This window comes from Bufo gargarizans, chromosome 5, assembly GCF_014858855.1.
Source record: "Bufo gargarizans isolate SCDJY-AF-19 chromosome 5, ASM1485885v1, whole genome shotgun sequence".
In the NCBI taxonomy this organism is placed as follows: Eukaryota; Metazoa; Chordata; class Amphibia; order Anura; family Bufonidae; genus Bufo; species Bufo gargarizans.
The window spans coordinates 386,718,349-386,862,527 of NC_058084.1; the positions used below are offsets into that span (position 1 = coordinate 386,718,349).

Below are 144,179 nucleotides of genomic sequence, written 5' to 3' on the forward strand. Positions count from 1 at the left end.
ATTATGGGCCAGAAGTTCCATAAAATGCGGAATGCACGCGTTTTTTTGGGTGTTTTATTTTTTTTCGTGTTACATAGTAACATAGTACATAAGGCCGAAAAAAGACATTTGTCCATCCAGTTCGGCCTGTCATCCTGCAAGTTGATCCAGAGGAAGGCAAAAAACCCCTGTGAGGTAGAAGCCAATTTTCCTCACTTTAGGGGAATAAAAATTCCTTCCCGACTCCAATCAGGCAATCAGAATATCAGTGTTGTATGAAGTATCGGAATACTTTTTTATGGTATCGAAAACGAATAAAAATGTTGGTATCGTGACAACCCTACTCTGTACATCACAGCAGAATATGTTGGTGCTATATAAGCAACAGGTTATTAACCCCTTAGGGACCCGCGCCGTACATGTACGGTGCTGGTGGACGTGACTTAAGGACCAGAGCCGTACATGTACAGTGGGCTGATCGGGCGGGTGTAGGAGCTGCGCCTGCCCGATCAGCGGCAGGGATCCGGCAGTCACTGATAGCCGGACCCCTGCATCGGTGAAAATACAGATGCCTGGCGCATTAACCCTCGCACTGCTGCAGTCACTGCTGACCGCGGCATGTGCAGGATCCTGCCGGGTGTGGGGTGGCCATCATGTCCCTGCGCTGCTGTGCAGGGAAGGCAGCCCGATACAGAAGTATTGTAATGCATTGTAAAGGGGATTAGACTCCCAAAAGTCGAAAAAATAAAGTGAAAAAAGAAGTTAAAAAATTTAAAAGTTTTTAAAAAAAAAACAGCGTCATTTTCCCAAAATAAAGTTAATAAAAAATTGTAAAAAAAAGGGAAAAAAGAAAAGTGTAATAGCAAGTGATCAAAAAGTCATATGCACCCCAAAATAGTATCAATAAAATGATCATGTCATCCCACAAAAATAATATCCTACCTAAGACAATCGCCCAAAAATAAAAAAAAACTATGGCTCTCAGACTATGGAGACACTAAAACATATTTTTTTTTTTTCTAAAATGATATTATTGTGTAAAACTTAAATTAAAAACAATACACATATTAGGTATTGTCACGTCCGTAACGACCTGCTTTATAAAATATCACATGACCTAACCCCTCAGGTGAACATCGTAAAAAAAAAAAGGTGTCACCTTACATCACAAAAAGTGTAATAGCAAGCGATCAAAAAGTCATATGCACCCCAAAATAGTGCAAAATAATAATAACTTTTACAAAGACAGGTGAACTCTGTGGTCTTACTAAACCCTCATACTGATGTTAAATTTGAGAGATTAGCCAACATATCCTACTGTGGAGGTCATATCTGAGCCTGAACACCGCGCCAAGGTTTCTCAAGTATCTCGGGACCTAACGCTAAACCTACCAATGCCGTATGGGCAATACCACGAGCCAGTGGGTAAATTACAGGAGCGCAAGTGCAGGATCTGCCCCCCGGTATAGATGCACCACTGCATATGGGGTTGAGCACTTCCTGCTTTTTAATACCACACCAATTTGTAGTTTATATATAGAATTGTTTGGAGGTGTAAAAACTCCTAGTCTGAATGTGCCTTTGTTTCCATCTACAGGCAACATTCTGGTGCACATGTGAGGCCTGGGCTATATCAGCTGTAAAAAAGGCAAATTTTGATCAGCTTACATCACAAAAAGTGTAATACCAAACAATCAAAAAGTCATACGCACCCCAACATCATACCAATCAAACCGTCATCTCATCCCACAAAAAATGAGACCCTACCTAGGACAATCTCCCCCCCAAAAAATGGCTTTCAGAATATGGAGACCCCAATTTTTTTTTTCCAAAAATGCTTTATTATGTAAAACTGGAACAAATTGTTGCGTCCGTAACAACCTGCTCTATAAAAATACCACATGATCTAACCAGTCAGATAAACATTGTAAATAACAAAAAATAAAAACGGTGCCAAAACAGCAATTTTTTGTTACCTTGCCTCAAAAAGTATAATATAGAGCAGCCAAAAATCATATGTACCCTAAAATAGTGCCAACAAAACTGCCACCTTATCCCGTAGTTTCCAAAATGGGGTCTTTTTTTGTTACTACTCTAGGGGTGCATCAGGGGGTCTGAAATGTGCCCTCCAAAAACCATATGGCGTTCCTTTTCTTCTGTGCCCTGCCTTGTGCCCGTACAGCAGTTTACTACCACATATGGGGTGTTTCTCTAAACTACAGAATCAGGACAATAAATTTAGAGTTTTGTTTGGCTGTTAACCCTTGCTTTGTTACTGGATTATATGGAAAATCTGCCCAAAAAGTGAAATTCGGAAATTTTATCTACATTTTCCTTTAATTCTTGTGGAACACCTAAAGGTTTAAAAAAGTTTTTAAAATCAGTTTTGAATACCTTGAGGGGTGTAGTTTCCAAAATGGGGTCACTTTTTGGAGTTTCTACTCTATGGGTGCATCAGGGGGTATTCAAATGTGACATGGCAACTTCAAATTATCCCAGTGAAATCTGCCTTCCAAAAAACATATGGCTGCCAAAAAAATGAAATTCTGAAATATTATCTACATTTGCTTGTAATTCTTGTGGAACTCCTAAAGGATTAAGAGAGTTTGTAATATCCGTTTTGAATACCCTGCAGGGTGTAGTTTCTAAAATGGGGCCATTTATGGGTGGTTTCTATTATGTAAGCCTCACAAAGTGACTTCAGACCTGGACTGGTCCTTAAAAAGTGGGTTTTGGAAATTTTCTGAAAGATTTTAAGATTTGCTTCTAAACTTCTAAGCCTTCTAACGTCCCCAAAAAAAGAAAATGTTATTTACAAAATGATCCAAACATGAAGTAGACATATAGAAAATGTAAAGTAATAACTATTTTAGAAGGTATCACTATCTGTTTTAAAAGCAGAGAAATTGAAAAAAATAAATAAAAAATTATAAATAAAAATGAACTATTTTGACTCAAATTTACCACTGTCATGAAGTACAATATGTGACGAGAAAATAATCTCAGAATGGCTTGGATAAGTAAAAGCGTTTTAAAGTTATCACCACATAAAGTGACACATGTCAGATTTGCAAAAAATGGCCTGGTCCTTAAGGTGAGAAATGACAGGGTCTCTAAAGGGGTTAAAGGGAACCTTTCAGCAGGGCTGGCATTAGGGGGGGTGGGGGACAAACAGGGCATTTGCCCAGGGCCCCCCTTTATGAAAGGGGCCCCCTGCTGTTACGAAAGTTAAATGGGCCAATGGTGGGAGTCTTTTTTTCCTCCACATGCTCCCTGTGACTGGTACTCTAACATGCTGCAGCAGAATGCTGCTGTCCACCCCACACAGTCTCCCCATCTCACTAGACCTCCGTGACTGCACAGCATTAGAATCCCGCTGCCACACACATATGACGTTTTTGTGTGGGCAGAGCTAACATAGCCTCGCCCCAAACAATTGCATGCACTTGCTCCAGGCTGCAAGGCCCAAACATAAGACTGGGATGACTGGGCCTTCTGCTGACTCTGACCTCAGCTGCCTGACTGCAAGATATCCCAGGACCCTGTCCTATGAAAGCACCTGGTAAGTCCATCCAAGCATGCAGCAGTGTCTGTGGAGAGGGTGCAGGGCTGCTGCACTGCCCTCAAGTATTGATGGTCACTGATCTGTAAGTTCCCTTTGTAACATCCTTGTGCCCCCTCTGGGAGAGCCCTGTGCTCCCAGTGGGCGCTCTTTGTGACCTCTGTGTAGACTTCTTGTGTGTGCTCTGTGTGATTCCTCTGCCGATTCGTGTGCCCCCTGTGTGAGCTCTGTGTGCCCCCTGTATGCGCTTCCTGTGCCCCCTGTGCGCGCTTCCTGTGCCCCCTGTGTGCGCTTCCTGTGCCCCTGTGTGCACTTCCTGTGCCCCCTGTGCGCGCTTCCTGTGCCCCCTGTGCGCACTCCCTGTGCCCTCTGTGCTCCCTGTTTGAATTCTGTGTGCTCCCTGTGTCCCCTCTGATCCCGTTTTTTTCCCAGTAATTGAGGGGAGCATTCCATGGCTGCTAATAAAATAATCTGTATAGCTATGTCACACATTATAACAGTGTCATCCATATATCCCCAATAAGTGTCATCCACTGATCCCCCTTTAACAGTGTGTCATCCACAGATCCCCCTTTAACAGTGTGTCATCCACAGATCCCCCATAACAGTGTGTCATCCACAGATCCCCCATAACAGTGTGTCATCCACAGATCCCCCATAACAGTGTGTCATCCACAGATCCCCCATAACAGTGTGTCATCCACAGATCCCCCATAACAGTGTGTCATCCACAGATCCCCATAACAGTGTGTCATCCACAGATCCCCCATAACAGTGTGTCATCCACAGATCCCCCATAACAGTGTGTCATCCACAGATCCCCCATCCGTATGCCATCAGTTTTTTTTTTTTTTCCGGATCCATTGTAACAATGCCTAAAACGGCCAAGAATAGGACATGTTCTATTTTTTTTTTGCGGGGCTACGGAACAGACATACTGATGCGGACAGCACGCGGTGTGCTGTCTGCATTTTTTGCGGACCCATTGAAATGAATGGGTCCGCATCCTATCCACAAAAAAACAGAACGGACACGGAAACAAAAACTGCATCAAAAAGTTGTAAAATCATCAGAAAAAAGCACATCCCAAAAAACTGATGCAGATTCTGCATTAGATTTTTTAAGCACAGAAAATACTCTGTGTGAGCATACCCAAAGAGGCTGCAGGATCAGCAGCTTACAGTGGAAAAGCTAAAGGCCCCTTTCACACGGGCAAGTTTTCCGCGCGGGTGCAATGCGTGACATGAACGCATTGCACCCGCACTGAATCCTGACCCAATCATTTTAATGGGGCTGTGTACATAAGTGATGTTTTTCACGCACTACTTGTGCGTTGCATGAAAATCGCAGCATGTTCTATATTCTGCGTTTTTCATGCAACGAAGGCCCCTTAGAAGTGAATAGGGGTGCATGAAAATCGCATTGCATCTGCAAGCAAGTGCGGATGCAATGCGATTTTCACGGATGGTTGCTAAGGAGATCATAATAAATAGGGATGAGGTCCATTCACTTTATTATTTTTCATTGTAACATGGTTATAATGGAAAATAATAGCATGCTTTAATGCAAAATGCTAAGTAAAATGTCCCTTGAGGGTAAAAAAATAATAAAAAAATTACTCACCTCATCCATTTGATCGCGCAGCCATTATCGTCTTCTTTCTTCTTCTTGCAGGACCTGCAAAAGGACCTGCGCTGACGTCATCGCGCTCACCACGTGGTGGTGAAGATAGAAGATGACGTCAGCGCAGGTCCTTTTGCAGGTCCTGCAGGAAGAAGAAAGAAGACGATACCGGCTGCGCGATCAAGTGGATGAGGTGAGTTAATTTTTTTTAACCCCTTAGTGGACATTTTAGTTGTATTAAGAATGCTATTATTTTCCCTTATAACCATGTTAGAAGGGAAAATAAGAAAATCAACAGGACACCTGACCCAAACCCGAACACCTGGGTACCACATTCAGTTTTTTATCACGCACATGCAAAACGCATTGCACTCGCTTGGAAAAAACTGAACAACGGAACGCAATCGCACACAAAACTGACTGACATTGTGTGCCTACTCATGCGGGTTTGCCGCAATGCACCTGCAACACATCCGGACAAAATCGGTGACGCCCGTGTGCAAGAGGCCAAAGAGAGATAATATGACATTCTACACTCAGCTGCTGTGGTTGCAATCTCTGTCTGTGCCGTCAAAGTGCTGTCAGACTTCTGGTCCAATATTCTAGGATTTAGGGCCCCACTTTCAATTTTGCCACATTTTGTCTAAAACCGTCCCTGCCTGCCTTCTCTTATTCCCTCTCTGATGAGTGCATAGTGTAGTGACAGACAGGCTGATTTCAGCAGTCATGTAATTAAATGTACATGTTACACTCAGCATCATAGCCAGCGCTGCAGAGAGGAATTTGCTAAAATTTGTGAGCTGCAGGCACTCCCACCCTCTCCACGCTGATTGACAGGTTTCTCTGGGAAAATGAATGTTTGTAAGAGGGGTACCCTTACAGGTAAGGTTAAGAGAACCCGAACTTTAGGATTTTTTTACCCCAGACCCAAACATTTCAGTAAAAGTTCGAGTTCGGTGATTTAATGGCGCTTTTCGAAAGGCTGCAGGGAAGCCAATCAACAAGTGTTTAACTTGTGTGCCATTAAAAGCCATCACAGCCATGCCTACTAATGGCATGGTTGTGATTGGCCAGTTGTGATTGGCCATTGCAGCATGTGACCCAGCCCCCCAGCCTATATAAACTGGAGTCACGTAGCGCTGCACGTCACTCTGCTCTTACTAGTGTAGAGATAGGATGCTGCTGCTGTAAGGGAGAGAATAGGAAGGAATCTATCTGATATCAGAATTTGTTGTGCTGTGCGATCTACAGCGTTTTTTTTTTTGGGGGGGGGGGGGGGGTTTGTGGGTGCAATGCAACACTTTTGTACCCTGCCCTGAGGCCAGTGACACAGAAAAAAAAGTTCCTGTTCTTTTAGTTCATTGGGCAACATATACCAATTTTTTAAGTGCACCTGCACTGCATATGTGCCAGGGGAAGGGAAAATAATATAGGGAATCCGTCTGTGAGTTCAGGGACCCAGGGGGTGACATATTCACATTTTTTTCGGTAAAGTACCCCTGTGCTGCATATGTGAGTGTAATCAGTTCAGTAAGTCCATCTGTTAGATTCTGGGGGGGACAAATACATTTTTATTTTGCTAAAAAGTACATTTGGGCCCTGCACTGCATTTGTGATAGTGAAATAAAATCAGTAAATCCATCTGTTTCCCTGTGGGTGAAAAAAAAAAAAATTTTTTCCATAAAGTACCTTTGCGGCCTGCGTTGCATTTCTGACAATCCAGTACAACAGTTACCGTAAATACTGCTGTTATATTTTTGTTTGAAAAAAACACCCTTTTGTGCTAGATACTACATTTGTGGCCTTTGCTGCGTTTCTGACAGTACAACAAAACCATTAAATACTGCTGTTATATTGTGGTTTGAAAAAAACACACATTTTGTGCTAGATACTACATTTGTGGCCTTTGCTGCATTTCTGACTGTCCAATACAGCCGTTAAATACTGCTGTTATATTTTTGTTTGAAAAAAAAAAAAACATTTCGTGCTAGATACTACATTTGCGGCCTTTGCTGTATTTCTTTTTTTTTTATTAAGTAATTTTTTATTAGCATTTTAATAATACAAACATAAGGCCCCAACCCCCACATACCCTCCCCCCACAAACCCTCCCCCCACAAACCATCATTGTGATGCCCTCCATCTTCCATAGCTTCAACATTCAGTTACACCATCACCACCACATAATAATTACACAGGCACAGGCCCCATCCCTACATCAATCCCACAAAATCTTGAAAGAAAAGCTGTGATCTTATAAATGGAATATACATTCGTTATCGGTCATAACTTCCCCACAGTACATTACACAGCGTAGAAACATTCCATTTCTCCTGTAAGAAATCGCCAATCACCGAGCCATATATGTATAATAAGCGATAGTACACTCACACTAATCCCAGACGGTATCTCTGAATTTCCCTGGACGCCAGCCCGGGGGCATCAATCCAAGGAGTCCAGAGCTTTTCAAATTTGGCCATGGCACCCCTCTTCCTATAGACCCCTCGTTCCAGATTAAGTAACCAATTAATCTTGGCTATAAATTCGGTTTTACTAGGACTACCCTCATCCAGCCAATGTTGAGCAATCAGCTAACGAGCCATATACAACATTCTGGCCACTGCTATCTTCCTGGGTTCAGTGATTGGCAAGTCCTCCACATACCCCAATACACAGACAAATGGAGTCACATCCAGCATAACTTCATACAGAGAATTAATGAGATGCAGCACCATGCGCCAAAAACCCTCCAGTGCCGAGCATGACCACAGCATGTGCAACATACCCGCATCTTCCTCCCCACATCGAGGGCATTTGGAATCCAACCGAAGTCCAATATTAAACAGAAACTGAGGAGTTCTATAAACCCTATGTATTAGATACAGGTGCGACAGCCTATGGGCCTCGCTGAGAGAGAGCTGCGGAATCCTCTCCAATATCTCCTGCCACTGAGTTTCCTCTAACGGCCCCATCTCCGCTTCCCATTTTGTCCTACTATTTATTGGGTGGTCTTGCATAAATAGATCCAACAAGGCCTGATAGAGCAAAGAAATAACTCCAGAGGAGGAATCCCTCTTCTCCACAAGCGCAATAATCTTGTTTTGGAGTACAGTGCTTAACATACCGCCGTCATGGTCAGCCCGGAAGGCATGGCGCAGCTGCAAGTACCTATAGAAATCGGAGGACGGCAATCCAGTTTCTGTCTGTAGTTGCTCATAAGATTTGAGACCAGTATTATCAATAAGTTGGTGAATTCTAATAATACCCCTGTTACGCCAACCCCCATTCCCTGCAAAGAACCTAAATAAGGCAACCACGGAGTGTCCCATATAGAAGTATACTGCATTATGCCCTTAATGCCCTGCATGTCCCTCACTTTCCACCACGTTTTATGCAAGAGGCGCAGCGTAGGGAATGCCACACCCGACAGCTTTAGCTTATCTGCCTCTAACGCCTCATAGAGATTTGATACTACCAAAAAGTCTCTCAGTAGCCTATGTTGGGTATCTCCCTCTCCCCTTTCCCAGCCCCTCATATGCTGAAGTTGGGAAGCTAGGAAATACACCCACGGGTTTGGAAGAGCCAAGTTTTGCTGTATTTCTGACAGTCCAATACAATCCAGTCATTGCTGTTTGACAAATTAGCATTTTTTTGTGACCGTGAAGTAATTGTATAAAATTTGCCTGTCACACTGTTGTATGACCTCAAGAAATGTTTCCTCTTTATGACATCGGCACTGCCTTACTGTTAGTGAACTTAATTGTTGACTATTGGCGGTTACATTGTCGCCTGACATAAACCATCTGTTAGTTTAGTGGGTGAACGCAAAGAATGAGGAAAGCTTCAAATAAGGGACGTGGCCCAGGTCGTGGTGCTGCTGGTGTTGGTGGAGCTCCTGTTGCAGGGAGAGGACGTAGTCGATCTGTGCCAGCTACACGCACAAGTGAAACACCTTCCTAAGGTGCGAGTTAGCGTTATTTGGTAGGGCCAAATGCGGCTCTATGAATGGTGAGGCCAGAACAAGTACAGGTGATAATAGATTGGGTGGCTGACAGTGCCTCCAGTTCCTTCACATTGTCTCCCACCCAGTCCCTTGCTGAAAGATCAGAGTTGGTACCTGCACATCCCTTGCCTGGCGCATGTGCTGAATTTGGTGGTGCAGAAATTCCTGAAAAATGACCCCAATATGTCAGAGCTGCTGCAGAAAGTGTGGGCCGTCTGTGCGTGCTTTCGGCGTTCTCACCCTGCTGCTCGCATGTCAGTGCTGCAGCGTAACTTCGGCGTTCCCACAAGGTGGAACTCCACCTTGCACATGCTGGCCAGACTGTGCGAGCAGCAGCAGGCGATAGTGGAGTTTCAGCTGCAGCACGCACAGGTGAGTCGCTCTGCAGAACAGCATCACTTCACCACCAATGAGTGGGCATCCATGCGAGACCTGTGTGCCTTGTTGCGCTGTTTCGAGTACGCCGATGACGTCGTTCTCAGTGTTACTATCCTACTTCTATGCCTCCTTGAAAAAACACTTCGGGCGATGATGGAAGAAGATGTGGCACAGGAGGAGGAGGAAGAGGGATCATTTACAAGGAATTCCAGACAGTTATTCACAAGTGGCTTCGAGGGTGGGTTCCTGCACCAACATACGCCAGGTACACAATTGTCCAGCCAGGGGAAAGTTCTGGAGGATGACGAGGTGGAGGAGGAGGAGATGGAGGAGGAGGAGGAACCATGTTCACAGCAGGGTGGCACCCAAACCAGCTCACGGCCATCACTGGTACACGTGGCTGGGGGGGATACAGAGGATACAGAGGACACAGACGATACACCTCCCACAGAGGACAGCTTGTTGTTGCCTCTGGGCAGCCTGGTACACATGAGCAATTACATGTTGCAGTGTCTCCACAATGACCGCCGAGTTGGCCACATTCTAAATTGTGCTGATTACTAGGTGGCCACACTGCTGGATCCCCATTACAAGGACAATGTACCATCCTTAATTCCGTCACTGGAGCATGATCGTAAGATGCGCGAGCACAAGCGCGCTGGTAGATGCGCTGCTGATGGCATTCCCACCTGACAGCGGGGGCACAGTGGAAGCACAAGGCGAAGGCAGAGGAGGAGGAAGAGGTCTCCAACACAGCTGGGGCACCGCCAGCACCTCAGAAGGCAGGGTTAGCATGGCCGAAATGTGGAAAAGCTTTGTCAGCACGCCACAACAACCAGCACCACCAGCTGATATGGATCATCTTAGCAGGAGGCAGCATTTCACCAACATGGTGGAGCAGTACGGATGTAGCATGGTTAGCACTCCTTTTTTCTGAGATTTCTGAGTTTGGTTATCTAATCTAAGCAAAAGCAAACACCTTCAATTGCTTTTCAATGGCTTTTGTCTCAAGATAATGAAATGAGTTAAGAAATTTGAGTTAACAGTGGGAGTGCTAACCCTGCTACATCTGTATGTGTGCACACGCCTACATGTACTGACTGATGGGTCTGCCCCTTTCAACTTCTGGGTCTCCAAATTGGGCACATGGCCTGAGCTTGCACTTTATGCCTTGGAGGTGCTGGCCTTCCCTGCAGCCAGCGTATTGTCTGAACGTTTGTTTAGCACGGCAGGAGGGGGTTATCACAGACAAGAGCAGCCGCCTGTCCAGAGCCAATGTGGACAAGCTCACGTTCATTAAAATAAACCAGGCAGGGATCCCACAGGACTTCTCTGTACCTTGTGCAGAATAGACATGTATACTGGCCTCACCCAGCTATTGTTGTACTCCAGCGCACATTCTCTTTGTTTTATTTTTTTTATATTTCCCAATGTTTTGGGGTCTACCCGAATTTAAACAAAAAATAAATAATAAAATAAAAAACAAAAAACAGTGTTGGCTACCTCCTCCTTCTCCACCACCGCCACTTCTACCTACCCTGTCACATCCACCACCTCCTCAACCTCCTACTCCATATGGACCTCCTCCTGCTAGATCAACATTATTATTTTTTATTTTTATATATTTTATGTTATTTGAAGTGATTTCCCTATCCACATTTGTTTGCAGAGCACTTGCCATGCTCTTAACCACATTTTGTTACCTTTTGCAGCCCTCTAGCCCTTTCCATGACTTTTTTAGAGCCATTTTAGTGCTCCAAAGTTCGGGTCCCCATTGACTTCAATGGGATTTGGGGTCAAGTTCGGATCCTGAATTCGAACTTTTTTGTGAAGTTCAGCCGAACCCGTCGAACCCGAACATCCAGGTGTCTGCTCAACTCTACTTACAGGGTCTTTTGAATGGCATGAAAATTAAGCCTGGCAGGGGCACATACATATTTTTGCAGCACATAATTAACTCACTTAACTCCACAGGAGGACGTATCACTTGAAACGCTCAGAAGATCACATGCTTGGTTGTTCTCACAGATAGGTACAGTCACTCAAAGGCCCATTCTTTTTAACTGTTAACAGTACTTATATACAGTCCATAAGTACAGATACCCAGCACTAGGCTCCTAGCCTGAGAAGAGGCTAAGTCTTACTGGGAAAGGGTATGGTTTTGTTGCAAAAGGGCACACCCTCATGCACTAATTTGCTCCAAAATTCTGACATAAAATTCTGTCTGAAGCTAAGCCAACCAATAGTTGGTATGAAGCTAGACAAACATGTCTAAGACTGCACTAAATTCATCATCCAGCCTAAGCTACTCTGATTTAGTGCATATCTAAACAGCCTTTCTAAGTTCACACCATCTGTAGGATTATTAAATCTTTATCACAGTTTCTTTTATTGCATCTCGCCAAATCTGCCCAGGAGTACTCATAGTGACAGCAATGAAGATGGCTTTACTGCTTGATATAGGCTACAGCAACCCTCCTCATGGTGCACTTTGGACACTCTTTGTTTCCAAACCATGGCAACTTTCCTCACAGCACAATACTGCACACTCTGAACAAGGGTCTATACAGGTTTCAAGACCTTTCCTTGTGACACCCTCTATACTCACAGTCTGGTTCTCTACACTGTCATTTCTCCGCTTGTGGCTATCTGGCTGGTCTTTTTCTGCTGGTCTGGCTACTCACAGTTTCACTAATGCTTAAGAGTGCTGGGCCTGGGAGTACAAATCAGCTACCCATCTGCTGTATGGGTAAATATTGTCCAACCATCTCTAGGCTTTGAGGTAGTGGGCCAATTTACCAATGACACTCACTTCCACTATTCTGTCTCCACCAATGGCTAGGGCATCTTCCAGCATTCTCTATGCTGCCATATTTTGACCACACTGTCCTCTGAGGCACCTTATGCTGCCCCTGGAACATGCTGCAGTGTGAGGATTCCCTAAGCATGACCCTTGTGCTGACCTTCGACTCGCATTCATGCGTTCATGCATGTGTCAGTCTTTTAACAGTTCAGTATGGGTGGTATTGCCACTGCATCAGAGTCAACAGTAACCCATAGCCATGGAAAAAATCTGCAGAGGACATTTTCTGTAATAAGAAGAGCAGTCATTTTCAACCCTTTTACGAGCAATCGCTGGTTATGGGCTACTTCTTATTTTCTCTGCCATTTTGAATAAAGGCCAGAAGCTCACCAATTTACACAAATACCCAGGTCTTTCACTCATACAGATGCATTCCATAAGCCAGGCCTACCTCACCTACCTACTTATCCAAAGTCAAGCACTCCCTTAGATGCCCAGAGCCCACTCGTTCAGACATCTAGAGGCAGGTGAAAGCCTACTTATCTAGATACTTAGTGGGTAATTTATTAAGACCAGCGTTTTAGACACCAGTCTTAATAACCCCTGTGCTGGTGGTGGATCTGCTGAAGTTATGCTAGAACTTTGGCGAATCCAGTGCTGGTCTAAATGTAAGACAGCTTCCTTGCTGTCTTACATGTAGAACATTTTATAAGTCTAAAAAAGGCGTAGAAAATTATGAATGATACAGGCCTGCCGGCCTGTCTCCTTTTCCGCTGATGCCACATCTAATTTTTTTAGACACGGCGTGAGCAGGGATAACTTACAAAATAAGGCACAAATAACCTGTGTGCTGCAATCTGCACCAGAAATACATCTAATAAATTATTTGAGGGGTGAAATAAAAATAAAACACAATTCCTCCATTGTTTTTTAGGTTTCGTTTTTATGATGTTCACTATGCGGTCAAGATGATTCACACAATGGATTTTACAGTGGAATTTTGCACCAAAATTCTGCCAAAACCCAACCGACGGCCATGTCCTCTCTGTCTCCCATACATTTCAATGGGAGGCAGCGCTGATGATTGCGGACGGAGGCTTATAGCTGCAGCTGCAAAGCTAGCACTGCCTCCCACTGAGAAGTATGGGAGGCAGAAAGGATGCAGCAAACGGCAGGTTTTCAGTGGAATTTTGCCAAAATTCCCCTGTAAAAGCCGTCATGTGAACATCCTCTAAGAAGAAAGCGAAGTGTACATGAGAGTTTCCTAATCTCATACACTTTGCTGGTACCGTATCATGATGCGTTTTTTTCTCGTGAAATCCGCACCGTGTGCAGGTACCCTCATGGAAGTGGTTTTAGACTCTATTGGTTGATGAAACCAATAATTTCCTTATCCTGATGAAGCACACTAAACATTTCTTGTAATTAAGTAACAGGCAGTAGTTGATTAACTCTAATTAGGCCCATGCGACAAGTGTGTGTGCACCGTGCCCGTATTGTAGGTCTGCAGTATACGGGCACTGAGCATGTAAATCCCGTATCATGGATTGAATGAATGGGTCCACGATCCGCCAGATACAGAGTGGACGTTCGGAGTGTAAGCCCATGGAAGCACTACAGAGCGCTTCTGTGGGATTTTGGTCCATGCCGCCAAAAGAGCAAAAAAAATAGAACATGCTCTATTTTTTATGCGGTACAGACTGTATCTTGCGGATCGCGTACCCATTCATATCAGTGGGTCCGCATCTGCATGAAAACGGCCGGTTCCTGTGCATTGCAGACCGCTATTTGCGGTCCGCAGCACAGGGCACACACGCTCGCGTGCATGAGCCTTTATTCTGAAGCACTCTATACACCATGGGTGTGTCTTTATTTTAATGAAAACTACCTCTGATTAGAAAGTTGCCTTTGAAGTTTATTTTTAAAACGAACATCTGTTTAAAGCTATCTATGCCTTGCTAACAGAGCACGAAACTGGCATAGAGCCTAAAGATATAGGTCAAAACCCAGCACAAAATGCTGGTTTACTGTGGAGTAGCAGCTGCTAATTTTAGACACAGAGAATGGGGGTTTAGGAATTTCTGTATATCCTCTCCGTGGTCAGAGAATATCTGTGGCTCCGGCTGATGTGAAATGGACAACTAAGTCATTTGTGACCATTGTGACACTTCTACTGTTATACCATTTCCTTACCTTAGCAATCTCCCTCTTTTTTTTTCTTTATATTTCTGCATATACATTCCTGTCTCAATTGAATATTGATTCTGGTTTGGGGATCCAGTTGCTCTTCACCTTGCAAGAATGATATGTGGGGTTGATATATTTGCTTTAAAAACCCATTCATGCAGCGTTTCCTAGATCAAACTTTTGCTGTGTACCAATCATATAGGGGTTTTCCACAGGATAGGTCATCAGTATCTTATCGGTGGGGGTCTGACAACCGGCAAGGGGGTGACATTAGATGCGAGCGCTTCTTCCTGTTCATCACACTGCACTTGGAAGTGCAGTGTAATGACAAGTACTCGCTCCATTCACTTTGAGTGTAAAGAACAGGGCACACCTCATTAACAGTTCCAGTTCCAAAGCCTATATTGACTCACCACGTAGAAGTAGTTTCTGACAGGCAGATTGCTAACTGGATTACAAAAGGGGTTATATATATCTGCCCTACAGGCTGATAGGAGAGGTGGAATTTTTTATGACTTGATGTCCCTTACAGCAAGACCTACTTGTGTTTTTTCTATGCTATTGGCATAGAATAGGTGGCTAGTAGACTGTGACAGAAATGTTTTAGATAACATGGTGTAAATATAGTAGCCATCCATATTGGTTGCTATAGTAGGCTTACATCTAGATGTTTGTGGTACATATACTATTATAATGATTGTACTTGGTATTAGATCAACAAAGAAATATAAACAATATTACAAAAAACAGTAAAATAACGCAACAGTGCAGGAATGTCCCTCAGAGTTGAGAACGGTAGTAACTACTGTCTAACCATTTGTCCCATCTGTAATGAAATGTGGGGATTTTGTAATGAAATGTGGATAGAAGATGTTTATATACAAATTGTATTACATATGTAAATCCTACTTTTAACATTGAAAATATGTAAGGAATGATTATATACATATTGTATACTTGATACTAAGAAAAATGTTATCCCTTATATTCTCTTCTTCTCTTTCAACATAGAAAAGAATGTTATGTTTTATTTGAAAAATTTAATAAAAAGAATTTTACAAGAAATGTTTTAGATAAGTACCTTGCTGTTTTCATATTCCTGATCTTTAGTTTTCTTTTTATGCTTTTTCCTTTCTAGGTTCTGCCTAGATACAGTGTTTAGGATTTCTTGTGCAATACTCTGCATTGTTTAGTGTCTAGGATCCTCCTCTGCTTCCTGCTCAACCACCAATACCGTATTTCAGGTGTGTGCATTGTGGATGCTGGATATCATGGGTGCCATGTTGGTTTTGGGCATATCTTGTCCAAACTTTGTTTTTCTTACTATTTTATGCAGTATTTTTTCTTCATTGCTGTTTAATGTATTGTGTGTAGACACAGTGCAGGCCACCTTCCTTATTATACTTTTTTAATGTGTTTGGTTATCTAGGGGGTTCTGGGAGAACTCTGGTACTTTTCTACAGAATTTCTAGTCCTCCTTTTCACTCCCTCTTCAGTTGGTTCTGTAGCTCTTGCTGCAATTCTGTACTCCACTTCCATCTGGGTTTCACATTGCAGAACTACAGAGCTTATACACCAGAGCCACCTGGTGTTCCCTTTGTAATACTACAGTGGTTAGTAGGAACTTACAGAATTGTTATATTTTGTTTGCTCCTTTGTTTACTTGTTTTGTAGCCTGAAATTTTATATATTTTTTTCTGATGTCTCACTCAGATTCAGCCCGTAGGAAGCCTTCATCCAAAAGATGTCACTTGGCCTATGATGTCCTGGTGCTGGATGGGTATAATTCATTGTACTGCTGCAATTGTGCAGTTGTTCCCTCTGCTAGCCCATCAAACACCAGGGATTTTGTTTTTGGTCCAAGGACTTTATACGCTCTTCTGTAATTGAGATATGTAAATCTGGCTATGGATTCTCTATCCTGTGTGTTTGTCCCAGGACAAACTTTCCGCTAGAAGTAGGGCCTCTTCTACACCCAGTAGAAGAGCAATCTGGATCAAACCGTGGTAAGCTATTGTCGCCTCTAAGAACAACCTATTCAATCTCAAATATAGAGCCGGAAGGCTATTTGAATAAGAGCTGATGAACTTATGAAGCACGTTTCAGATAAGAAAGAAAACAAGATTTTTGTATAACTTACCAGTAAAATCTCTTTCTCGCTCTTCATTGGGGGACACAGAGACCATTGGTATAGCTATGTCCTCTAGGAGGCGTTGACACTAGATAAAGCTGTTAGCTCCTCCCCCGGCAGCTATACCCCCCCTCCAGCCTGGAGAGAGAGTTTCAGTTTGTGAGAAGCAGTAGGAGAAGCAAGTAAACCAACGAAAAAACGTGGAACAGCCAATGCCGAGAACCAAACTAGGTTCCAACCAGCAACAGCCACAACTGTGGCCAAACAACAATACTGGGGGGGGGGGGGGGGGTGCTGTGTCTCCCAATGAAGAGCGAGAAAGAGATTTTACTGGTAAGTTATACAAAAATCTTGTTTTCTCGCCCATATTCATTGGGGGACACAGAGACCATGAGATGTCCGAGAGCAGTCCACAGGGAGGGAAAACCACAGACACATGGAGCAAGCGCCCCTTCAGGCAACTAAGAACTGCCACCTGCAAGACCATGCGGCCCAAGGCAGCGCCTGCCAATACATAAGTATGCACCTGGAGAATTTTGTGAATGTGCGAAAGGAGGTCAGTAGCCTTCTTGCACAACTGCGCGGCCGAACCTTGAATCCTGACCGTGACACGGAAAGGGCAAGGCATATGGAGAGTCCTGTATCAATACCCCACCTATGTAAGGGGGTAAGACATACAGTAAACACTGAACCAGGGATAATGCCATAGCGCCACCTATGGAAGAGGCTAATGCATACAGTAAGTACTGACCCCAGTGGGAATGCAGTTCTGCCACCTATCAAAAGGGGAACGCTTACTGCCGGCACTGACAGTTCTAGTGCGGTTAGACCCCGATGGAGGGAGGTAATATCCAAAGGAGTACTGTATCCAGTAGTAGTGCAATACTCCGCCCAAGGAAGGGGGTAATGCATACGACAAGTATTGCTGTCTACCTCGGATGCCATCTTGGAAGATCGCACCAGAATCCCAGCAGAGACCGAGCCACTGATCCCCCCCTCCTTCGGACCAAAACTCTCCAGGGAGAGGAGGGTGCGACTGAGTGTGACCCTAGGGAGGAAGGGTGGGGGTGTGGAGGTGACCGAGGAGGAAAATATCCTGCTCTGGCCCATTGTGTGCAGTCTTAACTCTCAGAATCTTGTCCATGGCAGTCGCAGGCTCGACGGTGGAAGCTATGAACTAAACTAACTACCTGGGGGTGAAATTGGAACTTCTAAAGGTACACTCACCGGATTGCGCAGCCCGTGCTTAACCAACCAAACGACCCCGGAGGGAGATTGGGAAGTCCGGAGATCCACCATTGTAGTGCGCAGGCGGAGCTTGCCAACCAAACTACCCGGCAGGGTGATTAGAAAGATCCAGAGGTCCACCATTGGATCATGCAGGTGGAGGATTATCAACCAGACGACCCCGGAGAATGGAATGGGAACTGCCAGAGGGTCTGCGCTGGATGGCACAGGCGGATTTTATCAACCAGACGACCCCGGATGGTGGAATGGGAATATTTAGAGGTTCTGCACCGGATCGCGCTGGTGGCGAATTATCAACCAAACGGCCCCGGAGGATGGATTGGGAATCCAGAGATCCTGTACTGGAGTGCGCTGGACAATAATCAACCAGAGGGCCCCTGGAGGACGGATTGGGAATCCAGAGGTCCTGCACTGGAGTGCGCTGGAGACTATCAACCACACGACCAGAGGGTGGATTGGGAATACTTCAGCTGTCCTCCCTGGATCTGCGCAGGTGGAGGAATATCAACCAACGACCCAGGAGTGGGATTGGGAACTATGAGATGTCCTCCTTTTTCCGCTATAGGACACGGGCCCAGCCTGGTACACACAGACAGGGTGGTCTTGCGATGATGAGACTGAGGGGGGCCCCTATGAATGCGCTTTTTTTTTTTTTTTTTTTTTTATTTAAATAAAACTTGGATGCCCAACATCAAGTGGGCAGAGGGGCAGGAAGGGGTTCATTATATAACATGGAAGCACCTGCACTGAGATAGAATCCTCAGAATAATCTGGTGCTGGCCCTCAGTGGCTGGCCAGAAAGGGTTAAGGTGCCCTGGAGGGGGCGGGGCCCAGCGCTTCTGGGGGGGGGGGGGGCGGGAAGGATTTGCGCCAGAGCGCCAGTGCATGTTCCTGGTCTGCAGCGGGGGAGGTCGGGACTATACATAAGGGATGGCAGAGAGAAGAGGGACCTGAGTCGCATTAACAGGTAACGGACGGGGGTCGCACCCTGTGTGTCCGCCGGTTGGGCCGGGCGGACGCTAGTGCGGGCCGTGCAAAGAATATGGCGGCCGGAGCACCGAACATAGCGTCCGCTCCCGAAGAGGGTGGCAATGAGTTAGGTGCTGCAAGTGGACGGCGCTGGCCCTTATCAATCAGACTCCGGAGGGTGGAGGGTGCTCCGGACTGCGTATTAACCCCCCATGAGCCGATGTCCCTTCTTGACAAGAAGAGTGAAGGGAATGACAAGAGGGGTGCTGGTGGCTTGAGGGGAGCTGGTGATGCCCTCAGACAGACAGGGTGGTCCTGGAAATGATTTCAGGGCATAAGTATGCCCCTGATTGTTGAATATTATCACCACCAAGAGTGAGGGAGGGCCAGAAGGGTTAACCCGGCGTCAGCTCCCGAAGGGTAGATGCCGCCTTGTAGGGGAGTGGGAGCACCGCTCCCTGCATGTTAATCAGAAATATGGCAGGTCCTAATTCGTGCCAGAATGCATACAGCACACCATTAACCCCCTATTGTCCTCCACTCAATCATCAACCAAACGACCTGTGCCGGAGGGGAATACTTCAGGGGTGCTGGAATGGCTGCAGGTGCTGGGCTATGCTGAAGCCCTGTCTGTTCGCAGACTATTGCCACCACGAGGGAGGGGGAGACCAACCCAGAGGGTCAAACATACTCACCTAGTCCCGTGTACACACCTCTCTTCTCTGCTGCCATCTTCACCCCTCCTCTGGTCCAGCAGGGTCACCCCTTCAGCTACTGGCACCATAGTGGCAGGACGCTGGAAAAGGGGGGCTTGGATGGGTGACCCCTTGGTTGGCGGGATTCAGGGGAGCGAGGCTGCCTTGGTCCACCTTGTCTTCTGTGGGGGAGGCAGCAGTGCAGATGACACTGGCAGTGCAGATGACACTGACACTGTGCCATTGGCACTGGCGCAACACAACCCCGGGAGAACAGGGAAGCAAGGCGTCCACTGTTTTCCCATCTGAAAAAGAAGGAAAAAAATAAACTAAAATTAAAAAAAAATCTTCATGAGATCCATGCAGAGCAGGCAGGTCTTGCCTCCTATTGACACTAGAAAAAACTGAAGCTCTCTCTCCAGGCTGGAGGGGGTATAGCTGCCAGGGAAGGAGCTAACAGCTTTATCTAGTGTAAACGCCTCCTGGAGGACATAGCTATACCCATGGTCTCTGTGTCCCCCAATGAATATGGGCGAGAAAACTAACTTCTTGATACTAGGAGTGTACCAGTAGGACACCTGCAATTATTCCCACAGGCTTGGGAAGAAAAGGTCCCAGACTCGTAAACATAATAAAAGTGGTTACAGTATCCAGTTTGTGTGTATTCTTTTAGAACGATACTGGTAACCTAAAAAAAGGTATTATGCTTTGTTGTGGCAACTTTAAAGGAGTCACTATAGTCCACTATCTGGACAATTGGCTTCTTTCAAAGGGAACATAACAGTCTAAACAGTTATCCTCATCTGACCTGAGTGTTCTGAAAAGCCTAGGGTGGCTCATAAATTCATATGATGGCTCTATCCTCTGCCATTTAGTTCTTGGGCTTTATAATAGATTTAGAGGATTCAACTATCTCTCTTCCTCCCTCTCTCTTATGTTCAGAGAATTCAGCGCAGAGTATCCTTTCTTCAGTCCACTAGTGTCCCTGAGATCAAGCTGCATACACTTGGGGATAATGAGTGCTAACAAAGAAGTGATGGAAGTGTTACCCAAAAATAGGTTGTTCTCTCCATTAGAGTGGAGATACATCACCACAGATGCCTCCCAACTAGGTTGGGGAGCACATTGGGATAAAATGTTATTTAATGAAAGGAACCTGGTGCCCTGTAGAGAAAGCTATTTCATCCAAGAAGGCCGTCTACCTCTAGTTCCTTTTCTCCCTCAGATTCAGGAAGATAAAAATGTGGACAGACAACTACAGGGCTGCTTTCTGTATAAACAGACACAGGGCACAAGATCTTCCAGCCTAATACAGGAAGCCAAAGTGATTTTTCAGCTGGCAGAATCCCACCTTAATCATCTATACGCTGTCCATATTCTATGGAGCCTCAACATTCTGTCTGACATGCTAAGTAGAGGCTTAGCAGTGCCCAGAGAATTGTTTCTAAATCCAAAGATTTTTCTACAGATAACTCGAAGAAGGGGAGTACTAGTAATACTGGAAGACATCTGGGTGATCCACAGAAATTCCAAATTTCCATTATTCTGTTGTTCACTAAAAGGAAGACAGTTCGCTGGCAGCAGGTATCATGACAGTCCCATAGAACTTTCCTTTGGCATACATAGTCTGTTCACATAGAAACATAGAATGTGTCAGCAGATAAGAACCATTTGGCCCATCTAGTCTGCCCAATATACTGAATACTATGAATAGCCCCTGGCCCCATCTTATATGAAGGATGGCCTTATGACTAACCCATGCATGCCTAAACTCCTTCACTGTATTTGCAGCTACCACTTCTGCAGGAACAAAACGATAGCTGATCTTAAGGAGATCAGCTAAAGAAAAGAGATTTCTCAAACATAAAATGTTCCATTCGCGAACGCGAATTTCCGCAAATGTTTGTGAACGGGCGAACCGGGCGAACCGCCATAGACTTCAATAGGCAGGCGAATTCTAAAACCCACAGGGACTCTTTCTGGCCACAATAGTGATGGAAAAGTTGTTTCAAGGGGACTAACACCTGGACTGTGGCATGCCAGAGGGGGATCCATGGCAAAACTCCCATGGAAAATTACGTAATTCACTCAGAGTCGGGTTGTAATCCATAGGTCATAAATCACCTAACATTCCTAAATTGTTTGGAATAACATGCTTTAAAACATCAGGTATGATGCTGTATCGATCAGGTAGTGTAAGGATTACGCCGCTTCACAGTGACAGACCAAACTCCCCGTTTAACGCACCGCAAACAGTCCATTTGCACAACCGCAAACTCCCCATTTGCACAAGGTTGGATACCAAGCTAGCCATGTCCCGTTCCTTGTCCTCACTGACGTCATCGAAGGTCTCTTCCTCCACCCAGCCACGTACAACACCAAGGGTCCCCGACAGCTGACAAAAAGCCCCCTGGGATGCCTGCTGTGGTTGGTCTTCCACCTCCTCAAAGCTACCTTCCTCCTCTGACTCCTCTTCTTCAGACTCCTCTCTGTGCGTTGCCGCAGGTCCAGCAATCGACGACGACAAGGCTCCTTCTGGTGGTGATGGTGACCACAACTCTTACTCTTCATGCTCATCTATGGCCTGATCCAGCACTCTTCGCAGGGCACGCTCCAGGAAGAAAACAAATGGGATGATGTCACTGATGGTGCCTTTGGTGCGACTGACTAGGTTTGTCACCTCCTCAAAAGGACGCATGAGCGTCCAGTAACGTGGCAAAAAAATACCCAGCTCTGCAGAGGCTGTCCTAGCACCCCGGTCATACAAATACTCGTTGATGGCTTTTTCTTGTTGGAGCAGGCGGTCGAACATTAGGAGTGTTGAATTCCAACGTGTCGGGTTGATGCAAATCAAGCGCCTCACTGGCATGTTGTTTTGCCGCTGAATTCCTGAAAAGTGCGCCATGGCCGTGTAGGAACGCCTGAAATGGCCACACACCTTCCTGGCCTGCTTGAGGACGTCCTGTAAGCCTGGGTACCTATGCACAAAGCATTGTACGATCAGATTCAACACATGTGCCATGCACGGCACATGTGTCAACTTGCCCAAAATCAATGCAGCCAACAAATTGCTTCCGTTGTCACACACCGCGTTCAGGGCGTACAGGAGTGCTGGTCCGGTGTGACTCTCTGCTTTCATGCAAGTCAACCCCAAGACAGCGTGACACTGTTGGATCCGGGATGTGGAATAGCCCCTGGGGAGCTGGGGGGGGGGGGGGGTGCAGTTGATGTGGAGCAAGACACAGCAGCAGAAGAGAACTCAGCCAAGGAGGTTAGCAAAGAGGATGGAGTAGGAGGAGTAGAGGAGGTGGCAGCAGGCCTGCCTGCAAGTCGTGGCGGTGTCACCAACTCCTCTGCAGAGCCACGCATTCCATGCTTGGCAGCCGTCAGCAGGTTTACCCAATGCGCAGTGTACATGATATACCTGCCCTGACCATGCTTTGCAGACCAGGTATCAGTGGTCAGATGGACCCTTGCCCCAACACTGTGTGCCAGACATGCCATGACTTCCTTTTCCACAATAGAGTACAGGTTGGGGATTGCCTTTTGTGAAAAGAAATTTCGCTGTTATCAGAGGCAGACACAAAAAGAAAAACGCCACACTGCTAAGCTTTGCAATGATGGCACTCTGGTGGTGGCAACAGCATGCGTTGATTGGCGTGCTGTCTGGCTGACCCCGGGTGCCGATACATGCTGTCTAACTGTGCCACTAGCTCCTTGTGACGACCTCCCCCTGCTTCCAACTCGTCTCCTCCTCCTCTCTGTCTCCCCATCTGAACTTTTGCCCTGTTCTTCTTCTCTTTGAGCGGGCACCCACGTGACATAAACGGACACATCGTCATCATCAACCACTTTAATTGTATCTGACAACTCAGCAAAGGAAGCAGCAGCGGGTACAACATCATCATCATCACACCGTACGTCCATGTGTGTAATGCTGCCTGACTGGGACATATCCCTGTAATCTACATCCTCTGGCAATAATAGTTGTGCATCACTCATTTCTTCCAATTGATGTGTAAATAACTCCTCTGACAGATCAAGTGAAGCAGCTGTGGTGCTAGTGTTGGTGGTGGTGGCAGGCGGGCGAGTGGTAACTTGAGAGGTGCCCGAAGCTGAGCTGGAGGAGGTTGGTGCGTCAAGGTTCCGAGCGGAAGCTGTAGAAGATTGGGTGTCCTGTGTTAGCCAGTCAACTATGTCCTCAGAACTTTTCGAGTTCAGGGTACGTGGCCTCTGAACACTGGGCATTATTCTAGGGCCAAAGGAAATCACAGCACCACGATGGCTCCTGCGGGGTGGCCTGCCTCTGCCTGTCACTTTTTTTTCGATTAGTTGTACTATGCGTGCAAGCTACTGTGACACCAGATATGAGTGATGGCACTGGGCACTGGCAGTAGTGGGCACAGTACACGCTGTAGGCCTGACACATACGCTTGCAGGCAACTGCAATTATATTACAGTGAAAATTATATAGATTTTTTTAAAATGTAATCTACTGTGACACCTGATGTGAGCGGTGGAACTGGCAGTAGTGGGCACAGTACACGCTGTAAGCCTGACACACAAGCTTGCAGGCAACTGCAATTATATTACAGTGAAAAGATTGGTTGCTTTTTTTAAATGCAAGCTACTGTGACACCAGATATGAGTGGTGGCACTGGGCACTGGCAGTAGTGGGCACAGTATACGCTGTGGGCCTGACACACACACACTGGCAGGCAACTGCAATTAGATTACAGAGAAACAAAAAATAAAAAAAAGGAGACTGATGTACTAGCCCTAAAAAGGGCTTTTTGGGGTGCTGTCAGGATGCGGTCCTTACAGCAGATCAGATGAGTCTTTGTGGACTGGAGTGGACACTGAATACACTGGCCTAGCTATCGATTTCCCTATTAAATCAGCAGCAGCAGCTGCACTGTCCCTGCTCTCACTAACACTGCAGCTTCCGAATGAATCTAAGATGGATGCTGTCCTTGCTTTTTGCTAGGAGGTGGGAGGGTCTGGGAGAGTATGCTGCTGATTGGCTGGAATGTGTCTGCTGACTGTGAGGTACAGGGTCAAAGTTTGCTCAATGATGACAAATAGGGGGTGGACCGAACATCGCATATGTTCGCCCGCCGCGGTGAACGCAAACAAGCAATGTTCGCCGGCGAATAGTTTGGGACATCTCTACTATAGAAAAGTCTCAACACAGCAGGAAGGCTATTCCATGCATCCACTACTCTCTCAATAAAGTAATACTTCCTGATATTACTTTTAAACCTTTGCCCCTCTAATTTAAAACGATGTCCTCTTGTAGCAGTTTTTCTTCTTTTCAATATTTTCTCCTCTTTTACCTTGTTGATTCCCTTTGTGTATTATAAAGTTTCTATCATATCCCCTCTGTCTCGTCTTTCTTCTGAGCTATACATGTTAAGGTCCTTTAACCTTTCCTGGTAAGTTTTATCCTGCAATCATTGTACTAGTTTAGTAGCTCTTCTCTGAACTCTCTCCAAAGTATCAATATCCTTCTGGAGATATGGTCTCCAGTACTGAGCACAATACTCCAAATGAGGTCTCATTAGTGCTCTGTAGAGCGGCATGAGCACCTCCCTCTTTCTACTGGTAATGCCTCTCCCTATACACCCAAGCATTCTGCTAGCATTTCCTGCTGCTCTCTGACATTGCCTACCTTTATGGCTACTTTCACACTAGCGTTCGGGGCTCCGCTTGTGAGTTCTGTTTGAAGGCTCTCACAAGCGGCCCCAAACGGATCCGTACTGCCCTAATGCATTCTGAGTGGATGCGGATCCGCTCAGAATGCATCAGTCTGGCACCGTTTGTTCTCAGCTCAGCAGGCGGACACCCAAACGCTGCTTGCAGCGTTCGGGTGTCCGCCTGGCCGTGTGGAGGCAAACGGATCTGTCCAGACTTACAATGTAAGTCAATGGGGACGGATCCGTTTGAAGTTGACACAATATGGCTCAATTTTCAAACGGATCTGTCCCCCATTGACTTTCAATGTAAAGTCAAAACAGATCCGTTTGCATTTTTTTTTTGTTCATGGTAATGCAAACGGATCCGTGCTGAACGGATCTAAGCATTTGCATTATAGGTTCGGATCCGTCTGTGCAGATACCAGACGGATCCGCACATAAACGCAGGTGTGAAAGTAGCCTTAGGCTAGGTCTACACGACGACCTTTGTCGCGCGACAAAAAGCCGCGCGACAGATAGGGCGCAACATTTGTCGCACGACATTTTGTTGCACCAATGTCGCGCGTCAATTTTTAGAATGGCAGTCTATGGTGTCGCACTGCAACATGCGACATGCTGCAACTGCGACGCAACAGTCGCAGAAAAATCCATCTCGAATGGCTTTTCTGCGACTGTTGCGTCGCAGTCGCAACATGTTGCATGTTGCAGTGCGACACCATAGACTGCCATTATAAAAATTGTCGCGCGACATTGGTGCATCAAAATGTCGCGTGACAAATGTCATCGTGTAGACCTAGCCTAAGTCTTCTAAAATAATAATGACCCCTAAATCCCTTTCCTCAGATACTGAGGTTAGGACTGTAGCACAGATTTTATATTCTGCTCTTGGGTTTTATCAACATTAAATTTTAGTTGCCAGATTTTTGACCATTCCTCTAGTTTTCCTAAATCCTTTTCCATTTGGTGTATCCCTCCAGGAACATCACCCTGTAACTAAATCCTTTTCCATTTGGTGTATCCCTCCAGGAACATCACCCTGTAACAAACATTTGTGTAATCAGCAGAAAGACACACCTTACCATTGAGGCCTTCTGCAATTTCACTGATAAAGATATTAAACAATATGGGTCCCAGAACAGATCCCTGAGGTACCCCACCATGATCTGAATATACTCCATTGACTACAACCCTCTGTTGCCTGTCCCTCAGCCACTGCCTAATCCATTCAACAATATGGGAGTCCAAGCTCAAAGACTGCAATTTATTGATAAGCCTTCTATGTGGGACAGTATCAAAAGCCTTACTAAAGTCCAGATAAGCGATGTCTACTGCACCTCCGCCATCTATTATTTTAGTCACCCAATCAAAATGATCAATAGGATTAGTTTGACATGATCTCCCTGAAGTTAACCCCTGCTGTTTTTCATCTTTCAATCCATGGGAATTTAGATGTTCCACAATCCTCTCCTTAAGTATGGTTTCCATTAATTTCCCCATCATTGATGTCAAGCTTACTGGCCTGTACCAATGATGCAGAATACTGTCCAAGGCTCAGCAAGGCCAGTCCTCCCTGATTACCATAATACCATACTGGTTCTCCCAACTAATGAGGGTAGGTCAAGCCCAGTTTTTGCTACTCCCACTCATGTACTCGGGACATGCTAATGTGTCACAAGCTTTTATTGAGTAGTGATTTTCATTAACTTTTTGTTCTTCCATTAAAGAACATAGAGTGAAAGAGAAAGACAATGTCTCAGCCCATAAACAAACAGCCTCCCCTCCCAAGTCACCACTTCCCAAATAATGTAAGCATTATGATAACGGTATAGGCCACAAAGAAGCTCTAAAAAGAACAAAAGCATATACTAAAAACAATCATGAACAGAGTTACCAACTGCCACTGATCTGGAACTAACAAAGGTTTGTCATGATAAAAAGAACCGCTTAGTCAGTGTCTCTTTTTTGTAAAGTGGTGTTAAACTAATCCATATAAAAAAAATGGTATTCAGCTCTAGAAACAACTAAAGCTAAATGGACCGGGATAGGGTTAGCCTAATGCTGTGAAATGCTTTTACAGGTCGTAAAGAGGATATTTGTCAGAAACATGTTGTTTGTCACTATTAGAAAGAATAGTGAAGATAGCTGAATTTGGAGTTAAATCAAAAGACAAGTGTTAAGCTTGATGAAGTTTAATGAAGATAATCTTTGATAGAGGACCATAAGAGTTGCACCTGAGAGCAGTCCTAAAAATTATGCAAAATATCGGAATAAATTTTGTGACATATCGCACACAAATAAACTCCAGAATGGGGCACCTCCAAAGGCCTTATTGATACTTTAACCACTTCACATCCGGGCCATTTGCCCCCTTCCTGACCAGGACTAATTATGCAAATCTGAGATTGTTTTCTCATGACACATTGTACTTCATGACAGTCATAAATTTGAGTCAATATATTTTACCTTTATTTATGAAAAAATCCCAAATTTACAAAGATTTTTGAAAAATTCACAATTTTCTAAATTTTTGCGTCACGCTGGACAGGATACAAGATATAACAGAAATACACAAACAAGTGTCTAGGCCAGAAGCTGGGGATAAAGGTCACCTCCTTACAAATCCCTAACAGCTCTCCCTAGACTTCTGTGCCAACGTTCAGACCCTAGAGGTGGGAATAAACGTGCCCCTGTGCCTAAGGCTGAAGATTCCCTAAAATCCCTAAGATGGTGACAGGGGGAAAGGGACAGCTTGCTTCCTCAGACCTGGAGGAGGCAGGCGTCTTTCTAACAGCCTAGACAGAACAGACACAAGAAAACAAAACCAACTTATCTTGTCACAGAGCAGATACAGCAAATCCTTCTTTCCTTCCTTCCACTGAGCAAGATAGAAGCTATAACCCGCACAGGACACTAGGAAGGGGCGTAATTTAAACTCATACAAACGACCCCACCCAGTGCACGTGAAGGGAGGAGGATACAGCTCAACTCCAAAACAAAAACAAAAAAACTACACACGTGCTGCTAACCTGGCAGACCTCCGCACATAACCTGAGCAGGGCATGACATTTTATTTCTCTGCTTTTAAAACAGAAAGTGATACCTCATAAAATATTTATTACTTAACATTCCCCATTGTCTACTTTATGTTGGCATCATTTTGGAAATGTCATTTTAATTTTTTAGGATGTTAGAAGGCTTAGAATTTTAGAAGCAATTCTTAAAATTTTTACGAAAATTGCCAAAACCCACTTTTTAAGGACCAGTTCAGGTCTGAAGTCACTTTGTGGGGCTTACATAATGGATACCCCTATAAATGACCCCACTGTATTAACTACACACCTCAAGTTACTTAAAACTGATTTTACAAACTTTGTTAACCATTTAGGCGTTCCACAAGAATTAAAGGAAATGGAGATCACATTTTTTTATTTCACTTTTTTGGCAGATTTTCCATTTTAATCAATTTTTTTCTTTAACACATTGAGGGTTAACAGCCAAACAAAACTCAAAATTTATTACCCTGATTCTGCGGTTTACAGAAACACCCCACATGTGGTCATAAACTGCTGTATGGGCACATGGCAGGGCGCAGAAGAAAAGGAGCGCCACATGGTTTTTGGAAGGCAGAGTTTGCTGAACTGGTTTTTAGATGCCATGTCCCATTTGAAGCCCCCCTGATGCACCCTTACAGTAGAAACTCCCAAAAAGTGACTCCATTTTGGAAACTAGGGGATAATATGCCAGTTTTATTGGTACTATTTTTGGGTACATATGATTTTTTGATCATTCATTATAACACTTTATGTGGCAAGGTGACCAAAAAATTGGTTGTTTTAGCACAGTTTTTATTTATTTATTTTTACAGCGTTCACCTGAAGGGTTAGGTCATGTGACATTTTGATAGAACAGATCGTTATGTAAGTGGCGATACCTAATATGTATACTTTTTCTTATTTATTTAAGTTTTACACAATAATAGCATTTTCTAAACAAAAAAAATATGTTTAATGTGTCCATGTTCTGAAAGCTATATATATATATTTTTTTTTTTATGATTTTATTATGTAGGGGCTCATTTTTTGCAGGATGAGGTGACGCTTTTACTGGTACCATTTTGTGGGAAATGCGTCTTTTTGATTACTTGGTGTTGCATTTTTTGTGATGTAAGGTGACAAAAATGTTTTTTTTGGACACAGTTTTTTTTTTCTTTTTTTACAGTGTTCATTTGAGGGGTTAGGTCATGTGAAATTTTTGTTGCACTTTTTGTGATTGCTTTTTTTGACACCGTTTGTATTTTTTATGATGTTCACCCGAGGGGTTAGGTCATGTGATATTTTTATAAAGCTGGTTTATAGAGCTGGTTGTTACAAACGCGGTGATACCTAATATGTATACTTCATATTTTTTTTTCAGTTAAACACAATAATAGCATTTTTGAAACAAAAAAATGTTTTAATGTGTCCATGTTCTAAGAGCTATAGTTTTTTTTTTTTTTCTGTAGGGGCTCATTTTTTGCAGAATGAGGTGACTGTTTTATTGGTACCATTTTGTGGGATATACGCCTTTTTGATCACTTGGTGTTGCACTTTTTATGATGTAAGGTGACAAAAATGGCTTTTTTGGACACAGTTTTTTTTACGGTGTTCATCTGAGGGATTAGGTCATGTGATATTTTTATAGAGATGGTTGTTACGGATGCGGCGATACCTAATATGTATACTTTCTTTTTATTTATTTATTTCATTTTAACACAATAATAGCATTTTTGAAACAAAAAAAGTGGGACATACGCCTTTTTGATCACTTGGTGTTGCACTTTTTGTGATGTAAGGTGACAAAAATAGCTTTTTTGACACTTTTTTTATGGTGTTTATCGGACTGGGTGGATCATGTGATATATTTATAGAGCCGACCTTCACGGACGCGACAATACCAAATATGTCTATTTTATTTTTTTTATTAAAAAAATATAATAATTCCTTACTTGGGGATTTTTTTTTTCTTTTTCATGTGAAATCTTTTTTATTTTTTATTTTACACTTTTCGTCCCCCATAAGGTCATACAAGATCTCTGGGGGACATTTAACTTCCCTTTTTTTTTTTTTTTCTTCCACTATTGATTTCTCCTGTAACTGGGGCTGACATAGTAGCCCCAGTTACAGGGGAAATACACCCCCCAGAAAGGCTGTACAGTTGTATACTGCGCTGTACAGCCTCAGTGCAGAGCTGATCAAGGTCTGTGAAAGACCCGACAGCTCCTGCATTCTCCGGCCCCGGCGGCCGGAACAGGAAGCGCATAGTGCACTGTATACACAGCCTCTTCTAAGGCCCGATCTGCAGCTGCACGATTAGCATGCAGCTGCAATCTCTGAATGGACGTTCAGAAACGTGCATTCAGAGATATAGAACCACCTCCCGGACGTTTTTAGTCAACGTGTAGACAGGAGGTGGTTGAGCAAAAAAAGGGGTCTGCCACTAACGGGCTCTACTGTACAATTAGATCAGCCTTTCTCTAGTGATGTACAACCCAGAGTATAGCCACTTCTTCTCCCTCTGCTCTTAATATTCTGGAATTTCTCTAACTGGGGTTTGAAAAGGGTCTTAGCCCTTCTACCCTAACGGCCCAGGTTGCTGCTTTGTCAGTCTCCTTTGGAACCTGTTCTGTCAAGATCACATCTTAAAGGGAACCTGTCACCTCCAAAAACCATCCCAAGCCGCCAGCAGTACCTGAGAGTAACCAGCAGCGTGTTTCCGATCGTTTTCTTCCTGAAGGCAGATGAAGCAAAAGCTCAGAAACGTTATTTTATCCCCTGCCCGCGTGATTTTCTAGTCATGCTTGAAGTCAAGGGGGCAGCGACCTTCTCGCTTTAAGTCAAGGTAACCGCGCCCCCTTCTCCTGTGACTGAAAGCCGGCTGTTCGGCAAAGGCAGCCGAATTCTCGTGCATAAGCGCTGTCAGTCACAGCGAAGGGGCAGGGAAGGGGGCGCGGTTACCTTGACTTGAAGCAAGGAGGCTGCTGCCCCCTTGACTTCAAGCATGACTAGAAAATCACATGGGCAGGAGATAAAATAATGTTTTCTGAGCTTTTGCTTCATCTGCCTTCAGGAAGAAAACGATCGTAGGAAACACGCTGCTGGCTACTCTCAGGTGCTGCTGGCAGCTTTGGATGGTTTTTGGAGATGACAGGTTCCCTTTAAGAAGGTTCTTGAAAGAGGTTTTTCAGAATTAGACCTCATGTCATTTATCCAGCTTCTTTATGGCAACTTCACCTGGTCCTCAAGGGTCTAAATGTACCTCTAATTGAGCCTGTAGACAAATGTTCTCTATCTCATATGTCCTGAAAGGTAATCTTCCTTTTAGCAGTAACTTCTGCAAAGAGATTGATTTCCAGACTTTGAAAATCTTGACTCTTCTGATGCATAAATTACCTTCTTAATCAACAAAGTCCTTCTGAGAGTAATTCCAGTTTTTAGACCTAAGGTTCCCTCAATCTCTAATGTTAATCACGTAAACTATCTTTTATACTCCCTCAAGAAAACTCCTTTTGTTGAGAACCCTTGGACTTGCAGATATACCTTCGTAAGACCAGTCTGTTCAGTAAGGATTAAAGCATGTTTTTGTAATTTTCAGGTCCTTACAAGGGTCGCAAGTCTTTAAAGACCCCTATCACCTACTGTATTGAAGAGACAATTTGCATTGTATACTTGGAAGCTGGTTTGGATCCTCCTCCCTTCCTAAACGTTTCCTGCTTTCGGTAGAGTAGATATGCAGTGCAGGCTAATGTTCTACACTAACCACGTTCATCACTCATTACAGACTCTGGATGTGATTTCTTTTTGAAATTCCTCCCTATGGAATTGTTGTCATATTGTTCTGGAACATAAGGGAAGTTTACGATTTAGTATGTAAATCTGTTTTCCCTTAGTCCCATCAGCATAAGACTCTGTCCCTATCTCCATGAGAGTCTGTTATTAAAATATACACAAAGGGGTGTAGGTATAGGGTTACTTTTATACTATGTCAAGTCATTTAAAACTATCTGTCCTATCAGCACATAGGGATTTCCCCCTATTGTGCTGCTGATGGGACTCAGGAGGGGGGGGGGGTTATTTTTTGCATATTTTTTATAACATTTTTACGTTTTACTTTTTAAATTAGAGGTCACAAAAGACCGACAGTATTATTACTAGTTATACAGTATACTTTTCAGCAGCCGCAAGACCCAGTTATAGGGAAAATCTGCTCAGTGCAAAGTGACAAAACTGTCACTGTTAGGAGTGCGTTGGGTCTAGTTAGACCCAGTAGCAGCCTCTTGGTACCGGAATCTGGGAAATCATGTTATGATGTCCCATAACATGTCACACCTGGACCAATAGAGGTAGCATAAGTAATGCTTTTATGTCCTTGATCCAAAGCCATTTAGCTTGGGCGGTATTTCCCCCTTAAACTGTGCTAGGATTTTCTGTATTCCTGTATTTATGTTTATTTTATCCAACAACAGCAGGTATATTGCTCAGCTGTTTAAATAAGGTACATGGTAGTCTTACAGTTCTGTTTAGTACAGAGCCATCATAAGGCTTTGATGGTGATGCGTGGTCCCTTTACTATACCTTCATAAGCCTTTGATTTCATTATGAGGCATCCTCTCTGATTATGTAGAAATCCAGCACAAACAAATTGTGCCATGGACTCCATATGTATTGAGGTATTATGCCCTACAAGCTATTCATATTTTCCTCAAGAGAAATTTCTCTATACAGAGTCCAACACAGCCTGTAAGGCAATACACAGTTTGCGGAGATCCATACTAAGGAATCATACTGTCCCATTCTCCATCCATGTTATTTTTTATATTACACAATGCATATGTTTACCTTTTAATAGTCTTGGAAATTATTTTATATTACGTTCATGTACATATTTTAACTGTCAGTATTTTAATTTCACCTGTGTCTTGTCACTTATATTCTTGACATTTTAGCTTTTTGTTTCTATTTTTTGTGGTCTGTAAGTCTGGTGAAGGCCCCAGTATGGAGAATGAAATGTGGTGCTCTACAAATAAATATTTCCAACAAACAATGAAACTCTGAAACTTGCTATTCCTTAAACAATAGAGCAACACACTAGTTGGAATGGTGAAAAAGTAGGACTGTCAGGCAAAAACATGAACGATATCATGATCATAAGGTGCCCATTCACCTTCAATAGCTGTCAGCCAAATGTCAGCTCTGCCAACAGCTATCTCTCCTGATTCCCATATATAATCATAGCCTAGCATTTTGAGTTTGACGCAATTTTTTGTTCTCTGCAGCTTTAGTTTTTTTGGTGGCGATTTGCATGAACTCTAGATCAGTGTTTCCCAAACAGTGTGCCTCCAGCTGTTGCAAAACTACAACTCCCAGCATGCCCGCACAGCCAAAGGCTGTCCAGGCATGCTGGGAGTTGTAGTTTTGCAACAGCTGGAGGCACACTGGTTGGGAAACACTGCTCTAGATTGTTATGAAAAGTGATCAGATGAACTGCAATTCATTTTAAAGACATTCCTTGCCATAAGAATCAACTTAATAAAAAAAAAATGTTGTGCATTTCAGCCTTGCCACAAAATGACCTGCTAACATAATGTCACGGTCTCTCCCGTAACAGGGGTCAGAAGATCTAAGAGACTGGCTGCACGTGATGCGATATGACAGCCTCTTTAGTTTCACTTGTTTCTGTGTTGTTACTGGGTATGTTGTAGCTTAAGTGGTCATTCCAACTCCTCTATTTAATCTGGTCTCACCCATTATGCTATGCGGTTGATAGCTTCTTTTTGGTTGTGGAAGTGCTGGTGTTGGTTCTCCTCTGAGTTCCTGCTTGTCCGCATACTTCGGAGTTAAGTGGCTTTTCCTTATTTCTTGTTTGTTGTATTGCCCTATCTTTTGGAAATAGGCCTGAGGGATTCTTCTGTTCCTTCAGCTGGGAAGGAACAGGATTTATTTGTCCTGACACTATTTCCAGGGCTCTTTAGGGTCAGATTGGGCTCTACAACACTTCCAGCAGACATATATATCCACATCAATGTAAATAAGTCTTTAAATATCAAAATAAAGTCCAGCAGAAAAGAAGACCCTTAAAAACCCCAAATATTCCCGATACATAATTATATTAATGGTCAACAAAAAACATAAATATCTATGTCCCAAGATAGTAATCTAGTACATCAATCATAGAGACAATGCACTTTCCCTGTGATATCTACTCAAGGTATGTCGACTAATGTACACACCGGCAGAGGCGTTAGTCTCCATACCTTGAATAGTCCACGTACCTTTGGATCATCATTATCCGGTGAACCCCAAGCAGAGGGGTTGACTCAGGCAGTTTGTCTGTATGAGTACATTACTATCACCTCTCTACACCGCCCCCCTGCTATCGATGGTTGCTGGTGCAGTATACAATTTTGGCACAGCATTTTCACTTATCCATTCAGTGTCTCGTGTGTATTTGTTTATGTGATGTACATATCCCTGTGGGTGGAGTTTTTTGAACCTGACCACCTCACAATATATTGACCCCCTAAGGAACCCAAGGGTGGGAGAAACGCGTTGGAGTACAGGGACCCGTGAGGGCCAACTAGGGTTGTTGATAGTATACAAGGACAGAGAGTCCCCACCTTCAGGGGTTGTCTCTGGACTGCAGTGACACTACAGGGACATCACAAGGAAAGTTTTTTCTTTACTGAATTCTCTCTATGATTGACGTACTAGATTACTATCTTGGGACATAGATATTTATGTTTCTTGTTGACCATTAATATAATTATGTATCAGAAATATTTTGGGTTTATTCTCAATTGGATTAATTAAAGAGTGTTTTTAAGGGTCTTCTTTTCAGATGGGGCTCTAGGTTCCTGCGTATGAACATTTCTACCATCGAAGTCTGTTCATACTCGTAGTAGTCAGGGCTCGGTTTAGGGATTCACTAGGTGTGACCTTTTCCCTTTCCCTAGTTTCCAGGCCTAGTACCTTTTCCCTTCCCTCTTGTGTTCGGTGTGGAGTTCACTATACACACCGCGCCGTGACACATAATTTCAGCGATCTTCTTATTAGCTCAAATTAATGAGGACAAGGCAGCTGATATAACTCATGCTGATTAGAATTATAAGAGGAGAATGGGTTGCTTTAAAAGAGGTGGTGCTTGAAATCATTGTTTTCTTCTGTTAAACATGGTTACCTCTGAGGATATGCATACAGTCGCCATTGCTTTGTATCAAAAAAACCTTCAGAGGCAAGGACATCGCTGCTTGTAAGGTTGTACCTAAGTCAATAATTTATTGGATTAAGAACGTCAAGGACAGAGGTTGAATTGCTGTGAAGAAGGCTTCAGGGCTCCCAATAAAGTCCAACAAGTGCCAAGAACATCTCTTAAAGAGGATTCAGCTACAGGATTGGGTCACCACCATTGCAGAGCTTGCTTAGGAATGGCAGCAGGTAGGAGTGTTTCTGCACGCACAGTGAGGCGAAGGCTTTTGGAGGATGGCATGGTGTGGAGAAGGGCAGCAAAGAGGCCACTTCTCTCCAAGAAAAACATCATGGATAGACTGACATTCTTCTGGAAGTTCTGCAGGAGACTGGACATCAGAGGACTAGGATAAAGTTATTTCCTCTGATGAAGCCCATCTCAGACTGTTTGGGTCAGACTGTTTGAGAAGAAACAGTGGGCGCTACAAAGAGACCTGTGTCATGTCAGAAAGTCCTAAGACCATTTATGTGTGGGGTTGCTTCACATCTAAGGGAATGGGCTTACTGACAATTTTGCCTAATAACACTGTCACAAATAAAGAATGATATCAAAACATCCTCCAAGAGCAACTGCTCCCAGTGATCCAGGATTAATTTGGTGATGAACAATGCTTTTTCCAGCATGATGGAGCATCATGTAACAAGTTAAAAGTGATAACTAAACTAAACATTGGAATTTTCGGCCCATGGCTAGGAATCTCAATGGGACATCAATTCCTTTGAGAACTTCTGGTCAATCCTCTAAAAGCGTGATGAACAAATAAAAACACTGAAATTGTGATAAACTCTAAGAACTGATTTAGGCAAGAATGGGTTGCTATCAGTCAGGATTTGGCCCAGAGGCTGATATCCAGCCTGCCAGAGCAAATTACAGAAGTCTTAAAAAAGAAGGGTCACTGTAATATTGAAAATTTCCATAAACTTGATGTATTTGTCAATAAATATAATTGTACTACAGTATAGAAATGTCAGAAAAATAAAGATCTAAAAAGACAAGCTGCAAACTTTATAAGAAGCAACATTTGTGTTTAGCCTCAAAACTTTTAGTTATGACTACACCTATTGTTCAGTCCAGTGTGTTTTCAAAGAAGAGAAAGGAGAAAGATGCTGTTTGACACCTCTGGTTGCTTATCTCTTTGGAGAACAAAAGGATTGGGCATTGAAATTCACGATTGGGAGAGGGTTGGCAGCTTCCCATGCATTTTATCCTGGGTTCACATGACATCTTTGTCTTACATTCAACGTATACAAAAAAATATGTTAAATGGATGCCATACAGTGGCATTTGTCACCATAGATTACCTTTGTAAAAATGTATGCCACAGAGAACGGCACTGGAGAAATATGGTGAGTATATCATTGTTTTTATTTTAAGCAACTGTGGGGGTTATCCGAAATTTTTAATAAGCTTGGGCAACACTTTTATTTTCATAAATCTCTTTTTATTATTAATTATAACATCAAAATATAGTCAGTAACGACCATGACATAGAAGCCACTCGCAGGTGGCCAATGAGCTGAGTCGACTTTGTAATTATCTAAAACTGCCTCCTTCCCGTCAGTTACAAAGAGTCCTTGGATGTGGTGCCTTGTCCATCTAGCAATTCTGAATAAGGCCTCATGCATACGACCGTTGCTTTGGTCCACATCCGAGCCGCAGTTTCTGCGGCTTGGATTCGGACCCATTAACTTCAATGGGGCCGCAAAAGATGCGGACAGCACTCCGTGTGCTGTCCGTCTCCGTTGCTCCACAAAAAAAATATAACCTGTCCTATTCTTGTCCGTTTTGCAGACAAGAATAGGCAGTTATATCAATGGCTGTCCGTGCCGTTCCGCAAATTGCGAAACGCACACGGACGCCATCCGTGTTTTGCGGATCTGCAATTTGCAGACCGCAAAACACACAACGGTCATGTGCATGAGGCCTAAAGAGGATGATCAGTACTTCCATCAGTTAGTCTGGTAGATACTGGGAATTAAAGGCATTTCAGGACCTCATTGCATCAGTCTGCTCAATTTATTAATGAGCTAAACAATGACAAACTAAAAATAACTTAAAGAACAGTATCGCAGGGAGGACTCCCTGGGAGACGAGGTAAGTAATCAGACACACCCAACAATGAGTCATCATGACGTACATCACTATGTCGATAGCAGAGATCTCAAATAAATGTGTTTGCGTTCAATCCAGGAGGTAAATTCTTCAAGTCTACATATCTGGTCCACTTTATTTAATTAGCTTGTATATTTTAGACATTGCTTTAGGCAAAGGTCGAGCGCAGAACAGTGCTTTCTCAAATTCTGTGGCCTGTCTATGAACCAGACTTAAAGGGGTTCTGCACTTTCAATTAACTGATGATCTATCCTCTGGATAGATCATCAGCTTCTGATCGGCGGGGGTCCGACACCCGGGACCCCCGCCGATCAGCTGTTTGAGAAGGCAGCGGCGCTCCAGCAGCGCCTCTGCCTTCTCACTGTTTACCGCCGGGCCGCCCGCCCACTGACGTCACGACTTGTATCAACTAGTAGTGGGCGCGGCTAAGCTCTGTTCACTTGAATGGAGCTTAGCCGCGCCCACTCTAGTTGATACAAGTCGTGACGTCAGTGGGCAGGCGGCCCGGCGGTAAACAGTGAGAAGGCCGCGGCGCTGCTGGAGCGCCGCTGCCTTGTCAAACAGCTGATCGGCGGGGGTCCCGGGTGTCGGACCCCCGCCGATCAGAAGCTGATGATCTATCCAGAGGATAGATCATCAGTTAATTGAAAGTGCAGAACCCCTTTAAGGCAAGGGATTGTTGGCAAACCTTGCGAAAATGGGCATAATGTAAAAAGTGCAAAGGTGTTCCCATGAGTTTCTGTGAGAGTGTGGTGAACTGTGGGATTTTCCCCTCATGAAGTAAAGCTGAGATTGGACATGAACTTAATTGTTCCCACAGGCCCCTCTCGTATATAGCGGGGGAGGTGAGTCCCCAGACAGGTATGGCAAATAACATGCTGCCGTTTGAGGGGAGGGGAATGGTGCAATGGCTGAATGGTTCTGTACTCCATGCCAGGTTATGAGAAGGACCTTGGTTAAGATATTTTTGATACCCAACAACACGTGTACGTGGCTTGGATCACATTAGAGGCAGCGATGTTTCACACATTGTTGGAGTTGTATAGCTGTGTAGTATATCTCCAAATATGGAAGGCCAATTCCCCCCCCCCTTCCCCCTTCTGCTTCAGGAGACTAAGGAGCCTATAGTTCAATCTAGGATGGGCATTTTTCCAGAGGACTCTAAAGAACATTTTCCTAACTTTCTGGAAAAAGGAGAGTGGTAGAATTATGGGGGCAACCTGCATCAGGTATAGAAATTTGGGGAGTATATAGGTGGTGAGGTAATGTTTCCTCCCTTTCCACAACAAGAATGGAATTCTGTCTCTGGTCAGTTGAGACATTATTTGATTGAGCAAGGGACGGTAGTTTAGATCATAAATCTTGGCAAGATCATCCGGCACCTTTAGGCCTAGATATGTTATGGAAGTCTTTTGCCACACAAAGGGAGTGGTAGCCATCAGTTGTATTGCCTCCTCCTTATTCAAGGAAATGTTAAGGACCTCGGACTTTCCAAGATTTATTTTAAAGTTAGACAGCCGACCAAAGGCCTGAAATAAGGACAATACATGGGGAAAGGCCATAGTGGGATTCGTAATGAATATCAGTAGATCATCTGCATATGCAGCTGCAGTGTGAGTTCCCGATGGGAAATGTAGACCTCTAATGTGGGGATGTTGCCTTATCGCTTGAATCAATGTTTCCATGCATAGGACAAAAAGGCTGGGCAAAAGAGGACACCTATGTCGCGTGCCATTAGCTATCTTAAATGTTGGGGATAATAGATTATTGACTTTGACCCTTGCTGATAGGGACATGTATAGAGCGAAAATGGCCTGAAGAAAAGGAGGGGGAAGGCTGAACCTAAGCAATGTCTCCCTCATAAAGATCCAATCTATTCTATCAAAGGCCTTCTCCGCGTCTGTGCCAAGGAGAACCATAGGTATCTTAGAAGATTTAGCGAAATGAATAGCATTCAACACCCTATTAGCATTGTCTTGTCCCTCTCTAGCCGGAACAAAACCAGTTTGTTCTTTGTGTATCAGAGATGGGAGGAATGCCTGTATACGTCTGGCTAGAATTTTAGCCCATAATTTGACATCACAATTTAGGAGTGAAATAGGGCGGTAACAGCCACATAACTCTAAATCCTTCCCCTCTTTTAGTAGCACTGCAATATGTGCCTCTAGAGCCTGTCTGGGGAGCTCACCACCTTTTATTAGTGCCTGACAAAGGGATAGGAAATGGGGTAGTAAGATGTGCTGAAATGACCTATAGTAAATCATGGGAAGTCCATCAGGACCTGGGCTTTTGCCAACTGGAGTTGAGGACAATGCCTGCTTAATTTCAGTTATAGTAATTGTCTCTAATAACAAGGAGGAATCCTCTGTTGAGATTATAGGAAGACGTAGGGATTCCAGGAATTCTCGGATATCTTTTATTCGTGTGTCTCTATCCCCCTGATGTTCTTCTGTATTCAAGATATATAATTGGCCATAGAAATTAGCAAATTGAGCAGCAATCTGTTCGGTTTGGCGCAACAGTGTATTTGTGGAAGATCTGATAGAGGAGATGTGTGAGCGGGAAAGGGGGCCTTTAAGAAGAGCAGACATTATCTTCCCTCCTCTGTCCCCATAAGCGTATATCCTTTGCTTGGAGTACATCAGCCCTTTTGGAAACCTGGAGCCCAGGAGGTCCTTAAGAACCAGGCCATTTTTTTGCAAATCTGACCAGTGTCACTTTATGTGGTGATAACTATAAGAGGCTTTGACTTCTCCAGGCCATTCTGGGATTGTTTTTTTGTCACATATTGTACTTCATGACACTGGTAAAATGGATTTAAAAAAAATAATCATTTTTATTTATAAAAAAATACAAAATTTACCAAAAGTTGTAAAAAATTGGCAAATTTTTACGTTTTAATTTCTCTACTTCTATAATACATAGTAATACCTCCAAAAATAGTTATTACTTTACATTCCCCATATGTCTACTTCATGTTTGGCTCATTTTGGGAATTATATTTTATTTTTGGGATGTTACAAGGTTTAGAAGTTTAGAAGCAAATCTTAAAATTTTTCAGAAATGTTCAAAAACCCACTTTTTAAGGACCAGTTCAGGTCTGAAGTAACTTTGTGAGGCTTACATAATAGAAACCACCCAAAAATGACCCCATTCTAGAAACTACACCCCTCAAGGTATTCAAAACTGATTTTACAAACGTCGTTAACCCTTTAGGTGTTCCACAATAATTAATGGAAAATTGAGATACAATTTCAAAATTTAACTTTTTGGGCAGATTTTTCATTTTAATATTTTTTTCTCCGTTACAAAGCAAGGGTTAACAGCCAAACAAAACTCAATATTTATGGCCCTGATTATGTAGTTTACAGAAACACCCCATATGTGGTCATAAACTGCTGTATGGGCACACGGCAGGGCGCTAAAAGAAAGGAGTGCCGTACGGTTTTTGAAAGGCAGATTTTGCAGGACATTTTTTTTTTACACCATGTCCCAATAGAAGCCCCCCTGATGCACCCCTAGAGTAGAAACTCCAAAAAGTTACCCCATTTTAGAAACTACACCCCTCAAGGTATTCAAAACTGATTTTACAAGCTTTGTTAACCCTTTAGGTGTTCCACAAGAATTAATGGAAAATAGAGATACAATTTCAAAATTTCACTTTTTGGGCAAATTTTCCATTTTAATATTTTTTTTCCAGTTACAAAGCAAGGGTTAACAGCCAAAAAAAACTCAATATTTATGGCCCTGATTCTGTAGTTTACAGAAACACCCCATATGTGGTCGTAAACTGCTGTACGGGCACACGGCAGGGCGCAGAAGGAAAGGAATGCCATACGGTTTTTGGAAGTCAGATTTTGCTTGACTGATTTTTTTTTTATACCAAGCCCCCTTGATGCACCCCTAGAGTAGAAACTCCAAAAAAGTTACCCCATTTTAGAAACTACTGTATAGGGTGGCAGTATTGTTGGTACTAGTTTAGGGTACATATGATTTTTGGTTGCTCTATATTACACTTTTTGTGAGGCAAGGTAACAAGAAATAGCTGTATTGGCACCGTTTTTATTTTTTGTTATTTACAACATTCATCTGACAGGTTAGATCAGGCGTCTGCAACCTTTGGCACTCCAGCTGTTGTGAAACTACCATTCCCAGCATGCTCCATTCATTTCTAAGAGAGTCTGAGAAGAGCAGAGGAAGTGTGCATGTTGGGAGTTGTAGTTTCACAACATCTGCAGTGCCGGAGGTTGCCTACCCCTGGGTTAGATCATGTGGTATTTTTATATAGCAGGTTGTCACGGACATTCAGTTTGGGGCGATTATCTTGGGTAGGGTATGATTTTTGTGGGATGAGATGACGGTTTAATTGGCACTATTTTGGGGTGCGTATGACTTTTTGATCGCTTGCTATTACACTTTTTGTGATGTAAGGTGACAAAAAATACCTTTTTTAAAAAAAAAAAATTACGCAGTTCTATTTAAAAAAATTTATGTTGTTCACATGAAGGGTTAGGTCATGTGATATTTTTATAGAGCAGGTTATTACGGATGCGGCTATACCTAATATGTATCCTTTTTTAAATTTACTTAAGTTTTACACCATAACAGCTTTTAAAAAATAAATAAAAATGTTTTAGTGTTTCCATATTCGAGCCAGAGTTTTTTATTTTTTGGGCGATTGTCTTAGGTAGGGGCTCATTTTTTGCGGGATGAGGTGACGTTTCGATTTGTACTATTTTGGTGGGCATACGCCTTTTTCGCTTACTGTTGTACTTTTTGTGATGTCAGGTGACAAAAAAATTGTTTATTTAGCACAGTTTTTATTTTATACGGTGTTCATCTGAGGGGTTAGGTCATGTGATATGTTTATAGAGCCGATCGATACGAACGCGGCTATACCTAATATGTCCACCCCCCCCATTTTTTATTTTTTTTTACATTATTTGGGGGAAATTAAGTGTCTGTCACCTGGATTTTGGGTATATAGCTGAGGATATGGGCTGCTAGATCACCGCTAGCACATCTGCAATACCCAGTCCCCATAGCTCTGTGTGCTTTTATTGTGTAAAAAAAAAACGATTTGATACATATGCAATTTAACCTGAGATGAGTCAGAGCTTGAAAATATGACTCTTCTCTGGTCACACAAGTAAGATATGGCTCGTTTATGTTAATTTGCATAAAAGGCGGGAAGTACAAAAATGCATAATACTTATTGAATTTGTCTGCAAATGAAATTAAAAGTGTAATTTATATGTTTAGGGTAACACAATAAACATTTTGAAATGCTCAGTGAGGGTAGCATAGTAGAGGTGATAGGTTTCCTTTAAGTTGGCCCCTCAGAAAAGTTAACTCCGCAAGTTGAGAAATTGCAAGGGAGCGCTTAAGTGTTTTTTCTAATGATGAGATCCAGGATAGCAAAGAGTCGATCTCCTGCGACTCTTCCTCTTCACTGCGGTGCCTAAAGCAATCAATTCTCCCCTGATGAAGGCTTTATGAGCCTCCCACATTTCTGGAGTAGTGTTGGTATTAAAATAAGCAGAGAGTTTCTCACCTAGTGCTGAGATCGTGGAGTCATCCCTCAGGAGGGTCTCATTAAGTCTCCAAGTCCAGGATCTCCGACCTGGAGTTGATGAATGTAAGGTTACATGGATAGGAGCATGGTCTGAGACTGAGATCAACTCAATGCCAGCGGATCCCACCACTGATAGTGATGCCTGTAAAACAAATAGGTAACCAATGCGTTGATATGAATGGTGTACATGTGAGAAAAATGAGAAATCTTTGGCTTCAGGATGGAGTGTTCTCCAGGTGTGTCCACTAGGTGGAGACTTTCTAAGGAGGCCTTCAACTTACTCAGTCTGGCAAGGGAAATAGCAGATCACGCAGTAGATGCATCCAATAAAGGATTGAGAGTGACATTGAAATCTGACTCAAGTACCACCATTCCTTCTGCAAACAACTGCAACTGGCGAATAGTATTAACTAGCCACTTCACCTGGCCCTTGTTAGGGGCATATACATTTGCCAGAGTGATAGGGTTATCGTCTAGTCTACCTTTAAAAAATATAAATCTACCCCTCTGGTCCTCTCTGGATTGAAGGCAAGTGAAAGCCAGACCCTTTTTTAGGGCGATGCTTACCCCCCTTGAGGCCCGAGCCCCATTACAGCTATGAAACCAGTGGTCAAAAGGGAAGTATTGTAATTTAGGGATTTTATGAGCCTTGAAGTGTGTCTCTTGTAAAAAAAAAAGTTTTGAAGGAGAGCTCCTGCGTGTCAAAGCAAAGACCTGGGACCTCTTTTGTGGCACATTGAACACCTTTATATTAAAGGAGTAAATCATATGCTTAGTCATGTCACAAGATAAGAAAAGAGCGTACAGAAGTGGTGTGTCCCCTCGTCTTCCCGGAAAAATCCCCACATACACATAAAATAAAAGTTAAATATACAATAAAGTTGCAATACAAAAGAATAAAAACATGCCAAGACAGCGAGCTCAAGTTGAGCCGACTCCAGGGACTCAACAAGAGGCCCCAGACCAGCTACAAATCTGACTGGATAGAGCTCATCTAGTGCAACATAGCACGCGGGGGAGGGTCGGTGTGTATAATGTACCATTACTTAAAGGATAACTGTCACACTTAGACCCTAATTTCAATTTTCATATATGTAGTTACTAATAACATGATATTCCAGAATCAGTTACTATTAGACTGACTCACCCCATATTTAATAAGATTCAGCCCTTAGCAACCAGTCTGCATAAAACTGCAATTTCACTATTCAGTTAAGATGGCCGCCACTGCCCTCACCCTGAGGCTAATCCCGCCTGCCCTCACTAGCCAGTAACAATAATCCCCCAAAAGTGTCAGTAACCAGAGCCCTCCCCCTAAAGGGTTAATCTCCTGCAGCACAAAGGGCTCCTCTTACCACATATTGCTTTCATTTATACACTGAGCAGATGGCAGATCTCCCTTCCCTGGTCTGCGCTGCTCCAACTCTGCATTGTCCCAGTCTGCTGAGTGAGTGAGCCTCTGCCAAGCGCAGGGACAGGGAGAAGTGCACACAGCCCAGGCACTGTTATCAGCTGCTGGGGAGGACCTGGCTTTAATCATTTAGTTACAGTCCCTGGCTGTCAGTAATCTGACCTTGCACGCAGCGTGCTTCTGCGCCCTCTGTCCTTCAACACATAGATGGACCATGCCTAGCAACCCTATTTGAAGCACAGGTAAAAGTAGGCAGTACAGGGAACACAAATTTGGAATTAAGGGGTAATTGAATACACAGTGAAAAGTTGAAATAGGGCCACCAAGGAGATATTAATCACCACAATCCAATACTCCCAAAAAATATATATACGACATACTTTAAGCCTGCCCCACATAGGCAGCCAGACCTGGCCGGCCCGATAATCACAGGGAGACATTGGTGGAAGGGATAAGAAAATAAATGGAGCAGGGAGAGAAGAAAAGTGTAGTATGGAAACGGGAGATTCGTAAAACCTGTCGCTGGTGAGTCAGGCTATCCAGCTACAGGGAGCCCTTATTTTCCTCAATGTAGGATAGCCCCTGGAAGTGAATAAGGGTACTTTCACACACAGTCACAATCAGGACGCAAACGGATGCATTTCTGAGACGGATCCGGATACGTCTCACAAATGCATTGCAATACCGGATCTGTCTTTCTGGTTGACATCCAGAAAAATGAATCCGGTATCTATTTGTTTCCACATTTTTTAAGGTCTGCCCATGCGCAGACTGCAAAACTGGATCCGTTTTGCTATAATACTTGGGGCCGGATCTGGCATTAATGCACGTCAATGGAAATTAATGCCAGATCTGGCATGTGTTCAGGATTTTTTGCCGGAGAGAAAACTGCAGCATGCTGCGGTATTTTCTCTGGCCAAAAAACGTAAGAGAGACTGAACTGATGCATCCTGAACGGAATGCTCTCCATTCAAAATGCATTAGGATAAAACAGTTTTTTTTCGGTATTGAGCCCCACGGACGGAACTCAATACCGGAAAACTTTAACACAAGTGTGATAGTACCCTAATACATAATGTACATAATACAAGAGTTCCTCATGTTCTGGTAGCAGAGTTCTTTATCATCACCCTCTTCATCTTCTGTAGTGGTTTCCTTTTGCCCAAAGTGGACCAAGGATCTGACAGGGAAGGAAGAGTTGGCAAATCCCTGCCCCTTCGCTGTGACTGACAGCCGGCAGTTCGGCAAAGCCAGCCGAACTGTCATGCATAAGTGTTGTCAATCACAGCGAAGGGGGCGTGGTTACCGTGACTTTAAGCCTGACTAGAGAAGCACGCCGGCAGGGGATCAAAGATAGTTTTTACAGCTTTTGCTTCAACTGCCTGCAGGAAGAAAATGATCGTTACAAACATGCTGCTGGCTACTCTAAGGTACTGCTGCCGGCTTGGGATGTTTGTTGGAGGTGACAGGTTCCCTTAAGGAAAGCACAAGTAATTGGCTCCGAGTCTTTCATACCTCCGGCCAAGCTGTCTGCATCGGAGTCCTCCGCTGCTCCAGAGTCAAGCGCGTCCGATGCCAGCGCCATCTTGGAAGCCATATTGCTTGCAGCGTGGTCTTTTTCAGGTATTGCGTCATCTCCGCTTGCTGTTTCAGAGGTTTCTGAGTTTCAGGCGTCTCCTTGCTTCTGTCCCTACCAATCTTCCCCATTTTTGCTAATATTAGCTAAAGATAGAGCTGTGGGAGAGGAGCTCCGGTCTAAGCTGCCTTCTCCATGTGTGTGCAGGCTCCGCCCCCCCAGGCAACACCTTTAATGAAGAAAGCACAATAAAGGGTATTATGCTTTAGCAAATAAAGGTTATTCATAGCATAATGGAACTTAAGGCCTTCTCAAAACATGAGGTATTAATGTGCTCACTTCTATCACATAGCCACACAAGAACAATGTATTTTCATTATGGAATAATGGATGTAGAAATGCAAACAGATCCTGTCTGTCCCTTGTGGTCAACTGTGCATCCAGATCCACTGGTGTACAGCGGATAACGCTTAACATGTACAGAGCCATTTGTTTCAGCTTCCATACTATTTGGGTTTGTTAGCTTTATAAGAGTAAGATATGGAAACCATGCAGTAGGTAGGTAGGAGAGTCCATCCACTATAACAGAATGAGAATTGTGTTTATTGGGTGGATATGTGGTAAATGTGAGCATGTAAATAAAAGAACGATTAGCCCGGAGCTGCCAAAACTTCAACAGGACCAGTTTCTCCTTGATAGTTGCAGGATCAATTTTCCAATTCCTTGTATCTTGCGGCATAGTCCGAGTTACCAGTGTGTGTATAGTGTATAGCTTCACTCCGCAGGAGTGGTCAACCAGCGAACACCATGTAATAGTCTGCAAGGTCACAAATGAACCCAAGGTAACCTCTAAGCAACTACAGTTTTTTCTTACATTAGCTAATGTTAATGAGTAATTAATCAAGAAAATGTGGGTGATGCGGTGCAACAACAACCCTATGCACACAAGTCGTTCTACCAAATGGTTTAAGAAGAATGCAGTTAAAGTTTTGGAATGGCCAAGTCAAAGTCCTGAACTCAATCCAACAGAAATGTTGTAGAAGGCCCTAATGCTAACAGTTTAGAGCGGAAATCCGCCGACATAACAAAGTTGAAGCTGTTTTTTTTTTTTTTTTTAAGGAGGAATGGGATATAATTCCTCCAAGCCAATGTGGAGGACTAATCAGCAATTATCATAACTTTTTGTTGCACCAGTGTAAGTATCTATAAAGCGCTACAGCACACTGTATTATTTGGAAACAAAGGTAGAATCCCAATCCAAGTGATATCTTTAAAAAAAAACTCTGCACGCCAAAGAGATATTTTCAAACTTTGTTTATTGTACGGCAATGGTATCCTTAACATTTTATTTATAGTTTAACACACTTTTGTGAAATTCCAATTAGTGCTTGGTAAGGCTACTTTCACACTTGCGTTGTTAATTCCAGTATTGAGATTCGGCAGAGGATCTCAATATCGGAATTAAACGGATTTGTTTAGATTTTTGTTGCATCAGGATGCATCCGTTCTGTTAGGGTGCGGTTGTGTGAAATCAAAATGGAAAGAAAACGGATCCGTCACTAGATACATTGAAAGTCAATAGGTAACAGATCTGTTTTTTTTAGGTTTAAAAAAAAAATAAAAAATGGATCCATCACCAATGGCGTCCGTGTGGCATCCTTTTTTTTGCGGATCCATTGTAATAATGCCTATACTTGTCTGCAAACTAGAAAAAAATAGGACATGCACTATTTTTTTGGCGGAGCTACGGAACGGACATACGGATGCGGATAGCACACGGTGTGCTGTCTGCATTTTTTGCGGACCTATTGAAATGAATGGGTCCGCATCCTATCTGAAAAAAAAAAAAAAAAAAAAAAAAAAACAGAACGGACAAGGAAACAAACAACGTTTGTATGCATGTAGCCTTGCTCTCTTTCTAAAAAGCAGCAGCAACTTTGACAAAGGTCTGTTAAACCATGACCGAAATGTCTCAACTACAGCTGTCCTACAACTAATATCAAGTTTGTAACAGGTATAGCTATTTCTTCTAAAAGATTGTAGCAAACATATCCGTTTGTATTAATTAATAAAAGCAAACTTATTACCAAAATTGGAACTTTCCAGAAATATTTTAAAATAATGCACAGTTCCTAATCTTTTTATTTGTCATTGGTGAGCTTACATGAATAAGACAATACGAGTCATCTATGGTTATGCTATGCTTTAACAGTGCAAATAAATACATTCTTTGGGTCACACATTCAAAAACCTTAGCTTAAAACATAACATTTCTGTGTAGCAAAATATAATATACAAGTATAGGTTTGTACAACAGATTCAAAATATTTCTTTTTTTATTACTAAATATTATAATCTAGAACCAACTAATAAAATTCACACACGTAGAAAAACATGTCCTTTCATTTACGAAAAAAAAATATGGCCTACAATTCTTGACAAGTGTGTAACACTTGACATTACAGCAGTAAATCCTCATGTTAACGCTCCAGACATCTATTCCTCGAGCTGGAGGGTGGGGGGCTATAGAGTCTCTCTAAGCTTAGGGCGGCGATTTCTTTCTCATCATCGCTTTCCAGAGGTATTGACACGTTTACTTGTAGTTAGTGGAACCAGATTCCCGGTGGTGCTGTTAGTGCTGTTACTGGATGATCCATTCACTACAATATAGTCAATTTTGTTCTCTAGTTTTCCTAGGCGCAACAGGATGTCGTCTAACAGAACCGCTATCGTCCTCTTCAGATCAGCTGTGGGCATACAGAATAAAAACATCAGTTAAAGAGATCAGACATGCGCACACAGTAGTTTCTACATAGATGAGAAATCTGTAGGTTTCTTTAACAAAATGTGCTGCAGCATGTACTAGTTTTATGACTTAAGCTGTCCATACAAATAAGATTAATATCAGATGAACCCACTGATTTCAGCAAGGCTGGCCAACCATCTACTGAAGGATAAGGATCAGGCAGTTGGATTTCAACATGCCTGATCCTTTTATTCTTGGAAAAATAGGCCACATGCATGATTAGCCAAAGAGGTCACTGGGGGGGGATAAGCTGCTGCTAGACTTCTCTGGTGACCTCCTTGGTTAATCATGCATGTGTACGGAAGGGCTTTGGGAGAGATAGCAATCTTATAAATAAGAGTTTAGCCTAAAATCTAAAATATAAGGTCTGCTTTACTATAAATTTTAACTTTTGAACCTTCCTGCTCCAGCGAATGAACAGAAAACACTAGAAAACACCTGCTAGTGCTCATCTGACCTTTTCTACCTCGGTGTAGGAGATCTTTCCACTTGTGCAAAAGCAAAGGGGACCTAGAGGTGTCACACTCGGAATAGCGTACAATAAGTGTACAGATTTGGAGAGAGGACATGGAGAAGAAGCAGGAGAGCAGAAAGGGAACCGTTACCAGACACATCTAGCACCATTTATCTCTGGGAAGAACAAAATATTGGGAGAGGGTATAAATATCTAACATGGGTAGTACGCTTGACCCAAGAATGGTAGAGCCTGGAGACATCTGCCAATGTCTATACACACTACATTGCTAGAGAACCCAACATAAATGACAGAATCTAAATATGTGTAAGAAAGCTTAAAAAATTATTGACAGCATTAGGCTACATGCACACGAACATTGTTGATAGAATACGGCTGTCATCCTGATGGAATACGGATGTCATCCGTTTTAGTTTTTTTTGCAGGACCGCAAAACACATACGGTCGTGTGCACCGTACGTTCTGCAATGCCGGGTCTGCAGGGTGTAGATCTTAGGGCTGTTTCACACGAGCCATGCGTGACATCTGCTGCGTGAATGACAGCCAAGACCCGATGCGACATCAGAAGCACGGAACAGTAACATGATTGATAATGCTCTGTGCCTCTCTGTGACCTCTTTACTACAAAATCACAGTGAGATAAAGGTGTCACTGTGATTTCCTAGTAAAGAGATCATAGAGAGGCACGGAGCATTATTAATCAGGTTACTGCTCCGTGCTTCTGCTGTCCGCATCGGGTCTTGGCTGTCATTCACGCAGCAGATGTCACTCACGGCATCCGCTCGTGTGAAACAGCCCTTAGACCCAGATGGCTAGTCCATCTCAGAATTGTGGTGGGTCCCTGAGGCAATTAATTCTTTCCGCGTGTAGTAGTTTTTTTACCTTTATAGAACAAACCTCTCCTTCCCCATGGGTCAATGTGCAAAGCGCAAATCGCCCAAAGAGGTGGCGAAGTGCGTTATGCACTTTGTCCCAGGTGAAAGGAGACGTTTGCAGCAGCTGTGAGTGAATGGGCCCTAATAGCCCTGTGTGCCTGTCCTGGTGAGATGTGATCCCAATGCTAGGTGTACCTGTGTGTGGTACTTCCAGAAACACTCTCCAAAGCATAGGGCAGGGTGGTCAGGACAGTCAGGACAGAAATAGCGGGTGTCACGCCTTATTCCACTCCTGCTACAGACACAACATCTTTTTCGGGGTGACGGTTGGGTTGAGGTACCAGGAACGACATTGGGGAAATGTCGCTCGTGTAGACGGCTAACTACACTGGTGGATGGGGCCACGGAACCTCCTGGATACAGGAGGTTCTCGATGATCTCTTCCTGAAATTTGAGGAAGGATCCAGTTCTCCCAGCCTTACTGTAGAGAACAAAACTATTATACAGAGCCAATTGAATTAAATATACAGACACCTTCTTATACCAGCGTCTGGTTCTGCGGGAAACTAAATACGGAGACAACATCTGGTCATTGAAGTCCACCCCTCCCATGTGAAGGTTATAGTCGTGGACTGAGTGGGGCTTTTCAATGACACGGGTTGCTCGCTCAACTTGTATTGTCGTGTCTGCGTGAATGGAGGAGAGCATGTAAACGTCACGCTTGTCTCTCCATTTCACCGCAAGCAGTTCTTCGCTACACAATGTGGCCCCCTGCCCCCTTGCAAGACGGGTGGTAACGAGCCGTTGGGGGAAGCCCGCGCGACTACTTCGCGCGGTGCCACAGGCGCCAATCCGTTCTAAAAACAAATGCCTAAAGAGGGCCAGACTTGTGTAAAAATTGTCCACATAAAGATGGTACCCCTTGCCGAATAAGGGTGACACCAAGTCCCAGACTGTCTTCCCACTGCTCCCCAGGTAGTCAGGGCAACCGACCGGCTCCAGGGTCTGATCTTTTCCCTCATAGATCCGAAATTTGTGGGTATAGCCTGTGGCCCTTTCACAGAGCTTATACAATTTGACCCCATACCGGGCGCGCTTGCTTGGGATGTATTGTTTGAAACCAAGGCGCCCGGTAAAATGTATCAGGGACTCGTCTACGCAGATGTTTTGCTCTGGGGTATACAAATCTGCAAATTTCAGGTTGAAATGGTCTATGAGGGGCCGAATTTTGTGGAGCCGGTCAAAAGCAGGGTGGCCTCTGGGACAGGAGGCGGTGTTGTCGCTAAAGTGCAGGAAACGCAGGATGGCCTCAAAACGTGCCCTGGACATAGCAGCAGAGAACATGGGCATGTGATGAATTGGGTTCGTGGACCAATGTGACCGCAATTCATGCTTTTTAGTTAGACCCACGTTGAGGAGAAGGCCCAGAAAAGTTTTAATTTCGGAAACTTGGACTGGTTTCCACCGGAAAGGCTGGGCATAATAGCTTCCCGGGTTGGCGGTTATAAATTGTGTGGCATACCTGTTTGTTTCGGCCACGACTATTTCTAAGAGCTCCGCAGTCAAGAACAGCTCAAAAAATCCCAGGGCCGAACCGATCTGAGCTGTCTCAACCCGGACTCCAGACTGGGCAGTGAAAGGGGGAACTACAGGTGCGGCTGAAGTTGGGGACTGCCAATCAGGGTTTACCAGCACCTCTGGGATTATAGGGGCTCTACGGGCCCATCTTTGCGGTGGCTGCGACGGGGTCACTACTGCACGTGCCACCGTACCAGCTTCAACTGCCTTTCTGGTGCTCGCCACTTCACCAGGCTGTACGGCAGTGCTGGTACTAGGTCCAGGGAGGGCTGCGCTGCTGGTGTATGCCTCACCATGTAATCCGACAGCGCCAGCCCCACTCTGCTGCTCTTGAAGCGGATCCTGCGCAACCTGTGGTCTAGCGACACGGGGCCGGGTACGCCTGGTGCTATCAGGGACCTCAGCCTCCTCGTCCGAACTTTGGGTCAGAGAGCCACTGCTTTCTACAGGTTTGTATTCTGACCCGCTAGATTCATCAGATGAGGGTTCCCATTCCTCATCCGACTGGGTCAGAAGCCTGTAGGCCTCTTCAGAAGAATACCCCTTTTGACATTTGGGCAACTAAATTTAGGGGTATTCCCTGAGACTACCCAAGAAAAAAAAGCAAGCCTGTCTTACAAAGGGGAGGCTAGCGAAGTACCAGAGGCCGCTGCGGTTGATAAAAAATATCAAAACTGATTTTTTTTATCGCCGCAGCGCGTGTAAAGTGAATGTGCAGTGATAAAAAAAATATATATTTTTTTGTCACTGCGGTGGGGCGGGTGTGGGCGAACGCACGTGTGGGCGACCGATCAGGCCTGATCGGGCAAACACTGCGTTTTGGGTGGAGGGCGAACTAAAGTGACACTAATACTATTATAGATCTGACCGTGATCAGTTTTGATCACTTCCAGATACTATAAAAGTACAAATGCTGATTAGCGATACGCTAATCAGCGAATCAGTGACTGCGGTGCGGTGGGCTGGGCGCTAACCGATCCCTAAACTACCTAACCAAGGGGCCTAAACTATACTAAAACCTAACGGTCAATACCAGTGAAAAAAATAAAGTGACAGTTTGCACTGATCACTTTTTTCCTTTCACTAGTGATTGACAGGGGCGATCAAAGGGGTGATCAAAGGGTTAATTGGGGTGCAGGGGGTGATCTGGGGCTAAGTGTGTAGTGTTGGTGTACTCACTGTGTAGCCTGCTCCTCTGCTGGATCCAACCGACAAAAAGGACCAGCAGAGGAGCAGGGCAGCCATATAACAGATCATATTTACTAATATGATCTGTTATCTGGCTTCTCATTGGATTTTTTAAAAATCATCAGCTTGCCAGCCACGATCATTGGCTGGCAAGCTGATGACGCGGCCCCCCTTGACGAAATGACGCATATATGCGTGACTCTACGCAGCGCTGCCGCCTCCGGACCGCACATCTGCGTTAGGCGGTCCGGAGGCGGTTAAAGTGGTTCTCAACCATTCATAAATGTCCTTCCTCTTTCTCTAAGTTTAGTTGCTTCTCTGGCAGCTTTCAGTCTCAGGAATGCAGGATCCCTGGGCTAGGTCTAGCTCTCAGAAGTTCATATGTAAGCATTCTTCCTCTAGGCCTGCTCAGCAAAGACTCTATAACCTGAGGGCGGAACCAGCCCATCACCCACTAAGTCTGCCAGTTATAACAATTTGCTGCCTATAGACAACAACAATAATTTGGGATTTACAGAGTACAAAAAAACAAAAAAAAACAAAACAACTTCAACCACATTAAGCCCACTAGGGTATTAAACACTTTAGCAGTGATCCACTGGGTCACTGCACTATGAACCCATCTCGATTATGTCTCCTGCAGCAAAGAGACAGCGCACTATGCAAGCAATCAGTAGGAGTCACAGCACTCAAGACATCCACCAATCAAAACCTTTGATATGTCGCTATGACACATAAAACTTTTTCTGGTGTAAAGTGGAACTGGCTTAGTTGCCCATAGCAACCAATCAGATTCCACCTTTCACAGCTCCTTTGGAAAATGAAAGGTTTGATAAATCTCCCCCAGTGACTCTTTAAATAATATATGTGTAACAAAATTGAGCCACGTGCTGAAAAACTGACATTTATTTTTGTCACATGGTTTACTTAACTTAAATTTGGATTTATAAAAGGGGATTTCCATTAATAACATGTATCACCTATCCACATGATAGGTGATAAATGTATGATCCCTGGGGTCCAACCTCAGGGACACTCACGTTTACAAAAACGGAGGTCCTCAAGTACCCTGTGTGAATAGAGTGGAGGAGAGAATGTGTGACCTGTAGTCCATTCACTTCTGTGGGACATGCACACCACCATTCTATTCACACAGGGAAGATGGGAACCCTAAGTCACATGAGTGGTGGGACCCCCAAGTGATCAGACACTATCCTATCCATAAGTGATAAGTTGTCATTCTTGGGCCAACCCTTTAAAACTAAGCCTACCCCAAACTATGATTTAAATTGAACAAATGTCACATTTATTAATATTTCACGATTAAAAATCGAAAAAGCCATAATCTGGCTTAAATGAGGAAATATGTGCGCCAAGAGCTTACATTAACTCATTTACAGTCAGTATTCTACCATTTTTTTTAGAATGACCCCCATTTCTTAGCTCTATTGTTTGCATGTATAATGGTGTGCAGCCATTTAGTTTTTTATAATTATGTTTGCTTCGTGGATATGCACCTGTGATTCTGAAGGTTCTAGTCTAAATTTTCTTGTGGTATATATTGAGGGTAGCGCCTCTTTTAGACTGAACATGCCCATTTACCTGGTACTTCTGAGCAGAGTGCGTATGTATCTGGTCTCTAGACTGCCCTGAATATTGTAGGCTTAAATAAGTCCAAAGTGAGGCAGTATATTTAGAGTTAGGGACCCATCTGCGGAAGCCACCTTGACGCCTGGTAGATGGGCCCGACACATGTTTGAGCAAATATGTGCGCTAAGAGCTTCCATTAACTCATTTACAGTCGGTATTGTACCACTTATTTAGAATGACCCCCATTTCTTAACTCAGTTGTTTGCATGTATAATGGTGTGCAGCCATTTTTTTTTTATTATTATTTTTAAATGAGGAAAAGTAATAATCAAGAGGGTGTGAAAAAGATGCAGCTCCCAAATTACAATTGTCTGTAAAGCACAGAACGTGAAACTTGACCTGAAGCACATCATCCTTAATTCAAATGTAGAAGAATAGTGGTACGCTTTATATCATGCTGGCTGAAAACTGGCTTTGTACAGAGTGATTTCAGGCTTTTGTGCGTCGCTTTGCTATGGTGATCGAATCCAGGAAGCTTCCCACAAATTATTCCTGTGCGAATGATGCTCCAAGAGGCAGCAGTTCCCTAGACTTTCCCACATTACAGACTAGACCAGCTCTAGCAGGCAGACACATGAATATCAGCCCATGACAATACCACGATGAAAGTCACTGCATTTTGAGTGTGTCTCCTCTTACTGCTAATGTTTGTCTATGGAAATTGTACGCTTGAATTCATGCATCTTTCAGTAGCGGGTGTAGCAGTTAGTGATGAACGGACTAATTAGATTGACTGTCCACATATTTTTAGCTATATAGTATATATTACTACCACAAGACTGCAATGATCCAGCAATCATAGGACCGCATAGTGCTCATTTATAACATTCTAACGTAAAAGGCTATGTACACCTTTGGGGGCAATTTTTCTATTATTGCATTGCACTTATTTTGAGCTAAAAATCATGATTTCTATTGGTCTTTATTAAAAATCTGGAATCTCTTTTTGTGTACATAGGTGAGATGCTGTAGTAGCTGCCTCTGGATTATCTTTCTATTCCGTCAGTTGGGGAGCTGTCAGACTCCTTATCTCTGCTCTCTGACCTTATAAACACTCATCATAGCTCAGTTCTTATTTTACTTCATGTGGCTTAAGTAAGTGTTTCATGACCTCCTAGTAGTTTAGAGAGAAGGTTTATTAGATGACTGGCACAAAGTGAAAGTACCAGTCACACAGTTAGGCCGAATGCACTGCGTCATTGGTTGCTATGATGCCGTGCGCTTAATGCCGCCGCTGCTGTACAGTAATACACTCGTATAGATCATACGAGTGTAATACTGTAGTGCAGCGGCGGCATGAGGCGCATGGCGTGATAGCAACCAATGACGCCGTGCGCTCCTGCTCTGAACAGGAATCCAGCCCGGCATACCACGGACCGCTCTCGGCCGCGGAACACGGCAGTGTGCATTCGGCCTTAGAAAATAAGCCCTTTGTGACAGAATTAGCCAAAAATGAGTAAAATGCAATCATAAAACAAAAATTGCCTCCAAAAAGGTGTACATAGCCTTTAAAGAGAACCTGTCAACTATCCAAACATTTATTCTCTATGGGACTGCTGGTGACAGCCCAGTACAGCATTCAACTATTTCTGGCTAAGAATGTAGCGGCAGGGCGCAAGTTCAACCTGCCGCTCCATCAGGATGGGAAAATAGGATCCCTGTGCTCGGAATCAGTGGGGTCCCAGTGGTTGGACCACCACTGGTCAGTTAGTTATCTCCTGTCCTGTGGATAGGCGGATATCCCCTTAGGTCCTAACCAGCAGTACAATAATGGGGTATTTCTGTCCCTGTGTAGGACAGACGGAATTTTTAATGAATCACTATTTAAATAGAGACCCCTTAGCGTATTTAAAGGCCCCTTTACACTACCAATATTCAGGCAGATTATCACGAATGAATATTTGTACAAACACAAAGTGGAGTAGATCACTGCATGTACATGCAGCAGCCACCTCCAAAGACATTTCCTTCCTGACAACAGTATACTCCATCAACCATTGTAAAAGGTCCTTATAGGAAATGTGTTAACAAGAATGATACCTGACAGTTTAAACCAGATGATATCAACACATATCCTTTTTTCTAGTCAACAATATTTTCAATCAGAAAAAAATAACTATTTTATTTCCTGAACATGATTACAGAGGCAGCCATCTTGGCTGAGCTGTTCTTAATAGCATTTAAGAAAGCATTAAGAATATTGCTTTACGACAGCCCATGGTCCATAGACACAGTGGTCAGGAGGGGACCTCAGTGACTTCTATGGGACAGTTTTCTAGGCATGTTCTGTGACCTGTGCAAAGATCACTATACAAGGAAAATACTGGTTTAGTTTACCGGTAAATCCTTTTCCAGGAGTCCGACATGACAGCACCCATGGAGGTTGTCCTATTGGTCTCTGTAGGGACAGGAAGCGAGAGGGATTAAAAGGCCCCCACCCCTCCCACTCTCCAGTGTTTTACCAAATTACTACACCGGATAGGATCCAACACCTTTATTATCACAATGTTATATTCACACTGCTTACAAGGCTGGAACCAGCATAACGGGGAGGGTAGTACAGGGTGCTGTCATGTCGGACTCCTGGAAAAGGATTTACCGGTAAACTAAACCAGTATTTCCAGGACGTCCCTCCATGACAGCACCCATGGAGAACTAACAACTGAATCTCCTAGGGGGGGACTACTGCCTGAAGGACTTTCCGCCCAAAGGCCAAGTCCTGTCCGGCCAAAACGTCTAGCCTGTAATGTTTGGCAAAAGTCAGGAAGCTAGACCAGGTTGCCGCTTTGCAAATCTGGTCAATTGTAGCGTCGGCCCTTTCGGCCCAGGAAGTTGCCATTGCTCTCGTGGAATGTGCCTTCAGATTTAAGGGGCAGGCTATTTCTTGCAGCCTGTATGTTTCTCTGATGGTGTCCTTAATCCACCGAGCCAGCGTCTGTTTTGAGGCCTTCAAGCCTCTATTCTTCCCACCGAACTGGATGAACAGATTACTTGATCTTCTCCAGGAACTGGTTCTGTCCAGATAGGCCAGGATTGCTCTTCTAACGTCCAGCCTCTGGAATCTTTCCTCCTGTATATTTTTGGGGAGGGAACAAAATGAAGGGAGTGTTAGCTCTTGTTCTCTATGGAAAGCAGAGACCACCTTAGGTAGAAAGGCTGGGTCTGGCTTCAAGATTATGCGGTCATCCAAAATCCTTAAGTAAGGTTGTTTAATTGACAAGGCTTGGATTTCCCCTATCCTGCGGGCTGTGGTTATAGCCAGAAGAAACACTGCTTTGAGAGACAGAAATTTTTCGGATATCTGCCCAATCGGCTCAAACGGAGGATCGCATAATCCTTCTAGAACTACGTTCAGACTCCAGGGGGGAACCGACTGTCTTAAAGTGGGCCTCAATCTGGAAGCTGCTTTTAGAAAGCTTCTAATCCACCTATGATCTGCAAGGGGAGTATCGAGACAACAGCTGAGTGCCGAGACCTGTACTTTGAGTGTGCTGGGTTTCAGACCTGCATCAAACCCCTCCTGAAGGAACTCTAAAATACAACCCACCGTGGGGGATCTGGCATCTGCCTGGTTCTGTGACAACCAGGATGAGAACTTTTTCCAAATCTTGTTGTATATTGCTCTTGTAATAGGTTTGCGGCAGCTCTGTAAAGTTGAAATTACCTTGTCCGAGAGTCCCTTGTTCCTTAAGGTTTGCCTCTCAGGATCCACGCTGTAAGGTTCAGTTTGTCCAGGTTGGGGTGAAACAGAGGACCTTGTGATAGTAGGTCTTGTCTTCTTGGAAGGGTTATTGGTTCCCTGATGGACATGGTCTTTAGAACCGAAAACCAGGCTCTCTTGGGCCAAGCTGGAGCTACCAAGATCAGCGTGGATGAGCACCCTCTCAATTTCTTCAGGATTAGCGGTATGAGGAGAAGTGGGGGAAAAGCGTAGGCTAGGCTCATATCCCAAGGTTGGGAAAGAGCATCCACCGCCAGTGGTCCTCCTCTTGGGTCTAGCGAGAAGAAATAGTCCAGCTGAGTATTTCTGCTGGACGCAAATAAATCCACTTGAGGTCTCCCCCACTGTTGGCAAATCATTTGGAATACCTCCTGGTTCAACTTCCATTCCCCTGGCCTGACTAATTGTCGGCTGAGAAAGTCCGCTGTGTAATTGAGAGATCCCTTCAGGTGTGTGGCTGAAATGGACAAGATCTTCTCCTCTGACCAGCTGAAGATGAGATTCGCTAGGTCCTGGAGATGAGGATTCTTCGTCCCTCCTTGTCTTTTTATGTAGCAAACTGTTGTTACGTTGTCCGATAGCACTCGGACATGATGACCTATGAGGAGATGTTCTGCCGCTCTTAGGGACTCCCAGACCGCTTTCAATTCCCTGTAGTTTGAGGATCTTAGGGCGTCTGCGTCGGACCAACTGCCCTGAAAGAACTGGTCCCCTAGGTGGGCTCCCCAACCATGGCTGCTTGCGTCCGTGGTTAATGTTTTGAGCGGTATCGTGTTCCAGGCAACTCCTCGGGACAGGTTTTCTGTTACCAACCACCAGGAGAGGGAGTTTACCGCCCCGTCTGAAAGAGATACCTTGGTGTTTAGTGATCTGTGGTCCTTGTCCCAAGAAGCGAGGACCTCCGCCTGGAGGGTTCTTGTATGGAACTGGGCCCAAGGAACAGTTGTGATGCATGAGGTCATCAGTCCTAGGACCTGCATGGCTTCCCGCAGAGTCCGTTTTTTCTTTAGTTTGAAGGCTCTTATTCTTTCCCTTATGCTGACCTGCTTGTCTTGGGGAAGAAGAGAGTACTGGGTCACGGAATTTAGGAGGGTTCCTAGGAACTTCTTTTGCGTTGCTGGTTGTAGGTCCGATTTCTCCAGGTTTATTTTCCATCCTAGACGAGTGAGTAAAGATAGAGTCCTTCCTTTGTGAAGCTCTAACTCCTCCTCTGAGTCTGCCACAAGCAGAAAGTCGTCTAGGTAGGGGACTATAGTTACCTGTCTCTGTCTTAGATAGGCAACTATCTCCGCCACTACCTTTGTGAAGATGCGTGGGGCTGATGAAATTCCAAACGGGAGACATTGGAACTGGAAATGCATAATCCTTCCGTCCTTCTTGATTGCGAACCTCAAATATTGCTGACAATGAGGGTGAATGGGGACGTGATAATATGCGTCCTTTAGATCCAGGGTGCATAGGAACGCCCCTGGGCTTATCAACGGAATTGCCGATTTTATTGATTCCATCTTGAAATGATGATGTGTTATCCATTTGTTCAGAAATTTCAGATTGATGATGGTTCTCTTGGAGCCATCTGGTTTTGTGATGAGGAAGAGTTTTGAGTAGTGACCTTTGAACTCCTCTGAAGGAGGGACTTGTACAATTGCGCCTAAAGTCAGACGTTTTTGGATGTCCGTCAGGAGCTGGTCCTGCAGAGAGGTCGATTGAAAGACTGTGGTCTGGAATAGATGAGGAGGAGGAAGGCGAAACTCTATCTTGAACCCCGTTCGGATGGATTCCAGGATGTATTGGTTTTTGGTTATCCTGGTCCATTCTTCCCAAAAGAACTGGAGTCTGCCCCCTACTGGCCTGGCGTCATTGTTTCTCAGGCTTGGAATTGGGGTTAAAAAGGAAACCTCGACCTTTTCCCCCTTTGGGGTAGCTCCACCTTCCAGTCTTCCCTTTACCTCTGGGAGTGCCCTGGAAGCTGCTGGTTGTCTTACGAAAGGGCAAAGGTTTCTTTCCTTTTTCCTCCGGAAACCCCTTCTTTCTGTCCGCTGTCTTCTCCAGGATCTCATCCAGTACCGGACCAAAGAGGTGAGAACCTTTAAGGGGTAAGGCGCATAGTTTATTCTTGGAGGCTATATCCCCCGACCAGGGTTTTAGCCACAGGGCTCTCCTTGCCGTATTGGTTAGGGAGTCTGTTTTTGCTGCAAATCTTATGGACTCTGCTGAGGCGTCTGCTACAAAGGATGCAGCCATCTTAAATAGGGGTAATGACGCCAGGATCTCTTCCTTAGGGGTGTCTTGCCTAAGATGTTCTTCCAGCTGGTTCACCCAAAGACACAGAGATCTGGCCACGGACGTAGCAGCAATATTGGTGTTAATGCTATTGGCCGAAACTTCCCATGCTCTTTTGAGCAAACCGTCGATCTTCCGATCCATTGGCTCCTTTAACTGGGCTGAGTCCTCAAAGGGGAGGGTGGTTCTTTTTACCACCTTCGCCACCTGGATATCGACTTTAGGGACTACATCCCACAGTTTTGTGTCCTCCGGGTTGAACAAAAGCCTGTTCTTAAATTCCCGCGGTATATACAATCTCTTATCGGCGTCAGCCCATTCGTCTATGACTAGGTCCTTCAAATTCTCGTTCACCGGGAACAATTTTTTCTTCCTAGCTTTTAAGCCGCCGAACATCTCGTCCTGTATCGAGCGAGTCTGCTCCTCTTCCTCTATATCCATAGTCTGTGTTACAGCCGACAGGAGGGGATCTAGATCTTCTTGTGAGAAGAGATATCTTCTCTGATCGTCGGCCATATGGGAGGAACCCTGATCGTCGTCCCCCTTTAAGGTTTCCCCTTCTGAAAGGTATAAGCCTTCTTCTTCAGAATCCGACTCCCTGAGCACACGGGGTCTTTTGGGGGGAGGGGAGACGGCACAGGGTTTCTGCGCTACACTAGAGCTGGCCGCCTGGATCTCCTCTTTCACAATCACTCTCAGGTCTGCCAGAAGGGAGGATTGTTCGTCTCTGAGGATCTTTGCTAGGCAGTCACTACACAGGGCTTTTATATATGCCTCCCCCAGTCTCTTTGAGCATAGCGCACATCTTCTGGGTTTCTTTTTAGGCTCTCCCAGCGACTTAACCGTGGTGTCTTTCTCCCCCTGGTAGGAAGAGAGAGAGACCATTAGCCCAGCGTAAGGAATAAAGGAGAGGGACCTGGATACATCTCACTTTACTTACATGACTCGGGGTAGGGATGTCTGCGCTAGTGTCCTGCATAGCTGACATCTGGACCTCCATACCACACCTGGACAGCAAACTGACATTCAATTTAAGTCCTACCTGGTCCACCCGTTGCCGCGCGGCTCCGCCTCCTTATTTCCAGGTGGGGGGGGGACTCAATGCCATGCAGAGTCGACCCCCCCTGCGTGCATTCCGCCGGGCTCGGCGTTCCCTGGGCGCCGCCATCTTTCTTTCGCCCATGTGACCCGCACTTCCGGTCACATGGGCTGCACGCCGAACGGGAGGAGCGCCGAGCGCAGGAGCCGCAGCCGATCCCAGAGCTCCCGAACCCGGAAGAAGCGGCCTCGGCTCCCTGATACCGCGGCCACCACACAGCGCTCCCGACCGCTTTCAGCTCCTCGCCGATGCGGCCAGAAAAGAAGGTATCTGGGGAAGCCAGGGGACCTCTACCCAGAGAGGTGCTAGCTTTTAGGGCCCCCGAAGCCTGAAGAGGAGAGGGAGACCCCCCCGACCAGGCTCGGCCCCATATAGATTCCCAGGGCAGGGAAAAGATTCTCTCGGCTCCCATCCCTGTAGGGACAGGAAGAACACTGGAGAGTGGGAGGGGTGGGGGCCTTTTAATCTCTCTCGCTTCCTGTCCCTACAGAGACCAATAGGACAACCTCCATGGGTGCTGTCATGGAGGGACGTCCTGGAAAAATAGATAAGCTCTGACAATTACCTACAAAGAGATTATACCATTACAGGCAGCATAAGAATATTATATTACTGCAGTAAAGTAATCTGTAGAGACCAAGAAGTGGCACTTATTAGACTTGGCCAGTGCAAAAAATGAAGGATGTTATGGGTTTTGTTTAAGTATAGATATTGACATGAAACATTTAAAAATTCTTAAAAAATGTGTTTAAACACATGATGTAAACAATAGGTAATTTAAGGAAACCTAGCTTCCCTGTGTGGACTTCTGGTCTGCTTTGCTTGTAAGGTTCCTGTTTTTTATTCTTTCTGCTGGACTTCTTTGATTGCCCTGTAGTGTATGCATTAACATGTACTAGTGTGTGAACCTTTGAAACTGCAGCTTGCTATGGTGTGTTTAGTTTGTTTGCACTAATGCACTTTCCCTTCCTCCCCTTTAGGCACTCTGACATAGCATCCATAACACATGTTGGACCAGGGGCGCCTTTCTTTTTCAACGTTTTAGAAGGTTCCTTTACACAGGACGACAGAGCAGCAGATCATCTGCTGATCACTGGTGGAGGAGACCATTGCATTTACAGGCAGAGATCTCCTCCAGAGTATGGGGAGGGGCGATCGCTAACACCATCGCTTGTACCCATACTGACTCTTTTGCCGGCAGTAGATCGTGTTTACACAGCACGATCTGGTGCCCGCAAACGGCGATTTTTGTGTACGCACAAATGATTGGATTCATCGGGTAATCAACGGTACGTGTGTAAACCGGCAGAAAATCGCTAACGAGCGTTCCTATGAACACTTATTAGCGACTATCTTTAAGATTTTTGGCCTGTGTAAAGGGCCCTTTAGATAAGTATTTTTCTGAGTAGATCAATATTATCAGAAGAGGGAGTCTATTAAAAAGACACCTTTTAGCCTAAGTTCCTGTGAAGCTTCACACCATTTAAAGGGGTTCTTTGAGAATTATTTAAAATGGCCTCTGGCAACCCGCCCTAAAAAGCGAGCAGCACTGGTTGCCTCCACTCGCTGAGCTGCCTAGGGGGCTGAGGGGGTCAGGGTCTCATTACACAATACGCTTTGGCACTTGCATATACCACATATTGGTGACTTTTCCTGTCAGACAGGTACCATAACATATTCCTGTCAGACAGGTACCATAACATATCACAGGCGGGATCACATCATTACCATCTATTGTAGAGCATTGTAGCGAGGCCATGCCCCTAACCCGCCCCCCTTCCAGCTCTACAAATGGTGGCAACTAGTACTGCTCACATTCTAGGACAGTCATTTTAAATAATTCCCGGAGAACCCCTTTAAACTGGGCATAGTGCTGCACTACTTCCTTGCAAACAGCTTGCACATGGTTGTATGCATTTCCCTTTCTTGGTATAAATTTCTTATTAAATTATTGTCTTTGATTTCTCCAGCAGTTCCTGGAGACAGAGGTTCAGAAGTAAGAAAAAGCAACTTCGAAATTAAAGGATTTTATCTGCAAGGATAAGGATATGTTCTTGGCTGATAGCTATGATTTTCTAAAGTGCCAAAATATCGTCCTCATGACCTTGCTGTGAACCATCTCTAATGCTGACCGATTAGAAAATTCAAGCTGACAGGACGGTGTCTCTCTATAGGAAAACTAAGCATTTTCAGGTACAAAACCCCAGTCTGACAATGGCAGCGCTGACTGGCTAGAGTGAGACTGTGCCGGGACTCCCCCCCCCCCCCCCAAACTCATTACCTCCCCTCTGTACCCTTAGGCCTCTTTCACACGAAAGATACGGATTAGGTCCAGATACGTTCAGGGTGCATTCAGTGAAACTCGCACCATTTTGCAAGCAAGTTCAGTCAGTTTTGTCTGCGATTGTGTTCAGTTTTTTTCCGCGCGGGGGCAATGCGTTTTTCACAGGAGTGATAAAAAAACTGAAGGTTTACAAACAACATCTCTTAGCAACCATCAGTGAAAAACGCATTGCACCCGCACCTGTTTGCGAATGCAATGCGTTTTTCACTGAAGCCCCATTCACAGTCCCAGGGCTGCGTGAAAAAAAGCTGAAAATAGAACATGCTGTTTTTTCACGCAACGCAGAACTGATGCGTGAAAAAAATTGCTCATGTACACAGACCCAGTGAAATGAATGGGTCAGGATTCAGTGCGGGTGCTATGCTTTCACGTTCCGCATTGCATTCGTGCGGGAAAAATCGCTTGTGTGAAAGGGGCCAGACTGCTAGCAATTCAAAACTTCTAGTAGAAATAGCAAAAGAACAGCACAACATAGAGACATAAGAATACATGATCCAGAATTGTTGTTACATGGGGAATGGATGCAGCTATTAAAAGGGGTTGTCTCATCTCAGACAATAGGGGCATATCACTAGTATAAGCCCCCATCGTCTGATAGGTGTGGGTCCCACATCTGAGACCCGCACCTATCTGGTAAACTGAGTCGGCAAAGTGAAGGAGGGCACACCACAGATGCACGGCCACCCTCCATTCATTTCTATGGCGCTGCCAAAAAGAGCCGAGCACTTTGCCGGCTCAGTTTATGAGATAAGTGTGGGTCCCACATCTGGGACCTGCACCTATCAGACAATGGGGACTTATACTAGCAATATGCCCCCATTGTCAGAGATGGGAATTCCCCTTTAAAACAGGCATGTCAGGAGTGGAGAGTGGTCCTCTTGAAAATAAATCTAGCAGAGTAATTGGAAAAATGAATGGGGAAATTGCTGGATCCATGCGAGTTACAGGGCTGCTTCTAGCTTTTTTAGAAAGATTGTCCCCTCTACAAATGCAAAACGCTGTACGTGTCCAGCCACCTACAGTCAGCCTCATTCAAGTGAATTAAAGACTGCAGCTGCCACTGACAGGACGCTGAGAAGAGGAGGCAGTGCTACACCTGCGCCGTGGCCCTTTCATTCATAAGATCAGTGTCCCAGAAGTCATACCCCTAACAATATGCCATCTCTACCACAATAGTAAAAACTGTGTCCCACTCTCCTTTCACTTCAGTGGACACAGCAGTGCTTTCTTTTCTCTCTTCGTCACAGCAAAACAACCCTAAGCCAACACCCCTTTTCCCCTTTGTGGTCACTTCTATGGGGCTTGGGCTGTATCTGACAATTCTAGTGCCCCTGTTAAAGGCGCAATGTATTAGGCTACTTTCACACTAGCGTTCGGCTGTCCGCTTGTGAGCTCCGTTTGAAGGGGCTCACAAGCGGACCCGAACGCTTCCGTCCAGCTCCAATGCATTCTGAGTGGACGCGGATCCGCTCAGAATGCATCAGTCTGGCGGCGTTCAGCCTCCGCTCCGCTCAGCAGGCGGACACCTGAACGCTGCTTGCAGCGTTCGGGTGTCCGCCTGGCCGTGCGGATCAGTCCAGACTTACAATGTAAGTCAATGGGGACGGATCCGTTTGAAGATGACACACTATGGCTCAATCTTCAAACGGATCCATCCCCCATTGACTTTCAATGTAAAAGTCTGGACGGATCCGTTCAGGCTAATTTCACACTTAGACATTTTTTGACAATATAATGCAGACGGATCCGTTCTGAACGGAGCCACCGTCTGCATTAATATGAGCGGATCCGTTCAGAACGGATCCGCTCGAACGCTAGTGTGAAAGTAGCCTAAGGGATACAATATGGAAGAGTTATTATGAGTATGGGGACAAATGCGGCAAATGGCTGGCCAGAGCCCTTCATCCCAGACTACCCCAGACTCAGGTAATGGCGCTGAACACAGAAACTGGAGGTCTGATCCATTCTCTAAAGATATTTTAGAGGAATTCTGACAGTTCTATTTGGGACTTTATTCTATAAATCGTAGACCCAACAGAACATGAGACCCATCCCAAGAAGTTTTTTTTATCAATTATTTAGAGGTTCATGGGCCTAGCACACTCCCAACATCAGTGGGGTTGGGTCAGGATTTTTTTTGCTTCAGAACTAGAGAGGGTCAATAAGGGATTGAAAGCAGGTAAAGTCCAAGTCAAGATGGCTTCACCCCAAGGCTCTATGAATACTTAAAGGGGTTCTGCACTTTGTTTAAACTGATGATCTATCCTCTGGATAGATCAGCATCTGATCGGCGGGGGTCCGACACCCCTGCCGATCAGCTGTTTGAGAAGGCAGCGCCGCAGCCTTCTCACTGTTTAACGCTGGCCCAGTGACGTCACGACTAGTATCACCGGCCTGGGCGGGGCTAAGCTCTGTTCACTAGAATGGAGCTTAGCCCCGCCCAGGCAAGTTGATACTAGTCGCGGGCCTGCGGTAAACAGTGAGAAGGCTGCGGCGCTGCTGGAGCGCCGCTGCCTTCTCAAACAGCTGATCAGCTGGGGTCCCGGGTGTTGGACCCCGCTGATCAGAAGCTGATGATCTATTCAGAGAATAGATCATCAGTTTAAACAAAGTGCAGAACCCCTTTAAATTCTTCCCTTTCCCATCCATGCTAGAGGCCTTTAAAGCCATTTCCAAGGAGTGCCCTTTCCCCACACAGTCTTTAGGAGCTCACAAAACAGTGATACCTAAGCCAGGAAAAGATCCTGCTTATTGTGAGAACTATAGGCCTATTTCCCTATTTAATGTAGATGCTTAGGCTACTTTCACACTCGAGGTTTGGGCGGATCAGTCATTTATCTGAAAAAACTGATGCGTTAAAATAATACAACCGCATTCATCCGTCATGAACGGATCAGTTTGTATTATCTGTAACAGCCAAGACAGATCCGTCATGAACTCCATTGAAAGTCAATGGGAGATGGATCCGTTTTCTATTGTGCCAGAGAAAAAACTGAATCATCCCCATTGACTTACATTGTGTGCCAGGACGGATCCGTTTGGCTCTGCTTCATCAAGCCGACAGCAAAACGCTGCAGGCAGCATTTGGTGTCCGCCTTCAGAGAGCAATGGAGACTGATTGGAGGCAAACTGATGCATTCTGAGAAGATCCTTTTCCATTCAGAATGCATTAGGGCAAAACTGATCTGTTTTGGACCGCTTGTGAGTGCCCTGAACGGATCTCACAAACGAAAAGCCAAAACAAGAGTGTGAAAGAGTGATGGACCATGTGATGAGCGCAGTGACGTCACCAAAGGTCCTTTTCCTCCCAGGTCCTCAAAAGAAGAAGAAAGAAGACAAGCCGGGCTTTGCGAACAAGTGGATGAGGGGAGTTAAATTTTTTTATTTTTTTAACCCCTCCATCCCCAATTTACTTCTGTATTAAGAATGCTATTATTTTCCCTTATAACTATGTTATAAGGGAAAATAATAAAGATCGGGTCCCCATCCCGATCGTCACCTAGAAACCATGCGTGAAAATCTCCCCGCATCCGCACTTGTTTGCGATTTTCATGCAGCCCTATTCACTTCTATGGGGCCTGCGTTGCGTGAAAAACACACAATATAGAGCATGCTGCGATTTTCATGCAACGCACAAGTGATGCGTGAAGATCACCATTCATGTGCACAGCCATGTGCACATTCAGTGCGGGTGCAATGCGTACACCTTACAGGGCCACTATAAGCAAATGCATATTGATATCTTATACCATAAGACTAACAAACTCTAGGTCCAGATGGAACACACCGAGGACACGGTCCAAGCCCAGGCGATCTTTTTGGTGCTGAGGGAGCCTTCTCTGACAAATATCACTTTGTCTACGCTGCTGGAATCACTGTATTCTGCATGGAGGGGTTTTGCCTTGCAATCCAACCTTAGTTCCACTCTAGGCCCTCTCTTGCCTTTAGTGGGTAACCCGCTTTTTACAGCCACCTTGTCGAAGCTCTTATTCAACTGACTCTATAGCTAGATTACAAAAGGTTTTAAAAGGATGGTAGTCTTAGACCTCTACCTGATTTTCTCTCAGGCAAGAATACTACACCAGGCCCCAATTTTTGTATATTCTACACAATAGCCTGATCTGGATCCCCATGAAATACTTTTATAAAATTCAAGGTCTATTTCGGTCATTAATCTGGAACAAAAAATCCCCTAGAATTAGACTGGAAACCTTGCAGAGAATAAGGATAATGAGGATTAGCTGTACCCAATCCCTGGCTCTATTTTTTAGCTTCGCAAGCCCAGCAGTTTCAATCCTGGGAAGTCACTGGTGGTATAAACCCTGCTGGGACCCCGATATCTTTTCTCTTGGGAGGCAAAACACCATCATATATCTTGGAACTCAGCTCGGACACGCGTCCGCCAGATACTATCCCTAGCATTAGACTATTTCGTAAAGTGTGGCAGAAAGTGAAATAAATAACTGGAGCATTAGGGTGTACCACGATTAGCCCTCTGTGGGACCATAGTGACCTACTGGAGGTGCAGAAGTTAACAGGATTTGGAAGTGCAGGGGGATATTTTGGCTGTCCCAACCGTACTCCAATTTTTAAGAGCTATGATCAACTAAAAGTAGAATTTAGCCTAGCTAACTCGAACTTCTATCAATATTTACAACTGCGCCACGCCTTAGTAATGCAAGGAAAAGTGAAAGGATCTTGCTATAAAGGTATCATTGATAGCTGATCACATTAGAAAAAGGCAGAGATACTAGAGGAACGATATCAGTATTTTATAAGATCCTTCTTTAATTTTATCAAGACTTTTTCCCATTGAAGGTACGAGATCAGTGGAGTGCGGATCTGGGACCTTTGTCTGACTCAATGGTCAGAGATGTTGGAGAGAGACCCATCTTTATCTCTATGTGAACCACAGAGATTGTCACAATTGTATTTAGTGCATAGGCTATATCGCACGCCCATGTTCCTTCACAAGCTGGGCCTGCGAGATACATCTCATTGCCCGAAATGTGCTGTTCCAGATGCTCACATTTTTCACATGTTTTGGGAATGCACAGCGCTGGGGCCTTTCTGGAAGGATGTTCTAGATGTTATTTATGCAATATACAAGATTAGGCTTCTAGCTGACCCCATCGTCTGTGTACTGGGTCTCTTGCAGGATGACTGAGGAGGGTACAGCCACAGCTATTCGTAGGTTACTGTATAATGCCAGAAAACTAATAGCCAAGTACTGGATAAGCACTGACGTGCCTTCTAAATGAGAATTTATAGCTTGCATGAATGCAATGATTGAATTAGAAAGAGGGGTATATACCAAAAGGGGTACTGCAAAGAAATTAGCTTCTATATGGGGACCATGGATGCAAACGCCGGGTATACCATCTGGTCACCTTTTATTAACCAATATGGGGAGAAGACTTTTTGGCTAAGACACACAAGGTGTATAATATTCGCTGCTCTGGGCATTCTATCCTGGGTTTAAGCACTGGCTGATGGAGCAGAATGGAAGGGGTGGATCGTAAATGGTCTGGTGTGGTTCGGGCAGGGGGAGGGGAGGGGTATTTTGGTATGTTATATGGACTGTATTTGTGTTCATGTCTTATTTTATGCCTACATTATACTGCACCGGATTACTTCTGACATTCTTGGATGGCTATGTCAATACTGCTGTACTTGCGTTGCACTTAAGTATTATATGCAAAAATTGAATAAAAACGACTTGAAGGAAAAATATTTGCGCCGATAATTTCAGTTAAGGAGCTTGTTAACATCTCTTCCTTCTCGGTCCTTTGCACGGTCCACGCTCACTCTATTTGAAAAGCTGTGCTTTTCGTTAATTGTTCCCACCCAAGGGATCTCACTCATTTATGTTTGTTGAGGGACAATGGTTGAGAACGGGAGTCTAATAAACCAGCTTTTGTGAAATGGGCAGCAGAGCTGCAGATCTCCTTTACAGAGGATCAGTGGAATACGGCCTTTGTTGGAGATATGGTGCAGCGCCGGGTACCATGCTTCATGTGTGGTGGTCATGTATGGTCCTTGCTCCTTCATGGACAGATGTTTCTAATTTATATAACCTTTTGACTGGGGACGCCTTGATTTTGACTCCAAAGCCAGAAGTGGTGAGCATCCGTTCGTTCTTTGCAGGGATGTTCTGGATCACTTTTGCCTCCGTGGCCATCTGCAAAAGGTACTGGGAGATGGTCAAAGCAGTGAGACAAGAATCCCCTTTCAGGCGCTTTGTGGGCATCTGCCCCGTACAGAGGAAAGAAAGGAGAGTGATCGTCTCTATGCGGAATCCACAAATCACAGGCAAGGACATAGTCACCTTACTGAAGCCATTCTGCACCGTGGTGAGGGATCCGACCCACATCTTGGACGGAAACGGCTTCTGGACCGACAAGTGGTCTGTCATCGTCCGCCTCAACAAAGACCCTTCAGACCCGGATGGCGTACAGCACATGCCACAGTCAGTCAGTCAGTCAGTCATTCTCCTTGGGCAACTCTTCGGCCTTCATCTACTACCCAGATATGCCGCAGGTCTGCAGGAAATGCAGCAAGAAGGTCCACCAGATGAAGCACTGCAAGGAGGACACCTGCAGGATTTGTCATGTGGCAGGACACGACTTCAAAGGACTGCACCAAGAAGACGGTATGCAATCTGTGCGGTCTGGCCTCCCACGTCTACAAGGACTGCCCGAGGAGGGAACGCACCTGGACAGTTGTCGCAGCCAGAGCTCCGGCCAGCAGGAACCCCAGCAGTGACCAGGAAGGTAAGCAGACAACCCCCTCCCTGTCACCACCACCACTGAGGCAGTCCAAATCCATCTGCCCATCGTAATCTCAGTGGCACCTCCCCGCGCCCACAGCCCAACCTGCCCCACAGCCACCACTGCAGCAGCACTAACCGCTCCTCCAGCTGCTGCAGTCTCCTACGAGGAGGAATAGCCCGCTCTCTTGTCGCCAGGTGTCCAACCAAGAAAGGGGAAGAGAAAGGAGAGGGACAGCCCCATCACTGACCACTACAAGAAAAAGATGGTTGAGGTGGTGGAATCCCCCCTGCCCAACAAAAAAGAAATGGAGCAGCAGGTGGAGGATTAGGCGGCCGCCGACGAGGCCCCGAGCAGCAAGGGTCCCAGACCACCAAAAAACTCGACGAGACATGGAAGAAATAGTGGCCAACGGGGGAACCGCCGACCCGCAAGCAACCATACAACCAGACAACCATAGCCGAAATTGAAGCCCAGATCCAGCTGCTGCAGAGGCCACTCACAGACAGCGGACAAGAGAAAGAAGCCGCCGGTTGATCAGGGTGGTAACTAAGCTGTATTGTTTCTGCTAACCTATTTATTTTCCTACATGATTGCAAATTTTAAGCTTTTTTCCATTAATGTTAGGAGCATTATGGATGGGTCCAGGTGTCAGACGGTACTAACTTGTTAGTTCCCAGGTTGCCAACATGTACATGTTGCAGGAGTGTGCTTTGCCCCCCTCTATGCCTCACAACCATCTGGCGAGGCGGTGGTCCCATGGCCCGTCCTACTGGTCCGGTGGTGGTGACGGTAAGTCGTCCGGGGTGGCCATGCTCCTCAGGGGAAGCGCTTTTACACTTGACTCCGTCCAGGAGTTCGTCTGCGGCAGGCTACTTGTCGTAGACGGTTCCTGGGCGGGAGAGCCGGTTATCATCAATGTGTATTCTTCCCCTACCAAGGGTGAGCAACTGTAGCTTTTCCAGGCCCTACGACTGCAGCTTGCTACTACTAGGGCGGTAGTGATGGCCGGGGACTTCAACTGGCCGATCGAGGAGGACGGACGCAGCTCCAGCACTTCGAGCAAGTTAGATGTCACTTCCAAACTGCTTATTGAGCAGGACGCTGTGGGGTCAATAGGGAAGGGCTCCAGTAATTATACGTGGAGCCGACCTAATGGCTCACTCCATCTTGGATAGACTTTGTGTTCACCTCTTGGGCAGTCAGGCGGTGTAGGCACTCTATGATCCCTTGCTTCTTCTCCGATCACAGAGCCATTCAGGTCCAGTGCAACCTTGGGAACAGGTTCCCCCCCGATCCTGGAAACTGAACTGCGCTCTGTTGAATCGGAAGGACATGCTTGCGGAGCTTAGAGAGGTCTACATAGCTTATCGGAATGACAAATGTTTGTTTGAACGGACTAGTGACTGGTGGGAATATGTTAAATTCCAGTTTCATTGTTTCTTTCAGGCCAAACAACAGGCGTGTGAGAAGAGGGCATTCAGAGAGCTGCGGTCCCTGCAAGACCCTCACCAGTGTGGCTGGAGCGTTAGAGAGGGGCTGGAGGAGACCAAAAGGAGCCTGAAAAGGCACTTTGAGGAGGAATCCATGCGAATTCTCTTCCGCTCCAAAGTGGAGAACCTGGAGAAGGGTGAGAAGTTTAAGTGGTTCTTTTTCAGGAAACTCCACGCCGGCCACACGCCCCGGAACAAACTTCGAGACAAGGATGGCAACATAAGATCTGGGAAGTAGGAAGTGATGAGACTACTACTGCAACCTCTACTCCCCGAAGAACACAGACCCGAAAACCGCTGATAAATTCCTGTCAGGTATTACTAACCATCTTGACCCTGCAGGTGCGGCGGCAATGGATGACCCTCTGAGGGTGGGGGAGGTGCTCTCTGCCGCTAGATCCTTTAGGTCTGGCAGGACCCCAGGTAGTGACAGTCTGCCAGCGGAGCTCTATGTAGCGCTGGGGGATCTGATCTGCCTGGACCTGCTGGAACTCTATGAGGAGATGGTGGTGGAGGGTAGAATGCCCCCATCATTGAGGGAAGGAATGATCATGATCTTGTATAAGCAGAAGGGGGAGAGATGTGACTTGAAAAACTGGCGTCCCATCTCTCTCCTGAACATGGACTACAAGATCCTCGCCAATGTGCTAGCCAACCGGTTGAAGGTTGCCATCGGCAGAATCGTCCACCCGGATCCGACCTGCGGCATTCCTGGCCGCTGGATCGCAGACAGCCTCGCTCTCATGAGAGACACGGTACAATACAAAGTCCGCCGTGTACACGCGGCCCTGGTCAGCGTTAATCAGGAGAAGGCTTTGACAGAGTGTCTCATGAATTCATGGGCAAGGCTTTGCGCAAGCTGGGTCTAGGCAGGAGGTTCTGTTTGTTTGTTAACCCGATGTACCTTGACATTTGCAGCACGGTGCTGGTGAACAGCTGGAAGACTGCCCCCTTCCCATTTACCATCAAATCAAACTTCATCACTTTTGGGGGGAATAAAATGCGTCTTATGGGGCAAAAGTTCCAAAAGAGCAAAGTGGCCTCCATAAGTCTAGAGCAGTGATGGGCAAACTATGGCCCTCGAGCCGTATACGGCCCAGCGGACCATTTTATCCGGAGGCACATGACGTCATTGCGCCGCCTGAGCCGTACAGAGCGGCACACAGGCCGGAAGAGGCCTGCATCAAATCACTGACAGCAGCATAAGGTAAGTATAGGTGTTTATTACTTATAGTATACTGTGGCAAGAAGGGGGGTGGGGGCCCTATATACTGGCACAATATAGATTGGTACTATGGAGAAGAGGGGAAGCACTATGGGGGCCACTATGGAGAAGAGGGAAAGCACTATGGGGGCCCTATATACTGCCAAAATATGGGGGGGGGGCACTTTGGAAAAGGGGATGCACTATGGGGGCCACACAGGGCCGGCCTTTGGGGTGTGCGAGCTGTGCGGCCGCACAGGGCACCATGGCGACAGGAGCGCCCGGCGGCCGACACAGCTCGCAGTCGGTCTCTTACAGCAGGCTGGCCCGACATTGTGTGAGGGGAGCTTGGCGAGCTGAGCCGCTGCAGCTGCCAGGTCAGGTTTCGGAGCGTTGAGGAGGAACTTAGGGGCGCAGACGCAGCGTCCAAGTGCTGCGCCTTCACAGAGAGACACGGAAGGATCCGCTCAATGTGTGAGGGTGGCGGCCGGTGCTCTGCAGACAGGGAGGGAGCAGAAGACTTCAAATAGTGAGTACCTGTTCTTAATGTTTTTTTTTAATCAAATATCTTTCATTAAATGGGGCAGGGTCTAATTTAGGGGGGAAGGGGACTGGATAAGGGTGACAGACACTGGGTATGATTAAGGGGGCAGGGTACTGGATAAGGGTGACACTGGGTATGATTAAGGGGCAGGGGACTGGCTTTGGTTGACACTGGATATGATTAAGGGGGGCAGCAGGTGACTGGGCAATGGTCTTAATCATACCCAGTGTCACCTTTATCCAGTCCCCTGCCCCCTTAATCATACCCAGTGTCTGTCACCCATAATTTAAAGGGGGGCAGGGTCTAATTGAGGGGGCAGGGGACTGGGCAAAGGTGACAGGGTATGATTAAGAGGGGCAGGAGACTGATAATGGGTGACACTGGGTATGATTGTACTTGTTTGCACTTGCACTTAAATTATCTGTAATAAAAAAAAAAAAAAAAGGTTTGTTACAAAGATTGTTTTCCTCTTTGTGTATGTTTAGGTGAACGGGGGGGGGGGGCGCCACAAGATTAGCTCGCACAGGGCGCCTGAACACCTAAGGCCAGCCCAGGGGCCACATATACTGGCACAATATGGGGGGGCACTATGGAGAAGAGGGGAAGCACTATGGGGGCCCCATTTACTGGCACAATATGGGGGCACTATGGGGGCCCTATATACTGGCACAGTATCTATTCTGCGAATTGCAACAACAAAGCTAACTCCAGACTTTGATGCCTTAGCAAAAAAGTGAGACCAACAACACTGTTCCCACTAAAATTGAAGATGAGTTATACATACTATATTATGAAAGAAATACATTGCATAAAGGTTTTGTACAATAACTTTTTATTAATGCTTTTCTACCTTGAATTAAACTAAACCTTTAATGTTACGAAATTTAAATTTAAATTTATATTAATTCACACAAATCTACTCTTGTTCCAATATATGAACCCATTGTGGCCGACAAGTCAAAAAGTTTGCCCACCTCTGGTCTAGAGCTAGCCTCCCCAGCAAACTCATTAATCGGGGAAGAAGGGCCTTGTTAAGAGAGGTGACCAAGAACCCAACGTCACTCTGACTGAGCTCCAAAGATCCTGTGTGCAGATAGGAGAAACTTACAGAAGATCAATGATCACAGCAGCACTCCACTAATATGGGCTTTATGGCAAACTGTCCAGAAACAAGCCTCCCCTCAGTAATAAAGCACATTAAAGCTCATCTGCAAATAAGCACCTAAAAGACTCTCAAGACTGTGACAAACAAGATTCTCTGGTCTGATAAAACCAAGATTGAAATTTTTCACCTAAATTTTAAGCATTATGTTTGTAAGAAACAAGGTAGTGCCCAATACCATCTCTACAGTGAAGTATGGGTGTGGCAGCATTGTGCTGTGGACAGGAAGACTGGTCATTCTTGAGAGTAAGGCCTCATGCACACGACCGTTGTGTGCACCCGTGGCCGTTGTTCCGTTTTCCGTGATTTTCTGCAGACCCATTGACTTTCAATGGGTCCGTTGAAAACTCGGAAAATGCACCGAAGATCCGTCTGCATAAAAGCTTTTTCAGAGCTGAGTTTTCACTTCGTGAAAACTCAGATCCGACAGTATATTCTAACACAGAGGCGTTTCCATAGTGATGGGGACGCTTCTAGTTAGAATATACTACGAACTGTGTACATGACTGCCCCCTGCTGCCTGGCAGCACCGGATCTCTTACAGGGGGCTGTGATCCGTACAATTAACCCCTCAGGTGCCGCACCTGAAGGGGTTAATTGTGCGTATCATAGCCCCCTGTAAGAGATCCGGGGCTGCCAGACACAAAGGGGCAGACCCCCCTCCCTCCCCAGTTTCAATTTTATTGGTGGCCAGTGTGCGGCCCCCCCTCCCTCCCTCTATTGTAGTTATAACATTGGTGGCCAGTGTGCGCCCTCCCCCCCGGCCCCCCTCTATTGTATTTATAACATTGGTGGCTAGTGTGCGTCCTCCCCCCCGGCCCCCCTCTATTGTATTTATAACATTGGTGGCTAGTGTGCGTCCTCCCCCCCGGCCCCCCTCTATTGTATTTATAACATTGGTGGCTAGTGTGCGTCCTCCCCCCGCCCCCCCCTCCCTCCCTCTATTGTATTTATAACATTGGTGGCACAGTGTGCGGCCTCCCCTCCCTCCCTTTATTGTAGTTCTAACATTGGTGGCCAGTGTGCGCCCTCCCCCCCGGCCCCCCTCTATTGTAATTATAACATTGGTGGCTAGTGTGCGTCCTCCCCCCGGCCCCCCCTCCCTCCCTCTATTGTATTTATAACATTGGTGGCCAGTGTCGCCCTCCCTCCCTCCCTCTATTGTATTTATAACATTGGTGGCCAGTGTGCGGGCTCCCCCCGGCCCCCCCTCCCTCCCTCTATTGTATTTATAACATTGGTGGCACAGTGTGCGGCCTCCCCTCTCTCCTCTCCCCCCCCCCCCCCCCCGATCATTGGTAGCAGCGGAGTTCCGATCGGAGTCCCAGTTTAATCGCTGGGGCTCCGATCGGTAACCATGGCAGCCAGGACGCTACTGCAGTCCTGGTTGCCATGGTTACTTAGAAATATTAGAAGCATCATACTTACCTGCTGGCTGCTGCGCTGTCTGTGACCGTCCAGGAGCTCCTCCTACTGGTAAGTGACAGATCATTAAGCAATGCGCCGCACAGACCTGTCACTTACCAGTAGGAGGAACTCCCGGCCGGTCACAGACAGCGCAGCAGCCAGCAGGTAAATATGATGCTTCTACTATTGCAAAGTAACCATGGCAACCAGGACTGCAGTAGAGTCCTGGTTGCCATGGTTACTGATCGGAGCCCCAGCGATTAAACTGGGACTCCGATTGGAACTCTGCTGCCACCAATGATCGGGGAGGGGGGGGATTAGTGCCGCACACTGTGCCACCAATGTTATAAATACAATAGAGGGGGGGCCGGGGGGAGGCCGCACACTGGCCACCAATGTTATAAATACAATAGAGGGAGGGGGTGCCGCACACTGTGCCACCAATGATATTCAAACTGGGGAGGGAGGGGGGGTCTGCCCCCTGCTGCCTGGCAGCCCCTGATCTCTTACAGGGGGATATGATACGCACAATTAACCCCTTCAGGTGCGGCACCTGAGGGGTTAATTGTGCTGATCACGGCAGCAGGGGGCAGTCATGTACACAGTTTGTAGTATATTCTAACTAGAAGCGTCCCTTTCACCCCTCTGGCCCGCCCTAGGTTCTTCAATATTCGCCGCGCCTGCGCACTTTATTCTCCATTATGGGCAGAGGCAGGGCCGGTGCAAGGATTTTTGCCAACACAAGCGAAGCTACATTTTGGCGCCCCCCCCCCCCCACGCTTCTCCTCTCTGTGGTCCTGGTATCTTCTCTCTGCTTCAGACAATGGCTGGTTTAAAGGACCATATTTTTCGCCCTCTAAGACACACCTAGGTTTTAGAGGAGGATAATAAGAAAAAAATATTTTCCATTACACCTCAGATCAGACCCCCAATGTTAATCAGACCCCCATGTCAGACATCATCCCCCAGCCATCAGCCCCCCATGTCACATTTTTCCGCCCTCCCCCAGGGTGCAGCCGCTTGGTCTGCCTTATGGTAGCACCGGCCCTGGGCAGAGGCACAAGAGCGTTTAAAGCGCATGTGGCGGCCCGTACATCTAGCCGGCCTTGTGCCTCTGCCCATAATTGGCAATGAAGTGTGCAGGCGCAGCAAATCTTGTGAACAGCGCTGGATTCCTTTAGAAACTAGGGCGGGACAGAGGGGTGGAAGGGGAGGGGTTTCATATGAAAAGCGACGAGGGGCCTGGGCACTGGTCGCTAGAACGCCTCCCCTGGACACCTTCAGAACCTAATTAACATATTGAATACAAAAAAATGTATATAGTAAGTAGCATTACAATATGGGGACTATAATGCAGATCATGGTGTTAGTGTTCTTTAATGGTCCGTTTAGGTGAAAGACTCCTTTTAAAAGCATGTACAAAGGTCCCTCTTGTACATGATATGTTGTAATTACCACACGGTAATTATAAGATCTCATCTGGAGGGACCTTTGTACATGCTTTTATGAAATAAATAAATAATTTTTTTATTTTATTCGCTGGATCCTAAGTCTGTTTCTGGAATTACTGCAGGGTGTGAATACCACCCACATCCGGGCTAAATTGGTCAAATGACCTCTCCAGAGCTGGACACTGCTGCTTTCTCTTATTGTACATAGTTCACCATATGCACAATAAGTCTAAAATGAGAATTGTTCTTGCCAAATGAAATTATAGTTCAGGGTAAACAGACTCCAGCACTCCATCCTGATCTGTTAAAACTTCAAGGCTTCGTAAAATCACTTCCACTGAATTCCTCTTATGCACTAGAAGTTCTTAAAGGACATCTGACTTGCTGCATGCGCTCATGGCAGCTGAAGGCATCTGTGTTGATCCCACCTTCACATTTTCCCTCATTGCTGAGATTAAGTTTTAATAAATGAAAATCAGCCCCTAGGTGCAATGTGGGCGTTGCCATTACACCTAGAGGCTCTGCTCTCCCTGCAACTGCCTCAAACTCTTGACAGTGTAAACGTCATTATGCCTGCCTTGCCCTGTCACAGTGCAGAGAGGGTAGCAGTTTCTCAGCCATATGAACATGGCACCAATACAGATGCTTTCAGCTGCCAAGCGCACCTGTAGCAGGTCAGCCAGTTTCATAGGTACAAATCTGCTGACAGATGTCCTATTACATACATATATGATTAATCACCTGTAGTCTGAAATTTGTAACACAAATTTCAGTGGTGATATTTTAACCGGTCATAAAGGAGTGCTAGACTTTCCTCTGTTTGCATTGTACTAGAGCAGACTCATGTTTCCGTGCACCTGCGGAGAAAAATCTGCAAGCTATTTCCATATTTTCAAATTATATACAGTATGTCAATATCTCTGCTTAAATCAAGCTATAGAAAGTATTACCAAATGTAAGCGAATAAGAAACAGGAATGTTTTCATCTTTTGCACAACTTACCATATCCTGCCATGGAGCCTGCGCTCCCTCCATTTACAAGGTCTTTATTTTCTTCAGCCAAGGCTTTCACGTATCTTCTGCTGAGGTCTAAGATCTGTTCTCGGAGCTCAGTGCTGCTCTGGTGTCTGGGATACTGAATGGTGTATCGTAGCAACATGAGTCCCCAAATGAATCCAAAGGCAAGTAGTAAAATACTCAGTTTCTGAGATACTGACTTTCTGGAGAATGTTAAATACATGTTATTTCAACCTCTGTTCAGCTTGCACTAGAAATTTACTTCTTTTCAAGGCGTTACACGCAATAAAGAAAACTGGAGCGGACACAGTCACTTGTACAATTCATTTTAAGGACTTTCTCTTCCTCAAAAATCAAGCCGCATCTGAAAGACAAAAAAAGAACGTAAGAATTTTTTTTGATTTTTTTTTTCCAGAAACAAAGTGGATCACAGGATAACAACCCAGATTGAAAAAATATCATAAAGTTTGTCCCTAAATAATTTATACTTATAGGCGTACTCTAAACACCGCTAGAGTTTTTGATGCATTTTTTTTAGACCAAGTCAATTCAAAAAGAATGGGGAAGATAAAGGAAGGAAGTATAGGTCTCGTTCTTGCTGGTTCCACTTCTGGCTTTCACTTAAAACATTGCATAAAAAACTGCAGTGGAATGCTTCCACAAAACTCTGTATGTGAAACTACCCTAAATGTCTGCTAGATGCAGATCCACATCTCCATAATACAGGTCCCCTAGTCCCCATTCGGCCTGGTGAGGTGGCCTCTGGCCACTATAACCATGTGGAGAAAGTAGCCTCTTGCTCACCAGTTTCTAAAGCTCCCATATAAGTGCTCCTCTGCATCGGAGGCTCTGTTGTAGATTCTGTAAAAAATGTTGTACAAATTAAGCCTTCGTGCAGGACTATTTTGTATGAGAAAACGCTGGACTCACTAGTGGAAACCTGACGGGACCCATTATAGTCGGGGGGGGGGGGGGGGGGGGTCAGTCTGTTAGTTTCCGTTAGCTGCCAGATCCAGCACTGCTGCAGAACAATGAAAACAGAGAACTCCAATGTGAACTCAACCTTAGTAAAGTAACTTCTTGCATATCAATGCTGAAATGCTTTCCTATTGGTATGGTGGATGCCTCCTTGGAGTAGCTGCAGTCTTGGGTAGAACAGACAGAACTCTGTACTGACCTATGAAATATTTTCAGTTACTAGGTCAATTTGGATACGCCATAGGCAATTCAGTCAGATTTGATGAGAGAAATAGTGTTGCATGTAGCAAGGGGAAAAGTAGTATAAAGCACACTCCAGAAATTCAGCAAAAAAGAATGGCTTTATTCACCAATGGTACAGTAGCGACGTTTTAACCCCCACAATGGAGACCTTGGAGTGCATGGGAGGTTTGGCGCTCCGCTGTTTACTGGCCACCTGGTGGTACTTAGTCTCATCTGGCCTTAGTAACGGCAAGTTGCGACAACCCCTTTAATGCGCATGTCAGGTTGTGTTATTCCAACAACTGCATTGGTTCAATGCATTATGTGCCCCAATACTCAAAGCAAGGTAATGTCAAACCTTGTTAATGAAGATCTGCACTAATCTGGTATGACATAATCTGTGAGCGCCACAACAGATGCATACGCACTCACCCAGTGGAAGTTCACTGAACCACACATAGGCGTACCACTCTTGGCACATGCAAGTGCATTTGCTGGTCTAGTGTATACGCTGTCTCTCAATCCAGCCCATGTGCAAGGGAAAATTCACCACACTTGGTTCTTAATCTGTATGTGGTGCTATGTACAACAATGAAATCACAAATAGGCCTAACATTAAGCCACCAAAAAGGTAAGTATCACAAAACTATCCTCATTTTAGTCCCCCTGAGGGTCCAATAACCATATCTGCAGTACTATATGCAAATATGCACAACATCCACCACAAAAGGGGTTATCCAGTAATATATTCTTTAAAGTGCACCTGTCATGTCAGGTGCCATCAGAATAAGTCATCATGTCTGTGTACATGAGCAATAGCACTATTTTGGGCTATTATATGACCTATATTCTGCATTTATCACAAGTCTTAAACTCTGCAGGTTCCATCTCTATCACCCTGAGAGCTCCACTCCATAGAGGTAGAGACTAGCTCCTATGATGCCTCCCATACACAGCACACAGTGAACAGAAGGCCATGTTTTCTTCTCTCTTAGCACACCTTTGAAAGCAGCATCAGCATGAAGGTGTCACGACCATGGTTAAGGCCGTGACTCCTGAACCGGTCTGGGGTTGTTGTCAATCACAGGTGAGGGCTGAAGTATGTTGCCTCACCTGTAGTTGCCGTTGGCAACATTAGGTATGTGGCAGTAGAGCAGCTGGAGCTGGTTGCTAGGCTGCTCGCTGTCATTGCATGCGGTTGCACCTGGCAACCTGTCTATGTAGGTGCGCCTTGTGTTTGTTGTGCACGAGGTTTTTGTATGGGTGCACTTCCCGTTTAAGTGGCTGTCTTCCCTTCCCTGGTGTGGGAAGGGTTAATTCCCTTCCTAGTGTGTGTGTGCACTGGGTGTGTCTGTGTGGGTGTGGCTACATGGGCTATTTAGCCTCAGTTGAGAGCAGAAGTCTGAGGGGTACTTCAGCCTTGGTTAGCTGGAGTCATCCTCCTGGTTTTTAAACAATCTGCCAGTGAGGGCCACCCTTGTGGTCATAAGTTATATTACATGCTGTTATGAAGGGTGTATTTGGTCTCCTTGATTATTGCAGCTTATGGTCCTGAGTTCCTATGTGATGTGTGTTCGTTTGTGTTCTTGTGGACAGCAGCACTTATACATAGGTTCCAGGCTCTATGTCTGTGGCTAGTAGGTGTTGTTCTGTTTCATTTACCTGCCATTGCCATAAGCTGTTTGTGTCCCCCTTTCTTTGTAGCTTGGCCAGTGAGACTCCTGTTCCTCCGTATCTAGGAGGAACAGGTTGCCTTACTCTGCTCCTAGTTGAGGGCCACACTGAGGGCTAGTAGGAATCTTAGGTTCTGGAGTATGAGCCCTCCTACCATCAGGGTCGGCTCATACGGCTAGGAGACAGGGTCAGAATTAGGGATTGATAGGAGGTGACCTGCTCCCTGATTCCTGTCCTGTCCTTGCACCGACCATCATCTTCTGGCATCGCACGGCTGAGGGTTTTTCCCATCCTCAGCCGTGACAGGAGGACATTATACAGCAGAAATGACCAGTGTAGCTGTGAATCCAGCACAGGGGTAAAATGGATTAATAGAGCCAGCGGCAGCTTCTGTGTATCCATGTCTCTGTCTCCTTCCAGCAGTTCACGCCTCTCATCCATCCCCTTCTCACTTTGTAAATTTATATGGGCAGCACATAACCTGAGCCTTCAGTGAGCTGACAGTCTGTCTTGTCTCTCAAGAGAAATGTTTACAGAGAAAGAGAGTGATCATTGCTGGAGGTGTGGGGAGGACAAGGAGAGGCTCATAAACAATTTTTCTTTGATACGATATATTACAAAGTTTCTTATATTCACTTGTACTATTGATTTATTCAAATTTTGTCGAAAATGACAGAGCCTGTTTAAGACTTATTATGCCTGAGAAAACACATTCATAACTATGGTTGACCAAACTTGGTCACTGCAGGGCACATTGAACTGAAAATGGGCATTTTTCTCAATGTGCCATGAGCAGAACTAAAGTGTAATTTGATAAAATAATCTTTATTATGTCACCTACTGTTGTGCTCTCACATTCTGTTCCATTTATGATGACAGCTGGATTTGTGCTGAAAGAAGTAAAGCTTGTTTAATGATTTAACTGCTGAACGGACAACAATAATCTCTGCAATAAAGCCTTTATTTCTATCCACTCGCCTCCGTTAGCGGCCTCAAAGTCATTTTGTCCTTACACATTTCTGTACTTACCTAGAGGGAACGGACTTTCAATATATTACAGCTCTGGGAGGGAGCCAACTAAATGTTTATAAAAGAGTATTAAGAAACGTCCTGCTTCATAAATGAAGAATTTCAGAACAGCTTACTTCTCTTCAAAAAGGCATTTTTGGACAAATTTATACTACAGTTTTACCTATAATGACCAGGTACTCATCCCACTGGGATATCAATTTGCAATGTGCTCATGATTTTTTTTTCTTTCATGTAAAATAGTCAGTCCGCACCACAAAAAAAAAAAAAAAAAAAAATATGACGTCATATTTTTTTGCGGTGCGGAACAACAGAAAGAAACACCACAGAAGCACTCCATAGTGCTTCCGGTGTTCCGTTCCGTAACTCCGTTCCGCATCTCCGGAACTGCGGACCCATTCAAGTGAATGGGTCAGCATCCTTGATGCGGGGTGCACACGGCCAGTGGCCGTGGATTGCCGACCCGCCGTTTGCAGGCCTCACAACAGCTGTGTGTATGAGGCCTGAGTCTAAGGATGGCTGCACATGGTGAAGATTTATGTGCAGAAAATCTACATGAAATCCATACATTTTTTGTGCAGTTTTTGGCGCTGATTTTCCGCAGATCTCCTCTGCCCACCGGAAAAGGGCGAGAGCCACACAATTGACATACTACAGATTTCTAAATCCGCGCAGCAGGTCAATTTCTGCACCTAAGGATAAAAGCAAAGTGTACATGAGATTTGTTTCATCTTATACACTTCGCTAGTACTATACTGCGCAGTGGTTTTTCCGTATGAAAATCCACATGGAAAAAACGCACATAATCTGCATTGTGTGCAAGCACCCTAATGGAGTACAAAACACAGTGAGAAAATGCATTACTGTGACAGGCCTCAATACATAATAGTGAGTTACAATAAAGGGGCTGTCCAGTAGGTTAAATATTTTTGAAAAGGGTCATTACGGGTAAAAAATAAAAAAATAAAGTTAATAGTACGCCGATTCCATCCCACTCGCATTCCGACACTTTCTAGGTCCTCCACTGATATTCTCGACACACTGCCACACAGTGATTGACTGAGTGGTAATTTCCTGTATGTGTCAATAAGGACCAGTAAGTAAGGGACCCAGGATGCACTGGAACAGTAACTAGGGATATCTTATTCCTGTTTAGGGTCATTTTTTCATATTTGTTATAAAACATAACATTTAATACATATTTATTAAAGCTAACATTTATATTACCCAAAATTATTAAGGGTACTTTAACACTTGCGGCAGACGATTCCAGCAGGCAGTTCCGTCACCGGAACCGCCTGCCGGATCCGGCAATCCGGACGCAAACTGATGCATTTGTGATCCGGACGGATCCGGATCTGTCTCACAAATGCATTGCCATCCGGAAAAACGGATCCGGTATTTTTTTTTTTTCCTCATACACAGACCGCAAAACCGCATCCATTTTGCAGGAACACTTGGGGCCGGCGTCAATGCATTTCAATGGAAATTAATGCCGGATCCGACATTCCGGCAAGTGGGCCGGAGATGCAGGATACTGCAGTATTTTCTCCGGCCCAAAAACATAAGAGGGACTGAACTGATGCATCCTGAATGGAATGCTCTCCAATCATCTCCTGTGATGGAACTTAATAGCGGAAAACAAAAACACTAGTGTGAAAGCACCCTAACTATATTAAAAGATGACCATTTAAATATTTTTTTGTTTTGTAGTATTATATCTAATTGCTATAAGAGATCACTAGGGAAACTAGGGAAGAAACAGGTCACCTCCTAACTAACCCTAATCCGGGCCCTAACTACCTATCAATATGAATAGACCCTGAAGGTAGGAATATTAATATGCAGGATACCTAGGCCCTTATTTGCCTATAAGGCTCTGGAAAAAGGTTAGGACCAGAGACAACCCATTCCTCACCATAGGGAAGAATGGAAGTCTGTCTCAGGCCCAGATACAGACGTGGACAAAATTGTTGGTACCCTTTGGTCAATGAAAGAAAAAGTCACAATGGTCACAGAAATAACTTTAATCTGACAAAAGTAATAATAAATTAAAATTCTATAAATGTTAACCAATGAAAGTCAGACATTGTTTTTCAACCATGCTTCAACAGAATTATGTAAAAAAATAAACTCATGAAACAGGCATGGACAAAAATGATGGTACCCCTAACTTAATATTTTGTTGCGCAACCTTTTGAGGCAATCACTGCAATCAAACGCTTCCTGTAACTGTCAATGAGACATCTGCACCTCTCAGCAGGTATTTTGGCCCACTCCTCATGAGCAAACTGCTCCAGTTGTGTCCGGTTTGAAGGGTGCCTTTTCCAGACTGCATGTTTCAGCTCCTTCCAAAGATGCTCAATAGGATTGAGGTCAGGGTTCATAGAAGGCCACTTTAGAATAGTCCAATTTTTTCCTCTTAGCCATTCTTGGGTGTTTTTAGCGGTGTGTTTTGGGTCATTGTCCTGTTGCAAGACCCATGACCTGCGACTGAGACCAAGCTTTCTGACACTGGCTAGTACATTTCTCTCTAGAATTCCTTGATAGTCTTGAGATTTCATTGTACCCTGCACAGATTCAAGACACCCTGTGCCAGACGCAGCAAAGCAGCCCCAGAACATAACAGAGCCTCCTCCATGTTTCACAGTAGGGACAGTGTTCTTTTCTTGATATGCTTCATTTTTTCGTCTGTGAACATACAGCTGATGTGCCTTGGCAAAAACTTCGATTTTTGTCTCATCTGTCCACAGGACATTCTCCCAGAAGCTTTGTGGCTTGTCAACATGTAGTTTGGCATATTCCAGTCTTGCTTTTTTATGATTCGTTTTCAACAATGGTGTCCTCCTTGGTCGTCTCCCATGTAGTCCACTTTGGCTCAAACAACGACGGATGGTGCGATCTGACACTGATGTTCCTTGAGCATGAAGTTCACCTTGAATCTCTTTAGAAGTCTTTCTAGGCTCTTTTGTTACCATTCGGATTATCCGTCTCTTAGATTTGTCATCAATTTTCCTCCTGCGGCCACGTCCAGGGAGGTTGGCTACAGTCCCATGGATCTTAAACTTATGAATAATATGTGCAACTGTACTCACAGGAACATCTAGTTGCTTGGAGATGGTCTTATAGCCTTTACCTTTAACATGCTTGTCTATAATTTTCTTTCTGATCTCTTGAGACAGCTCTTTCCTTTGCTTCCTCTGGTCCATGTCGAGTGTGGTACACACCATATCACCAAACAACACAGTGATTACCTGGAGCCATATATATAGGCCCAATGGCTGATTACAAGGTTGTAGACACCTGTGATGCTAATTAGTGGACACACCTTGAATTAACATGTCCCTTTGGTCACATTATGTTCTGTGTTTTCTAGGGGTACCATCATTTTTGTCCATGCCTGTTTCATGAGTTTATTTTTTTACATAATTCTGTTGAAGCATGGTTGAAAAACAATGTCTGACTTTCATTGGTTAACATTTATAGAATTTTAATTTATTATTACTTTTGTCAGATTAAAGTTATTTCTGTGACCATTGTGACTTTTTCTTTCATTGACCAAAGGGTACCAACAATTTTGTCCACGTCTGTACAAACTACAGGGAATATAATAAACACAAACAAACGCAACACTTAACTTCTGTAGAGGAAAAACGAGCAGGAACACCAAAGACAAACCCAAATGAAGCTATCTATTGTATAGTCAGAAGGGTGGGGTCAGACTATAAAGGGTAGAAGTGATGACCACAGAGCAACAGCTGAGAAAAGGTTAATGGTAATTAACCCTATCAACACTGAATCAAGAGAAATCAAGGCAGCTGTTAGATTCCTCCACGCTCAACCAATCTCCTTGATTTCCTGAAATCAGTGACCTGAGGGACCGTGACATATTGCCTTCATATCCCATTTAGTCACTGTGCTGTGGCATAAATCATAATAAAGGTAGGGTACTTTTACACTCGCGTTTGGTGCGGATCTGTTATGGATCTGCACAGACAGATCCGTTCAGATAATACAACCGTCTGCATCTGTTCAGAACGGATCCATTTGTATTATCTTTAACACAGCCAAGACGGATCCGTCTTGAACACTACTGAAAGTCAATAGAGGACAGATCAGTTTTCTATTGTGCCAGACTGCGTCATAGAAAACAGATCAGTCCCCATTGACTTACATTGTGTGTCAGAACGGATCCCTTTGGATCAGTTTCATCAGACGGACACCAAAACCAGGGCTGTGGAGCGGGTAGATCAATGCTCCGACTCCTCCGTTTTTGGTACTTCCGACTCCCCGACTCCTCTGTATTTAATATGCGAATGTATTTTATACGTTCCTTGAAGGAAAGAAAGGCAACATACATGTCATTACCACAGAACTACTGGCTAGGAAGCCAACAGTCTACTGTATTGAACAGTTTAAGCAAAAGACAAACACAATGGGCCAGATTTATCATGATTGACAGCTCACCCCACTTTAACATATGGCTAAAGTCAGTTTTAGCCAAGTCAGATTTATGATTGGCCCTTTAAGACTGTAATAAATGTGGTTTGACAGTAGCAGTTTATCCGTCAGTAAGCAGCTTTACAAAAGTCGCACATCTTTACGAAAAAGTCACACGTTTTATGAAAAAGTCGCATGTTCTATTAAAAAGTCTCATAAGATAAGAGTATTACATTCACCGGTAATCCGGTTTCCTGGAAGTCTCCATGACACCAAGTCCTGAGATTGACTTCCTTCTGATTGGACAGGAAAAACACAGAGGTTAAAAACCCCACCCCCTCCCTTCATCGCCAGTGTATTATAACGAAAACCCCAGGATGAAAGGATCATAGATATTAGCAGAAAAAAAAAAAGGGTGGGATGTATGTGGTGTCATGGAGACTTCCAGGAAACCGGATTACCGGTGAGTGTAATACTCTTTTCCCCAGTTGTCTCCATGACACCAAGTCCTGAGAAAATATCAAAGATACAATTAAGGGGGGGACGGGGGGGACGACGACTGCAGAAAGGACCTTACTTCCAAATCTTAGGTCATCATTAGCAGCTAAATCTAGTCTGTAGTGTTTAGTAAAAGGTATGAACTCTTTTCCAGGTTGCTGCCCTGCAAATCTGTTGTAAAGAGGCTGAAGCTTTTTCCGCCCAGGAGGCGGCCATGCCTCTCGTAGAATGTGCTTTTAGGGAAGCAGGGACATCTTTTCCCTGAGCTTTATATGCTTCGGAGATGGCTATTTTAATCCATCTGGAGATGGAACTTTTCGCCGCTTTCTTCCCCTTATTAGGACCTGAAAACTGGACAAACAGATTTTTGTCTATTGTCCAATGATTGGTAGCTTCCAGGTACTTAAGACCGCTCTCCGGACATCTAATGTGCGATAGGTGATTTCCTGATCATTTTTCGGATTGTCACAAAACGAAGGAAGAACAATGTCCTGGGACCTATGGAAGGTCAAAACTACCTTGGGGAGGAAAGCCGGATCTAATCTGAAAACTAATTTGTCCTGAAATACTGAAAGGAACGGTTCTTGGATGGACAAGGCCTGTATCTCACAGACCCTTCTGGCAGAGGTTATTGCCACCAAAAAAATAGTCTTAACGGTAAGCCATTTGATGTGGGTAGAGTCCAAAGGTTCAAACGGATCAGAGGTTAGACCCCCTAGTACCGTATTGAGATTCCATGGTGCCATCATGTTTCTAATTGTAGGTCTGATCCTATCTGCTGCCTTAAGGAATCTAAGATATCCAGGGATGTTCTGTTAGCCTGGTATTATAAAGTGCTCCTAGAGCCGATACCTGGACCCTAAGGGTATTGGGGGATAGACCTAAATCTAGCCCTTCCTGAAGAAAATCAAGGATTAGTGGGATATTGGCCCTGAACTGGTTGAAGGAGGTTCCAGACCAATCAGCAAATTTTTCCCATATTTTTAGATACTCGTCGTTGGTACTTTGTTTCCTGCTAAAGAGTAAGGTGTTCACTACTTCTTAGACAAACCTAACTTTAATAAGTTGGATTCTTCAGAATCCAGGCTGTTAATATTAGTATTTTTAGGTCTGGGTGAGTAATGGGTCCCTTCTATGCTGAGGGCTTTTAAGAGAGAAAACCAACTTCTCTTGGGACAGAAGGGGGTTATCAGGATTAGCGTACAATTTTATTTTAAGAACTTCTGTAGCACTCTGGGGATGAGTGGAAACGGAGGAAACGTGTAAACCAAGTTTGTTGTCCAATTCTAGTAGAAGGAGTCTACTGCCCGAGGATGATCCCTGGGGTTGAGGGAGAAGAACTGGTTTAGCTGATGATTTCTCCTGGATGCAAATAGGTCTACCGTCGGCCTGCCCCATTTCTTCGTGATCAGGTGGAAGGTTTCCGGTGCTAACATCCATTCTCCTGGGTCTAGCCTGTGCCGGCTTAGGTAAATCGGCCTGAATGTTCAAAGCTCCCTTCAGATGAACCGCTGATAGAGACTGTACGTTCTCTTCTGCCCAGGAGAAGATTTTGTTTGCCAGGCTCTGTAGTAGGCGATGCCTTGTGCCTCCCTGGTGCTGGATGAAGGCCACAGCTGTAGCGTTGTCAGAGTAGACTAGGACATGACGACCCGCTGACAACTGACTTGTGTGTTTCAGTGCTTCCCACACTGCACTCAGCTCTTTGAAATTTGAGGATTGTTGTTTCACGTAATTCTTCCATGTTCCCTGGTAGGAGTTCCCCTGGACGACCACTCCCCAACCGTGGAGGCTGGCATCTGTTGTAATTACTAGATGGAGATCTTGTGCCCAGAATATCCCATTCTCTAGGTTGGATTTGATGAGCCACCAATTTAGTGATTTTTTCATGTTTGAATCTAAGAATATTTGTCTCTCTAGAGTCAATTGTCTAAAATGAACTTTTGGAGTGGCCTTAGATGGAACTGTGCCCAGGCTACTGCTGGGATGCAAGCTGAAAGACTCCCTAACACCTTCATGGGCTGTCTTATGGAACAGAATTTCTCCTTCTTGAACTTCCTTAAGGTTGTTTGAAGTTTTACTATCTTTTGAGGTGGAAGAAAGGATCTTTGGGAAACTGTGTCTTGAGTTATACCCAAAAATATCTTCTGTTTGGTCGGGATTAAATCTGATTTTTCCCAATTGATGAGCCAACCTAGGTTCTGTAGATGGTCCAGGACTAACCTGAGATGGATTTCCAGGGTCTCTATGTTGTCTGCCACTACCAGTAGGTCGTCTAAATAGGGGATCACACAGATTGCCTTTTCTCTCAAGGTCGTCAAGGCTTCCGCCATTATTTTCGTAAAAACCATTGGGGCCGAAGAGATCCCAAAGGGGAGACACCTGAACTGAAAGTGCTGAATGTTTCCCTCCAACTCTATCGCAAACCTTAGGAATTTCCTTGATGACCTGTAAATTGGGACATGATAATAGGCATCCCTTAAATCTATTGTGGCCATCACTGCATCCTTCTTTAAAAGCTTCACTGCCGACTTCAGAGTTTCCATTTTGAATTTTTGGTATCTCACATATTTGTTTAGGTATTTCAAATTTATTATCATTCTGGATTTCCCGTTTGGTTTCCTTATGATGAAGAGACGGGAATAGAATCCCAGTCCTGTCAGATTTTTTGGGACAGGTTCTATCACGGCCAAGCTTAACAAGTTTTTTAAGTTAGTAACTTAATATGGGGGAAGGGTAGTGATCACATATTTCTGAGGAGGGGGAGAGAGTAGATCTATTAAGTAACCCTCTTCTATAATATTTAAAATCCATGAGCTGTTTGTTACATGCTCCCAAGATCCTAGGAAGGAGCTGAGTCTCCCCCCCCCCTCCCCCCTCCCCCCCCACTGGTATGGCGTCATTGCTTGCTGTTGGATGTGGAGGCTTCAGCACGATTCGGGTTGAAGAGGAAATTTCTCCCCCTGCCTCCCTTCGCATAGCTCCACCTCCCGGTCTTCCCTTTATCTTTTTTATTCTCGGGCTGAAAAAAATAAATAAAAATTATTATATATATATATATATATATATATATATATATATATATATATATATATATCCAGAAAAAGGACGGCACTCCAGTCTTGAAAAGATAAAATGTTCTTTAATCAACCATGCGGTGCAACGTTTCGGCTCCACTGAGCCTTTCTCAAGCAAAGTTACAATTCAAGTGACTCCAATTATATAGATGAATTAATTGAACTACATATCATGTGATCACACCACACCCCTTGGGGCGTGCTCAAAAATGACATTACATAAAATACACAATGTGAGTGCAAAAATAAGGCAAATGACATGTAACTAGTAATAATTGTAATATGAAACAACAATCATATATAAACATCAGACATTTGCATGTTAAAGTGAAAGGAGACGGACTCCGTCTCCTTTCACTTTAACATGCAAATGTCTGATGTTTATATATGATTGTTGTTTCATATTACAATTATTACTAGTTACATGTCATTTGCCTTATTTTTGCACTCACATTGTGTATTTTATGTAATGTCATTTTTGAGCACGCCCCAAGGGGTGTGGTGTGATCACATGATATGTAGTTCAATTAATTCATCTATATAATTGGAGTCACTTGAATTGTAACTTTGCTTGAGAAAGGCTCAGTGGAGCCGAAACGTTGCACCGCATGGTTGATTAAAGAACATTTTATCTTTTCAAGACTGGAGTGCCGTCCTTTTTCTGGATATACTAATTTGGGGTAAGAAGTCTATTCCCTTGGATTGTGCACCCATTTTTCTCCACACAGAGTCAGTGCCGCCATTTTTCGTATTTATATATATATATATATATACACATACACACACACACACACATATATATATGTCATGAAAGGGCTGCCTTTTTTGTTTATATCTCTCCTCTGGGAAACCCCTTTTTTTATTTGTCGCATTTTCTAGGATTTTATCTAAGACATACTGACCGTGGAAGGGGAGTGCAGTTAATTTATTTTTAGACGTGATATCTCCTGACCACGCTTTAAGCCATAGTGCCCGTCTCACTGTATTAGAGAGAACAGCTGTTCGGGCAGACAGTTTGACTGATTCTGCTGCGTCTGCTAGAAAGGAGGTTGCCATCTTTAATAAAGGCAAGCTCTCTAAAATTTGATCACGCGGTGTCTTATTGACTAGATGTATCTTCAGCTGTTCTAGCCATAGGTTTAGTGTTCTGGCTACACACGTAGAGGCAACGCCCGGCTTGAGAAGAGCCGCCATAGTCTCCCAGGTCTTTCTTAAGAGACTCTCCGCTTTCCTGTCTAGAGGATCTTTCAACTGTGCTGAGTCCTCGAAAGGCAGAGCCGTATGTTTCGCCACCTTAGCCACTGGTGCGTCTACTTTCGGTATGGTCTCCCAGTCAGTACAGTCCTCTTGGCTAAACGGGTAGCGCCTCTTAATTCCCCTTGTCCGGTTTCTCCAATTCTGACCGAATTAATTTCTGGACACTGTCTGGTACTGGGAAAACCGCCTTCTTCCTTTCTCCTAGTCCCCCAAAAATTTCTTGTTTGGTAGATTTTGGAGTCTTTGGCATCTCCATCTGAATGGTGGCCCTAATAAGTTCGTCAATGTCTTCTGGATTGAACAGGAAACGCTTGTATTCACCCTCTTCATCTGAAGATGCAGGGTGTTTTTGAACTGACTCAGAGTCTGAGACCGCCAGCCCCTGAGAGTCTGAATCCAGGATAAGTGATTTGTTGCTACGGGAGTCCTGAGGGGGAGTAACTTTTGGGGGAGTAGGTTCCTTGGCGGTTAAGGCCAGCTGAACCTCTTCCTTAACTACTTTCCTAATGTCTTCGATTAGGCTAGAAGATTCGGATTTGACGACACTGGATGTACACTCTTTACACAGGGGCTTAGATCCAGTGTTAGATAATCTTTTGCAGCAGATACCAAATTTTCTAGTGGTAGAAGCCGAATCCTTTTCTCCCTGAAAGGGTAAGGGAGGAAAGGGTGAGCAGACTGAACCATTCATACAGAGCATGTGCCTGAGAGCAGGTTACTCACGGTCCCAGCGTTTGATGCATGCTCGGTTCCAGAGCCCAGCGTGAGGGGGGTGTTCATTCTGACTCCCGACCGCTCCAGAGATGCTCCACCATACACGACAGCCGCGCTATGCAGGGCGCCATTACACAGGTCCTGTGAGGTTTTTTAGTGTCCTCTTAGTCTCCAGGGCCTGTGGCACATGTGGATGACGTCAGTGCGCTTGCTCCGCGTCTGACGTCATCCGCCTGCTGGCCGGAAGGGACACATCACAGCGCCGATCCGCCGCTTTCCTCTTTCCCCCTGCATCAAGCCCTCCGGGGCCGCCGCAGAGGGAATCTTCGCAGGGGGCAAACTGCTTATGCCCCGAGCCCAGGCTTAACTGGACGGAGGAGGGAGAGCTGCGCTGCAGATCCGACCTCGGCCTGAAGATGAATAAATCCAGGTGAGCCCGATCGAGCTCCATGCACCTCTCCTGCTTCCTATCCTGATGGGACAGGAAAAACACTGGACGATGAAGGGAGGGGGTGGGGTTTTTAACCTCTCTGTGTTTTTCCTGTCCAATCAGAAGGAAGTCAATCTCAGGACTTGGTGTCATGGAGACGACTGGGGAAAAGCATGGTCCTCACTGGAGTGAAATTGCGACTTTTTATATAGTCCCAATAGTAAATCTGTCTAGAGATTCATTTACCTAAGAAAACACGCCCACTTTCAGAAAACTGGCGAGCATAGTGCAGAGCAGAAAAAAGTCGCAAATTTGTGTGCAGTTTTAGCGTTTGGGACTTTTTCACTCCATTATTCTGACCTGAGCTAAAGATAAATCTGGCCCAATGTGTTCCACCAAGTTCTTCTAAACTCTTATAGCAGAGAGAGGTAGTTGGGCAGAAGCTGCTGCCTTCTCCTTTGTGTGCTGATCCTGAAGATAGGGCAGTGGGAGGATCCAGGAAGGGGCATTTATTTTAAAACATGATTTCCCTAGTAGAATCCCATAGTCATGTTTACATTTTAAGCTAACAATCTGAGTTTACAAGTTTTTATAGCCTTAGCTGAATGACAACAGTTTTTCAAATGGTTTACAGCTTCAGTCTAGAACCTTGAGCTATTGACTATCCATTCCCTACACTTATACAAGTGTCTCTAGTCCTGCAACAAACATATTTACTTAATCAGTTATCAGTGAGAGGCTAAGTTAGTCATGGGCGTTGCCTTCCCTGTAACAGCAGAACACAACACAATGGAAAGTATAAGTATTGCCGCTCCTTAACTGTGCGTTGTGTGCCATATAGTGAAGCATATGAAAAGCATGCTTCTTCATGGTCACTTAACATGTTCGTTTTGTGGTAACGTGACGCACTGCATGCATTGGCCTTTATTCTTACAGTAGAGAATTAATTAAAACTTTTTGTGATTTGGGACATTTAAAATTGCTATTTTTTTTATCTATTCCAATTTAAATTTAGTAGGAGTCGGTTCATTTTTGCTGACTCCAGGTACCCAGAATTGCCTCCGACTCCTCGACTCCGACCTCCAAGCAGCGTTTTGGTGTCCGCCTCCAAAGTGGAATGGAGACGGAACGGAGGCAAACTGATGCATTCTGAGTGGATCCTTTTCCTTTCAGAACGCATTAAGGGCAAAACTGATCCGTTTTGGACCGCTTGTGAGAGCCCTGAACGGATCTTACAAACTGAAACCAAAACGCCAGTGTGAAAGTAGCCTTAGTTTGTAATAAATCATGCCATAAATGGCTACTAATGTTTCAGCTGAGCTGCCAGTCTTTATTACACTGTTGCTTTCAGCAAGTTACCATTTCTTAACAGATTTTATGATGTGATTCTTAGCTCTGTTCTATCCTGCTGAACCTGATCTTTATAATTGTTATCTGTCCCTCATCGCTGTCTTTTCTTTCTCATTCAGTTACTTCCATAGGTGGCCAGGGTGTCTGCAGTTCACCCCACCGCTCTATTCACTCATTTGGTCACTTCTTCTAAAAAGGACCTATGTTAGCAGCTCCCCCAACATATTTCACCGCTAACAGAGGCATCCTCAGGGGAAATCAAGCTACAGCCAACAAGAGCGCTTTCATCATCGTCTTTTAAAACGAAAGGGTAGGTACATATTTGCCATTAACCAATACGAAAGCGCTCCTGTCAGAACTACATGGGGAAATGACCAATAATATCTTTGCATTCCACTGCGCTTACCTCTTTGCTCACTACTGGTATCTGTCCAGGGCACATAAATTCTGTCTTAGATTTATTGGCATATTTTTTCCTATTTGCGCAGACTCCAGAACTTATACTTTTCCTGCTTCCAATCACTTTACTGCGCATGCGTTTACACTTAGACTTGTTCCACTTTCAATACCTTGGATACAGGTGCGTCACAACTTAGATAAATTCACATTTATCTTTTCTTCTTCAGTATTTGATACTGTTTCTAAAGTTATTTCATTCTTTTCATCCTCATAGCCCTTTTACTATGAACACTATATTGGAACGAATGGTCAAAATCTCAGGACTCGATCATTATTGTTTCTCATTATTACAAGAATACCATCATATAATTATCATGATTTCTCTGTATACCATAGTCACTGTTTTTTACATGATTCTTAGAGTACTAATATGGTTAATTCATAATAATCATGTTTCATTTTTATGCAAATCCACAAATATATTAAGAAAAATACAAATGTAATTAATATACAGTGCCCATAAATTCATAATATCATGCAATAAATCCTTGTGTGAATCAGCTATCCCTCTAAATTGTGATACCACATTATGATTATTGAATATTATCCATAATACTATTTGTATACATTGTAATTAGTGTTGTGATCAAATTTAGAAAATAATTAGTGATAAAGTAATAAAGAAAAGGGTCATTTTGTATGCTAATATGACAGATTTAATGTCCATCTATGGCCAAAATTTCCCCTCTCTATTTTTATTATCATAATAATCATAAGTAATCATATCAGCTTTAGGCTACTTTCACACTAGCGTTCGGGCGGATCCGTTCTGAACGGATCCGCCCATAATAATGCAGACGGAGGCTCCGTTCAGAACGGATCCGTCTGCATTATATTAGCTAAAAAAAGCTAAGTGTGAAAATAGCCTGGGACGGATCCGTCCAGACTTTCAATGTAAAGTCAATGGGGGACGGATCCGCTTGAAGATTGAGCCACATTGTGGCATCTTCAAACGGATCCGTCCCCATTGACTTACATTGTAAGTCTGGACGGATCCGCACGCCTCCGCACGGCCAGGCGGACACCCGAACGCTGCAAGCAGCGTTCAGCTGTCCGCCTGTCCGTGCGGAGGCGAGCGGAGCGGAGGCTGAACGCCGCCAGACTGATGCAGTCTGAGCGGATCCGCCTCCATTCAGACTGCATCAGGGCTGGACGGCTGCGTTCGGGTCCGCTCGTGAGCTCCTTCAAACGGAGCTCACGAACGGAAACCCGAACGCTAGTGTGAAAGCAGCCTTAGTTGTTATCCCATCATTGATTAGGGTTATTGTTCTATTGCTGTAACAACTATTACATTCATTTCCTTTCTATTTTTAATAGAGTCAGATTGCCCAGATACTGATTAAAGACTTATCCCAATCATGCCATCATCATACTTAAATCACATTCCAAAGTTTGACTCTTTGATAAGGTACATTCATATACATCTCCTGTATCAAAAGTTTAAGACAACTTGAAAAATTGCAAAAAATCATATTTCACATTGTTGGATCTTAACAAGGTTCCAAGTAGAGCTTCAACATGCAACAAGAAGAAATGAGAGTGAGAGAAAAAAAGAATCAAACATGGGACATTCAAGGGTGGAAGAAAGTTTTAGTCTCTGATGAATTTTTTTTTAACCTTGATGGTCCTGATGGTTTCCAACATTACTGGCATGACAAGCAGATCCCACGTGAGATGTTTTCTACGCGCCACAGTGGAGGGGGCGCCATAATGGTCTGGGGTGCTTTTTCCTTCAGTGGAACAATGGAGCTTCAGGAAGTGCAGGGGCGTCAAACAGCCGCTGGCTATGTCCAGATTTTGCAGAGAGCATTCCTCATGACTGAGGGCCCTCATCTGTGTGGTAACGACTGGGTTTTTCAACAGGACAACTCTACAGTACACAGTGCCCGCAGGACAAGGGACTTCTTCCAGGAGAATAACATCACTCTTTTGGCCCATCCTGCGTGTTCCCCTGATCTAAATCCAATTGAGAACCTTTGGGGATGGATGGCAAGGGAAGTTTACAAAAATGGACAACAGTTCCAGACAGTAGATGCCCTTCGTGCGGCCGTCTTCACCACTTGGAGAAATGTTCCCACTCACCTCATGGAAACGCTTGCATCAAGCATGCCAAAACAAATTTTTGAAGTGATCAACAATAACGGAGGAGCTACTCATTACTGAGTTCATGTTTGGAAGTTGGATTTCTGTTTTGGGGGGTTTATTTTTATTTTTTGGGGAGGTGTGGTCCTAAACTTTTGATCAGCTGAAAAACAGCCTGTTTCAGTTTATTCGTTGTTTTCATTAAATTGAATGCTCAAAAAATGTTTTGTCTCGCTCCCATTTCTTCTTGTTGCATGATGAAGCTCTACTTGGAACCTTGTTAAGATCCAGCCATGCTAAATATGTTTTTTTTGCCATTTTTCAAGTGGTCTTAAACTTTTGATCAGGACTGTATGTATTTATCATATCGCTATATGCTCAGATAGCACCCATTAGATTATTTGCCTACTATCCCCTATTCCAGGCTTATCGTATCATTATAATTATATCATTATACAGGGAGTGCAGAATTATTAGGCAAATGAGTATTTTGACCACATCATCCTCTTTATGCATGTTGTCTTACTCCAAGCTGTATAGGCTCGAAAGCCTACTACCAATTAAGCATATTAGGTGATGTGCATCTCTGTAATGAGAAGGGGTGTGGTCTAATGACATCAACACCCTATATCAGGTGTGCATAATTATTAGGCAACTTCCTTTCCTTTGGCAAAATGGGTCAAAAGAAGGACTTGACAGACTCAGAAAAGTCAAAAATAGTGAGATATCTTGCAGAGGGATGCAGCACTCTTAAAATTGCAAAGCTTCTGAAGCGTGATCATCGAACAATCAAGCGTTTCATTCAAAATAGTCAACAGGGTTGCAAAATAACTGCCCATGAACTGAGAAAAGTCAAGCGTGCAGCTGCCAAGATGCCACTTGCCACCAGTTTGGCCATATTTCAGAGCTGCAACATCACTGGAGTGCCCAAAAGCACAAGGTGTGCAATACTCAGAGACATGGCCAAGGTAAGAAAGGCTGAAAGACGACCACCACTGAACAAGACACACAAGCTGAAACGTCAAGACTGGGCCAAGAAATATCTCAAGACTGATTTTTCTAAGGTTTTATGGACTGATGAAATGAGAGTGAGTCTTGATGGGCCAGATGGATGGGCCCGTGGCTGGATTGGTAAAGGGCAGAGAGCTCCAGTCCGACTCAGACGCCAGCAAGGTGGAGGTGGAGTACTGGTTTGGGCTGGTATCATCAAAGATGAGCTTGTGGGGCCTTTTCGGGTTGAGGATGGAGTCAAGCTCAACTCCCAGTCCTACTGCCAGTTTCTGGAAGACACCTTCTTCAAGCAGTGGTACAGGAAGAAGTCTGCATCCTTCAAGAAAAACATGATTTTCATGCAGGACAATGCTTCATCACACGCGTCCAAGTACTCCACAGCGTGGCTGGCAAGAAAGGGTATAAAAGAAGAAAATCTAATGACATGGCCTCCTTGTTCACCTGATCTGAACCCCATTGAGAACCTGTGGTCCATCATCAAATGTGAGATTTACAAGGAGGGAAAACAGTACACCTCTCTGAACAGTGTCTGGGAGGCTGTGGTTGCTGCTGCACGCAATGTTGATGGTGAACAGATCAAAACACTGACAGAATTCATGGATGGCAGGCTTTTGAGTGTCCTTGCAAAGAAAGGTGGCTATATTGGTCACTGATTTGTTTTTGTTTTGTTTTTGAATGTCAGAAATGTATATTTGTGAATGTTGAGATGTTATATTGGTTTCACTGGTAAAAATAAATAATTGAAATGGGTATATATTTGTTTTTTGTTAAGTTGCCTAATAATTATGCACAGTAATAGTCACCTGCACACACAGATATCCCCCTAAAATAGCTAAAACTAAAAACAAACTAAAAACTACTTCCAAAAATATTCAGCTTTGATATTAATGAGTTTTTTGGGTTCATTGAGAACATGGTTGTTCAATAATAAAATTAATCCTCAAAAATACAACTTGCCTAATAATTCTGCACTCCCTGTATGGATATGTTGTTACATATCCCTATCCCCCTCTTCTTAGGGTACTTTCACACTTGGTTTAAAGTTTTCTGGTATTGAGTTCCGTCCTCGGGGCTCAATACCTTAATGCTGCTCTGGTCCCCAATTCCTCACTTCTTGATCTCAGGGTGGATAGCCTGGAAATGCCTTGGACTGACCGTTCAACCAATCACTGGCCATTGAGGTGACCCGCCTCAACCAGTGATTGGCTGAGTAGGCATTCTGGCATGTTGAACCTGAGACCAGGACGTGGTGTAGAGCAGTGTTGCTCAACTCCAGTCCTCCGGGCCCACCTACCGGTCATGTTTTTAGGGTTTCCTTAGTATTGAGCAGGTGATATAATTAGTGTCAATGACATAGGACTTACAACATGTGTTCATTCTGTGGGATTTTCTCAAATCCTGACTGGTAGGTGGGCCCTGAGGACTGGAGTTGGGGAACTCTGGTGTAGAGCATGGACCAGAGCAGCTTCAGGGGACTGGGAACGTGCGTAAAGATTGTTTGTTATTTTATCCCACTCAGACCTAGTAAAATTACTCTGCTGGAATACCCTTTTAATTCTTACACTAGGTTACATAGCACAGACCAACACTGATAAAATTGTCTAATGCAGGTTCATGAAAAAATGAAAACCTAAAAATGGCTGCGTTTTTTTTTTCCTATTTCACCCCATTTGGAATTTTTTCCCTGCTCCCCACTACATAGTATGCAGTATCAAATGGTGGCATTAGAAAGTGCAATTTGTCCCGCAAACAACAAGCTGTTATATGTTAACGGGAAAAAAAATAAGTTATCACCCCGGAAAGGCAGGGAGTGAAAAACAAAAATGCAATAACCTCCAGGACTCAAAGGGTTACAGCCAAGAGTAGAGCTTAAAATAGGGATCAGCAACTTTCGGCACTCCACATATTCTATGGTGCTCTTGTAACTCCCACAGAAGTGAATGGAGGATTCTGGGAGTTGTAGTTTGAGAACAGCTGGAGTGCCGGAGGTTGCTGATCCCTGGCCTAAAAGGATCCTAAATGAACGGGTATATAAAGTAAGGACTAGTACTCCTCCTCTGTATCCACTCCTTGTTTCGGCTGAAAAAAAGACTGCACTATGTGAACAAATGTTTTAGCTCCAAGGAAAGGCCTTCAAAACAAACGGAAGCAAATAATCCACGGCCCTGGCGGACAATCCCGCTCCTTAGCCTTCATTAAACTTTAACAGACTGGTACAATACAGAGCATTCCAAGAAAACAAGAAAATTAAACTCAATATTTCACAAATACATTAGATTTTTCAACAATTAGCGTGATTGCACTAACGAAAATAAATTCTGTGCCTGAATATCACATAAATATAATACATGTAAGGTTTCTTTCACACCTGCGTTAGGTGCGGATCCGTCTGGTATCTGCACAGACTGATCCGCACCTATAATGCAAACGCTTGTATCTGTTATTATTATTATTATTTATTTGCATGATTCTTTTTTTTTTTTAAGTCTAAGTCAAAACGGATCCGTCCTGACTTACATTGAAAGTCAATGGGGGACGGATCCATTTTTAATTGCACCATATTGTGTCAGTGAAAACAGATCCGTTTGGCTCCGCATCGCCAGGCGGACACCAAAACGCTGCAAGCAGCGTTTTGGTGTCCGCATCCAGAGCAGAATGGAGGCGGAATGGAGCCAAACTGATGCATTCTGAGCGGATCCTTATCCGTTCAGAATGCATGGATCTCACAAACAAAATTCAAAACGCCAGTGTAAAAGTAGCCTAAGCAGCATATGAAACAATTCTCCTGGACCGCCACTTAAATTCTGCTAAGAGTACTTTCACACTTGCGGCACAGTATTCTGGCAGGAGGTTCCATCGCCATCCAATCCGGAAGCAAGCAGATGGCATTTGTCAGACAGATCCGGATGCGGATCCGTCTGACAAATGCATTGAGAGACAGATCCGGTATTTCCGGTGTCATCCAGAAAAACGGATCCAGTATTTTTTTTTTTTCACAGATGCCGGACCAGAAGAATGGATCCATCAATGCGGCAATTTTAATTCCGGATCCGACACTAAAAAATTTCAATGTAAATTAATGCCAGATCCAGCATTCAAGCAAGTGTTCAGGATTTTTGGCCTGAGAGAAAAATACAGCATGCTGCGGTATTTTCTCCTTCCAAAAAACGTAAGAGGGACTAGTTCAGAATGCTCTCCATTCAGAACGCATTAGGATAAAACTGATCAGTTTTTTTGGGGGGTATTGAGTCCCTAGGACGAGACTCAATACCGAAAAAGAAAAACACTAGTGTGAAAGTACCCTAATAAGTAAAGGTTAGGAGTAATCCGAGCTGCCTCCTCTGCCAGTCTGCCCTAATATAGCACGCTGAGAGGCTCTCTGCACCTGTCCGGCAGTATCTCTCCCTAAACTGCACCACATATATGACTCATCATATCACTTATAACAATGGCAATATCAACACACATACATGGCGCTGGCATGCAGTGTATACCAGGAGACTGGAGCACTGCAGGAAATAGGTTGTGAGGCAGGGGCACGACATGCCCCGTATGTGACAAGGCAGGGGCACGACATGCCCCGTATGTGACAAGGCAGGGGCACGACATGCCCCGTATGTGACAAGGCAGGGGCACGACATGCCCCGTATGTGACAAGGCAGGGGCACGACATGCCCCGTATGTGACAAGGCAGGGGCACGACATGCCCCGTATGTGACAAGGCAGGGGCACGACATGCCCCGTATGTGACAAGGCAGGGGCACGACATGCCCCGTATGTGACAAGGCAGGGGCACGACATGCCCCGTATGTGACAAGGCAGGGGCACGACATGCCCCGTATGTGACAAGGCAGGGGCACGACATGCCCCGTATGTGACAAGGCAGGGGCACGACATGCCCCGTATGTGACAAGGCAGGGGCACGACATGCCCCGTATGTGACAAGGCAGGGGCACGACATGCCCCGTATGTGACAAGGCAGGGGCACGACATGCCCCGTATGTGACAAGGCAGGGGCACGACATGCCCCGTATGTGACAAGGCAGGGGCACGACATGCCCCGTATGTGACAAGGCAGGGGCACGACATGCCCCGTATGTGACAAGGCAGGGGCACGACATGCCCCGTATGTGACAAGGCAGGGGCACGACATGCCCCGTATGTGACAAGGCAGGGGCACGACATGCCCCGTATGTGACAAGGCAGGGGCACGACATGCCCCGTATGTTACAAGGCTGGAGCACTACATGCCCCGTATGTTATAAGGCTGCAGCACTACATGCCCCGTATATTATAAGGCTGCAGCACTACATGCCCCGTATATTATAAGGCTGGAGCACTACATGCCCCGTATATTATAAGGCTGGAGCACTACATGCCCCGTATATTATAAGGCTGGAGCACTACATGCCCTGTATATTATAAGGCTGGAGCACTACATGCCCTGTATATTATAAGGCTGGAGCACTACATGCCCTGTATATTATAAGGCTGGAGCACTACATGCCCTGTATGTTACAAGGCTGGAGCACTACATGCCCTGTATGTTACAAGGCTGGAGCACTACATGCCCTGTATGTTACAAGGCTGGAGCACTACATGCCCTGTATGTTACAAGGCTGGAGCACTACATGCCCTGTATGTTACAAGGCTGGAGCACTACATGCCCTGTATGTTACAAGGCTGGAGCACTACATGCCCTGTATATTATAAGGCTGGAGCACTACATGCCCTGTATGTTACAAGGCTGGAGCACTACATGCCCTGTATGTTACAAGGCTGGAGCACTACATGCCCTGTATATTACAAGGCTGGAGCACTACATGCCCTGTATGTTACAAGGCTGGAGCACTACATGCCCTGTATATTATAAGGCTGGAGCACTACATGCCCTGTATATTATAAGGCTGGAGCACTACATGCCCTGTATATTATAAGGCAGGGGCACGACATGCCCTGTATATTATAAGGCTGGAGCACTACATGCCCTGTATATTATAAGGCAGGGGCACGACATGCCCTGTATATTATAAGGCTGGAGCACTACATGCCCTGTATGTTACAAGGCTGGAGCACTACATGCCCTGTATATTATAAGGCTGGAGCACTACATGCCCTGTATATTATAAGGCTGGAGCACTACATGCCCTGTATATTATAAGGCTGGAGCACTACATGCCCTGTATATTATAAGGCAGGGGCACGACATGCCCTGTATATTATAAGGCTGGAGCACTACATGCCCTGTATATTATAAGGCAGGGGCACGACATGCCCTGTATATTATAAGGCTGGAGCACTACATGCCCTGTATGTTACAAGGCTGGAGCACTACATGCCCTGTATATTATAAGGCTGGAGCACTACATGCCCTGTATATTATAAGGCTGGAGCACTACATGCCCTGTATATTATAAGGCTGGAGCACTACATGCCCTGTATATTATAAGGCTGGAGCACTACATGCCCTGTATATTATAAGGCTGGAGCACTACATGCCCTGTATGTGATAAGGCTGGAGCACTACATGCCCTGTATATTATAAGGCTGGAGCACTACATGCCCTGTATATTATAAGGCTGGAGCACTACATGCCCTGTATATTATAAGGCTGGAGCACTACATGCACCACTTGTGCTCAGTGACACTATATCCTGACTGCACTTACTTTCTATTATCCTGGAACACTAGACCTGATGTCAACTAATTCTCCAGTTAAAATGCAAACAGCTGTAAAACAAGGAATAAACGATGTGGCTGGCTCGGGCACCAATGCAGAAGTCTTACCAGCGGTCGGGCTCTCCGGCAGTGGGCCCCTGGGTGTAGCCGTCACACTGGCCCTGGGTGCCCGGGCTGTGCCATTGCTGTGTGGACGCTGCTCCTTCTGACTCAACTACTCGCTAAACAATGACAAGAGCACATCCAGGGAGGAGAGACTCTTCCTGGGTCTGTATGGAAGCTAGCTCGCTATTGGCTGACCCGTACCGCCTTGTATGCATTGTAGCGTGTGATTGGTCCATCTCTAGGCCCCTCCCAGTGCCTCCACTCTTTCCCGTCAGTACATAGCTGGGGGATTCTAAGAGGAAGGTTGATATTGAGATGTATGGCAGTCAGTCAGCTTCGTCTGATGCTGCTATTCCGGGTGATTTATGGATTTTATAATTAGGCCCCTTTCCTGGCTTGTAGTAATGCATAGCTCAGGATACAATAATACATATCTGCCCTTTCATGGGTGATTTATTATTTACATGATGGGTTAAGCTGCATTAGCTGTTTTGTCCATAGTGAATAATAATGCTTCTGTATTATAGATCATTTTTTACCACTTTTTGGTTTTGCAGCAAGTACTGCTCTTTAATACCTTGCCGCCATAATGGCCAGTGTCGCCACTTACAGGACCAGAGTGCTCCCATGAGGTTCAACCAGTTTTGTTTGCGATTATGTTCAGTGTTGCGTTTTTCCGCACGGACGCAATTGGATTTTGATGTGTTTTTCACAAGTGTGAAAAAGAATTGAGGAATAACAATCTACATCTTTTGGCCACCATCAGTGAAGAGTGCATTGCAAGCGGGTACCTTCCGTTTTTCATGCAAGCCCCATTCATTTCTATGGCGTCAGAGCGGCATGAACTGGTCCATGGATTGCAGGATAAAACTTACCAGGAAAGGTTAAAAGACCTTAACATGTATAGCTTGGAAGAAAGAAGAGACCGAGGGGATATGATAGAAACTTTTAAATACATAAAGGGAATCAACTCGGTAAAGGAGGAGAGCATATTTAAAAGAAGAAAAACTACCACAAGAGGACACAGTTTTAAATTAGAGGGGCAAAGGTTTAAAAGTAATATCAGGAAGTATTACTTTACTGAGAGAGTAGTGGATGCATGGAATAGCCTTCCTGCAGAAGTGGTAGCGGCAAATACAGTGAAGGAGTTTAAGCATGCATGGGATAGGCATAAGGCTATCCTTCATATAAGATAGGGCCAGGGACTATTCATAGGATTCAGATATATTGGGCAGACTAGATGGGCCAAATGGTTCTTATCTGCCGACACATTCTATGTTTCTATGTTTCTATGAAGAACGCACGATATAGAACATGCTGTCATTTTTCCTGAACACAAAGATGATGCGTAAAAACCAGGTCAATGTGCACAGATCCATTGAAATTAACTGGTCAGGATGCTGTGCGTTCACTATGCACCACATCCGGACGGAAAACTTGCTTGTATGAGAGAGATCTAAGAGTGGCTGGGTTTAGAGCTGAACCTGGACACAGGGCCATTTCTTGGACCAGGCGGGCTGAGTGGCCGCCCGGGGCACTGTCAGAAGGGGGGCGCCGTCAGGGCCACCGTGTAGAGCGCCCTCTTGTTGCTGGGGGCGCCGTTCCTCTGTGACTCTCCTGCGCCCTGGCTCTCTCCCTCGAATCTCTCCTGCTCTGCGACCTGCGCTCCTCTCCTAATTACCGTGTCCGTACCTCACCAGTCACTCAGCTCCGGTACGTGCGGGCTGCGCTCTCTGATGTCACGCGCCTTCTCCTCCCACTAGGCAGCGCAGGCGCCACCTGCACTGCCTGCCTGTTACCGCCCGCCCGGAGCAGTGCTGAGAAAGAAGCCTGCTGTGAGAGCCTGAGTCTGTGGGACAGACCTGGACAGTGGGTGCGTCACTGTGACCGTGCAATGTGGTTACACGTTTTTTACAATGGGGAGACACTGTGGGGGGGGGGGGGGGCATACAAATGGGGGCCACTGTGGGGGACATGAAAATGGGGGCCACCGTGGGGGACATTATTTTTAATAAGGATCACTATGGACATTATTTAGAATGGAGGCTGCTGTGGGTGTCATTATAACTGTATAATGTCTGATATGCCTAGTCCTGAGTTGTATTACCCCTGTATAATAATGTACCCTGATACCCCTTAGTTATATTGCCCCAGTGGGGTAATATAACTAAGGAGTATCAGGGTACATTATTATACAGGGGTAATATAACTCAGTAGGGCTATCAGGGGACATTATACAGGGGTAATATAACTTATATTACCCCTGTATAACTGATACCACTCAGTTATATAATATAACTGAGGGGTATCTGGGTAAATTATACAGGGCGGGTAATATAACTAAGTGGTGTCAGGGTACATTATTATACAGGGGTAATATAACTCAGGAGGCCTATCAGGGGACATTATACGGTAACTTATATTACCCCTGTGTAATGTCCCCTGATAGCCCTTCTCAGTTATATTACCCCTGTATAATAATGTACCCTGATACCCCTTAGTTATATTACTCCTTGTTACCTCATGTACAGAGTCCGAAGAGGAAGAACCAAAAAACCATACTGCCCAGTGGACGGCATGTTCTTCGACGTTGCCCCCCTAGCCGAGTGGTGTCCGAGATCCCCAAGGTCCAAGCCAAGTAATTGTAAGTTAGCCCAGGTCTCGCCACACTTGTGTAATGGGCTTCTTGCTAACATGACAGTTTTTGGGTTTTGCACATTATTGATGATTGTATTTCATGACTACTCTTCTAAGGGTATTGCCTTCCTTTATACTGCAGTTCTCCTGTACCACTCTGCCTGCGACTTTTAGCAGTTTAAGCAGTAATTTTTGATTTTCTTTTGCTCTCAATAAATCTTGTGTTAAGAATAAAAAAAATATATGGTGAGACGGTTGCAAGTACTCTTCTGATATGATTTCATCGAGCAGTTTTGATGTGGTGGTTGGGGGGGGGGAGTTTTTTTGACACTGCCTGGACACAACCTAAATTTTACCTAGAAACTGCACTGCCTGGACACAACCAAACCTGCACTCATTCACCATAAATGAGTGGAGCATCAGAGCTTTTCACGCTCCGATGCTCCACCTTGCTCACAAGGGAATTTTCTTGAGGTCCGGTGATGTACTGGGCTCTCTATGGGTAAGCTAGTGGGAGGCTTCTGCCTAGCAGTGAGCTTGGTGAAGTATTCTGCAACAGATGTACTTTAGAGAAGTCTCTGACTGGTTGTAAGTGATAATCTCTGTACGAACAATATCCCTGAGGTTGTGGTACCCGATGTATGTGAAGATCCAGTGAGGAAGACACAATGGAGACTCTTTGGTAATTTATTGAGTTTACCTTGAGCAAAGCCATATAGAGGGCATTAGAGGTCAAAACGAAATGCTCTCACCAGCTCTGAGTCTGCTGCAGAAAAGAAAGAGACAGACACACAGAGAACAGGATGTGATGTCACCGACAGGGAGGAGTAGACAGAGAGCAAAGGCAATGGGATTTACATAATACATTCAGGAAACCTATAACAAGAATAACCACAGGGTGGCAGCATTACATAAAATGGTAATGATATGATAACACAAATAAATCCATTAATATTAACCCCTTCACTACTGAGCCACATTTCACCTTAAATCCCAGGCCGATTTTTGCTAATCTGACCAGTGTCACTTTATGTGGTAATAACTTTAAAACACTTTTACTTATCCAGGCCATTCTGAGATAGTTTTCTCATCACATATTGTACTTCATGGCAGTGGTAAAATTTACCAAAAATTTAGAAAAATTAGCAAATTTCAATTTCTCTTCTCTTATAATAGATAGTAATAACTCCAAAAATAGTTACTACTTTACATTCCCCATATGTCTACTTCATGTTTGGATAATTTTGTGAATGCCATTTTATTTTTTGGGGATGTTAGAAGGCTTAGAAGTTTAGAAGCAAATCTTGAAATTTTTTGGAAAATTTCAAAAACCCACTTTTTAACCCCTTAAGGACGCAGGGCGTACCGGTACGTCCTAAGTCTAAATAGGTATTCCGGCGCCCCAGGGGTTAATCTGAACAGGATGCCGGCTGAAATCATTTAGCCGGCATCCTATCACAACGCCAGGGGGGTTCATGTGACCCCCCCCGTGTCGGCGATCGCAGCAAACCGCAGGTCAATTCAGACCTGTGGTTTGCTGCGCTTTTTGCAGTTTCTGATCCTATGGCTCTTAGACTATGGAGACACTAAAACATTTTTTTGGTTTTAAAAATGAAGTTATTGTATAAAACTTACATAAATAAAAAAAATTGTATACATATTAGGTATCGCCACATCCGTGACAACCTGCTCTATAAAATTACCACATGATCTAATCTGTCAGATGAATGTTGTAAATAACAAAAGAAAAACGGGCCAAAAAAGCTATTTTTTGTTACCTTGCCGCACAAAAAGTGTAATATAGAGCAACCAAAAATCATATGTACCCTAAACTAGTACCAACTAGTGGGGTCACTTTTTGGGAGTTTCTACTCTAGGGGTGCAACAGGGGGCTTCAAATGGGACATGGTGTAAAAAAAAACAGTCCAGCAAAATCTGCCTTCCAAAAACCGTATGGCATTCCTTTCCTTCTGCGCCCTGCCGTGTGCCCGTACAGCATTTTACAACCACATATGGGGTGTTTCTGTAAACTACAGAATCAGGGCCATAAATAATGAGTTTTGTTTGGCTGTTGAGTCCTTAAGGGGTTAAGGACCAATTCAGGTCTGAAGTCACTTTGTGAGGCTTACATAATAGAAATCACCCCAAAATTACCCCATTTTAGAAACTACACCTATCAAGGTATTAAAAACAGATTTTGCAAACTTTGGCCTCATGCACACGACAGTTGTTTGTGCGTCCGCCCAAAAAAACGGATGTGGCAGGATGCAGGATCCGTTTTTTTGCACAGATCTCTTGTAATAAATGCCTATCCTTGTCCGCAAATGTGAAAAAAGTAGGACATGCACTATTTTTTTTGCTGAAAGGAAACACGGACAACGGACGCGGAACACAAACGGATGAACTATCAGCATTTTTTTGCTGACCCATTGAAATGAATGGGTCCCCATCCTATCCACAAAAAAAAATGGAACGGACGCCGAGAAAAACAACTGTCGTGTCCATGAGGCCTTTGTTAACCCTTTAGGTGTTCCACTTTTCTGGCAGATTTTCAATTTTAATCAATTTTTTTCCACTAACAAAGCAAGGGTTAACAGCCAAACAAAACTCAATATTTATTACCCTGATTCTGTAGTTTACAGAAACACCCCATATGTGGTCGTAAACTGTTTTACGGGCACACAGCATTGCGCAGAAGGAAAGGAACGCCATATGGTTTTTGGAAAGCAGAATTCACTGAGATAATTTTAAGCTACCATGTCACATTTAAAGACACCCTGATGCAACCCTAGAGTAGAAACTCTAAAAAAGTGACCCCATTTTAGAAAATACACCCCTCAAGGTTTTAAAAACTGGTTTTACAAACTTTGTTAACTCTTTAGGAGTTCCACAAAAATTTATAGAAAATGGAGAGGATTTCAGAATTTCACTTTATTGGCAGATTTTCCATTTTAATCATTTTTTTTCCCCACTAACAAAGCAAGAGTTAACAGCGAAACAAAACTCTATATTTATTGCTCTGATTCTGTAGTTTACACCCCATATGTGGTCGTAAACTGCTGTATGGACAGACGGCATTGCGCAGAAGGAAAGGAACTCCATATGATTTTTGGAAAGCAGATTTCACTGGGATAATTTTAAGCTGCCATGTCACATTTAAAGACCCCCTGATGCACCGCTAGAGTACAAATTCAAAAAAAAAAAACATTTTGGAAACTACGGGATAAGGTGGCAGTTTTGTTGGTACTATTTGATTTATAGTTGCTCTATATTACACTTCTTGCGAGGCAAGGTAACAAAAAATAGCTATTTTGGCACAGTTTTTATTTTTTGCAATTTACAGTGTCCCTTTGACAGGTTAGATCATGTGTTATTTTTATATAATAAAACAAAAAAGATTTTTTATTGTCTCCATATTCTGAAAGCCATAATTTATTTTTTATTTTTAGGGTGACTGTCTTATGTAGGGGCTCATTTTTAGCAGGATGAGATTACTTTAATTGGTACTATTTTTGGGTGCATATGACTTTTTGATCGTTTGCTATTGCACTTTTTGTTATGTAAGATGACAAAAAATGACTTTTTCTACACCATTTTTATTTTTTTATGGTGTTCACCTGAGGGGTTAGTTCATGTGATATTTTTATACAGCAGGTTCTTACGGACACGGCGATACCTAATATATATACTTTTATTTATTTATTTATATTATATTAATAATAATATAAATATATTATTTTACACAATAACAACATTTTTTTATTAAAAAAAATGTATGTTTCAGTGCCTTCATATTCTAAAAGCCATAGTTTATTTTTATTTTTTGGGTCTCATTTTTTGCAGGATGAGATGACGGTTTGATTGGTACTATTTTGTGGTGCATATGACTTTTTGATCCCTTGGTATTACACTTTTTGTAATGTAAGGTGACCAAAAATGGATTTTTTTACACCGTTTTTATTTAATATTTTTTTACGGTGTTTACTTGAGGGGTTAGGTCATGTGATATTGTTATAGAGCAGATCGTTATGGACGTGGCAATACCTAATATGTATACTTTTTTCTTTGTTTATGTAAGTTTTACACAATGATATAATTTTTTTAACAAAAAAATATCATGTTTTAGTGTCTCCATAGTCTGAGAGCCATAGTTTATTTTTATTTTTTTGGGCAATTGTCTAAGGCTTCGTTCACATCACCGTTAAGCCTTTCCGTTCTCCTGCTCCGTTTAGGAGCAGGAGAATGGAAAGGACGGAGAAGGCACACAACTGAGCCAAACTGAGCCCTTAGAACGCCATAGACTATAATGGGGTCCGTTATCTTTCCGCTCGGAAGATGATTTTGAAGCGGAGACAAAAGTCCTGCATGCACAACTTTTGTCTCCGCTCCAAAATCATCTTCTGAGCAGAAAGATAACAGACCCCATTATAGTCTATGGGGTCCTTAGGCTCAGTTTGGCTCAGTTATGTGCCTTCTCCGTCCTTTCCGTTCTCCTACTCCTAAACGGAGCAGGAGAACGGAAAGGCTGAATGGTGATGTGACCGAAGCCTTAGGTAGGGGCAAATTTTTTGCAGGATTAGGTGCAGGTCAGATTGGTACTATTTTGGGGGGCATACATCTTTTTGATCGCTTGGTGTTGTAGTGATGTAAGGTGACAAAAAATGTTTTTTTAGCACAGTTTTTATTTTTATTTTTTTGATGATGTTCACCTAAGGGGTTAGGTCATGTGATATTTTTATAGATCCGGTCGATACGAAAGCAGCGATACCTAATATGTCTACTTTTCTTTTTTCCCTATTTTTTACAACTAAAAGGCCATCTACTTCACACAGTTTGATAAATCTCCCCCATAATTCCTCTGTAGCAACTAAAATTTGAAATGTTAGCATTTGGCAAGATATGCACAGGTGTAAAAAAAAAAAAGTGTTACAAAAGAGAAATCCAGGAAAACTGGGTCTTGACAAAGTGCAACAGATGCAGCAACTAAAAGGCCATCTGAACATATTACGTCCGTTTTTTTAGTGCAGATTCCCATACAGAAAAACTACAAAGTATTATAGTACCAGCAAAGTGTATGAGATTACACGTTGCAGATTTTTTCTATTTGGAAATTGAACTGCCATGCAGATTTCTAAATCCGCAGCATGTCAATTATGTTTCTGGTTTTAGATGCAGTTTTCATCCTTTTCAATAGAAGGGTGAAATCTGCAACAAAACCCGCATCAAATCTGCACCAAATCCACAATTAGAAATTGTGGATCTTGGTGCAGATATGCTGCAGAAACGGACATATTGACGGAACTCAATACCGGAAAACAAAAACGCTAGTGTGAAAGTACCCTTAGGGTACTTTCACACTTGCGGCAGAGGATTCCGGCAGGCAGTTCCGTCGCAAACGGATGCATTTGTGAGACTGGTCCAGATGCGGATCTGTCTCACAAATGCATTGCAATACAGGATCCATCTTTCCGGTTGTCATCCGGAAAAACAAATCCGGTATTCATTTTTTTCACATTTTTAAAGGTCTGTGCATGGGCGTTGCTCCTGCTCCTAGAGGCTCCGTTCTCCCACCTCATTTTACGCCCTGCTGTCCTAGATTGACAGGGCCAGGCAGCGTTCGTCTCCTCCTGACGGCCCTGTGTGCTGGGTAAACGGCACTGCACAGGCGCAAGATTTATCCAGTACACAGGGCCGGCAGGAGAAGACGAATGCTGGCCTGTCAATTAAGGATGGCAGGACGTTACATGAGGTGGGAGAATTGAATGGGTCCGCAATCTAGGAGATGCGATGCGTAACGGTGGCTTGGATTGGAAGCCCACAGAAGCACTACGGAGTGTTTCCATGGGTTTTCTGTCCGTTTCTCTGCACCGCAAAAAAATTGTTCATGCACTACTTTTTTGCAGCGCGGACCGTCGATTGCAGATCACACACCCAATTTAAGTGAATGGGTCCACCATCCGCATGCCGTGGCCCCACGGTCGTGTGCATGAGCCCTAAGTTTGATCACTGCATCTGTGGTGGGAAAAAAAAACACATGGTCAGGTATTGGCATCATAATCATGGTTCAAAACCCTTGGTTTCATTGACTGTAAAGTATGTATCCAGAAGTTTGTCAGTAATTATATTCTACCGACACCTTGTCTTGAGGTTCAAACTTTCTCCACCACCTGTGTGTTTAGCATGTTGGAAATGGTAGGGAATAGGAATTCAATCATGGTCCCATTTGATGTCTGATTTCTGGTATGATATGCTATCTTTCATCCTCTGTGTTGTCTCACCAATACAAATTAGGCCCCAGGACACATGATAGTCCGCACATGAGCTATGACGAGTGAAAAAGCCTTTAATAGGGTAAGTTTTTTCCAGTCCTTGGAAAATACATCTAGAACACTGCACTTTGTAAGCTTGGTATTGTACAATTTATTTTACTGTTGACATGGGATCCTCATTAGAGGGACCTGTAGGTTAATTATTTGGGCTTAAAAGGGTTTCTGATGATCTAGGATAGGTGGGTGTCCGACATCCAGGAACCCCGCCAATCCGCTGTTTGAGAAAGCATCGGCGCTCCTGTGAGCACAACAGCCTTCTCGAAGCTTACCAAGCACAGAGCCATATATTGTATAGAATCCATGCTTGGTATCGCAGCTCAGACCCATTCACGTCAATAAGGCTGAGCTGCGCCTAAGCCACATGACCGATGAAGGTGCCGTCACTGACCTAGGAAAAGCTGAAGAAGACCACGACGCTCACAGGGGCACTGATGCCTTCTCAAACAGCTGATTGGCGGGGGTCCCGGGTGTGTCAATGTGGCGCAGCTCAGCGCCTGAGCCACGTGACCAATGAATGTGTTGTCACTGACCTAGTAAAAGCTAAAGAAGACCACAGCGCTCACAGGGGCGCCGGTGCCTTCTCAAACAGCTGATTGGCGGGGATCCAGGGTGTCGGACCCCCACTGATCAGATACTGAAAACCCATCCAGAGGATAAGTCATCAGTATTAAATTCTCAGAAAACTCCTTTAAGTTCTGAAAGTGTCACTAACTTGTCCAAAAACTTTTAATATGTCATAGAGACATATCAAATGCTTTGATCGGTTGAAGTCTGGGTGCTGAGACCCCCACCCATCTCTAGAACGAGGGTGGAGAAGTGCATGCATATCGCATTTTCTCTCCTTACTTCAGGAGATGGGCTTAATAGAAGGCTATGGGCCTGTCTTGATTCCATCCTCTCTAGTGAGGAGAAAGAGTGCGATATGCACGCACGTCTCTCTCCCCCCGTTATAGAGGTCAGAGGGGGTCTCAGCACTCAGACCACCACCAACTCTTATGATGTTTCTCATCTGGGATCTGTTTGGTTCTGCTGCATTGACCCCCCTTCTTGTCTTTTTCACTTGAAATAATTTCCTTTGTGTTGGTCTATAAAAGGACCACACTGTCTGGTGTGAACATTTGAGTGAGAAGCAGAAGAATTGTGGGAGAAGTAGCTCTTATATTGGGTACAACATCTTCTGTAAGGTTGTATATCTCTGGGTGTAGCCATCACACTGGCCCTGGATGCCCAGGCTGTGCCATTTCTGTATGTACAGTGCTCCAGGGTAAGTACAATAGCAGGCTCACCTGTACTGCCTCCTATGTAGGTACTTACCTCCTCCCAGTGCCTCCACTCTTTCTCCCGGTAACTGCAGAGGGATTCTGTAAGAAGGTATTGGTTGAGATGTATGGCAGTCAGTCAGCATCATGTGATTGCTACTATTGAGGGGCTTTTATGAAGACTATGGATTTTTTAAATTAGCGCTGGCCATTTCATGGCTTGTAATGCATAGCTCAGGATACAATAATACGTATCTGCCCTTTCATGGGTGATTTATTATTTACATGATGGGTTTAGATGCATTTCCTGTTTTGACCATAGTGAATAATAATGCTTCTGAATTATAGATCATTTATAACCGCTTTTAGGTTTTTGCCTTCACCCATGCAGCGAGTACCGCGCTCTCATATACTGACCATGACTTCATAATGAGCAGTCAGTGTGCCCCCAAAACAGTGCCAGTTAATATGTTTAACTAATAAGACACTGACCACAAAGTGTTCTTATTGGAAAAAAGTCAATAGCTGTCCTAGCTTTCCTGCAGAATAGACTGTCAGCTTGGCAGGAGACTTGAGTACCCTAGTGTGAGGCCAGGAGGTCACCCCTTCTCTAGGAGATCCCTTAGGCAGGGTTCTAATCTCCTTAAAGAGACCAGCCCTGTATGGAGACTTAGGCCCTTTTCACATGAGCGAGTATTCCGCACGGGTGCAATGCGTGATGCGAATGCATTGCGCCCACATGGAATCCAGACCCATCCATTTCAATGGGGCTGTGTTGGTTTTCACGCATTACTTATGCGTTGCGTGAAAATCGCAGCATGTTCTATATTCTGTGATTTTCTCGCAATGCTGGCCCCATAAAAGTGAATGGAACTGCATGAAAATCGCATCCACAAGCAAGTGCGGATAAGATACGTTTTTCGCGGATAGTTGCTAAGAGATGTTGTTTGTAAACATTGTTTTATATCACACGCGTGAAAAATGCATTAAATCGCATTGCACCCGCGCGAAAAAAACTGAACTGAACGTGATCGCAAACAAAACTGAATAAATTTGTTTGCGAAATTGTGCAGTTTTCACTGAATGCATCCGCAACGCATCTGGACCTAATCTGGACATGCTCGTCTGCAAGGGCCTTACTGGAAGTGCTTCATGGTATGAAGACTTATTGGCAATGCTCCATGGAAAAAGAATACACAAAGAGTTATCTCACAAGAAAGAGAACCATCTCGCCAGCGCCACCTATTGGTAGTGACTCCCTTTGAGTCAAGAGCTGACTTTCCAACAAACCTTGAGATCAGATAGCCATGTAAAGTGTTTATGTATACGTATAGTTTACATATAGTCAGTGGTGTATCTTGGTTTTGTGCTGCCCTAGGCGAGACTAAACTCGGGCACCCCCCTAATATAAATTTGACCCACCCCTTCCTGTCAAGGCCAAACCCCTTTCTCTCTAAACCCCACCCCTTCCTATGTGCCATCCACAGATCCCCCTCCCCTAAACAGTGCCATCCACAGATCCCCCTCCCCTAAATAGTGCCATCCACAGATCCCCCTCCCCTAAACAGTGCCATCCACAGATCCCCGTCCCCTAAACAGTGCCATCCACAGATCCCCCTCCCCTAAACAGTGCCATCCACAGATCCCCCTCCCCTAAACAGTGTCATCCACAGATCCCCCTCCCCTAAATAGTGCCATCAACAGATCCCCCTCCCCTAAACAGTGCCATCCACAGATCCCCCTCCCCTAAATAGTGCCATCAACAGATTTCCCCCCTTCCCCCCGACGCTCACAGGAGTACATTTATGAACTAATCAGTAACTTTAACTTTATTTATTGGTGATCTCTTAACTGGATTCCTTACTCTGTCAGGCAGTGCGGGGGGGCGGCGCTCACTCACTGACGTCACGCGCCTGCTCCTCCCACTAGGCGGCACAGGCGTGTGACGTCAGTGAGTGAGCGCCGCCCGCCCGCACTGCCTGCTGCTACCGGAGCTGAAAGACAGAGTAAGGAATCCAGTTAAGAGATCACCAATGAATAAAGTTAAAGTTACGATTCGTTTTTAAATGTTCTCCTGTGAGCGGCGTGGCCCTGTATACTCTAACCCCCAGGCAAGCGCCCCCGTCACCATGGGAACGACTGGTGGTTAGAATATACCATTGGATCTTCTGAGTATACCGGCGGCATATAAGACGGATGGGACAAGGCATTTTGCCGCCCCATTGGCAAGTGCCGCCCTAGGCAAATGCCTTGTTTGCCTCATGATAGATACGCCACTGCATATAGTTTGATGGAGTAATGCACAGATTTTTATAGGTTCCATCAGCTGGTTACTAATTCTGGTGACACATGTGCTATAAATCTGTCCTGACTGGTCCCCTGGATTATGGAGTGGTTAGGGAGGGGTTTATGCAGGGTTTCCCTGAGTTTGGAGATGTGGCTATGTCCCTTTCCCTGCAAGGGTGGTGTGCTCCCTATAAGGGGGTAGCACCTTCTCCAGCTCACTTCTACGGGGGTTACTCATTTTTGTAAATGGACGGTCTATGATTGCGCTTTTAGTATCAGGAGATCCCTGGCAGAGCTTTTTTTTTTTATTAGCCTTTACATTAGTAGACTATTTGTCTATATTTAAGAATTACTCTTGATGATGGGACTGATATTGGGCATTATTCCCACAAAGAGGATGGCGGCATTAACTTCTGTTGCCTCACTGGTCATGCTTTGCTAGTATCTGCGATCTGCCCATATTCAATATGGCTGCAGCAGCCTTGGAGTCATTGTACGCATGTTGCGCATGCGCAGATTGAAGCAGCGTTCCTCCCTCCTCCAGACATAGGCCGAATGCACGCGGCCGTGTTTAACGGCCGTGAGCGGTCCGTGGAACCACGGGCTGGATTCCTGCTGAGAGCAGGAGCGCACGGCGTAATTGGTTGCTATGACGCTGTGCGCTCCCTGCTGCCGCCGTAATACAGTGATGGTATGATCTATACCAGTGTATTACTGTACTGTGGTGGCAGAAGGGAGCGCACGGCGTCATAGCAACCAATGACGCCGTGTGCTCCTGCTCTCAGCAGGAATCCAGCCCGTGGTTCCACGGACCGCTCACGGCCGTGTGCATTCGGCCTTACTCGGACATGAGCTTTAAGTTGTATACAGCTCTATAACATTATGGTTTACACATGTAATACTTCATTTGGCGAGTCGGCGTCTTATTCATCTTACAGGAATATATGGAGCACACATGTCACTTATGAATAATCAGTACTAATTAAGATTGGGATTAATTTTTACAATACAGGTTATGTAATAATTTAGTTTTTCACTGTAATCACGTTATGCAATTTTGTATGATTGTCACGTTCCAGGGGCCAAGGCAGACCTCCAGAACGCCTTGCAAACAGGACACAGGCAGATACAGACCAGGGACCAACAGAATACTTTATTACACATGTAATAAGTGAACATGACAGTAACATTAACAGCAGGCAAGGGTAATAGTGGTAGCACTACCACTAAACCAAGTGCATCGGCAAGGCAGGAGGCCAAACCCAGAGGACAGAGAGCCAGCGAGCCCTATTCTTCACAGAGCCCCTGGTGGTGGGGATGAACTTGGCCGAGGGCTCGCTGGTCGCACCTCCAGGAAGGAGGAAGGAAGGTCCCGGTACACTTGGCCACTTACCTGTAGAAAACCACAGACAACAGGACCGGAACCCAAACAAACTCGCAACATGGATCAGACAACAAACAGGAACTAGAACACAAGCAGATGCCTGGACCCCATGCGGAACGGAAGCCCGGTGATCACAGGCAGAGCTGCACACAGATATCCTCCCTAGAGCCCTTTCACGAAGGCAGGACATACACAGGACAGGAACAGAAGCAGTAAGGGACTGCAGGCATGACATGGAATAGACAGGATCAGAAGCAGTTAGGCACTGCCAATCTATACATGGAACAGGCAGCATCAGAAGCAGTTAGGCACTGCCAATCTATACATGGAACAGGCAGCATCAAAAGCAGTTAAGCACTGCAGGCTATACATGGAACAGACAGGATACAACATCAACACTTTACCAGGCGACACCACACAGAAGGGCAGATGGCAAAACCCCCCTGGGTCAGCAGCAAGGGGCTACACCCAGAAGGCACAAGACACACTGTCCCCAAGCCCCACAGCTCAAAGGTAGAAATAGCTGCAATAACAAGGGCACCTGATAAGCCACACTCATAAACAGTTGGTATAGATTTATAGTGGCTCACCCCTCTAATAGCTAGGGTAGGTGCTCTAACTAAGATGTGGTTCACCCTGACCACAGAATAAAATTTAGGAGTATAAAAATATTATAGTGAGCACTCGATATCTGTTGCTATATAATCAGGTCCAATTTGTAATACAATATTTATTTATTATATCAATTTATCACAATATACATAATATGAAGTGAGACAGTATCAATTATAAAATATAAAATATAAAATGCAAAATATAAAATATAAATATCACAATCTGATAGAGGTATTGCGGTTTGTTAGTAATATCGGATGTATAACTTAAAACACATCTAAAAGTTCGGTTTTATATCCTTATAAACATTACACCTTTACTCAAGGTGTCTCAATCATGTAATTGCGCTATTGGGGAAATATTCACAGTCCTATGCGGTATATCCGTGAGTATAGATGTCAATGTTACTCACTATTTAGGGTCCAAATTGCACGTGTCAGCCCGTGGTGGCGTCCCACCACAGGTCAGTACACTCACCCGGTTTCTTTGTAATATTGTGAGGGGTCTTCCGATGTTTAATATCCGCAGTGTTGTCACGGAACTTGAAGATCTGCTCACCGCTTGCTTTTATGCGCCCCACGTGTAGCTGGCGCTCGATGTTTTTGCCTGCGCTACACGCAGTCAGGGCGTCAGAGGAATCCTCACTCGATACTTAGTTCGAGGCTCCTGTGGTGAGTCAGCGGTGATATAATTTACCGGCTGTGCGGTTATGTCCGTGGTTGTGCGTGCTGATCAGCTGATGTCTCCGGTATAGTGAGGTGTCTTGTTCAGTGTAAGGGTCCCATCCGCTATACGCGTTTCAAGGTCTAAAGAATATAATAATTGTATGGTATATATAGTTTTAATGCATGGAATATATGCAGTTTTAACAATTGGATAAAAATAAAAATATGTATATGTATTAAAATATTTATTTTTTGAATCATAGAATAATGTCTGTTATAGAAAGACACAGTATATATAAATTACGTATATATAATGTTGAAATAAAAGGAATAAGGAGCTGATAGAGAAATGTGGAATATCCTAATTCAACAGCATGAGGAACAATTAACTCATTCCAAGCCAGATTATTTTAAAGGAGTCTCAATCAAGGAAAAGAGGTGTAACCCGTGTAGGGTATATAAGGAAGCAAAGATGGATCCCATAACCAGCTACTGAGGAAGAGGTCAGAGACCTTGAAACGCGTATAGCGGATGGGACCCTTACACTGAACAAGACACCTCACTATACCGGAGACATCAGCTGATCAGCACGCACAACCACGGACATAACCGCACAGTCGGTAAATTATATCACCGCTGACTCACCACAGGAGCCTCGAACTAAGTATCGAGTGAGGATTCCTCTGACGCCCTGACTGCGTGTAGCGCAGGCAAAAACATCGAACGCCAGCTACACGTGGGGCGCATAAAAGCAAGCGGTGAGCAGATCTTCAAGTTCCGTGACAACACTGCGGATATTAAACATCGGAAGACCCCTCACAATATTACAAAGAAACCGGGTGAGTGTACTGACCTGTGGTGGGACGCCACCACGGGCTAACACGTGCAATTTGGACCCTAAATAGTGAGTAACATTGAAATCTATACTCACGGATATACCGCATAGGACTGTGAATATTTCCCCAATAGCGCAATTACATGATTGAGACACCTTGAGTAAAGGTGTAATGTTTATAAGGATATAAAACCGAACTTTTAGATGTGTTTTAAGTTATACATCCGATATTACTAACAAACCGCAATACCTCTATCAGATTGTGATATTTATATTTTATATTTTGCATTTTATATTTTATATTTTATAATTGATACTGTCTCACTTCATATTATGTATATTGTGATAAATTGATATAATAAATAAATATTGTATTACAAATTGGACCTGATTATATAGCAACAGATATCGAGTGCTCACTATAATATTTTCACACTCATAAACAGACCAGAGATTGTTAACCTCCCCAGAACCAGGAGTAAACCAGAAGCATAAAACATGCAATCACAAGTGTCAGTTCACACCAGTCACAGAATGCTGCAGCCAGCACGCCCCAAATGACAACCAGCATACACAGGATAACTGTAGCCTGTGCGAGGTTACAGGCAGCCAGCCTACACAACAACGAGTAACAGAACTTCACTGTGATACAAATGCATCCATACTCAGACCCTGTTCACACATAAGGCTGGAGCCAGCACGCATCGCAGAACGAGCATACATGGGAACACCCACAGGCAGTACACAAAGTGCATGCAGCCAGCCTACACAGAGATATGGACGTGGGGAGACACAAACACAGGCAACAGTTCACACACAACACCGCAGCCAGCACACAGCCCCAAGCAACCGGCATACACAGGTGTCAGCCTGTATGCAAGAGAGCATGCAGCCATCCTGTGCGGCTCATCTGTCACCGTGAACCGCACGGTGACAGACGTTCACTATTAGCTAAATGCACTTTGCATATCTTTGATCATGTGATGCACTTTTAATCTGAGTTAATTTGTTGATTGATTATTGATGTAATGCACTTGCACTTTACCCTATATATGCAATGCTTTGTCACACTAGCTTTGCCTGAGAAAGATGAATTCATTTTACACTTTTCTACTTTATTTTGCTGAGAGTTCTGCCTTTTTGCATATTGGGCAATTGTCACGAGGGTGTCACGACCTATCGCTGACCCTGTTGTTCCTGGGGTCAGAAGGTTGCAGCGGGCTGCTACGCGCTCGGTTTCTCAAGAGATCGCCCGATGACCTAATGGTGAGAATAGATTCCGGTCCAGGTTTTCCTACTTAGGTTTGGAATCCTTTTTGTCCCATTTAGGAACCTGTAGCTTTTCCTTTCAGCTGTTCTTTGTCAGTTACTCCCAGCTACTATATATTCTCCTTTTCTGCTTCCCTTGTTGCCATATATAGATCTTCCTTCCAGATCTACTATTCTGACCTCAGGTGGACAACTGTCTGTTGAGCTGTTGGAACTGGAGCTGTTGGATCTCTGATTCACACCTGTTGTTGTCTCCCTTCGGGGATTGTTTGTGTTGTTTGTCCTTTCCCTGTTGTTACCCTAAGGCTGGGTTCACACCTGAGCGTTGCGCAAACGCGCGTTTTTATGCGCGATTTTGTCGCGCGTTTTTATGCGCGTTTTTTGTAATAGTAAACGCGCGTTTGACGCGCGTTTGGGTGATTGACAGCAGTGTTGTCCAAAGAGTCTATGGCCCAAACGCGCGTCAAACGCGCCAAAAAAAGCTCATGTACTTGTTTGAGCGGCGGGCGTTTTACAGCGCGATCGTACGCGCTGTAAAACGCCCAGGTGTGAACCATTCCCATAGGGAATCATTGGTTCTTGCCTGTTGTGCGTTTTACAGCGCGTAGGAACGCGCTGTAAAACGCTCAGGTGTGAACCCAGCCTAAGTCTCAGTGGTGAGGACTAGTGCTCTCACCGCCCAACTCACTGCCTAGGGCTTATTTCAGGGTAAGCCAGGAATGAGACACATGATCAGCGTATGGGTTAACAGCCTGTCTAGGGACATCAGGGCAGCCAGGTGCCAGTGCTAGGTGAGTAAGGGGTCACCACTCCTCCCTCTTCCTCTGTGCTCCACGTCTGTTACCTGCCATCTCAGACGTGATTGCAATGGTCTAGTCCCCTTGGGCTTGCTCCTCATTACTTTTTGTTCTGGACTTGTTTTGATTTCTTCCTTGCTTTCATGTACAGTGTTTAGTGATCTCATGCAGTCCCATGAAGTTTAAATGGAGCTTGGCCATCCCTTCATTCAAACGGTCGTCGGTCAATATGGGGTGGGATTGCAATTCTTGTAATCATGGGGGTTCCACTGCCAAGACACTTAAAGGGATTTTCCGGTAAAACATACTTTTAATCTAATGCCTGCAGTCTGCCTCCTGAAACAGAAGATTTATACTGTTAATCTAGAGCCCTGTGCCTTCTGGCTCTGAGCGAAGCTTGCACTCCAGCTCAGAGTTCCTTGTGTGCAGGCGTGTCTCTCCTCCTTTTGTGAGGCAGCATGCACACACAACCTATCTTCCCCAGCATATGGCTGGTCTGCAGGATATATTTGTATAGGAAGATGCCTAAGCAACTTGGTCACTAGCTTATCTAGCCGTATTGTGTGAAGGTGTTTAGTGATTCTGCATTACTGTGTACCGGACCCTGCTTCTTGTTTAACCTTCTCAGGATCGCCGCACGCAGGATTGCGTCCTGGCAGCGGCCTTGTTGTTCCTCCTAGGCGTGTGATTTTGCGAGAGGCGAGATTTCCTGTGAACGCGCGCACACAGGAGCGCGCGTTCACAGGATTGCAAGGTAAACCAGTGGATCTACAGCCTGCCAGCGGCACTCATTCGCTCGCAGGCTGTAGATGCGTGTTTTTTTTAACCCTTGAAAGGTATATCAGACGCTGTTTTGTTAACCGCATCTGATATACCTGCTACCTGGTCCTCTGGTGATCCCTTTTGCTTGGATCGATCACCAGAGGACACAGGCAGCTCTTTAATAAGTAGCACCACACTACACTACTCTACACCCCCCCCGTCACTTATTAACCCCTGATCACCCCCCTGTCATTGATCACCCCCCTGTAAGGCTCCATTCAGACGTTCGTATGAGTTTTGCGGATCCGCAAAACATGGACACCGGCAATGTGTTTTCCGCATTTTGCGGATCCGCACATTGCCAGAACTATATAGAAAATGCCTTTTCTTGTCCGTGGACAAGAATAGGACATGTTCTATAGGCTCTACAAAAAACGCAGTGTTCGCCCGATCAGGTCTGATCTTGTGCGCACACTTGCGTTCAGTCTGTCCCACCGCAGTGACAGAATTTTTTTTTTTATGATCACTGCAAAAACACTGTAAAATCGCTGCGGCGCTATAAAGATCACTTTTGAGGGGCATGGCGAGTTCATAGAAGATATTTTTTTTTTTGGCACAAGTTAGCGGAATTATTTTTTTTATTTTACAAAGTCTAAGTCTCATATTCCACTAACTTGTGACAAAAAATAAAATCTCACATGAACTCACCATACCCCTCACAGAATCCAAATGCGTAAAAATTTTTAGACATTTATATTCCAGACTTCTTCTCACACTTTAGGGCCCCTAAAATGCCAGGGCAGTATAAATACCCCATAAGTGACATTTTGGAAAGAAGACACCCCAAGGTATTCCGTGAGGGGCATGGCGAGTTCCTAGAATATATATTTTTTTGGGCACAAGTTAGCGGAATTTTTTTTTTTTCTCTCGAACAAAATCATTTTCCGCTAACTTGTGCCCAAAATAATATATTCTAGGAACTCGCCATGCCCCTCACGGAATACCTTGGGGTGTCTTCTTTCCAAAATGGGGTCACATGTGGGGTATTTATACTGCCCAAGTATTTTAGGGGCCCTAAAGCGTGAGAAGAAGTCTGGAATCCAAATGCCTAAAAATGCCCTCCTAAAAGGTACTCATTGGAATTTGGGGCCCTTTGCGCACCTAGGCTGCAAAAAAGTGTGACACATATGGTATCGCTGTACTCAGGAAAAGTAGGGCAATGTGTTTTGGGGTGTATTTTTACATATACCCATACTGTGTGTGAGAAATATCTCTGTAAATGACAACTTAAAAAAAAAAAAATTATACAAAGTTGTCAATTTACAGAGATATTTCTCTCACCCAGCATGTGTATATGTAAAAATACACCCAAAAACACATTGCCCTACTTCTCCTGAGTACGGTGATACCACATGTGTGACACTTTTTTGCAGCCTAGCTGCGTAAAGGGGCCGAAAGTCCAACGAGTACCTTTAGGCTTTACAGGGATGCTCACAATTTAGCCCCGCCCAAAATGCCAGAACAGTAAACACACCCCACAAATTACCCCATTTCGGAAAGTAGACACCCCAAGGTATTCGCTGAGGGGCATATTGAGTCCATGAAAGATTGAACTTTTTGTCCCAAGTTAGCGGAAAGGGAGACTTTGTGAGAAAAAACTAAAAAAAATCAATTTCCGCTAACTTGTGCCAAAAAAACAACTTCTATGAACTCACCATGCCCCTCACGGAATACCTTGGGGTGTCTTCTTTCCAAAATGGGGTCACATGTGGGGTATTTATACTGCCCTGGTATTTTAGTGGCCCTAAAGCATGAGAATCTAAATGCCTAAAAATGCCCTCCTAAAAGATACTCATTGGATTTTGGGCCCCTTTGCGCACCTAGGCTGCAAAAAAGTGTGACACATGTGGTATCGCCGTACTCAGGAGAAGTATGGCAATGTGTTTTGGGGTGTATTTTTACATATACCCATGCTGGGTGAGATAAATATCTCTGTAAAATGACAACTTTGTATTACAAAAATTGGAAAAGTTGTCTTTTACAGAGATATTTATCTCACCCAGCATAGGTATATGTAAAAATACACCCCAAAACACATTGCCCTACTTCTTCTGAGTACGGAGATACCACATGTGTGACACTTTTTTGCAGCCTAGGTGCGCAAAGGGTCTTAAAAGATAAAGAGCACCTTTAGGATTTCACAGTGCATTTTTTACGCAATTGGATTCCAATCTACTTCTCACGCTTTAGGTCCCCTAAAATGCCCAGGCAGTATAAATACCCCACAAGTGACCCCATTTTGGAAAGAAGACACCCCAAGGTATTCCGTGAGGGGTATTGTCACCACCAGATCTTTGAGAAATTCTGATAGACGTTCTTCAGTACCTCCTGCATGATCTTCTTTTGTTTTGCTTTCGTTTTGACATCTCTCCTCCCTCTCCCAGCTGTCATTAGCAGTAATTGTCTCCCTATATATCGCCTCACCTTGCGGTTTATACATCTTCCTGGACTGTTGCAGAAAACTAGAAGACATAAATGAAGATCCGACTGACTTGATCCAAAACTAAGGAACAAGAGGGTAAGCCCTGTAACAGCCCTAGCACTCTCCCTTACTGCTCAGCCTATGCAAAAATCTCTATGGTAGATAATTGCATACCCTCGTTCCTCGACTGTATGACACCTGAACACCCTATAATAGTGAGGGGACACGACCACCGACTTATCTTGTGGATGCAGCAGTAGCAGCTTCTAGCATCAGCACAGTCCAGGAAGATGTATAAACCGCAAGGTGAGGCAAAGATCTGGTGGTGACAGGTATGGTGAGTTCATGTAAAATGTTATTTTTTGTCACAAGTTAGTGGAATATGAGACTTTGTAAGAAAAAATAAAATTATTTTCCGCTAACTTGTGACAAAAAATAAAAACTTCCATAAACTCACTATGCCCATCAGCGAATACCTTAGGGTGTCTACTTTCCGAAATGGGGTCATTTGTGGGGTGTTTCTACTGTCTGGGTATTGTAGAACTTCAGGAAACATGACAGGTGCTCAGAAAGTCAAAGTGCGTAAATTCACATTTTTGCACCATAGTTTGTAAACGCTATAACTTTTATCCAAACCCATAAATACACACTTATTGCATTTTTTTAAAGACATGTAGAACAATAAATTTAGAGAAAAATGTATATAGAAATGTAGTTTTAGTTGAAAAATTTTACAACAGAATTGAAAAATGTTGGGTTTTTTTTGCAAAAATTTCGGTCAATTTCGATTAATATCAAAAAAAGTAAAAATGTCAGCAGCAATGAAATACCACCAAATGAAAGCTCTATTAGTGAGAAGAAAAGGAGGCAAAATTCATTTGGGTGGTAATATTGTATGACCGAGCAATAAACCGTGAAAGTAGTGTAGTGCAGAATTGTAAAAAGTGGTCTGGTCATTAAGGGGGTTTAAGCTAGGGGGGGCTGAAGTGGTTAAATGGACCTTGCCTATTTGCTACCTGCCCCTGACCTTTGCTTATGTTCACTGACTTTTCCTCATTGTTGCCTGCTTTAACCTCAGCCTTTGTACCCTTTGTAACCTGACTACGCTTCTGCCTGATCAGCCTCCAGCACCCTCTGGGTGTCCCATACCACCTGGAGGTCAGTCCTGTGGGTCCAAACCCAGGCCCTGATTCCCTCGTGTCCCAATTCCCCTCGGAGGTAGCACCTGGTACACGTCTTTGCAAAGTCTATCCTCACCATCAGGGGTAATGTGAAGAACGGTGGGTGTACTTAGATATCTCCCTCTCATTGAGTAGGTCACGAGGGACAGTGGGTTTTAACGGCTCTGATCCTCCGCCTGTCACGCCCTGTGGGTGTTCTGAGGAGATCTGTCAGAGTTGCTGCACATGACTCGATTTGACAGTTTATTTTGTTGTGGATTTGAACTGAATCCCACCTCCTCCCAGCTGTTCTTTAGGCAATTGGTGAGGCTATTTATTCCTCCCTCTCCCTATAGCCTTTGCGGGTTATAGTTCTGCCTTGTGTGAGCTTTGGAAGTTTGGTGGATTGTCTTCTCCAACACATCTCTAGATAAGTTATTTTCCCTTTTTCTTTCTGTGTCTGTTTTTACTAGGCCTCTAGGGTGACGCTAGCTCCTTTGGTTGTTGAAGGAGCTGGGTGTCTCTTTCCCGCTTCCCTACAGCGGAGGGTTTGGTTCAGTGTGTTATAGTCTTAGGTACGTGGGCATGTGCATATCGACCATCAAGATATGCACATGTGCATAGCAGCTTAGGGAAAGTGTTTTAGGGATTGCTAGGAGGTGACCCCTTTGTTCCCTAGCATTTGGGGCCTTTCACTTGTTTTGCTTGCCTTGTCATGTTCTGTTTCCTTCCCTTATCTTACCTACAGTGACATTATAACCCGCCCTACCGTCATTTTGTTCCCTTGCTGTTTGCAAAATGGAAACTATTTGTCACCACGTTCTTCAGTACCTCCTGCATAATCTTCTTTTGTTTTGCTTTCATTTTGACATCTCTCCTCCCTCTCCCAGCTGTCATCTATTAGCAGTGATTGCCTCCCTATATATCTCCTCCCCATACTGCCTCACCTTGCGGTTTATATAACTTCCTGGAGTGTGCTCATGCTACAAGCTGCAACTGATGCTTCTACAGATAAGTCTGTTCATTTATTTGTGTTTTCCTGTTGCCTTGATCCTAGGTGACCCTGACTCCCTCCGTATTAAGTGTAGGGAGCCGGTGGTCGTGTCCCCTCACTATTATAGGGTGTTCAGGTGTCATACAGTCGAGGCACGAGGGCATGCAATTATCTGTCATAGAGATCTATGCATAAGCTGAGAAGACAGGGAGAGCTTCAGGGCTTTAATAGGTGTCACCCTTTTGTTCCTTAGTTTCGGATCAAGCCAATCAGATCCTTATTTGTAACTTCTTGTTTTCTGTTACACCATCCGTGACACTATTGATACTTTGGTTGATCCCATGCAGGGATTGTCTTTGGAGGTAGCTGACCTCCGCAATTCGGTTGAGCGGTGTCAGAGTACTTTGGCGTCGGGTGCCGGAGGAAACCAGGTCTGCCTGGAAACTAAGGTCATTTTCCCTGATAGTTTTTCCGGGGAGGTGATAACTTTGTTCTGTTCAGGGAGTCCTGTAAATTGTATTTTCGTCTGTGTCCGATTTCATCTGGAGACGAAAACCAAAGCGTAAGGATGATTATTTCTCTGCTAAAAGGTGACGCTCAGTCTTGGGCTTTTTCTCTGCCGACCGGTTTACAGTCCCTTCGGTCGGTGGATGAATTTTTCGGAGCCCTGGGCCTGATTTATGATGACCCAGACCGGGTCTCTATGGCTGAATCCAAGTTGCACAGCTTGTGCCAGGGAGAACGTACTGCTGAGACGTATTGTGCTGAATTTAGGAGATGGGCGACTGACTTGGAGTGGAATGATCCTGCACTCCGTAGTCAGTTCTGTCAGGAGCTATCTGAGAGATTAAAAGATGCCCTTGCATTTCATGAAAAATCTGATTCTTTGGAGGCGGCCATGTCTTTGACCGTACGGATTGATAGACGTCTTAGGCCTCTTTCACATGAGCGTGTCCGGATTAGGTCCGGATGCGCCCCGGTGCAATGCGGCAAACCCGCGCGAGTAGGTACGCAATTGCAGTCAGTTTTGCATTCCGTTGTTCAGCAATGTGTTTTGCACACACGTGATAAATAAACTGAATGTGGTACCCAGACCTGAACTTCTTCACAGAACCCAGACCTGAATACAGAATGCATAGTACAATAGGGCTGGAGGGGTCACTACACTCATGGTGATGGATCATGTGACTGACCATGTGATGAGCGTAGTAACATCATCAAAGGTCCTTTTCCTCACAGATGAAGGCAGAAGAGATGCCGGCTGCAAACAAGTGGATTAAGGTGAGTTGAATTATTTTATTTTTTTAACCCCTCCAGCCCTATTGTACTATGCATTCTGTATTCAGAATGCTATTATTTTCCTTTATAACCATGTTATAAGGGGAAATAATAATGATCGGGTCCCCATCCCGATCATCTCCTAGCAATTGTTTGTGAAATTCGCACCGCATCACCACTTGCTTGCAGATGCTTGCGATTTTCACGCAACCCCATTCATTTCTATGGGGCCTGTGTTATGTAAAAAACGCACAAAGAGGAGCATGCTGCGATTTTCACGCAACGCACAAGTGATGCGTAAAAATCACCGCTCATGTGCACAGCCCCATAGAAATGAATGGGTCCAGATTCAGTGCGGGTGCAATGCGTTCACCTCACGCATTGCACCCGCGCAGAAATCTCGCCCGTGTGAAAGGGGCTTTAGAGAGAGGTGCAAGGTTCCCCTCGGGCAAGGAATGCTGTCTGGTGGAGAATCAGTCCCTCGGGGTACTATGACACTTGAATTGGGGGCTGGAGAGGAGCCTATGCAATTGGGTCAGGTTACTTCTTGCTCTGGTAATAGGAATTTTAGGAAGCTGAATAGACTGTGTTACTTCTGTGGTCAAGAAAGTCATTTCGTTAAGGCTACTTTCACACTTGCGTTCAGAGCGGATCCATCTGAGACGGATCCGCTCATATAATGCAGACGGTGGCTCCGTTCAGTACGGATCTGTCTGCATTATAATGTTAAAAAAATGTCTAAGTGTGAAAGTAGCCTCAGACGGATCCGTCCAGACCTTCAATGTAAAGTCAATAGGGGACGGATCCGTTTGAAGATTGAGCCATAGTGTGTCATCTTCAAACGGATCCGTCCCCATTGACTTACATTTTAAGTCATCTTGCAGTTGATGGAGATTTGAGGGATGCACATCCAGGGCACGAAGTTCCCGTTCCACCATGTCCCAAAGATGCTCTATTGGGTTGAGACCTGGTGACTGTGGGGGCCATTTTAGTACAGTGAACTCATTGTCATGTTCAAGAAACCAATTTGAAATGATTCAAGCTTTGTGACATGGTGCATTATCCTGCTGGAAGTAGCCATCAGAGGATGGGTACATGGTGGTCATGAAAGGATGGACATGGTCAGAAACAATGCTCAGGTAGCCCGTGGCATTTAAACGATGGCCAATTGGCACTAAGGGGCCTAAAGTGTGCCCAGAAAACATCCCCCACACCATTACACCACCACAACCACCAGCCTGCACAGTGGTAACAAGGCATGATGGATACATGTTCTCATTCTGTTTACGCCAAATTTGGACTCTACCATTTGAATGTCTCAACAGAAATCGAGACTCATCAGACCAGGCAACATTTTTCCAGTCTTCAACAGTCCAATTTTGGTGAGCTCGTGCAAATTGTAGCCTCTTTTTTCTATTTGAAAAAAAGGAAGTTGGTGGTGGCTGCTCTCCTTTATAGCCTATGATAAGGTGCTACAAATCCAGGGAGAGGACACCCTACCTCTCAAAAATAAATGGATTTGATAGAAATATAAGGATGAGCACTCTAACAATTGGCATATATTTATAAATTATTTATTAATTAATGCAATTTGATAACGGTGTACTCAAGTTACAATAAAACAATGATCAATACGATAAAATGGAATGGGATAAAATGATATGGAATAAAATAAAGTAAAGTAAAATACAATTGCACTGGTATCAAGTGATTCTAAGGTATCCTAATGGAAATGATCGGGTCCTGATAGTCTAATGTCCGACAGACCAAAAAAGGATCCCAAAAGGTGGAATCGATACGAACGTAAGTCCACACTTTCCAAAGTCTATTGGAGTGAATAATGTAGTTGGTAGTCTCGTCGCATCTGTTAGTATTGCCCAGTGGGACTGTATATCACAACGGTATAATAACTGACAGCTTTCAGCTTTGCAGCTGCTTACCTCTCCTTCATATACCTCCTTAGTCCTGCCGGATGCTTCAGACTGGGTCGGAAGGGTTCGTCGTGTGCAGCTTTTTTTTCCGGCGATTTGATGACCGAATTGCCGAACGCTTACCTCTAAACACTTTTGATCTTGCGGTGCAGAGGCAGCGTGTAAAGTCCTTGTTTGGTGTAAAGGGCTGGCGTCGCACGTTGCTTTGCCTAGTATCCGCGTTGGATGTTGGCGGGATACTGCCGACGTCACTTCCTGCAGTGACGTATTACTTCTTGTTAAGTCCAATGATTCCGGACTGTGGTTTTCCGTTCGTAGAGAATTTTGATTCCCAGCTTTGTTAAAAACCTGTTTGCATGGCCATGCAATTTAAAGAGATACTGACAGGTGTATGGCGCAGAAACCCAGACGCGTTTCGGGAGTTGTCGCTCTCCCTTCCTCAGTGGTTATGCCATACCTGTCGTAATGCACCTTATATACTCTCTCAAGTTCTCTTCAAACTCTGGGTCGGACTTTGGATCGGACTTCTGGATATGGTGTTTCCGTTTCTATGGTGTGTGGACTTCTAATATTCACCATTTGTTTAACGTATCTGTTTCTTTTTTAAGGAATCCCTGATTCAGTATTCATGGATTTCTTTTTAGTTGGTTTTTGTTGCGTCTTTTTAGTCTTTTATCTTTTGATCAATTTCCCATTATCAGGTAGATACCACATCACTATAGACACTCTGTTTAAAACCATGAATGATTATATGCCATTCTAATTATGGGTTACATACAATTCAGACATAAAGGTATATACGGATGATACGATGATCATATATAATATAATTAATAATGTATATATGATTATAAAAAGTGATAATCATAATGTTAAAATATCAAAACTAAAGCAACAAATGATAGATGCTGGCACAATATCCATAATTGAAAATGGATATCCAAACGCAATGGTGTCAACATTGAGGTTTGTATTTGCACCATTAGTGAAGGACCTCCATTTCCAATTAGTCCATAACTGGTTGGTCCATAGTTTTCGACACAAAAAATATATAAAAATTATATAAAAATATGTGAATAAAACATACCCTTACAAGAAACCAAAAAGTTCCAATTCTGAATTGAGTCCCGATGGTAATAAGCTACCGAATTCATATATCTTTCTCGACTCTCTCCTGGACATTTGTTTGATATAGTTGCCTCCTCTCCAGTGCTGGTCCACCTTCTCCAGTGCCGTAAAGACGAGACTGGCTGGATCACTATTGTGGACCTCCCTGTAATGTTTAGAGAGGGAATGTTTGTCGTAGCCTTTCTTGATATTGGCTATGTGTTCAGCCAGTCTCGTCTTTAATAACCGTTTGGTTCTGCCAATATATTGTCTATTGCATGGGCACTGGATCAGGTAGACCACACCGGTAGAGTTACATGTGAGGCAATCCTTAATGTCCCAAACAAATGTGTTTTGTGTAGACGGGACTGTAGTGGTCTTACGGGGTTTATTGTTGATTCTACACGCAATACATTTGCCGCATTTAAAAAATCCTTTTAAGTCCATCCAGGTTCCCATCATTGTTCTTTTTTTCTCTCTAGATTTCACCGAGGGAGCTATTGTGATACCCAGATTGGGTGCCCTGGTGAATATGACTTTTGGGGATGTAGGCAAGAGATGGCCTATTGTCCTGTCATTTAATATATGGTGCCAGTTTGACTTCACTATTTTCTGTATTTTCCTATGGTCGTCATTAAAAGGAAGAATGATTCTATTACTAATCAGATCACTTGTCTCGGAAGTTTGCGATATTTTACTGCTGGTTTCCATTTTATTTTCAAAGAAAGTCTGTCTGTCTAGTCTCCTAACTTTTTCCAATGCCTTTTGTACCACTTCCTCCGGATAGTCTTTCTCCCGAAATAGTTGACACATTCCAGCTGCCTCCTCCTCAAAACGTGAGTCTTCTGTACAATTCCTCCTGACCCTACGGAATTGGCCAGTCGGGATGTTATCAAGCCATCTTGGGAGGTGGCAGCTGGAATATTGGATGAAACTATTTCTGTTTGTAGGTTTAAAGAAAGTGTGGCAGACAAATCGATTAAGTTGTTTTCTGATCACAAGATCAAGGAATTCAGTCTCCTCCTTGATCATAGCATTGAAGACCAAGTTGAGTTGATTCTCGTTGATCTCCTTCAAAAAGAGATCAAGACCATCCTTTCCACTTTTCCAAATAAACACCACATCATCGATGTAGCGACGCCATAGGGCCAGGTCCGCCCCCAGCCTGGGTGTGATGTGATGATATTCCCATTCTGCCAAGAACAGATTGGCGTAGCTGGGGGCGAACCTGGTCCCCATGGCCGTCCCACACTTCTGCAGATAATATACACCCTCAAAACAGAAGTAATTGTGATTGAGGATGTATCTGATACCATCGATGATGAACTGGATATGGGTTTCCTCTAGCTCTCCCTCTCTTTCTATTTGTTTTCGTACTGCGATCATTCCCTGTTGATGGTCAATAGAGGTATAGAGGGATTGTATATCTAGGGTCCCCATGATCCACTCTGGTTGAACGTCCAGATGTTCTAATGTCTGGATGATGTTAGTAGTGTCTCTAATGTAGGATCTTGTTTTTTTCACTATAGGCTGATGGACTTAAAAGGATTTTTTAAATGCGGCAAATGTATTGCGTGTAGAATCAACAATAAACCCCGTAAGACCACTACAGTCCCGTCTACACAAAACACATTTGTTTGGGACATTAAGGATTGCCTCACATGTAACTCTACCGGTGTGGTCTACCTGATCCAGTGCCCATGCAATAGACAATATATTGGCAGAACCAAACGGTTATTAAAGACGAGACTGGCTGAACACATAGCCAATATCAAGAAAGGCTACGACAAACATTCCCTCTCTAAACATTACAGGGAGGTCCACAATAGTGATCCAGCCAGTCTCGTCTTTACGGCACTGGAGAAGGTGGACCAGCACTGGAGAGGAGGCAACTATATCAAACAAATGTCCAGGAGAGAGTCGAGAAAGATATATGAATTCGGTAGCTTATTACCATCGGGACTCAATTCAGAATTGGAACTTTTTGGTTTCTTGTAAGGGTATGTTTTATTCACATATTTTTATATAATTTTTATATATTTTTTGTGTCGAAAACTATGGACCAACCAGTTATGGACTAATTGGAAATGGAGGTCCTTCACTAATGGTGCAAATACAAACCTCAATGTTGACACCATTGCGTTTGGATATCCATTTTCAATTATGGATATTGTGCCAGCATCTATCATTTGTTGCTTTAGTTTTGATATTTTAACATTATGATTATCACTTTTTATAATCATATATACATTATTAATTATATTATATATGATCATCGTATCATCCGTATATACCTTTATGTCTGAATTGTATGTAACCCATAATTAGAATGGCATATAATCATTCATGGTTTTAAACAGAGTGTCTATAGTGATGTGGTATCTACCTGATAATGGGAAATTGATCAAAAGATAAAAGACTAAAAAGACGCAACAAAAACCAACTAAAAAGAAATCCATGAATACTGAATCAGGGATTCCTTAAAAAAGAAACAGATACGTTAAACAAATGGTGAATATTAGAAGTCCACACACCATAGAAACGGAAACACCATATCCAGAAGTCCGATCCAAAGTCCGACCCAGAGTTTGAAGAGAACTTGAGAGAGTATATAAGGTGCATTACGACAGGTATGGCATAACCACTGAGGAAGGGAGAGCGACAACTCCCGAAACGCGTCTGGGTTTCTGCGCCATACACCTGTCAGTATCTCTTTAAATTGCATGGCCATGCAAACAGGTTTTTAACAAAGCTGGGAATCAAAATTCTCTACGAACGGAAAACCACAGTCCGGAATCATTGGACTTAACAAGAAGTAATACGTCACTGCAGGAAGTGACGTCGGCAGTATCCCGCCAACATCCAACGCGGATACTAGGCAAAGCAACGTGCGACGCCAGCCCTTTACACCAAACAAGGACTTTACACGCTGCCTCTGCACCGCAAGATCAAAAGTGTTTAGAGGTAAGCGTTCGGCAATTCGGTCATCAAATCGCCGGAAAAAAAAGCTGCACACGACGAACCCTTCCGACCCAGTCTGAAGCATCCGGCAGGACTAAGGAGGTATATGAAGGAGAGGTAAGCAGCTGCAAAGCTGAAAGCTGTCAGTTATTATACCGTTGTGATATACAGTCCCACTGGGCAATACTAACAGATGCGACGAGACTACCAACTACATTATTCACTCCAATAGACTTTGGAAAGTGTGGACTTACGTTCGTATCGATTCCACCTTTTGGGATCCTTTTTTGGTCTGTCGGACATTAGACTATCAGGACCCGATCATTTCCATTAGGATACCTTAGAATCACTTGATACCAGTGCAATTGTATTTTACTTTACTTTATTTTATTCCATATCATTTTATCCCATTCCATTTTATCGTATTGATCATTGTTTTATTGTAACTTGAGTACACCGTTATCAAATTGCATTAATTAATAAATAATTTATAAATATATGCCAATTGTTAGAGTGCTCATCCTTATATTTCTATCAAATCCATTTATTTTTGAGAGGTAGGGTGTCCTCTCCCTGGATTTGTAGCACCTTATCATAGGCTATAAAGGAGAGCAGCCACCACCAACTTCCTTTTTTTCACATAGGTTTTCCCACCCTAGTGAGTGAGCTCCTCCATATAGCACTATGGACATTTGGCATCATATTCAAAGTAAAAAAACTAAAGCGGATACTTTTAAATTTAATGATGTGGATTATGGCACAATAACAAGCGATAAGAATATGGTGGATTTATTTAGAGATCTTGAAGGTTTACTACATAAGCAACTTAGACAACATTGGGAAATAAGATCACTTCAATTTTATATAGAACACCAAAGAGTTCCCAAAGGACTTATGTTATATAAAACCCCAGCCCAAGATTTGGTATGTGAGACATTTGAGGAGGAGTGGAATACACTCCTACTCAACCATTCTATCTCACTGGTCAAACTAATTATTAAAAGGAGAACAGAGATATTAGGAGATGTAAATAAAAAGATTGAAGAACTGAAAGAACAAATAGATAAATTACCGAGAAATGAGGAGTTTGACATCTGGCAAGAAAGAATATGTAGGGGATTAGATAAAATAGAGAACGAGATTATAAACAAAAAAACAAAAAAACACTTGAACACATATAAGAACCCACAAATAGAAGAATTTGGGGATCATCCAACTTTGTTACCGAGGGCAATTCCCCCGAGAGAAATAGATACGAGGGATAGTATACAGAATAATTATGCTGGAGCAGTGAGTAACAGATATGAACTACTTTCTGACCAGCCTTTTTTAGACCACACTCCTGCTCACCACAGGACAAGAATAAGACACAGAGAACAAACACCTCCTCACAATCAGGAGTCGTACAAACATCAATACAATTTGAGACAGAGACATCAATACACACAGCAAAACACCAACCAGTATCACAATACACAGAGAAGGAAATATCAATCACAGTCCACAACAAATCACGGGGAAAATTCAAGACACAAGTATCACAGATACACAGACGAACCCGAAAGACGAGAAGGAGTAAGAGGAAAAGAGTCACCACACACGAGACACAGATAGATAGTCCAACATCAATTATCAATTTGAGCTCGGTCACACTCACTACAGCACAAACTAAGTTATTAGAAAAGGGTTTGAAATTTGCCCCTACCCAGAAAATCGACAAGTTCTCAACTTATATAGGCATACAAAAATACATTAGAAACATCTGCCTTAAAAAACATTTTCTGAAGAACCCGATAATAAGAAATGATATTCAAAATAAGGACCAAACAAATCCCAAACAAAAAAATCTTGGGAGGGCGGATTCAGGCCTCAAAAAGAGATCCACCATGTTCCCAAGGAACGAAATAAGCCGAGAAATGGCAGTTTTCCAAAGGAATGTGGAAGACGAAATAAGAAAACTCAAAATCAGACCCACTTATCGAGATAATTTAACAAAACAAGAAGTCGCAGCACTGAAATCTCTCCAGAAGAAGGAATCAATCACTATACGCCCAGCGGATAAGGGGGGAGCTGTAGTTATACTGGATACCATGAAATACAATAGTGAGTGTCTTAGACAACTTGGAGATGAAAAAACATATAAGAGACTTAAAAATGACCCCTTCAAAAAATTTGACAGTGAATTAAAGGATTACTGCATACAGGGTCTTGAGCAGAAATTGATATCACAGCAGGAGTTTGAGTTTATCTTGGGCACACAGGGAAGACTTCCGGTCTTCTACTGTCTGCCCAAGATACACAAAGATCTTGAAAACCCTCCTGGCCGGCCTATAGTTTCGGGCATTGAGTCCATTACCTCAAACTTGTCCAGATACATAGACACACAATTACAGCCTATAGTGAAAAAAACAAGATCCTACATTAGAGACACTACTAACATCATCCAGACATTAGAACATCTGGACGTTCAACCAGAGTGGATCATGGGGACCCTAGATATACAATCCCTCTATACCTCTATTGACCATCAACAGGGAATGATCGCAGTACGAAAACAAATAGAAAGAGAGGGAGAGCTAGAGGAAACCCATATCCAGTTCATCATCGATGGTATCAGATACATCCTCAATCACAATTACTTCTGTTTTGAGGGTGTATATTATCTGCAGAAGTGTGGGACGGCCATGGGGACCAGGTTCGCCCCCAGCTACGCCAATCTGTTCTTGGCAGAATGGGAATATCATCACATCACACCCAGGCTGGGGGCGGACCTGGCCCTATGGCGTCGCTACATCGATGATGTGGTGTTTATTTGGAAAAGTGGAAAGGATGGTCTTGATCTCTTTTTGAAGGAGATCAACGAGAATCAACTCAACTTGGTCTTCAATGCTATGATCAAGGAGGAGACTGAATTCCTTGATCTTGTGATCAGAAAACAACTTAATCGATTTGTCTGCCACACTTTCTTTAAACCTACAAACAGAAATAGTTTCATCCAATATTCCAGCTGCCACCTCCCAAGATGGCTTGATAACATCCCGACTGGCCAATTCCGTAGGGTCAGGAGGAATTGTACAGAAGACTCACGTTTTGAGGAGGAGGCAGCTGGAATGTGTCAACTATTTCGGGAGAAAGACTATCCGGAGGAAGTGGTACAAAAGGCATTGGAAAAAGTTAGGAGACTAGACAGACAGACTTTCTTTGAAAATAAAATGGAAACCAGCAGTAAAATATCGCAAACTTCCGAGACAAGTGATCTGATTAGTAATAGAATCATTCTTCCTTTTAATGACGACCATAGGAAAATACAGAAAATAGTGAAGTCAAACTGGCACCATATATTAAATGACAGGACAATAGGCCATCTCTTGCCTACATCCCCAAAAGTCATATTCACCAGGGCACCCAATCTGGGTATCACAATAGCTCCCTCGGTGAAATCTAGAGAGAAAAAAAGAACAATGATGGGAACCTGGATGGACTTAAAAGGATTTTTTAAATGCGGCAAATGTATTGCGTGTAGAATCAACAATAAACCCCGTAAGACCACTACAGTCCCGTCTACACAAAACACATTTGTTTGGGACATTAAGGATTGCCTCACATGTAACTCTACCGGTGTGGTCTACCTGATCCAGTGCCCATGCAATAGACAATATATTGGCAGAACCAAACGGTTATTAAAGACGAGACTGGCTGAACACATAGCCAATATCAAGAAAGGCTACGACAAACATTCCCTCTCTAAACATTACAGGGAGGTCCACAATAGTGATCCAGCCAGTCTCGTCTTTACGGCACTGGAGAAGGTGGACCAGCACTGGAGAGGAGGCAACTATATCAAACAAATGTCCAGGAGAGAGTCGAGAAAGATATATGAATTCGGTAGCTTATTACCATCGGGACTCAATTCAGAATTGGAACTTTTTGGTTTCTTGTAAGGGTATGTTTTATTCACATATTTTTATATAATTTTTATATATTTTTTGTGTCGAAAACTATGGACCAACCAGTTATGGACTAATTGGAAATGGAGGTCCTTCACTAATGGTGCAAATACAAACCTCAATGTTGACACCATTGCGTTTGGATATCCATTTTCAATTATGGATATTGTGCCAGCATCTATCATTTGTTGCTTTAGTTTTGATATTTTAACATTATGATTATCACTTTTTATAATCATATATACATTATTAATTATATTATATATGATCATCGTATCATCCGTATATACCTTTATGTCTGAATTGTATGTAACCCATAATTAGAATGGCATATAATCATTCATGGTTTTAAACAGAGTGTCTATAGTGATGTGGTATCTACCTGATAATGGGAAATTGATCAAAAGATAAAAGACTAAAAAGACGCAACAAAAACCAACTAAAAAGAAATCCATGAATACTGAATCAGGGATTCCTTAAAAAAGAAACAGATACGTTAAACAAATGGTGAATATTAGAAGTCCACACACCATAGAAACGGAAACACCATATCCAGAAGTCCGATCCAAAGTCCGACCCAGAGTTTGAAGAGAACTTGAGAGAGTATATAAGGTGCATTACGACAGGTATGGCATAACCACTGAGGAAGGGAGAGCGACAACTCCCGAAACGCGTCTGGGTTTCTGCGCCATACACCTGTCAGTATCTCTTTAAATTGCATGGCCATGCAAACAGGTTTTTAACAAAGCTGGGAATCAAAATTCTCTACGAACGGAAAACCACAGTCCGGAATCATTGGACTTAACAAGAAGTAATACGTCACTGCAGGAAGTGACGTCGGCAGTATCCCGCCAACATCCAACGCGGATACTAGGCAAAGCAACGTGCGACGCCAGCCCTTTACACCAAACAAGGACTTTACACGCTGCCTCTGCACCGCAAGATCAAAAGTGTTTAGAGGTAAGCGTTCGGCAATTCGGTCATCAAATCGCCGGAAAAAAAAGCTGCACACGACGAACCCTTCCGACCCAGTCTGAAGCATCCGGCAGGACTAAGGAGGTATATGAAGGAGAGGTAAGCAGCTGCAAAGCTGAAAGCTGTCAGTTATTATACCGTTGTGATATACAGTCCCACTGGGCAATACTAACAGATGCGACGAGACTACCAACTACATTATTCACTCCAATAGACTTTGGAAAGTGTGGACTTACGTTCGTATCGATTCCACCTTTTGGGATCCTTTTTTGGTCTGTCGGACATTAGACTATCAGGACCCGATCATTTCCATTAGGATACCTTAGAATCACTTGATACCAGTGCAATTGTATTTTACTTTACTTTATTTTATTCCATATCATTTTATCCCATTCCATTTTATCGTATTGATCATTGTTTTATTGTAACTTGAGTACACCGTTATCAAATTGCATTAATTAATAAATAATTTATAAATATATGCCAATTGTTAGAGTGCTCATCCTTATATTTCTTTTTTCTATTTGTAGTGGAGAGGAGTGGTACCCGGTGGGGTCTTCTGCTGTTGTAGCCCATCCGCCTCAAGGTTGTGCGTGTTGTGACTTCACAAATGCTTTGCTGCATACCTCGGTTGTAACAAGTGGTTATTTCAGTCAGCGTTGCTCTTCTATCAGCTTGAATCAGTCGGCCCATTCTCCTCTGACCTCTAGCATCAACAAGGCATTTTCGCCCACAGGACTGCTGCATACTGGATGTTTTTGCCTTTTCACACCATTCTTTGTAAACCCTAGAAATGGTTTGCGTGAAAATCCCAGTAACTGAGCAGATTGTGAAATACTGAGACCGGCCCGTCTGGCACCAACAACCATGCCACGCTCAAAATTGCTTAAATGACCTTTCTTTCCCATTCTGACATTCAGTTTGGAGTTCAGGAGATTGTCTTGACCAGGACCACAACCCTACATGCATTGAAGCAACTGCCATGTGATTGGTTGACTAGATAATCGCATTAATGAGAAACAGAACAGGTGTTCCTAATAATTCTTTAGGTGAGTGTATATTGCCGAGAGTTTGGCAAAGGGACATATTAGACCATCTAAGTCTCCTATGGCCGCTTGCTTCTTTTTCGCAAAAGAAGAAGGAAGGATCCCTTAGACCGTGCCTAGATTTCTGGGAACTGAATCTCATTACTGTCCATGATCCTTATCCCCTTCCCTTGATTCCGGATCTACAGTTGCAAGAAAAAGTATGTGAACCGTTTGGAATGATATGGATTTCTGGTCATAAAATGTGATCTGGTCTTCATCTAAGTCACAACAATAGACATTCACAGTCTGCTACTACGTTCTCACACTGTGTGGATCAGGACATAGTGGAGAGGGAGCTGGAGTTGCAAAGTAGCAACAGTGCCCGATCAGGAAAAGAGATCTGAGGATGGGGTGGAGAGTGAGCCGGCCTAACTGCTTCCCTGCTCCACAGCTAGAGCCACACTTGAAGAAGCAAAGAGCCGCATGCGGCTCAAGAGCCACAGGTTGGCCACCCCTGGTTTAAGCCATTCTGTTGTTGATTTACTTTACAGAACTTCCTCTTTTCAGAACTGTTTCAGTTCAGCAATATTCTTGGGATGTCTGGTGTGAATCGCTTTCTTGAGGTCATGCTACAGCATCTCAATCGGGTTGAGGTCAGGACTCAATCGGGTTGACTGGGCCACTCCAGAAGGTGTATTTTCTTCTGTTTAAGCCATTCTGTTGTTGATTTACTTCTATGCTTTGGGTCGTTGTCCTGTTGCAACACCCATCTTCTGTTGAGCTTCAGCTGGTGGACAGATGGCCTTAAGTTCTCCTGCAAAATGTCTTGATAAACTTGGGAATTCATTTTTCCTTTGATGATAGCAATCCGTTTAGGCCCTGACGCAGCAAAGCAGACCCAAACCATGATGCCCCCACCACCATACTTCACAGTTGGGATGAGGTTTTGATGTTGGTGTGCTGTGCCTCTTTTTCTCCGCACATAGGGCCAGATTTATCATTAGCTCAGGTCAGAATAATGGAGTGAAAAAGTCCCAAAAAAAGTCCCAAATGCTAAAACTGCGCACAAATTTGCGACCTTTTTCTGCTCTGCACTATGCTCGCCAGTTTTCTGCAAGTGGGCGTGTTTTCTTATGTAAATGAATCTCTAGACAGATTTACTATCGGAACTATTTAAAAAGTCGCAAAAAAGTTGCAATTTCACTCCAGTGAGGACCATGCTTATCTTATGAGACTTTTTAATAGAACATGCGACTTTTTCATAAAAACGTGTGACTTTTTTGTAAAGATGTGCGACTTTTGTAAAGCTGCTTACTGACGGATAAACTGCTACCGTCAAACCACATTTATTACAGTCTTAAAGGGCCGATTATAAATCTGACTTGGCTAAAACTGACTTTAGCCATATGTTAAAGTGGAGTGAGCTGTCTGAGTCATGATAAATCTGGCCCATAGTGTTGTGTGTTTCTTCCAAACAACTCAACTTTGTTTTCATCTGTCCACAGAATATTTTGCCAGTACTGCTGTGGAACATCCAGGTGCTCTTGTGCAAACTGTAAACGTGCAGCAATGTTTTTTTTGGACAGCAGTGGCTTCCTCTGTGGTATCCTCCCAAGAAATCCATTCTTGTTTAGTGTTTTACGTATCATAGATTCGCTGACAGGAATGTTAGCATATGCCAGGTCTTCTGAGAGCTCATAGGTCTTCTGAGAGCGCTTTTGTGCGAGGCATAATTCACATCAGGCAATGCTTCTTGTGAAAAGCAAACCCAGAACTGGTGTGAGTTTTTTTGTATAGGGCAGAGCAGCTGTAACCAACACCTCCAATCTAACCTCATTGATTGGACTCCAGTTGGCTGACACCTCACTCCAATTAGCTCTTGGAGATGTCATTAGTCTAGGGGTTCACATGCTTTTTCAACCTGCACTGTGAATGTTTACATGGTGTGTTCAATAAAAACATGGTAACATTTCATTCTTTGTGTGTTAGTAGTTTAGGCAGACTGTGATTGTCTATTGTTGTGACTTAGATGAAGATCAAATTACATTTTATGACCAATTTGTGCAGAAATCCTTATCATTTTAAAGGGTTCACATACTTTTTATTGCAACTGTATTTGATTAGATTGTTGGTGCTAAAGTGTTTTCTAAGTTTGATTTAAGAGGAGCTTATAATCTGATCAGAATAAGGGAAGGAGATGAATGGAAAACTGCCTTCAATACCCCTGAGGGTCACTTCGAGAACCTAGTCATACCCTTTGGTTTAACTAATTCTCCAGCAGTCTTTCAGCGCTTTATCAATGACATTTTTCATAATTTGGTGGTTAGCTTCGTTGTTATTTACCTTGATGACAACCTAATTTACTCACCCAATATGAAGACTCATCAGGATCATTTGAGACAAGTGTTATCGATTCTTTGGGAGAATAAATTGTATGCTAAGTTGGAAAAATGTGTGTTTGCGATTCAGGAGCTGCCGTATAGATCCTGAAAAGGTTTGTGCAGTACTGGAATGGGACCTGCCGGAGAATCAGAAAGCCCTGATGCGGTTTCTAGGATTTACTAATTGCTACAGAAAATGCATCCTGAATTATTCCACCATTGTCAAACCTTTGACAGATATGACTAGGAAGGGCGCTAATTTCTCTGTCTGGTCGGATGAGGCTGATAGGGTGGTGGTTTCCGCTCTTTACCCCAAGCTGGAGATGGAAGTGTTGGGGGCTCAAGAGGAGGTACCTGATTCTTGTCCTCCTGGCAAGTTGTTTGTTCCTTCTGAACTGCGATACAAGGTGTTCAAGGAACATCATGATACTGTCCTTGTGGGACATCTTGGAAGTAGATCCACTGTAGATCTTATTTCCCAGAGATTCTGGTGGCCAGGTTTGAGTAAAAGTGTTGAGGGTTATGTAGCAGCTTGTGAGACCTGTGCACGCGCGAAATTGGCTCACACTCGTCCATCAGGATCTCTTCTTCCTTTCTCCATCCCATCTCGTCCTTGGACGCATTTGTCCATAGACTTCATTACTGATTTGCTGAGTTCCTCTGGGAAAATTGTAAATTTGGTGGTAGTGGACAGCTTCAGCAAGATGGCTCATTTTGTTCCATTATCAGGGTTTGCCCAATGCGAAAATTCTCGCTCAGGTTTTTATTGATAACATTGTAAAATGACATGGCATTC

At 44.1% G+C, this 144,179-nt stretch overlaps 1 protein-coding gene across 1 annotated transcript; it reads right to left on the bottom strand.

The window, feature by feature from the left end:
- Window positions 1–48,067: 48,067 nt before the first annotated feature.
- CCDC126 (coiled-coil domain containing 126) lies at window positions 48,068–104,429 on the bottom strand. The gene is made up of 3 exons (XM_044294508.1): window positions 104,305–104,429; window positions 79,282–79,660; window positions 48,068–48,976 (listed from the first exon to the last, which is right to left on the bottom strand). Exons 2-3 carry the CDS (start codon window positions 79,517–79,519, stop codon window positions 48,795–48,797), a joined length of 420 nt encoding a protein of 139 aa, XP_044150443.1. The 5' UTR covers window positions 79,520–79,660; window positions 104,305–104,429; the 3' UTR covers window positions 48,068–48,794.
- Window positions 104,430–144,179: the final 39,750 nt, after the last annotated feature.

Excerpts from the sequence above, each read along its gene's own strand:
- CCDC126 (XM_044294508.1), bottom strand. The coding sequence starts at position 79,519 with ATGTATTTAACATTCTCCAGAAAGTCAGTATCTCAGAAACTGAGTATT. Across the intron at positions 48,977-79,281 it reads AGGCTCCATGGCAGGATATG|CTGATCTGAAGAGGACGATA; the intron begins GTAAGTTGTGCA and ends GTATGCCCACAG.